This window comes from Vigna unguiculata, chromosome 3 (genome assembly GCF_037176805.1).
Source record: "Vigna unguiculata cultivar grain cowpea cultivar isolate G323 ecotype 2 chromosome 3, ASM3717680v1, whole genome shotgun sequence".
Taxonomy (NCBI): domain Eukaryota; kingdom Viridiplantae; phylum Streptophyta; class Magnoliopsida; order Fabales; family Fabaceae; genus Vigna; species Vigna unguiculata.
Genome location: NC_140794.1, coordinates 68,830,159 through 68,974,337, shown reverse-complemented (window position 1 = coordinate 68,974,337; position 144,179 = coordinate 68,830,159). Strand labels below are relative to the sequence as shown.

Sequence of the window (144,179 nt, the reverse complement as noted above, 5' to 3'; positions counted from 1 at the left end):
TAGGTTTAGGCTTTTTATACCGGTAAAAAAAGACTTTTTATACCGTTTCTAGCATCGGTATAGAAGCAGGTGGTATAGAAGGTTTGATCTTTCTACATCGGTTCCATGGCAGGTATAAAAAATTATTTTTTATACCATTTCTAAAACCGGTATAGAAAGTCCTCTTGAAAATGAAAAGTTATGTAAGAAAAAATGACTTACTATACCGATTATAGTTCCAACCGGTATAAAAAATTACACATTTTACACCAAGTATGACCTCAACTGGTATAAAAAGTGATTTATTATTTTTTTTATGAAAAATTCGTTTATGCTTCTTACCACATACCAAACCTGTATATAATTACCCAAAACATCAAAAAAACAAATCTCATTCAATCTAATATTTACATGAAATTGAATGTAATGTTTATATGAAATATAATACTACTCCAAAACGAATTACTACATAAGTCATAAAACACCTAACATCATCTTATATATTGTATATAATTACCCAAAACTTCTAGAAAACAAATCTCATTCAATCTAATATTTACATGAAATAGAATCTAATGTTTATATGAAATATAATACTACTCCAAAACGAATTACTATAAGTCATAAAACACCTAACATAATCTTATATACTGTATATAATTACCCAAAACATCCAGAAAACAAGTCTCATTCAATCTAATATTTACATGAAATAGAATCTAATGTTTATATGAAATATAATACTACTCCAAAACGAATTACTATATAAGTCATAAAACACCTAACATCATCTTATATACTGTATATAATTATCCAAAACATCCAGAAAACAAGTCTCATTCAATCTAATATTTACATGAAATAGAATCTAATGTTTATATGAAATATAATACTACTCCAAAACGAATTACTATATAAGTCATAAAACACCTAACATCATCTTATATACTGTATATAATTATCCAAAACATCCAGAAAACAAGTCTCATTCAATCTAATATTTACATGAAATAGAATCTAATGTTTATATGAAATATAATACTACTCCAAAACGAATTACTATAAGTCATAAAACACCTAACATAATCTTATATACTGTATATAATTACCCAAAACATCCAGAAAACAAGTCTCATTCAATCTAATATTTACATGAAATAGAATCTAATGTTTATATGAAATATAATACTACTCCAAAACGAATTACTATATAAGTCATAAAACACCTAACATCATCTTATATACTGTATATAATTATCCAAAACATCCAGAAAACAAGTCTCATTCAATCTAATATTTACATGAAATAGAATCTAATGTTTATATGAAATATAATACTACTCCAAAACGAATTACTATATAAGTCATAAAACACCTAACATCATCTTATTTAAACACCTAACAACAGTTTTTATTGAACAGAAGAAAAGAAAGTGGCGAAAGAGAAGTGACATATGAGACAAAGAAGGACAAAATTCACAAGTTAAATTACTAAACAATGAGAAAAGCCAAATTCTTCTACTCGTCAATTTCTTAAAATAAATAGGAATCCTTATGAATCAACTGAAAGAAAATAATAAACGAACCATGGAGATTCAAAATAGATGGGTGAGAGAAAATTATTACCTTAAAAGTGAGTTTTGTGAAATGAAATTAAACAATAAACCAAAGTCTAAAACATGAATGATGTGTAGAAAATAAAAAAACATGTATGATTTAGTTTGAGTACATCAGTATATGAATAAACCACTGCTAAAGAAGAAAGAAATAATCAGATCCATACCAGAAAACTAAATCAGAAGTCAATTCATTACAAGTATAGTAACCACCGAACTGACCTTGGAAGGATGCACAGAAGATCGATATTACCTATCCAAAAGTCTTCCCAAGAATGAAAACCTCTGCAAAACAAAAACTAAAACCTCTTCAAAACAAAAATGCTTCTACTTTTACATCCAAATACGAATTACATTCCCGATTAAATCAAATAATTTTTTCAAATACTTTTAGAATGAGATTCGTTGGATGCAATGTCATTCGCTGGAAATGAGGTTTAGCACGATTTTTCTTTCTTTCTTAAATTAGACTTTGATAACTTTAAAAGTTACCTTATACTGATAAAAGAAATTTCCCAAAAATATGTACATAATAATTGAATAACACGACACGAATGAATAAAGTTACTCTCAAATCAAATCTCAATAAATAATAAAAACCTTACAAATCCATCACGTGATGTGTCTAAGCTCCTCCAACATGCTTTTTTTTTTCTCGGAATCTTGACTTGGTAGTGAGTAATACTAGAGTCTTGAATTTAACTAAAGTTTAAACATGCCTTAAAAGTAAGCTGGTTTAATTTTGAAAGAACATATATAAAATATTTCAAAAAAAAAGAAAAATCTTCGTGCCTTCGAAAACTAAGAATAATTATAAATATGTAAAACGTATAAACATTATAATTTCTTAGAACTAAACAAATTATCGTAACTTAAAAACGAAATGATCGTAATTTTCAAAAGAAAATAGACATAAATGAACATAACTTCAAAAGAGGAGAGTGAAGCATTATACAATAGTCAATGTTGCTTCTTACCAAAAGGATCTTCCCTTCTTGTGCTGTCTCTGCAGAAAAAGAAAACAGAAAAAAAGAGAGAGAAAATAAACAAGTGAAGAACAAAGACAAACAGAAATAAAGTTGAAGTTCCTTAAAGAGATCATGAAAGTTTACACACTGACATAAAAGGTGACGTGTGTCATCAAAGATATTAACCTCATTTATTAGACATTCGATTTTATTTTATTTTAGTCAGCAAACCAAAACAAAACATTGCCTCACTTTCTCACTGCTCTGTGTTTTACCTTCTACTTACGTCTATCAGAAAATATAACAACTCGATTTCCCCATCCCCAGTCTTCCAATCTGAGAAACTAAATAAGTCGACATAAAGTAATTCAATAGAGGTGACACTTCAACACACATCATGTAGAGAAACTTTTAAGCTTAAGCAATTGGGAGAAAACAGAGATACGTTTGTCTGACACATAGGAAAGAAAAGAAAAATAACATAAAAACAAGTAGGTAGAGTACAAAAGCAAAAGCAAATAACTAAATTTGACAGATAAAATAATTAGAGTAATTATATACAAACTTATCGTTTCACTAATACTTACAATTGTTTGTATTGTCTCTCTTTTCTTATAGCAACGTATGTGAAGATTGGTATGAAGGTTTTAATTAAAAGATGGTTGAAATTCAAAAAGAGGCTGTCCAATTTAATGGTGGGAACAAGAAAGGAGACTCAGAACTCTGTCCAATTTAATGTTCAGCTGTTGAGAGAGCCAACACATCGTTTCGCTTATAGATTTGTTTCTTCTGTCTCTCTCCTTCAGCGCTTTCTAATTTATGTTCTTCACTCTTTCATGCCCTCACATCATAGTACTACTTCTACTCTTGCATTTATGCATGCATTATCAATTATTAACATTCATCATCAACTCCACTTTCCTCTCATCATCAACGTTATTTCAACAATTATGAGTCATTGATTGGAAGAAAAGACTTAGATAGGAAAACCTGCCACTACTTTAACACCAAAAAAGAAACCTAGTGCAATGGCCACACTTTTTGTTTAGGGCAATGCATTTCAATTATCAGTTCTAAAGATTTTATCACACTGGCCTGGCAAGAAGCAAATTAAAAAGAAAAAGGTTTATGGTGTGCGGTGAAAGGAAAGTAAAGGGAATCTTTCTAAGATATAAAAATAGCTTATATCTTACGTGAAAATAGTTCAAACTGATTTATTCAATTATAAAAAAAAAAATTAAAATCCAGGTGCTTATTATAACCAACTCATATTTGGGTGGTACGTTCATGAAGGGAACACACTCTACACACCAACTCATACATTTTGACATATACAATAAAGTAGTATCACAATTTTCTTGTTAGTGTGTCTCCTTTTGGTGAATTTTCGTAATTAATTAATTTCAAAGCTACTACTCCTAAAATGTTTCTGCCACTGCACCTATTAATCTAGGAGGGAATTCTGTGACTCTGAATGACTAATTTATTCCATGCCTCGTTTAAGAAATTTCATTTCAAGTTTGAAAGAGACTACAGAAATCACGTGAATTTGAAAGTGATCTCCATGATGTACATTGAGTCCATTATCTTCTTTGGGCCTTTGGTCCTTAACTCATTTAAGTTTGATACTGATATTCTAACAGTTCTTGTTTTGTTCACAAGAAAAAAAAAAGCAGTACTGGTAAGCCAATTGAAGAAATGGTGCTTTAATAATGCGCAACTAAATAATGTTGCTTCCTAAGTTCGATTAAAATTAGAAGTTTCTATGGAATTATTTTTTGTATTGACATTCTATTTGAAATTTGAAAACAGTCACTACATATAATTGTCTGATAATCTCGAGAATCACACCTTTAGAGATGAACACAAAAGGCTAAAACATATCTTATGGAGAGCAACTCAGAAGTTAGTCATAAAAATCTATTGGTCTATTTGGAAAAGAAAAAAAAAAACAGGAAAAACAACACAAATAATGATTCCTCTTTATTTGATGAAAAATAAAAATTGACTTTATAAACAAAATATTCTTCTCTTTTCCATTTTGTTTCCTATTTGACAACCAAAGGAAATGTTATGACTCCCACCCAGTACATGAGATCAGTGTGTTTTCTCTTCATTTCTGCTAATAAAAAGGAAATGAGAGCACACAGAGGAAGAATATTCACTAAATACAATCCAAAAGAAGAAATAATTAAGTAAAATATATTTAAATATACAAAATAAAGCAGATGAAAAAAATCTAGAGAAGCTCTACTCCTGAGAGAGAAGACTTTTGATAGTCTTTATCCAAGTAAGCCTTTAGTAACAGACATAACTAATGGATTTCATATAGTACAACCTATGATCAGAAAACAATAATCAAGGAAAAAAAGAAAAATGATTGATCACAACTATTAAATTTCTATTAGAGATAGTACATATTTGCAATTAAGAGTGTTCTTTACAACTATATTCCCTTCATGCTTAAATATAGCAACAAACATCATGCCACCTAACCCATTGCACGCATAATTTGGCCACAAAGTTTACGATTATTATGTAATCCTTGCATGTCTCTGCTTTCATTTTATGCTGCAAGAGTCACACTCTGCTACTCTCAAAACTTCAGTGTGTAGTTCTTATAATTTACAAGGAGCACTTTCATTTAGCATGCCACTCTTTTCTTTCACATAGTAGGACTAAAAGGAGTGAACTGCACCAGCAAAGAGATTTTGTTTAAATATGTTTTAGCAACTGAGTTCAATCCATTTAGTCCACCCTCTCCTCTGATATTTTGGTTTTTAAATTAATGGCTGGAACCATGGTTATCAAACTCGCAGGTTGACTCGTACACCCGTACGAGTCTGCGAGTCATGACAGTGTTCACGGGTTAACTCGCATATAAACTCGTTTTTTTTCAAACTCGTAATGAACTCGGAGTAAACTCGTCGACTCGTACCAAACTCGCGAGTTCGAGAGCGAGTCACCGAGTTCGAAGAACGAGACGAATTGACACAAAAACATGTTGTTGGCTTTCGGATTTTAAGCCCAAACCAAAACCCCAATGCCCCAAATCGAAAATCCAAGCAAAAATAGAGATCGAAACCCAACTCGAAAACCCTAATCGAAGAAGAAGAGAAGATCGAACTTGAAAACGTTGACCTATTTCGAAATCTCAGCCCCGGTCATTCACGTCGCAGCTCCGATCATCTCGCACGGCAGCTCTGATCGCCTCGCGTGGCAGCTCCGTCGGGTCGCTGGTTCAGTGGCGTCGTTGTTCCCTTCTTCTCTTTTCCCTCTTTCGAATTAATGACATACGTATATAATATATCTTTCTTTGTTTTTTATTTCATTTTTTTTACTTTTACTGATCATTACATATATAATATATTATATATCTTTCTTTGTTTTTTTATTTCATTTTTTTTCTCTGGCTTTTGTTGTTGTTCTGTTACGTGTATATATATATATATATATATATATATATATATATATATATAATATATCTAGTTTTGCTTTTTATTTATTTTATTTCTGGTTTTCTAAAAATTAAATTATTTGATTTTTAATTGATTGAGACTGGTTTATAATGTCTGGAAGTGAGACTGGCAAGATAATGTTGTAGATGATAAAAGTAGAGGATTGGGGTCAAAAAGTTTAGTGTCTGCAACCTCTGGACATGACATTACTACCTGCCCAGAGGTTGCAGACACTAAACTTAGTCTAAACCAAATATTAAAACCAGAGTTTAATAGTATGTCCATGTGTTGGTATCTGTACAACAAAAGCCAAAATATAGGTATTTGGATTGGGCATTAACGACCACACCGAAACCTTTTTATCTCAATTATAGGGTTCGCAACTTGAATATACCAGAGAACTATCCACTAAAAGACCAACGATTAACTTGCACAAAGGAGGCAAGTTCTAGTTGTCTTAGTCTATTTCAACAAGAGTCATCACTTGTCAGGGATCACGATTTCATGATTAGAATTTGGTAGCTGGCTTCATGCAAATTCTGTCAAATCACTAATAATTTTGCAGAATTTTGGAAAATTCTGAACTATTCTCTTGAAGAATTTAGCAGAATCCAAATAATTACTGTTCAATTCAATTATAATATTTCCGCTTCTGTTCAATTCAATTCTAGTGTTTCGGATAAGGAATTGTTTACCCAGTGTAGTCACCTGCTTACGAAGGGTGACCACATTCATTTGAACCAATACCCGAAGAACAGTCTTCAATATGCATACAACCTCATGCTTCTGTTAAAAGTCTAGAGCATGCATAGCTAAGGGCAAAACCTCACATTACATTTTCCGCTGGGATCAAGATTATCGAACTCGCGGGTTGACTCGTAAACCCGTACGAGTCTGCGAGTCATGACACTGTTGACGAGTTAACTCGCATATAAACTCGTTATTTGTCAAACTCGGAGTAAACTCGGAGTTAACTCGCTGACTCGTACCAGACTCGTGAGTTTGAGAACGAGTTACCGAGTTCAAAAAACGGGATGAAATGACAGAAAAATATGTTGTTGGCATTCAGATTTTAAGCCCAAATTAAAACCCCAACGACTCAAATCGAAAATCCAATTGTAAGCAGAGATCGAGACCCAAATCCCAAACGGAAAACCCTAATCGAACGTTGACCTATTTGAGTTTGATATTCATCACCTTCGACGCCGTAGCTCCGCTCGTCCACGTCGCAGTTCCGATCACTTCGCGTCGCAGCTCCGTCGGGTCTCTGGTTCAGCGGCGTCACTGCTCCCTTTTCTTTTCCCTCTTTCGTTGTTCCCTCATGCGTACGCATTCCCTTCTTCTCTTTCTCCTTTTACTAAACATTATATCTTGCTTTTATTTTTCCATTTCATTTTTTTTGTTTTTCTGACTTTCGTGTTTGCTGCTGTTACGCGTGCATATATATATATATATATATATATATATATATATATATATATATATATATATATATATATATATTGCTTTAATTTCTTTTAAAATGTTCGTTTATCTTATATGTTGAAGTCGTGTTTTAATATTTTAATTTATTTATTATATAAATATATCTTTTAATGCATTTTTTTATAAAATATATATTTTATTTTATATATGTATATTGTACGATATATTTTTCATATATAAATGGTAATATGTTAATATGTGATAATAATATAATATTATTAAGTTAATATAGAAAATAAATTTATATTTACTAAAAATAAAGTGAATAAATAGAGAAGAAAAATCCTAGATAAACAAAAAGAAAAAAAGATAAACAATTTTATAAAAAATAAGTAAAAATAATTATTAATTTTAAAAAATTTAATAAATAATTATATTGGAAAGGGTAAAATCGGTATTATAAAATGTAGATATAAAAGAGGAAATGTTTTTTTATATATTGTTATATATATATATATATATATATATATATTATGTAGTTTTGTTTTTTTATTTTATTTATTGTATTTCTGGTTTTTTAGAAAATTAAATAATTTTATTTTAGTCGATTGAAACTGATTTACAATGTCTGGAAGTGGGATTGGGACTGGGACGACTTCAAATTCTTGTGATCCCAATGTTAATGCATCTTCACTTGCTAGACCTTCTTGACCTATAAGTAAAAAGGCTATTGGAGTCAAAAAGTTGAAGTTATTTATGTTTTGTGTTTTGTATTAATTAATATGTTTGTTGTAATTTGAACTTATATAACAATCATGTGTGTTGAACTAAGTTATTTTACAATTATTGAACTACTGATTACTATTTACATTAATGTGTGGTGATTAAATTCTAAATTGATATGATATTATATACAATTTTTCATACGAAGTAGGGGTGTAGTAGACTCTTACGAGTCTACGAGTCGGGTCTACGAATCGAGTCTATGAAGCTCTCACGAGTTTAAGTAGACTCTCGAGTTTGATAACCTTGGCTGGGATGTTAAGCGGATATTGTTGTAATTCAAGTAATGATCATTGAAGATATATGCAAAGAAAGTGATGAGATACTTTGCGGGATGCATCCCCCACAAACTTTATATCTAGACGGCCTAAAATTGGAGATCATTGGGTACCCTAGGTCACAAGGATCATTGGAAAAAGTACACTTTGATCATAACTTTCTTGAAACTTTTCGGCTGGTTCTTCTATTTATATAATACTTAGTTTTATACGTCGGTATTAGTATTATCGTTATCTGACAGTGTTATACAGTGTTATGAAACGGATTCTGTAATCCGTTTCATACAAAAATTTGCAATTTTTTTAAATGGAATACAGAATCCGTTTCATAACACTGTGAAACGGATTCTGTAATCCGTTTCATAAAAAAAATTGCAATTTTTTTTTGAAACGGATTACAAAATCCGTTTCACAGTTTTATGAAACGGATTCTGTATTCTGTTTCCCATAAATTTTGATTTTCCCATGCTACTCTGTGGTAAATATATAATATATATACTTGAATCAGTTATTTTGATTTTCTATGTTGGTATTGAATGTTGATACGTGTATGTTGTGTTATTGGTGAATTTTTAATGTGAGTGAATGTATATTGTGTGATTGGTGAATTTTGTAATCATGCAATCAGTTATGAATATTAGCATGCAATCAGTTTTCAATTTTTGATATGTGTTGCATTCACTCTTTTTCTTTATGCATTCTTTATGCATTCAGATTTCACATTCGTTGAAAAATCAAACAACACATCCTAAAACGGATTCCAGGTTCCGTTTCAACACTCTGGGAAACGGCTTCCACAATCCATTTCACCTAAAATAAAATAAAAAAAATGTTTTTTATGGGAAACGGATTACACAATCCGTTTCCTTAAAAAAAATATTTGGGAAACGGATTACACAATCCGTTTCTTTAAAAAAAAATAAAAATTGGGAAACGGATTCCAAAATCCGTTTCCTTAAAAAAAATGATGGAAAATGGATTACACAATCCGTTTCCTTAAAAAAAAAATTTGGGAAACGGATTCCACAATTCGTTTCCTTAAAAAATGGAGTAATTAGTAATGTGATTATGTTAATGTGTTAAATGTATGGTTAGGAGTAATTAGATGAAGAAAAAATGGAGGATTACTGTGAGGGAAACAAGATGGCATATAAAGCATGAAAACATTGTTCTCTTGGAAGGACCAGTAATAATTAGGAAGTCCACGCTTTTCTTTTTCTTTCAGTTTTCTACCTATAAACAAAACCAAAAATGTCTTTCCCAAAATAAAATGATGACCATTGATAACGGTGCAATTACTAATGTTACTTCCAAGTTTTCAAAGCAGTGGAATTTAAATTACATCACATGAGTGAGTAATTTGTTTCTCATTTTTAATCATTTAAATTAATATTGAATTTATTTTTTATCCACCAAACAGATTAAATTTGTTGCTCACGCAATTAAAGAATAATCTTTTTTATAACATGCTGACAACCAAGTCTGCAAATATCTTGTTAAGGGATGTTGTCCATGTTGTCCTTCATCACTCTTGCTTGGGCTGATTGCTGGCTTCAAGTTCCATCCACACCTGCCCAATGGGAAACGGATTACATAATCCGTTTCCTTAAAAATAAAAATTTTGGGAAACGGATTCCACAATCCGTTTCCTTAAAAAAAAATATCATGGAAACGGATTACACAATCCGTTTTCTTAAAAAAAAATTGTGGGAAACGGATTCCACATTCCGTTTCCTTAAAAAAAGTTAAACCTTCCGTTTCACGCATGTGGAAAACCTGTGAATTATGTATCTTCTAATCTACTGGTAAAAATAATTAAATCAATTAAAATATAAATACACATGCACATTAATATTAGAAAAACATTACTTAACTGTTAAAAATGGATGGAGAAGCCGGAGGAGAAAAGGAGTCTGCCGCTGGGGAGAAGAACGTCAGTGTGTGGAGGAGAAAAGGATGCGCCGAGGACAACAACTGTGTGGAACCTGTGTGGGAGAAGAGGGAGAAGAAGGATGAAAGGTTTGTGGAGGTGTGAAGGTGTGGAGGTGTGGAGGCGTCAAATAAAAGAGTTAGGTCAAACATTCAAAGATAAAAAGATAAAGATTCTTGGGGGTGCAGGGTGTCAGCAGGGAATCTGCTTTATTGGGGTTGGGGGTGCGTTTTGGGGGTGTATGGTTTTGGGGGTGCAGAGCAGTGAAAGATGGAGTAACTTTTTTTACCATAGACAAACATGGAAATAAATTAAGTTTTGGGGGTACAGGAAAAATTATTGGAGGTGTAGGGAGAAGCTCCCAGGAGAATATGAATACGGGGGATGATTTTCATATGGCCCATATTTCAACTCTGTATCAGCACGTTTAGTGGGGTCCACCACCGTGAATGATTCTACCCTAGTGCTTGGTGTCTTGAGAAAAGTTGTCTGTTGTTTGACATGATAGGGAGATAATAATATTGCACTATCACGGAAATAAACCAATTGTGACTCTGATTGACTTATTTCAACTGGGAAAGGTTCCAAAGACCGTGTCAACATGTAAAGAACATCTAATGTCGTGGTTTCATCTTTACTTAGTGGAGTTAACAAAGTTATAGAGAAAAACTTAGTTCCATTTGGTCCATCAGGCTGCTTAGCAGACTTGACATCAAGAGGAACATAAGTTTTCTTCTTCCTCTTACCAGAAGTTGCAGCGGCTTTGAGTAATGCAAGATGTTCAACTTCATTGGGCGAAAAGGCCAAAAGTACTTCAGAAGCAGCAGATGTCCCCAAATTTTCAACCTGAAAGAAAAACTCTCAGAAATATAAAATCAACAAATTTTGTAAATGATTATTTGATTGCACAATCCTTCGAAAAGAAATAAAAAATAATAATTTCAAGTTAAAATTTGGTCCAAACAAATACTGATTTGTTGGTCTAAGAATCCAAAACATGTTATAGACTTCAATAGACTCAAACATTCATAGACCCGACACCCACCCCCCCCCCCCCAAATATTTTTTCAAGTATTGATGGCTACCATTAAAAGAATAAATCTCCACATCAGGTTCCCCTTTACCAAACATGCCCTAAGTGTTTGCAAAAGGTAACTCTAATCAAATTTGTACTGTATGTCCATCGGTCACTCGGCCAAATATAAGACCCTCAGGGATCATCGGTCTTACGGTCAAACGAATAGTCATGTAGCATCGTTACAACATAAGACCATCGGTCAAACAGATAAGATGCCATACCATCGGTCAAACGGTCGAACATATAAGTCGAGACTTAATCGTATTCGTACCCATCGGTTCATCGGTACAACAACAACGGTGGACCCTCTGACCTCTAAGGCCCATCGGTTCATCAGTACAACAGCAACGATGGACCCTCTGACCTCTAGGGCCCATCGGCTCATCGGTAAAACAACAACAGCGGACCCTCTGACCACGAGGGTCCATCGGTTCATCAGTTGAGCAGCGACGAACCTTATAAAAATACTTGACGGTCGATCGGTAAAACACATTATTAGCTTGTTGAAAACATATCGTCATTAACCCAGCCAAGCGACCATCGGTCGCACGATAATATAACTTAAGCCGACGATTATCGGTTAAACGAGTCAATAATCGCCATTAAGGGATCATTGGGCCGTCATTAAGAAACCCTAATTACAGGCCCATCTCGAAAGCTATAAATAGGGCCCAAAGGTAGGTTGGTGGAGATCTTAATTTCGCATTTATTACAGCTGATATTCTCATATACCGATCGGCCCTTCCTAACTTAAGCATCGGAGTATTTTAGACAGGTACCCCGATCGTCATCCCAACCGATCGAGCTAAGGAGTGGATTTCGCCGAGGATACTGGAGAGATTCTTTTAGTAGGCTCTTGGTCCCTACCCCGAAACATTTTGGCGCCCACCGTGGGGCCGAGCAGTCTCCTTTGAGAATATACCCATATGGTGACCACGAGGAACCGAAACAGCAACATGGACGGAGGGAGATTAGCAGATGATCAAGCGGACACTAGGAAGATGATACGGGTGATGCAGCAGAGGATGGACGAGATGCAGAGGAACTATGAAGCGCAGATGCAGATTTTACGTGAGGAGAATGCCATGCTAAGGCAGAAGGAGGACGGAATCCCTTCGACGCCGACCGTACCCAACCCGAACAGGCTAAGTCGAGTACAACAGCATCGGGATGCTGAGCGGGTGGAGAGCCGTCTTCCACCTACGGGACATGAGCAATCACAACCAGCTCGGGTTGAGAGGACGCAGGGTTCGAGAGGAAACCCGTCACACACGGTGGCGGAGAGTTCAGGAGCAAACGACGGGGGCCGCCCGTCACGACAACTGATCCCCGCGTCGGGGTCTTCCCCCTTTACCTCGTATATCTTAGAGACGCCGCTACCGGAGAAATGGAAAATGCCGACTTTTGACAAATACGACGGCACGACCGACCCAGACAATCACATGCGAGTCTTCATGCATCAGATGATGTTTCACGCTGTCAGCGATCCCATCTGGTGCCGAGTCTTCTCAACTTCGTTGACTGGGGAGGCGTTGGAGTGGTTCTCCGAGCTACCGAACGGTTGTATCGACTCGTTTGCCACTTTGAAGGTAAGGTTCAGCACACAGTTCGCGCCCCTGAAGCCGGCCATTCTGACGGTCGACAATTTGGTGAATATCCGGCAAGAGGATGGGGAATCGCTGAGGAGTTACCTCGACCGGTATAATCAGATGTCGGTCAAGATAAAGGGTCTGAGCGACGAGATTGCGCGACATCACTTCTCTTATGGACTCCAGCCGGGAGTTTTCGCAGATAAGATAAGCCGTAAGAAGCCGCAGACGATGGAGGAGATGAGGGAACGCGCAGCAAAATTCATACAGATGGAGGATATGCAGGAGTTTAGGGTGAAGAAGAGGGAGAAGGAGGATGCTGCGCTCCCAAAGCCGATCGCTCCTAGACCGAGCAAAACGGCAACTCGACCTACCGAACGGAAGCCACCGAAGTTCACAACCTACACTCCCCTGGTTGTTCCCCGAGCCAGGATCCTGCAGGAAGCCTTCAGCGTCGATTCACTCCCTGCGGTTAGGAAGAAGCCTCCACCACCCGATGCCGACGGGAGTAAGCATTGCTAGTATCATCGGACTATCGGGCATACCACCGAAGAATGCCACACGCTCTGCGACAAAATAGAAGAGCTCATTCGACAGGGACACTTGAAGAAATATATTCGGCAAGATCGTCCCCAGCGGAGTCCGGTGAGGAACCAAAGCCCGAGGAGAAGGGTCCCCCCAACCCGATCAGAGAAGAAAAGGGAGCCCGAGCGCGAGAAGCGTAGGAGAGGACCATCCCGGCCGCATCGTAGTCTGAGAAGAAGCCGCAGTCGAAGTCAGGAGAGACCCCTGAGGGGTTATATCAACACCATCTCTGGGGGGTTCGCCGGAGGAGGGTCAAGCTCTGCTGCTCGAAAAAGGCACGTTCGGGCGTTGAAGTCGGTTCATCTGGTCGAGAAGAAGATCCGATCGATGCCCCCCATAACATTCATGAACGACGACTTCAAGGCGCCCGATCCTGATCATGACGACCCGATGGTCATCTCGATAGAAGTGGCCGAGTATGGGATCGGGAAGGTGTTTGTCGACCAGGGAAGCTCTGTCAACATCCTATACTGGAAGACTTTCCAAAAGATGAACCTCTCTGAAGACCTGATCGTACCATACAACGAGCAGATAGTAGGTTTCTCGGGCGAACGGGTGGATACGAGGGGATACGTAGATCTTCGCACGAGGATCGGCTCGAGGAAGGATGGCCGAGAGGTAAGAGTTAGATTCCTTCTGGTTGAAGCTAACACTTCATACAATGTGTTGTTAGGAAGACCCTGTTTGAATGCCTTCGGAGCAATTGTGTCTACCCTGCACCTGGCCATGAAGTTCCCGTCGGACAAAGGGACAATATGCACGGTGCATGCAGATCAACAGGTCGCCAGGCAGTGCTATGCTGCAGGATTGAGGATCAGGCCTCCCAGCCGACCGCGTAAGCAACACCGATCGGAGGTAGCGATGACGGACCTGGATCCCCGAACGAACACAGAGGATCGGTTGCAAGCAGAAGGAGAAACCAAGGAGATCTTGATCGGAAGCCAACCTGGACAACTCAGGAAGATCGGGGGAGCCCTAAGCGCGGAAGAGGAAGAGCTCATCGGCGCCGTGATCCTGGAAAATAAAGATCTATTCGCGTGGTCGAGCGCTGACATGCCGGGCGTCCACCCAGACGTGATGTCCCATAAGCTAGCCATCTTCCGTGAAGCCCGACCGGTCGCTCAGAAGAAAAGAAAGATGGGAGAAGAAAGAAGGAAGGCGGTCGAGGAGGAGGTAACAAAGCTAGAAGGAGCTAGTTTTATCAGGGAAATCAAGTACACGACATGGCTGGCTAATGTGGTCATGGTGAAGAAGCCGAGCGGGAAGTGGAGGATGTGTACAGACTTCACTGATCTGAACAAAGCCTGCCAAAAGGACGCATATCCCCTGCCTAGCATCGATCGGCTGGTAGACGGAGCCTCGGGGCACAACTTCCTGAGCTTTCTGGACGCATACTCAGGGTATAACCAAATCCCTATGTATGGCCCGGACAGGTCTAAAACGGCGTTCATCACAGATCGAGCAAATTTCTGCTACGATGTCATGTCGTTCGGTCTGAAGAACGCGGGGGCTACCTATCAGAGGTTGATGGATCGGGTCTTCCGCGGGCAGATCGGTCGGTCCATGGAAGTTTATGTGGACGACATGGTCGTGAAGTCGCAGACTGCCGAAGACCATGTACGCGACCTCGGTGAGGTTTTCCACCAGGTACGCAAGTATAACATGCGTCTCAACCCGGAGAAGTGTGTCTTTGGAGTACCGGCGGGGAAATTTCTAGGTTTCATGCTGACCGCCCGAGGTATAGAGGCGAATCCGGACAAGTGCGCTGCTATCGTTGAGATGAGAAGTCCTAACAACTTGAAGGAGGTTCAACGGTTAATGGGGCGGCTGACTTCTCTGGCACGTTTTCTGCCCAAGCTGACAGAGAAGGTTAGGCCGATCCTGAAGATCATGAAGAAGCAGACAGCGGAAAAGTGGGATGATCAGTGCGAGGTCGCGTTCCAACAAATAAAGGAGATGATCAGCAGTCCACCGATAATGAGCCGGCCAGTAGAAGGACTACCTCTGCAGTTATACCTATCGGTATCGGACGATACAATCAGTGCGGCCTTAATACAAGAAGTCCCGGAGCAGCGACCCATTTACTTCATCAGCCGGGTTTTACAGAGTGCAGAAACAAGGTATCAGCTGATAGAGAAGATAGCCTTGGCGCTATTAACGGCCGCACGACGGTTGCGCCAGTACTTCCAGAGCCACCAGGTGATCGTCCGAACCGACCATCCTATAACCAAGATACTCCGGAAGCCCGACTTAGCTGGTAGAATGATCGTGTGGTCGGTTGAGTTATCCGAGTTCGGTCTCAAGTACGAACCGAGAGGATCTGTCAAAGGGCAGCATTTGGCCGACTTTGCAGCCGAACTTCACGGACCGAGCCCCTCGTCCGAGCAAACGTGGGTTCTCTTCGTCGACGGGTCGTCGGACAAACGAAATGTTGGAGCAGGAATCGTCATCGAAGGACCGAACGGTTTCTCGGTGGAGCACTCCTTGCAGTTCAAGTTTAAAGCCTCGAATAACCAGGCAGAGTATGAAGCGCTGATCGCCGGGTTAAGACTAACAAAAGACTTGGGCGCGACGAGGTTGAAGTGTAACACGGATTCGAAGCTCGTGGTCGGACAGGTGCAAGGTGAATACCAGGTTAAGGATGATTTGCTGCTTCAATACTACCACAAGGCCGTTGAAGCCATGAAGAAATTTGAAGAGGTCACCATCCATCACATCCCCCGAGCGGAGAACGCCAGGGCCGATAGGCTGTCTAAACTGGCGGAAGGAAAGAAGAAGGGCCAATTGAAGACAATCATCAGGCAAACCTTGATGAGACCTTCAACGGGAGAATGTGCTGCGGCTAGTCTATCGGCCGATTGGATGGACGAGGTGCGGGAGCTCTTAAAGAGGTGCGAGGCTGGAGAAGAGATCAGACCGACGGAGAGAAGGCAAGCGCTCCGGTTCGTCATCATCGGAGATGATCTATACAGAAGGGGCTTCACAGCGCCACTCTTGAAGTGCCTCTCAATGGACGAAGCGGAGTACGTCATGAACGAGGTCCATAATGGCATCTGCGGGATGCACACCGGCCGGAGAACCATGAAAGCCCGGATACTCCGAGCGGGATACTTTTGGCCGACCATGGAGCAAGACTGCGAAGCCATGATACGCAGGTGCGAAGGATGTCAAGCCCATGGAAATGACGTGAGAAAGGCTCCGACCGAGCTACACAGCTTAACAGCCCCATGGCCGTTCGCTCAATGGGGCATGGACATCGTCGGACCTTTCCCGGTTGGCCGGGCGCAGAAGAAATTCATACTTGTGGCAGTGGACTATTTCACGAAGTGGGTAGAAGCAGAAGCATTGGCTAATATCACCGCTCGGCAGGTTCACTCCTTCGTCTGGCGCAACATCATATGTCGCTTCGGCCTCCCCCACACGATCATCACCGATAATGGCCGTCAGTTTATCGACAAGAAGCTGAAGGACTTCTATAAGCAAGTGGGGATACGGCACGTGACCAGCTCGGTCGAGCATCCACAAACTAACGGCCAGGCTGAGGCCATGAATAAGGTTATAGTGGCTGAGTTAAAGAAAAGGTTGGGAGAAGCCAAAAGAGCGTGGGTCGACGAGCTGCCACAAGTCCTTTGGGCCTATCGGTGTACGCCTCACGGGACGACGGGGGAATCTCCTTTCAACCTGACCTACGGTACCGACGCCATGCTGCCGGTCGAAGTAGGGGAACCGACACTTCGACGGGAAATGCAAGACTTGGAGGTGAATTGTGGACGAATGCGCGAGGAGTTAGATTGGACGACCGAGCGAAGAGAACGGGAAGCCGTGCGAGCTGAAGCGTGCAAGAGAATGGTGGCAAAAAGGTATAATGCGAAAGTCAAACCAAGAAGTTTTGTCAAGGGAGATTTAGTCTGGAGAAAAACCAATGACGCCCGAAAGAAGTCAACACAGGGAAAGCTAGCACCAAACTGGGAGGGCCCGTTCCGCGTGACCGAGAGCCTGCAGAACGGAGCCTATCGGCTAGAGCACTTGAGTGGCAAAGAAATACCCAACACATGGAACGCGTCACATCTCAAAATGTACTACAGTTAATTATAAATAAAATGAGCGTTTCATGCAACTCCATCTAACAATCTGACCGAAGGGACTCCCTACGGGACCCAAGCAAAGCCTGACCGATCGAGAGAGGGACTTCCAAGAGGAAGTCCCGCTCTGTCAGCACCGATCCTAGCGATCTAATTACTCTACGGGTAAACGAGTGACACGAGCTGTCTTGGTCGATCGGGGAATAACACCGACGATCTCAAAAAACAAATTGAACGCGCGAAGGTCAACCGTACAGAACAAATAATCAAGATAACAATAGTTTAACGAATGCACGCCGGTCGTCCGGTCAGTTCAATACTAAGCGCAATCAAACAGAATTAACAAGTTAAACAATTACACGGCCGATCGCCAACGCTGGGAAACGACAAAAGTTCGACCGGTCGCCAACGTAAAGCAATAAACGAGCGGAAGTAGGAAAAAGTCAGCAGATGAAATAAAGAGGGAGCTAAAAATTTACATAAGTGTTTGTCAAAAAATTACCTAATAACCGAGCGAACGCGATCCATCAAATGGTCGATCGGGTTCGATCGGTTATATCAAAATGTGCAAATAAAAATAAAATCAATCTTATACAGGAGGGTCATTGACCTCGTCCAGCCGGTCGAATACCCTCTCCACTTTCCCATCAACCACCCCCATATGTACGTCGAACCGGTCGGGAGAGCAGTTATAGTAGAAGACCGCCAGGTCGACGGCACTCTGGAAGCCCGCTTCATATTGAGCAAATACTTGCTCGTTGGCCACTCCCAGCTCGGCCTCTAAATCCTTTGCCTTCTTCTGCCAGTCTGAGGCTGAACCCACGGCGGCCATATGCTCCAGAGTTAGATCGTCGAAGCGGCGCTGGAGTTTGCGTAGTTCGTCGACGGCTTCAACTGCCTTTGCTTGCTCCGCCTTGGCTCGATCGTCCGCGGCCTTCAGTAGCCCTGCACACTTGGCGTGCTCAGTTTTAATACCATTGAGCCGATCGAACTGAGCCTTCAGGTCAGCCGCCGACGCTTTCACCTCGTTGAGCTCAGTCTTGGCCGCTGCGAGCTCCTTTTCCAGGTCCTCTATCCTGCTCCGCTCGGGGCGAGGAAACTTTGTATATAAGGCAGCCAGCCTAAGGGTGAGCTCCCCGGCGGTCCGAAGGGCATCCTCCTCGGACACGTCTTTCAGTGCGTCGGTCACTCGAGGTCCCAGCTGAAGATAGACCTCTTCGTCAAGGCGAGCACCACCGCCAAGAAAAGCGTCGGCCAGGGATCCGGATGACTCCCCCTTTTTTTGTTTTTTAAGAGGACGGCCGGTCGGGGAGTCATCCTTTTTGGACTTCTTCCCCTTGTCCCTAGCAGCAGCCGCAGCGGCACCAGAACCAGGCGGCTTCACAACGAAACGAGGCCGAGGGGCGGTACCGGAAGGAGCGGCAGGGGCTATGGCGGTTGGAGCATGACCGGTCGAAGGGGCTGCAGGGACGGTCGTAAGGGGCACCACTTCCTCAGCGGTATCCTCTCCCCTTCGTCGGGTCTTAGCGCGAGCCAGAAACTCGGCATTGGGAGCAGTCGTCCGAGCCATTATATCTGCAAAAAACAGAAAAATAAATAAGTTAACTGCAATCAATTTGACGATCGGTAGCATCAGAACAACTAACCATAAACCGCCCTCGATAAGTCCGGGGAGCGGAGGCATTGGATCAGCGGCCGCGGGGGGATCTTGTTGGGCAAGGTCTTGAGGACAGCCAGGTCAGCCCGTTCGGTCGGGGTCAACCGCTCTTCTGCCCAGGCATCAGTAGGAGGGGGATACGCCGTCCAGTACAGCGGAAACTTAGGACGATCCTGCTCGTCAAAGATATATCTCCTCCCCTTGCGGGGAATCGCGACCTTAAAAAATCCGGTCTTGAAACCCTTGTAGGAGGCAAGGTAGAGGGTGAGCAAACTCTTGTTCGCCCCGAGGAACGAAACCCAACCCTTAGACGTCGTCGGTCGAGTCTTATAGAAATGAAGGAACAGAGGCATGGTGGGTGTCAGACCGGCCGCTCGGCATAGGACGTCGAACGCCTGCATAGACGCCCAGGCGTTCGGATGAATCTGCGTCGGTGCGCACCGGATCTGGCGGAGGACTGCCATCTGCCAATCGGTAAACGGCACGGTCAAGCCCAGATCATGGAAAAGGCAGGCGTACACATAGAAGAAGTCTAGCCTCGCCTCTCCCTTCCCATGGCACACTCTTTCGTTGCCGGCACATATCTTGACCCGAAGGTGTCTATCCTCTACTTCTTCGCTGAATATCCTGGTCCGCTCGACCAGATCCCCCAGGTCGTTGCCCCATCGAAACCTGGTCGCGAGTGTGCGCGGCTCATAGGGGGCCCAGTCATACCCCGATATTTCCGGCAGATCGGCTCCGTCCCCCTCGTCGCCAACGTCGATCCCTATGATGTCCCCGCTCTCGTCAGAAATTGCGACCTGCTCCGCCGCCTCCACGACCGGTCGCTCAGCATCAGAACTGCCACTCAGGAGAATTGGGGAACCTGTTGCGCCCGACACTCCCCCGAGCGAAGTCCCCGACTCAGACGATTCAAACAGGGCGGAAACCGACCCAACGCCCCCAGACCACCCGACCGCTCCACCCGACAGACCCTCTGAACCCAACGCGCTGGAAGACATTTTTACCTGCAGATAGAAGAAAACGATCGGAAGCTCGGCTAGAAAGAGAAAGGAAAGCGTGAAAATAACGACAGCCACACAAACCTATTTATAGGGGGGACCATGTGACACGTGGCAACCCCAGAACCCTACGATCACAATCAGATCGACGGTCCATACTTCGCGACGTTTGAAATCGTAACTGTCAGGCACGATCCTCGAGGCAATGTAACCGTTGGGAAACGCTGGCGGTCGATCGGCACCACGGTCTTGATAAAACCTCTTCGCTTCATTTCTATCGCTCGAGGCTGGGGGGGCTTGTGTACTGTATGTCCATCGGTCACTCGGCCAAATATAAGACCCTCAGGGGATCATCGGTCTTACGGTCAAACGAATAGTCATGTAGCATCGTTACAACATAAGACCATCGGTCAAACAGATAAGATGCCATACCATCGATCAAACGGTCGAACATATAAGTCGAGACTTAATCGTATTCGTACCCATCGGTTCATCGGTACAACAGCAACGGTGGACCCTCTGACCTCTAAGCCCCATCGGTTCATCGGTACAACAGCAACGATGGACCCTCTAACCTCTAGGGCCCATCGGCTCATCGGTAAAACAACAACAGCGGACCCTCTGACCACGAGGGTCCATCGGTTCATCAGTTGAACAGCAGCGACGAACCTTATAAAAATACTTGACGGTCGATCGGTAAAACACATTATTAGCTTGTTGAAAACATATCGTCATTAACCCAGCCAAGCGACCATCGGTCGCACGATAATATAACTTAAGCCAACGATTATCGGTTAAACGAGTCAATAATCGCCATTAAGGGATCATTGGGCCGTCATTAAGAAACCCTAATTACAGGCCCATCTCGAAAGCTATAAATAGGGCCCAAAGGTAGGTTGGTGGAGATCTTAATTTCGCATTTATTACAGCTGATATTCTCATATACCGATCGGCCCTTCCTAACTTAAGCATCGGAGTATTTTAGACAGGTACCCCGATCGTCATCCCAACCGATCGAGCTAAGGAGTGGATTTCGCCGAGGATACTGGAGAGATTCTTTTAGTAGGCTCTTGGTCCCTACCCCGAAACAAAATTCAAAAGTGAAACTCAGAAAACTCTTTGCATGAGATGTGCTAATGTGTTATTACGTTGGTTTGTATAGACATAAGTTTGGTTCAAACCACTTTTCACAAAATTATAATAAATAAAATTCATCTAGCCAACTTAAACATGACTTTTACATGCCAGTAAGTTAATCAGATATTATACTTAAAGCCAAGTCCCTATTCCCAGCTGAACATGGAACATAGTTTACAGATATGCATAACTTAAACCAATACAAACACCAGATTTACCTGTTTGGATAAACATTTCCAGAAGAAGAAACTAAGAAAAGAAATCCTTAAGTTAATACTAACTTGTGTACAAACTAATTTATAAAAAGATCTCGCTTCTCAAAAATCTGACTTTTCACTTGTACATAAACTAACTTTAGCCATTGAGAAAACCTATTTCATCTTTTCTTCTAATTTTCTTCTCCTACACATGCTCGAGGGAAAAATTATCCAAACAGAATCCTACTATCAAAAAAGTAATAGTATGGAGAGGTTACCTTCAATGTCAAGTACACCTTAATAATGTGAGAGGTCAAGTCAATCTGCAAGGATCGTTGGCATATTAGTCATGCAATATATAGAAAAGAGCATTTTGGACGGCGCCAAATATAGTGGAATGGAACACACCCAACATTTCCTCAAAAAAAGAACACAGAAATATAACAATTGTTTTGAAGAAAAAAAATCATCTATCTAATTTATCAAAAATTGTATTGCATAAACAGGACAAACTAGTCCACTTAAATCCGCTCCAAATCATACACCACAAATCTTTTTAACAAACCAGCTAGAATAATGTAATCTCAATTTCCCAGAACTCTAAAAAAACACAAGAGTAAGCAACAAAACACAGATGGCACGCATTGTTCACACAAGAATTACCCATTCCCATGAATCTACGATACTCATTGTTATACCCATGTTGCAAGTTCATATTTTCTAGGCACTAATCAGCGCAGGAGAACAAATTTCCCATTTTGACACGGATCTTGAGCGAAAGTCGACGTGCATGTTATCGAGAAAAGACAAAACTTACCCTGCGTTCGACATCGACGATCTGACTGTGTTGAGAAGGAGAGGAAGACTCTGAAGTCTACACTGCAATTTTGGGTTTATTAGATTGGAGTGTAATAACTCCCGATTCACCGTAGATGATGCTCAAGTCTCATTTTGGGTCAAATCAAAACAATTGGGTTTTCTAGATTTGCTGCTTCTTCTTCCTGCACCCCTTTTTTCTTCCCGCACCCCACAAAACTTATAAACCCCAAATTATCTTCATTAAAATTACTAGCGTAAACACAAGCGCTATCGTATATGTGTATACGCATTTTTTACATATACATGATATTATATTAGTAGGTGATGATATTGTAATTTTATTAAGTTAATATATAAAATAAAATTATATTTATAAAAAATAAAATGGAATATATCAGAAAAGATGAGAGAACGGTTGATAAATAGAAAAAAAGAGAAAAGGCATAGATAGACGATTTTATAAAAAACTTGTAAAAATAACGGTCAATTTTCAAAAATTTAATAAATAATTATATTTTAAAAGGTAAAATTAGAAATTTGAAATGTGAACACAAAATATGGAATTTTCTTTATATATTGTTATAGATAATAAAATGATAAATGTTATCCCTAAATATAAACAATAAGGTGGGAGCAGAACGAACTTTATTACCTTTAGGGATGGCAAAAATATCCGCGTCCGTGGATATCCGCGGATAAAATCCACGACGGATAGTTACTACCCGCGGATAACGGGTAGTGGGTATTTTAATACCCGCTTATAAACGGATCGGGTATGAGTATCATACTATCCGTACCCGTAGGTATCCATTACTCGCAAAAAATTAAAATTAAAATTTAATTTATATTTTATTAAGTTAAATTTAACTAAAATTAAAATTAGCAGTATATTTTATTATGTCAAATTTAATTATAATTAAAATTTAATTTAATTTATATTTTATTTGTATAATTTAATATTAAAAAATTTATAAAATATTTTTTTTTAAATATTTGCGGATATCGGGTATCCACAGATATCCGTCGGTTTATTAGCCGGGTAGCGAACAATTTATTTTTTTTGCGGGTCAGGTAGGCACTATTTGTGCCCGACCTGACACGTTGTCATCCCTAATTACCTTATACTCCTCTCAAAAAAAAATAATTTATCCTCATTTTTATACCTGTACACAAACATTAATATCTGAGTTGGTGTTAGCTTACTTAATGTTTTTATTTCAATATCAATTAGGTTACCTAATAAATACAGTAATTTGGCAATTTAAATTAAGCGAAATAACTATTAGGATAGGTATGTGAATAGGAATGAGAGGGTATGTACATTCCTACCAAATCTCTATACCTAAATGAAAATTTTGATATTATCCTTACACTATGAGTATTCTTTGTCAAAATGGAGACAAGGTTAAACAATATCTACGGTGTCAAGTTTATTTGTCATTCTTATTTATTCATACATCTCTTCCTCTTTCATTTTACATCTTTACATTCTTCGTTATGTTCTTTGTTTTTCAGTCCTCCTTCAAAGTCCTTTATTCCCTTTCCTTTGAAACGTTTATTTATTTGTGCATCAATGATTGACAAATTGAATAAATATGCTTATTTTTTAAAATAATTTAAAATTGTGCTATTAATATTTTCAAATGCAAAACCATATATCATAACGTAAAATCTGAAATATATTAAAAACCATACATTTCGAAATATACATTTCAAAACATATTTTTATATTCAAAATACCTTTGGATTACATAACCCAAAATATATTTAATAAAATTACATGAACATTTTGAAAAGTGTTTTTAAATTTGTAAGTACGTTTTGAAATACATTTAAATAAACCTTTTGGATTCAGTGTTTCAGAAATATTTTCAAATCGCGTGTTCCCTTCTTTCATATTAGGTGTCCCCATGTTTCTTCTTTCCTTCCTCCACCATGCTTATTCTTCTCACTCCTTCCTCCTTCATGTTTCTTCTTCTCCTTATTTTTTTATCGATGACAAACGGTACAAGACTAGGCATAAAGGAAAAAATAGGGGATAAAACTGTCATTTCCTCACATCTATGGGTGCAGGAACAAAAAATAGGTGCGTCATTTCCTGTCATTTAATTTCATCACATAAATGTTAATTCAAGTCGACCCGGCCCAATCAGCCCAACCAATCCATTTCTCTTCTTGTTACCAATACTCACTAGATTTAACTTCAAGAAGTGAGGAAATGAGGGATTATAGATAGTTTAAGCTTATAAGATATTTTTAATAATAGATCATCACTTTCTCACTTTAAACTGATCTAATTTTTTATACATGTGAAAAATAAAAGTGTTGGATCTATCTTACAGGAACTTCTTTTAGGCATGAACTTAGGTTAAAATAATTATTTTAAACTTAATATTTTTACATGATAAAAAAAAAGTTGATTCTAATGTCTTTTTTTGAAAATGAAAATTGAGAGGTAACACATGTTTCCTTTTATAATGCAAAAGTATTTACTTATCATCATTGGTCACTTCTATTTAAAAGTATGTCAATTTTGATTCACATAAAACCATTCCTTTTGACAATTTAAATTCGATGAACATTTGTTAAAAATATTATTCTACAATAAAAATAATATGTAACTTAATCATGACTGAACTAATTTATTAGGCAACAAAACAATGTTTATATTGAATTTGATTAATTTTTACTACTGGATCCAGTAAATATTTGTATATTTTAAAAATTGTATTAAAATTTTGTCAAATAATTAAAAAATACCTGATTCAATGCCATCATAAATAATATATTTCTTAAACCTAAAAAGATGATATAGTTTCAGGAATGATATTGTGTCTAATTGACCAATAACAAAACAATACATACAAATATTATTAAAAAGAAAATGAATTAATATATTATTGTAATGGTAAATTAAATTTTCAAACTTTAAAATAAATATAAGTATTGCTAGAAAGAACATATTGAATATATATATATATATATATATATATATATATATATATATATATATACCTTTATATCTAAGAAAAAAAAATTATAATACTATTTATTATACTTTATACTTTAAGCATCCTAAAGATTATTGGCATGAACATTTAAACATTGTGTATACAAAGTAGTCAATGAAAAAAAAAATTTGGAGCTATTTTAAATCTATGGAAAAACATATGTGATTAGAAATATATAAGAATATAAAAGTATGATAAATTGACTCTCATATATCATAGGTTTCCTTACCTGGATTTCATGGGTGAAAATACCACTATGACTGATTCATTTATTAAATGTATAAGAATAGAAAAAAAGTATTCAATAGTTTTTTCCCTTTCACTTCCTTTTTTATTATAAATTAATTTAACCTAAATTTAGGCATGATCTAATTGAAAATTATTTTCTACTAAAGTTTTGTACATATTCTATGAAACTCCGTATTAGATTTGCATACCAAATTAGTAAAATATAATTTTCAAGTGCGAAGTGTATTTATTTTTAATTATTAATTATCCATTCTTTTTATGTTTATACTAATATTAATATATATATATATATATATATATATATATATATATATATATAGGATAATAATAATAATAATAATATAATGTATGTTTACAAAAATACACTGTGAGAAATGTTTTTACCAAAAATTTATTTTCTTTTATAAAATCAAATATCAGCTCGAATAGATAACAGAATATGCATATGATATTATTTTTTTTTTTCAAAATAATAATTTTTTTACTTTAGATGTAATTCTTTTAATATATACTTAATTTATAATAATTTCTTGATAGAAACTTGTAATACATTTTATTAACGTGATCTATTATTGTTTATAAATATAAAATTCAATAGATTTGCTTAAATCAATTATTTATTACAATTTAATGAATATATTCTTTAATACTATATATATATATATATATATATATATATTTTGATAAATTTTACTGACAATAGAATCTAATAATAAATGGAGCATTCATCAACATGCTTTAAGCACAGAGAACTTTTGTTAAACTCAACCATGATATAGTGTTTTATTTTTATTATTACGATAACGAAATTTAATTCTAACAGCCTCAATAGAGAATCACTCTTCTCATTACACATTAGTATAACAGCTGTAGCTTATTTTTCTTCCTAAATTTTCCACCTTTAGAACCGGAATCAGTATACACACTACAACACATTGGCATAACAAATTATTTCTGTGAGAGAAAAACGTGGAAAAAATCTCAGTACCCAAAACAGAAACAAAGAGAAAAAGGATAATAGCTATCATGTAGCTTTTAATTTTGTTTGCCACTTTGAAGGAACATTTTGACGTTAATTAAGTGCCACAAATGGCGTGCATGAAGCTGGGATCCAAATCTGAAATGTTTTACCTCTATGGCCAAAGTTGGTCAGTTCTTTTCCACTTCTTTCTTATTGTTTAATTACATCTCTATAATCTCATAAGTGATCTTTGTCCCTTTTTTGTGTCACTGTTATAGCATGTTTCCTTCATCCTTTGACAAGCTTAAAACACTAGTTTTGGTTAATCGGAGGAAGTTTCTGTCTTGTCTATTGGTGGCTGATGAATACATGCATGGCAGTGAAATATGTTTTCACTGTTACAAACAAAGTAGATCGGTTGTATAACCAACATGATAAACCTCTGTGTGTGTTTCATCTAAAGATCTTTTGTATGCGTGGATGATTCCATTTGTCGTGTGTTTTTCCCAACAAATGTTCAAAATCGAATTCACAATTGAGAACATTATAACTTCAATTAAATTATACTTGTTCTTAGGGTTACATCAACAGTGGCTATATATTCTGTACATAATTCATCATTTTATTTATCAGTGAAATCTTGTTATAGTTTATCAGTTATCAGTAACCTTGTTGGCTTCCAAATGATTATTCTAGGCTTTGCTCAACTGGACTTCCAAGTGATATCATCATTGAAATTGGTGATACATCTTTCCATCTCCACAAGGTGTGTTTTCATACTTTCTACACAATGCGTTTTGAAGATATATCACTGTATGCATCACAAAACAATAGGAGTATCAGTTATGCTTCAACCTATATATTTGTTTGTTGTCATTACCAGTCACATTGCATGATTAATTCGTTTGTTGCCGCGTTACCAGTTTCCACTGATATCAAGAAGCAGAGAGCTAGAAAGTTTGATGAGGGAAGTACCATGCGAACCTGATAAGTCTGTTTTGGAACTGCTTGGTCTACCTGGAGGAGCCAAGGCGTTTTTGCATGTTGTTAAGTTTTGTTATGGTGTCAAAATGGAGTTGAATGCATCGAATGTGGTTGGTCTTAGGTGTGCAGCAGAGTATCTGCAAATGAGTGAGAACTATGGAGGGGAATCTCATCATGCAGACAGAAAAATTCCTTAATCATGTGTTTGGTTACTGGACAGACACTCTCATTGCTCTTAAAACATGTGAAGAGGTTTTACCTATGGCTGAAGAGCTTCACATCGCTTCACGTAGCATAAACTCTTTGGTGCAGAAAGTGGCAGATCAAATTATTTCCTCTTTTATATCTACATTTTATAATACCGATTTTACCCTTTCCAATATAATTATTTATTAAATTTTTTAAAATTAATAATTATTTTTACTTATTTTTTATAAAATTGTTTATCTTTTTTTCTTTTTGTTTATCTAGGATTTTTCTTCTCTATTTATTCACTTCATTTTTAATAAATATAAATTTATTTTATATATTAACTTAATAATATTATATTATTATCACATATTAACATATTACCATTTATATATGAAAAATATATCGTACAATATACATATATAAAATAAAATATATATTTTATAAAAAAATGCATTAAAAGATATATTTATATAATAAATAAATTAAAATATTAAAACACGACTTCAACATATAAGATAAACGAACATTTTAAAAGAAATTAAAGCAAAATATATATATATATATATATATATATATATATATATATATATATATATATATATATATATATATATATATATATATATATATATATATATATATATATATATATATATATATATATATATATATATATATATATATATATATATATATATATATATATATATATATATATATATATATATATATATATATATATATATATGCACGCGTAACAGCAGCAAACACGAAAGTCAGAAAAACAAAAAAAATGAAATGGAAAAATAAAAGCAAGATATAATGTTTAGTAAAAGGAGAAAGAGAAGAAGGGAATGCGTACGCATGAGGGAACAACGAAAGAGGGAAAAGAAAAGGGAGCAGTGACGCCGCTGAACCAGAGACCCGACAGAGCTGCGACGCGAAGTGATCGGAACTGCGACGTGGACGAGCGGAGCTACGGCATCGAAGGTGATGAATATCAAACTCAAATAGGTCAACGTTCGATTAGGGTTTTCCGTTTGGGATTTGGGTCTCGATCTCTGCTTACAATTGGATTTTCGATTTGAGTCGTTGGGGTTTTAATTTGGGCTTAAAATCTGAATGCCAACAACATATTTTTCTGTCATTTCATCCCGTTTTTTGAACTCGGTAACTCGTTCTCAAACTCACGAGTCTGGTACGAGTCAGCGAGTTAACTCCGAGTTTACTCCGAGTTTGACAAATAACGAGTTTATATGCGAGTTAACTCGTCAACAGTGTCATGACTCGCAGACTCGTACGGGTTTACGAGTCAACCCGCGAGTTCGATAATCTTGATCCCAGCGGAAAATGTAATGTGAGGTTTTGCCCTTAGCTATGCATGCTCTAGACTTTTAACAGAAGCATGAGGTTGTATGCATATTGAAGACTGTTCTTCGGGTATTGATTCAAATGAATGTGGTCACCCTTCGTAAGCAGGTGACTACACTTGGTAAACAATTCCTTATCCGAAACACTAGAATTGAATTGAACAGAAGCGGAAATATTATAATTGAATTGAACAGTAATTATTTGGATTCTGCTAAATTCTTCAAGAGAATAGTTCAGAATTTTCCAAAATTCTGCAAAATTATTAGTGATTTGACAGAATTTGCATGAAGCCAGCTACCAAATTCTAATCATGAAATCGTGATCCCTGACAAGTGATGACTCTTGTTGAAATAGACTAAGACAACTAGAACTTGCCTCCTTTGTGCAAGTTAATCGTTGGTCTTTTAGTGGATAGTTCTCTGGTATATTCAAGTTGCGAACCCTATAATTGAGATAAAAAGGTTTCGGTGTGGTCGTTAATGCCCAATCCAAATACCTATATTTTGGCTTTTGTTGTACAGATACCAACACATGGACATACTATTAAACTCTGGTTTTAATATTTGGTTTAGACTAAGTTTAGTGTCTGCAACCTCTGGGCAGGTAGTAATGTCATGTTCAGAGGTTGCAGACACTAAACTTTTTGACCCCAATCCTCTACTTTTATCATCTACAACATTATCTTGCCAGTCTCACTTCCAGACATTATAAACCAGTCTCAATCAATTAAAAATCAAATAATTTAATTTTTAGAAAACCAGAAATAAAATAAATAAAAAGCAAAACTAGATATATTATATATATATATATATACACGTAACAGAACAACAACAAAAGCCAGAGAAAAAAAATGAAATAAAAAAACAAAGAAAGATATATAATATATTATATATGTAATGATCAGTAAAAGTAGAAAAAATGAAATAAAAAACAAAGAAAGATATATTATATACGTATGTCATTAATTCGAAAGAGGGAAAAGAGAAGAAGGGAACAACGACGCCACTGAACCAGCGACCCGACGGAGCTGCCACGCGAGGCGATCAGAGCTGCCGTGCGAGATGATCGGAGCTGCGACGTGAATGACCGGGGCTGAGATTTCGAAATAGGTCAACGTTTTCAAGTTCGATCTTCTCTTCTTCGATTAGGGTTTTCGAGTTGGGTTTCGATCTCTATTTTTGCTTGGATTTTCGATTTGGGGCATTGGGGTTTTGGTTTGGGCTTAAAATCCGAAAGCCAACAACATGTTTTTGTGTCAATTCGTCTCGTTCTTCGAACTCGGTGACTCGCTCTCGAACTCGCGAGTTTGGTACGAGTCGACGAGTTTACTCCGAGTTCATTACGAGTTTGAAAAAAAACGAGTTTATATGCGAGTTAACCCGTGAACACTGTCATGACTCGCAGACTCGTACGGGTGTACGAGTCAACCTGCGAGTTTGATAACCATGGTTGCAGCCATTAATTTAAAAACCAAAATATCAGAGGAGAGGGTGGACTAAATGGATTGAACTCAGTTGCTAAAACATATTTAAACAAAATCTCTTTGCTGGTGCAGTTCACTCCTTTTAGTCCTACTATGTGAAAGAAAAGAGTGGCATGCTAAATGAAAGTGCTCCTTGTAAATTATAAGAACTACACACTGAAGTTTTGAGAGTAGCAGAGTGTGACTCTTGCAGCATAAAATGAAAGCAGAGACATGCAAGGATTACATAATAATCGTAAACTTTGTGGCCAAATTATGCGTGCAATGGGTTAGGTGGCATGATGTTTGTTGCTATATTTAAGCATGAAGGGAATATAGTTGTAAAGAACACTCTTAATTGCAAATATGTACTATCTCTAATAGAAATTTAATAGTTGTGATCAATCATTTTTCTTTTTTTCCTTGATTATTGTTTTCTGATCATAGGTTGTACTATATGAAATCCATTAGTTATGTCTGTTACTAAAGGCTTACTTGGATAAAGACTATCAAAAGTCTTCTCTCTCAGGAGTAGAGCTTCTCTAGATTTTTTTCATCTGCTTTATTTTGTATATTTAAATATATTTTACTTAATTATTTCTTCTTTTGGATTGTATTTAGTGAATATTCTTCCTCTGTGTGCTCTCATTTCCTTTTTATTAGCAGAAATGAAGAGAAAACACACTGATCTCATGTACTGGGTGGGAGTCATAACATTTCCTTTGGTTGTCAAATAGGAAACAAAATGGAAAAGAGAAGAATATTTTGTTTATAAAGTCAATTTTTATTTTTCATCAAATAAAGAGGAATCATTATTTGTGTTGTTTTTCCTGTTTTTTTTTTCTTTTCCAAATAGACCAATAGATTTTTATGACTAACTTCTGAGTTGCTCTCCATAAGATATGTTTTAGCCTTTTGTGTTCATCTCTAAAGGTGTGATTCTCGAGATTATCAGACAATTATATGTAGTGACTGTTTTCAAATTTCAAATAGAATGTCAATACAAAAAATAATTCCATAGAAACTTCTAATTTTAATCGAACTTAGGAAGCAACATTATTTAGTTGCGCATTATTAAAGCACCATTTCTTCAATTGGCTTACCAGTACTGCTTTTTTTTTTCTTGTGAACAAAACAAGAACTGTTAGAATATCAGTATCAAACTTAAATGAGTTAAGGACCAAAGGCCCAAAGAAGATAATGGACTCAATGTACATCATGGAGATCACTTTCAAATTCACGTGATTTCTGTAGTCTCTTTCAAACTTGAAATGAAATTTCTTAAACGAGGCATGGAATAAATTAGTCATTCAGAGTCACAGAATTCCCTCCTAGATTAATAGGTGCAGTGGCAGAAACATTTTAGGAGTAGTAGCTTTGAAATTAATTAATTACGAAAATTCACCAAAAGGAGACACACTAACAAGAAAATTGTGATACTACTTTATTGTATATGTCAAAATGTATGAGTTGGTGTGTAGAGTGTGTTCCCTTCATGAACGTACCACCCAAATATGAGTTGGTTATAATAAGCACCTGGATTTTATTTTTTTTTTATAATTGAATAAATCAGTTTGAACTATTTTCACGTAAGATATAAGCTATTTTTATATCTTAGAAAGATTCCCTTTACTTTCCTTTCACCGCACACCATAAACCTTTTTCTTTTTAATTTGCTTCTTGCCAGGCCAGTGTGATAAAATCTTTAGAACTGATAATTGAAATGCATTGCCCTAAACAAAAAGTGTGGCCATTGCACTAGGTTTCTTTTTTGGTGTTAAAGTAGTGGCAGGTTTTCCTATCTAAGTCTTTTCTTCCAATCAATGACTCATAATTGTTGAAATAACGTTGATGATGAGAGGAAAGTGGAGTTGATGATGAATGTTAATAATTGATAATGCATGCATAAATGCAAGAGTAGAAGTAGTACTATGATGTGAGGGCATGAAAGAGTGAAGAACATAAATTAGAAAGCGCTGAAGGAGAGAGACAGAAGAAACAAATCTATAAGCGAAACGATGTGTTGGCTCTCTCAACAGCTGAACATTAAATTGGACAGAGTTCTGAGTCTCCTTTCTTGTTCCCACCATTAAATTGGACAGCCTCTTTTTGAATTTCAACCATCTTTTAATTAAAACCTTCATACCAATCTTCACATACGTTGCTATAAGAAAAGAGAGACAATACAAACAATTGTAAGTATTAGTGAAACGATAAGTTTGTATATAATTACTCTAATTATTTTATCTGTCAAATTTAGTTATTTGCTTTTGCTTTTGTACTCTACCTACTTGTTTTTATGTTATTTTTCTTTTCTTTCCTATGTGTCAGACAAACGTATCTCTGTTTTCTCCCAATTGCTTAAGCTTAAAAGTTTCTCTACATGATGTGTGTTGAAGTGTCACCTCTATTGAATTACTTTATGTCGACTTATTTAGTTTCTCAGATTGGAAGACTGGGGATGGGGAAATCGAGTTGTTATATTTTCTGATAGACGTAAGTAGAAGGTAAAACACAGAGCAGTGAGAAAGTGAGGCAATGTTTTGTTTTGGTTTGCTGACTAAAATAAAATAAAATCGAATGTCTAATAAATGAGGTTAATATCTTTGATGACACACGTCACCTTTTATGTCAGTGTGTAAACTTTCATGATCTCTTTAAGGAACTTCAACTTTATTTCTGTTTGTCTTTGTTCTTCACTTGTTTATTTTCTCTCTCTTTTTTTCTGTTTTCTTTTTCTGCAGAGACAGCACAAGAAGGGAAGATCCTTTTGGTAAGAAGCAACATTGACTATTGTATAATGCTTCACTCTCCTCTTTTGAAGTTATGTTCATTTATGTCTATTTTCTTTTGAAAATTACGATCATTTCGTTTTTAAGTTACGATAATTTGTTTAGTTCTAAGAAATTATAATGTTTATACGTTTTACATATTTATAATTATTCTTAGTTTTCGAAGGCACGAAGATTTTTCTTTTTTTTTGAAATATTTTATATATGTTCTTTCAAAATTAAACCAGCTTACTTTTAAGGCATGTTTAAACTTTAGTTAAATTCAAGACTCTAGTATTACTCACTACCAAGTCAAGATTCCGAGAAAAAAAAAAGCATGTTGGAGGAGCTTAGACACATCACGTGATGGATTTGTAAGGTTTTTATTATTTATTGAGATTTGATTTGAGAGTAACTTTATTCATTCGTGTCGTGTTATTCAATTATTATGTACATATTTTTGGGAAATTTCTTTTATCAGTATAAGGTAACTTTTAAAGTTATCAAAGTCTAATTTAAGAAAGAAAGAAAAATCGTGCTAAACCTCATTTCCAGCGAATGACATTGCATCCAACGAATCTCATTCTAAAAGTATTTGAAAAAATTATTTGATTTAATCGGGAATGTAATTCGTATTTGGATGTAAAAGTAGAAGCATTTTTGTTTTGAAGAGGTTTTAGTTTTTGTTTTGCAGAGGTTTTCATTCTTGGGAAGACTTTTGGATAGGTAATATCGATCTTCTGTGCATCCTTCCAAGGTCAGTTCGGTGGTTACTATACTTGTAATGAATTGACTTCTGATTTAGTTTTCTGGTATGGATCTGATTATTTCTTTCTTCTTTAGCAGTGGTTTATTCATATACTGATGTACTCAAACTAAATCATACATGTTTTTTTATTTTCTACACATCATTCATGTTTTAGACTTTGGTTTATTGTTTAATTTCATTTCACAAAACTCACTTTTAAGGTAATAATTTTCTCTCACCCATCTATTTTGAATCTCCATGGTTCGTTTATTATTTTCTTTCAGTTGATTCATAAGGATTCCTATTTATTTTAAGAAATTGACGAGTAGAAGAATTTGGCTTTTCTCATTGTTTAGTAATTTAACTTGTGAATTTTGTCCTTCTTTGTCTCATATGTCACTTCTCTTTCGCCACTTTCTTTTCTTCTGTTCAATAAAAACTGTTGTTAGGTGTTTAAATAAGATGATGTTAGGTGTTTTATGACTTATATAGTAATTCGTTTTGGAGTAGTATTATATTTCATATAAACATTAGATTCTATTTCATGTAAATATTAGATTGAATGAGACTTGTTTTCTGGATGTTTTGGATAATTATATACAGTATATAAGATGATGTTAGGTGTTTTATGACTTATATAGTAATTCGTTTTGGAGTAGTATTATATTTCATATAAACATTAGATTCTATTTCATGTAAATATTAGATTGAATGAGACTTGTTTTCTGGATGTTTTGGGTAATTATATACAGTATATAAGATTATGTTAGGTGTTTTATGACTTATAGTAATTCGTTTTGGAGTAGTATTATATTTCATATAAACATTAGATTCTATTTCATGTAAATATTAGATTGAATGAGACTTGTTTTCTGGATGTTTTGGATAATTATATACAGTATATAAGATGATGTTAGGTGTTTTATGACTTATATAGTAATTCGTTTTGGAGTAGTATTATATTTCATATAAACATTAGATTCTATTTCATGTAAATATTAGATTGAATGAGACTTGTTTTCTGGATGTTTTGGATAATTATATACAGTATATAAGATGATGTTAGGTGTTTTATGACTTATATAGTAATTCGTTTTGGAGTAGTATTATATTTCATATAAACATTAGATTCTATTTCATGTAAATATTAGATTGAATGAGACTTGTTTTCTGGATGTTTTGGGTAATTATATACAGTATATAAGATTATGTTAGGTGTTTTATGACTTATAGTAATTCGTTTTGGAGTAGTATTATATTTCATATAAACATTAGATTCTATTTCATGTAAATATTAGATTGAATGAGATTTGTTTTCTAGAAGTTTTGGGTAATTATATACAATATATAAGATGATGTTAGGTGTTTTATGACTTATGTAGTAATTCGTTTTGGAGTAGTATTATATTTCATATAAACATTACATTCAATTTCATGTAAATATTAGATTGAATGAGATTTGTTTTTTTGATGTTTTGGGTAATTATATACAGGTTTGGTATGTGGTAAGAAGCATAAACGAATTTTTCATAAAAAAAATAATAAATCACTTTTTATACCAGTTGAGGTCATACTTGGTGTAAAATGTGTAATTTTTTATACCGGTTGGAACTATAATCGGTATAGTAAGTCATTTTTTCTTACATAACTTTTCATTTTCAAGAGGACTTTCTATACCGGTTTTAGAAATGGTATAAAAAATAATTTTTTATACCTGCCATGGAACCGATGTAGAAAGATCAAACCTTCTATACCACCTGCTTCTATACCGATGCTAGAAACGGTATAAAAAGTCTTTTTTTACCGGTATAAAAAGCCTAAACCTAAGAGATGATTTTCTTTTATCTTCCTTTAGATAGGTTTAAAGTTTTTGTTGCACATGATAGATGTGTCAACGTGAAAATGATTCGAATTTTTTTCTTATATATATAATATTTAATTTAGGATTCACTTTAATTTTTATACTTTTTATTTAATTGAGTTTGTTGTTTTTTACTAGAATCAATTTTTTTCTTTATATTATACTGGTTTTAACTAGTTTAGAAAGTGTCACTTGTTAAATCATTAAAAAATGTTATTAAGAAAATGTTAAACGACGATAATGTTAATTTAACAAAAATATCAAATTAAGTTTTTTTTAATAAAAGTTGATATTGATTTTTTTTATATAGAAAAATATAAATATAGAGATAAGTTGCTAATTAATTAAGTTTATATATATATATATATAATTAATCTATTTATTTTATAAATAGGTTTAAGTCATTATTTTATAATTATGCTTCTCAATTTATCATAGTGAATGTATGCATATATTTAACTTTTTTTTATATATACGACTTTTGAATTTTATGGACGTCAGAAGATCGTTAGGATTTCGAAACAAAAATATACTATAAAAGTATACTCAAATTAAAATTTTAAAATACATTTATACCTTATTAATAGCTTAAAATTAATTTTTAGAAAAGGTAAACTAACAAGTTCAAATTTCATATTTTATAACTTGTTTATTATGAACTTATTTTTCTCTCATCATTCTGATGATTAAGAGTGTGTTTGATTCAGTGTTAGAGAAATAATTTAATTGAATCAATTCTCTAATACAGAAATAAGAAATTAATTATTTTTCATTCAATATGATTTCTTTTATTCTTTAATTGATTCTGAAAACCAAACACTTACTATTTTGCATTAAAAAATAGATTTTAATCAATTTTACATCAATTTAACGTATAATCACGTATTAATTTGTTCAAAAATAAATCATAACCTCGTAAAATATTTAATACGACCACATTCTCATATCATTAATCGATCAAAGTACAATTTTCATTTGTGTAGAATCTTATAAAACATATAACTATTGGATTAAGTTTGGACTTTAAACCTTTTAAACAAATTTCATTCGCTCGGCTGTATTTTTTATTTGTGGCCACACAATATTGCTAAAACTAACCATTTTTGTAGAGGGTTAAAACTTGGTAAGACAACAATGAATTTATATGTTCAAAGACCACGATCAAAACAGAATGTAAAATGAAAATCCTCATCATAAATTCCATCTACACAGCCACAGAAACGGGAAAGCACAACAACACGATTCATAAAATTGATAAAATATTATATACACTAAACAAATGAATCCTATGAGTTATAATACAATTATTGAATAGTTATTTTAGTCATCAAAATATGATTGTTCTCGTGGTACTAATATCCTGAGAAGGGTATTTCTGAAAAGTATAAATGCAATGAAACTTAGCAGCTAGGTGGGGTGTATTTCAAAATTACCTTAGCCCAATAATATATTATAGTCTGTTAGAATTTCGTTGGCCCAATATTTGACTGGTCTGAATAATGAACTGAGCTGAGTCATCATAACATACTGTAACCATAGAAGTCGAAAGCTCTCTGGAACGGTGGGAATTGCAGGTATTGCCAAGTTTGTGAATCGCCGTATCGTATCCTCTTTTTACCCTTTATCTGCGTCAATTTCAAAACTTCTATTTTGCTTCAATCAAACTATGTGTTTCTCTAACATTTCTGGTAAGAAATTGAAAATTCAATTGGTTTGTTGAAGAAATTAATAATTGTCGGCATGCTTACTATTACGAAGAAATTAACTTCGCAATTTAGTTTTTATGAGATGGCCATTTTTTAAACTCATCTCTGGCTATGACCACTGTTAACTCCTCCGAATTTCTAAGAGATAAAAGTGCCTGTGTTGTGTTAGTAGGGACTGTTGTTTGCTCATGCTAATGAAAGATGGCATGAATTCCCGATTATTGTTGGACTGTGCAAAAAGTTGCATATTGTCTTCTTCTCCTGTTTTCAGAAGACAACAATTCTTGATAAGGTGTGTGGAAGGCTCCATTGATCATAGACCTCATTCTAGAGATATGCAAGCCCTAAGGTCTATTGAGGTTGACTCTGAGAGTGTTATTCGAGCAATTACTCCTACCCTTGATCCTACCAGACATAAAGGCCAGGCTGGTATAACAACATCCTTGCATTGCATCTTTCTATGATCCATTCTATTACTAGAGAATAAACCATAGATTTAGTACATGATTTAGTACATGATGTATTACTCTTGCTCTAAACGGTGCCTAAAGCAGAATATATATATATATATATATATATATATATGTAATTAATAGAAGTTATGATAAGTAGTCTCCTAAATATTAAAAAAAAACATTAAAATGGTTCCTGAAAGTTACTGAAATATATGAATTTACGGACTAATTAATGGATATTGTATTTGGAGTATTAGTCATATATGTAGTTTTACTTCAACGACTACTTGATAGTAAGGGTAATATTTGGGAGACAATGTTTGGATATAAGTTTGCTAACTTAAGTTCAGATTAAACTTATCCAAGCTTAAGTTTTGAAAGTGAATTTGCGAGGCAACCTAAGTTTTGTTTCTGAAAATTTCAGTATTCAGACAAAATTTTGATGTGCAGACCTATTTTTTAGGGTATCCAAACATGCCATGAAACTGGGTTTATTTTTCAAATTGAGTTTGTAGCACCCCAAAAGAAAAACCAAACACAGCCCAAATTGGTGATTCATTCAGTTAGCGAAAAAGTAATCCAGGACCCTGTATCATTGTATTTTATTTTTTGGCTGAAGAAGAAGAAGACATGTCTAATGTTTCCTTCACTTATGTTTCAAATCAGGAAATATAGCTGTTATTGGAGGGTGCCGTGAGTACACAGGAGCTCCATATTTTGCTGCAATTTCGGCCTTAAAAATTGTTAGTGCAAGCATTCCTTTCATATCTTGCATTTTGCCATTTAACTGAATTCTTGATCTGAAAAAGAAAGAAAAACTTTTCTATCAATTCAAGTTATCCCATTATTTTCCCATCCATGCAGGGTGCAGATCTGTCCCATGTTTTTTGTACAAAAGATGCTGCTCCTGTCATCAAAAGCTACAGTCCTGAGTTGATTGTGCACCCTGTTTTGGAAGAATCTTATAGTGTCGGGTATAACATCCAGTCTTCTAGTTAATGTTATATTGTGCCCCTGTATGAACATTTCGAAACCAAGTGGGTGTTGTTTTTAGTGAGAGACTAATTTCAGGGACGAAAACAAGAGATCCATAGCAAGCAAGGTTCTTTCTGAAGTTGATAAGTGGATGGAAAGATTTAACTGCCTTGTTGTTGGTCCAGGCCTTGGAAGAGACCCATTTCTTCTGGTATGTTTTCTCTTGAATGCTTCATTGTGTACCTCTTTTATTACACATGGTGTTTAATTTTTCGAGTTTTATCTTAAATTCATAATTTTTCTTTCTAATTCTTAGTGAGGTATATGCATTTAGTCTTTTAGTGAGTTGTGTTTCTTCAGACTACAAGATGCGATCTTAGGTCAGGGCTTCTCTATTCCTATACCATTCCCTCCTAAGTGTAACATGTTAATGTTAGGATGGTAAATCCCATCCATTTTATCATTAAACATGTATGGTGTATCTAATTCATTCATGTGATGCTAATTTCCACCGTGAATCATTCTATAAAAAACAAAACAAAACAAAACAAGCAAACTATAATATAGTGATTTACAAAAAACACTCATTTATGGAAATAGACTACTGGAGAATAACTCAAGGTTTTTTTAATACATATGAAAGGTTCATTTGATTTAAAATGTTGTAAGGCATAATTCTTGAAACTTAATGCTTTCTGGTACTGAAGGTTTTCTCCCTAACTTGTGCTGCAGACAATATATTTTTCTTATTTCAGTTGTATGATATTGTTTTATATGCTTTCATGACATTCTTTCAGCCACTGTCCACCATCTTTAATTCAAAATTTGCTCAATATTGTCAGGATTGTGTGAGTGAACTTATGAGACATGCAAGACAGTCAAATATCCCAATAGTTATAGATGGGGTAGGTATGTTGAGTTTTAGATATCTAGCACAAGGTTGACCAACATGTGAATCCTTTCATTTTTTTTTTCAGTCTTTATGTTTGAGCATTCTCATTAAATTTCTGGGTGTTGTTCAGGATGGTCTTTTTCTTGTTACAAATAATCTTGACCTTGTTCGTGGCTACCCCTTAGCTGTTCTAACACCAAATGTCAATGAATATAAGCGTCTTGTTCAGAAAGTACTGAGTTGTGAAGTAAATGATGTAGATGCTCCTCAACAACTGCTATCTCTTGCCAAACAGTAAGTTCCTTGATTCAACATACTAGCTTCTTTTATGTCAATGCTTTCAGACAATTGCTCTTTTGTGTGTTGTGATGTTTATGAAACATGTATCCAGACAATGAGTCTGAGTTGTAAAATTTTGTGCATCCATACTTGTACTTGGACTAATAGAGTGGTAAAAAAGCATCTGTTAGTTTTCATTGTGTTTTTAAATTTACTCGCTCAGCTCCTGATTGTTTTTGCTAAAAGGAGATTAATATCTTTGAACAATAAAGGGAGTTAGATGATGGCATAATGCTGAAGTAGTTTGCTTTGATCCCCAATGTTTAGTTATTTCTCACTATTATCTATGTTGTGATTCAATGCTCCATTTTATTGACAATTATGGACTGTTGTTAATGAACAGGATTGGCGGTGTTACTATCCTTAGGAAAGGAAATTCTGATCTTGTAAGTGATGGTGACACAGGTAGTTCTTTCACAAATATAAGTCTTATTTTGTTCTTTATTTTGGAGGAGGGGATCAAAGATTTTCCTTGAATAACAGTATTCTGCAAGGGCAACAAAGAAGTCTTTCATTTTAGATTAGTCTGTTTTGGTGCACGTGTTGGGTGTCTCCTATGGCTATATTGATTAGGCCTTTAGGTTTTGGTGGAACACAGAAATGTTCTATGAAGCATGACTAGAAAATTTAGTCATGGTACAAGCGTCTCTAGTGGATAAATTGTATCAGCATAAAGAATATTAATGGAGATTTGCAAATGCTAAGAAGTCGTTTGTGATTGTGATATTATTTTCATTTATGCAGTCAAATCGGTGAGCATCTATGGTTCTCCTAGACGTTGCGGTGGCCAAGGTGATATCCTTTCTGGAAGGCAAGTCCTCTTTTCTTGTTTCAAAATTCTCGTATGCTATATGTTTTGGTGGTTCGTCTCTGTGTGAGATGGAAATTTCTTTATTTTCAGTAGTTGATTTTTCTATTGCCAAATTTGCTGATGTGCTTTCAAGTAGAATATTGATTTCCTCTTTAAATGAATAAATCATATCCTCATCTTTTTGGCTGGACAACTATATCTAATACTTAAAAGTACTTCTGGAAGGAGATTATTTCGGTAATGCTGTTAAGGCATTCTTCATTGTTAAACTATCCTATCATTAGTTCTGAGAATTAGAGTAAAGCACTCAATTACTGATTGGCTAATCTTTTTATTGATGGGAAAAAAATGGAATGACATTACTATCTTCATTATTTGAGTTTTTCAAAATTATGATGAAATAAAATAAAACATGGCAGAATCCATTCCATCCAACGCTCCTGTCCTTCTAAATGTTTTTGGGGATTATGAAAACCACTTTCATTTTATTTAATATGATTTAAAATCTTTACTAAATTCCTCGTTGGATATGGAGTGATATCTTTAATCCATTTCTTCACATCCTACTCCACTGTAACTTGAAATTTCTTTTTATGCTTATGTTAATTTGTGCAGTGTAGCTGTCTTCTTATCGTGGGCACGTCAACATATCTTGGCTGCTGGGTCAAACTCGAATCTCAGTTGTAAAAATCCAACAGTTTTGGGATGCATCGCTGGGTCTGCTATATTGAGAAAGGCTGCATCACTTGCTTTTCTGAAGAAGAAAAGATCCACAGTCACTGGTGACATCATTGAATGCTTGGGACAAAGGTAGTGTATTCTAGAACGAAATTGTTTGTGGGATTGTGACTAAGTTATTTTTAAGCTTTTGCATTCTTTGTTGCAGTTTGGAAGACATTTCTCCTGCCAGTTAATTCCATTCCATGTGAGTCTTTGTGGCAATAATATTTTCTTTCTTTCTTGAGTTTTCTCCTTTCTTGTCTTTATTTCTCCCAGTTTGGTCTGCCTTTTCATTTTGAATATTTAAAACATGTCTGCCTGTTTTGCAATGATAGCCAAAGTGTGTGGAACAGAGTTTGGCTAAAATTTAACGTTAAAAGGTGCACAATGCATTTATTTGAGTTTACTTCTATTACGTTTTCTGAGCTGCCAAACATCTATAGCACTTTTCAGGACACCAAACAGAAAAGCATCAACATTTTCATGCACTTGATTCAAAGTTAAAACTTAGAAGTTTTTAAGTTTGCAAAAGCATCCCAAACCCAAACTGAGTTTCTGGACAAATTTTTATTTTTTATTAAATTTTGCAGTGTTTTTATTTATTTTTGAAAATTGTACATTTTTTATTGGAAAAATTATTTTATTCAAATTAATTAATTTAATGCATATTAATCAAAATATTTTTTTATTTATTTTAAAAAATTTAAACTATTGTTGATTTAATTTTTTTTTATACCTTTTATTGCATGTAACTTTTTCATAACTTCGTGTATGAAACATTAAATACAAATTTTGTTTTAATTTGAATTGAAAAAAAAAAGTAACTTAATAAATACTAACAAATTTAGTCTATGTAATATTAAAATTAGGTCTATTTCTTTAAAAAAAAAAAGATAATATATTAAATATGAGGAAAACTAATGAAAAGATTAAATAAATTAAAGTTTATTGTAATTTATATGTTAAAAACTCCTAAAATAGATATCGATGACCAAACATACATCTTGTAATAATGTGCACTATAAAAATAATTACTGAATTCATTACTTAATTTATCAATCTCCAACTATGAATTGCATCTTCTACCGAAAAAGTGTACACAATATTACCAGCATGTATATTGTTAATTTGTGAAATAAAATAAGTATAATGTTTGATTAACACAAGTTCTAATAGTTATATATATACAACACTGTCATATTATACAAAATGCCTTCTGATTATGATCTCATAAATTTTCATCCAATAAAATATAAATGTAAATATAAATAAATAACAATTAAGAAACAAAGAAATAGATTGTTAGAAAAATCCGGGCATTTACCTAGTAATTGAAGTGCAATAGTTGTGCTGAACACATTTTCAGCATTTTCGTAATTTGTAAAAGGTGATCACACAATGAAATGAATAATTTGAATAATCATACAGACCTGACTACGATGAGCAATCTCTAGTTGTTCAGCAACATCTTTGCGAAGTGGTAGCCGTTCCAATAAACAGGGAAAAATGTCTGGAACAACGGTTAAGTATAACTAAAATATAATTAATTAAATACACTAACAACCTTACCTTGTATTAATATTTTAAACAACCTTTTTATTTTATTACGAACAAAATACTTTTTAGTTATTAATGGGAGAGTGTTCCACGCAAAGAAGATAAATTCTTGTGAAAGATATTTGTTTCAATTTCATAAATTGTAGATATTATAAATATATTTACTAAGTAACAACTCGTCCCAATTAGTCAAATGCAAAACATAACGAGTAGAGAATAAAAGTTGAGACTATCAAATCAACTAGAATGAAAACTTTTAAAAATCTACGAAGAAGGAAACACGAATAAAATATTACTCTCATTTGTTATTAAAAAGACCCTAAGAATTTTATTATACTTTTCCGTTAAAAAAATACTAAAATGAAAATATAACAAAATTATATATTTTTTCCCTTTCTTATCTAAGACTAGGATTGAACATAATTTATTGAAATGTATTACGCTGTTAAAACCTACAATGAACTACTGAGAATTAGTTCACTTGAACTGAAAAATAATTCAAATCTGTTCTAAAAAATTGAACTGAATTGTACTTAAGTGAATTACACTACAATATAAACTGAAATTGACTATTATGAATTGAACTATTTCTCGAATTGTATAAATTTTGAATTGAACTGCATTAATTTTGAATTGAACTACATTATTTTTGAATTGAAATTGTACTAATTTTGAATGAAGTTGCACTATTCTTGAATCAAACTATACTATTTATAAATTAAATTGCACTAATTTTGAACCGAACTGTATTATTTTTGAACTAAATTGCACTAATTTTAAATCGAACTACACTATTCTTGAAACAAATGGATTGTTTTTTATCCAAATTACATTAATTTTGAATTTGTATATGGTTGTACTATGTAATAATAATCTAACTTTTGTAATTTAAAAGTTCATAAAAAATAATACTTGAAAATTGCTTTTAAAGATTTTGGGAGTGTTGATAGGGTGAAAGATGAGGATGAGAAGTTGGATTTTGAGATATTGGTATCTTGAATGAAATTCTAAATTGTTTCGAGTTCCAAGTCTATTTTTATTTCAAAGAATTCATTATAGTAAAAACTATTTTTTGTTTAATAATTTTGATAAAGAATAAAAAAAAAACTGTGTTTTCGTTTGTCAATTTTTTGGTGAAAATTCACATTTAAATTTTCAGTGAATCCATTGTTATACATGATGAATCTACGTAGAGAAATTGTATCATAATTATACATGAAATTGATTTTTACTATTAAATTGTCCTGTCTTTTTTCTTCAATCATCAACCTGAATTTAAAGAATATGATAATATAATATTTCATTTAATTAAAAAAAATTTGTCCGAACTTTAGATCCCAATATAGAAGAATAGTTAATATATTTAAAATGAACAAAATTTAAGTGCAAGAATGAAAGAAAAAATTGTATAACCGAGAGAAAGAATTGTATATTTTGTTCACGTTATTGTTGACATTTTAATGATTATTTTGGATTTAGACGATAGCAAGGACATTTTGTGTGTTTGACATTTTTTTGATAATTTAAATTTTTTTCAAGACATTGAAATTTGGAGTGTGTAATGATTTCATCGTTTGTCTAGAGTGAATATTGTTCTTTTCACTAAGAGGGATATTGACACCTATAATTTTGAAATGGATGCTTTTCTTGGAGGTATCTCACTACAAATGTATTTTTTACTGGCCATTATTTTTTGATGGTCAAAGAAACAGTTAAATTTGTTTTCTATTAATTTTATATAACAGTCAAAATTATTAATTTTTACTTGTCATTATATTTTTTGATGGTTAAATAAACAGTTCGAAATTTTTTCTTTGGTATAATTACTCGTATAGTACCTAATTTGGGGTTAGTGTGTCAAATAGGTACCCGGTTTAAAAAAAAAAGTGTCAATTGCATCCCAACTTTTGAAAGAGTGCTTCAATTAGGTCCCTTTAAAACGGAGTTGACTAGCACCGTTAGTCAACGTGTCACGTGTTAGTCTGTGGTTTTTTTTTTTAATTTTTTGAAAAAAAATGATAAATGCCACGTGTCAAGTCCCTATGTGTGACACATGGCATTGTTAGTGACACGTGTCATTGCAATGCCACGTGTTAGTGTAACTATCAGATGTCATTGTGTTGATTTCGATTTAGTCCCCATATATGTCTTTTTTGTTTCAATTTAGTACCTAAGTATATGTATCTGATTCAATTTTGTCCCAAATTTTTTTAATAATTAAAATATTTTTATAATCCATTTTTTATAAGATTAAAAGTAATTAAGTATAAATATTTTTACAAAATTAAGTACTAATATTTATATTGTTTCTCTCAATTTCAGACCAAATTTATTATTTGTATAAATGTTATACTAATATTTTTTATTAAAAACGACTTTTTAACATATTATATTACTTTTTAATTAAGGGTTAAATATGTTTTTGATCCCTTAACTTTCAGTGAATTTTGAAATTAGTCCATTTCAAAACTTTGGACCAATTTAGTAATAGTATTTGACTTAACATTAAAACAAAAATGTGTCAAACAATATAAACAACTCAAGTATAATCTTGAAATGCGTAGGAAATATCAAATAAACCTAACAAAATTTGATTAAAAGGACTAAACCCACGTATTTCGAAAGATGAAGGACTAAATTGGTTCAAAGTTTCAAAATGGATTAATTCCAAAATTCACTAAAAATTAAGGGACCAAAAGCATATTTAACCCTTTAATTAAGTATTCAAATTTTGTTAATTTTTATTTTTTTTCCAAAATAGAACAATATTGTCTCTTACTAATTTTAAACCAAAAATTCTATTGGTATGAATGTTATACTATTTTTTTTTATTAAAAATGACTTAATAAAATGACTTTTACCACTACATTTTAATATAAATATCAAATACTTAATTTTTGTAAAACTTTTATACTTAATTACTTTTAATTTTATAAAAAATGGATTTTAACTATTAAAAAATATTAGGTCAAAATTGAATCAGATACACATAAGTAGGTACTAAATTGAAACAAAAAAACATATATGAGGACTAAATCGAAATCAACACAATGACATCTGATAATGATATTGACACGTGGCATTGCAATGCCACGTGTCACACACAGGGACTTGACACGTGTCATTTTTTTTTCAAAAATTTAAAAAAATTTAAAAAATTTAAAAAAATTAAAAAATCACAGACTGACATGTGGCACGTTGACTAACTGTCTGAAAGGGACCTAATTGAAACACTTTTTCAAGAGTTGGGATGCAATTGATACTTTTTTTAAACCGGGTACCTATTTGACACACTAGCCCCAAACTGGGTACCATACGAGTAATTATACATTTTTCTTTCTATTAATTTTACATAACGGTCATAATTTTTTTATCATCAACGGTCAAATAAGGTAGATTGGTAATTATAGAAACTAATATTTGCTTTCTATTAATTTTGTATAACGGTCATAAAATTTTTAGTATGAATATAGTGTAACATACCTTTACCTCTTCCACTGAGCCAAAACATACCTTTAACATACCTTACCCACCCACGACTCCTACACTCTCCACGTCTACCTTTAACGTACCTTTAACGGTCATAAAATTTTTAGCATCAATATAGTGTAACATACCTTTACCTCTTCCACTGAGCCAAAACATATCTTTAACATACCTTACCCACCCACGACTCCTACACTCTCCACGTCTACCTTTAACGTACCTTTAACGGTCATAAAATTTTTAGCATCAATATAGTGTGACATACCTTTACCTCTTCCACTGAGCCAAAACATATCTTTAACATACCTTACCCACCCACGACTCCTACACTCTCCATGTTTACCTTTAACGTACCTTTAACAGTCATAAAATTTTTAGCATCAATATAGTGCAACATACCTTTACCTCTTCCACTGAGCCAAAACATACCTTTAACATACCTTACCCACCCACGACTCCTACACTCTCCACGTTTACCTTTAACATACCTTCTCTACGTCTACCTTTAACGTACCTTTAACGGTCATAAAATTTTTAGCATCAATATAGTGCAACATACATTTACCTCTTCCACTGAGCCAAAACATACCTTTAACATACCTTACCCACCCACGACTCCTACACTCTCCACGTCTACCTTTAATGTACCTTTAACGGTCATAAAATTTTTAGCATCAATATAGTGTAACATACCTTTACCTCTTCCACTGAGTCAAAACATACCTTACCCACCCACGACTCCTACACTCTCCACGTCTACCTTTAACGTACCTTTAACGATCATAAAATTTTTAGCATCAATATAGTGTAACATACCTTCACATCTTTCACTGAGCCAAAACATACCTTTAACATACCTTACCCACCCACGACCCCTACACTCTCCACGTCTACCTTTAACGTACCTTTAACGATCATAAAATTTTTAGCATCAATATAGTGTAACATACTTTTACCTCTTCCACTGAGCCAAAACATACCTTTAACATACCTTACACACCCACTACTCATACACTCTCCACGTCTACCTTTAACGTACCTTTAACGGTCATGAAATTTTTAGCATCAATATAGTGTAACATACCTTTACCTCTTCCACTAAGCCAAAACATACCTTTAACATACCTTACCCACCCACGACTCTTACACTCACTCTCCACGTCTACCTTTAACGTACCTTTAACGGTCATAAAATTTTTAGCATCAATATAGTGTAACATACCTTTACCTCTTCCACTGAGCCAAAACATACCTTACCCACCCACGACTCCTACACTTTCCACGTCTATTAAAGGCAAGGATTCGCGAAGGCAACTCATGGTTCAAACCTCTACCCTACCATTCGTCGTCTCATCAAGTTCATGTGTTAGACAGTGCGTCTTCTACGCTTTTACGCCGCATTGATGCAGAGGCTCAAGCGTGAGGTGTGACAAGTCTCTTACGCATGTAATGTGATAATTTGCAGCACATAAGCTGCTATGTATAAATACTAACATTCGTGTCTCCTCCAGGTGGGATCTTGAATATCCGAGGTCCCCAAGTCCTGGGGATTTTGGGTCCTGGGTCGCGTCTGGCTGAGGTCCTTGCGTGGGCCGCTGGGGTCCGTGGTTTGTCCAGGGGGTCCTGAGCTCCGGGTCTGGGGGTCTCGCGTCAAGTCCGGGATCCTAGGTACGGTCGATATCCAGGTTGGGTCACTGGGGTCTCGGTCTGTCCAGGGGGGGTCCCGGGTCCTTCCGAGGGGAACTCGACAGGGAGATCGGTCCTTCTTCCGGAGGGACCCAACACCGGGGTGACGGGGGGTCCGGGTCTCTGGCTGTCGGTCGGGTCCGTGCGGGTCTCTGGGTTCTGAACCCTGCTATTGTATTTTCTTTCTTTTTTTTATGGGGTGAAAAGGTTAATTTGCTGCTCTTGATAGTTTGGTTTCATTTTCAAGTGTGGGATTCTTCTTTCAGATCTAGGTTTTGTGATATCTTATTTCTAATTTCATTTTTCTTTGAAATTTACAAAGATAACATCAATCTGTGTTGATGAAGCTCAACAGGGTGTGTTGCCTCAATCACGGGAGACAACTAATCAGATTGAGAAAAGCATAGATAGTTCTAGTAATCGCATAATGCCAACGCGGTTAATGCTTTCCTATTCTGTGAAAAATGTTAGGAATTTGGCCATGCTCTATAAGGTTGTAGTGTTGGTACTAAACAAGAATCTGGTGCTAAAATATCTGTAACTACGTCAAGTAGTTCAAAAGATGAGAAAGGCAATATATTGAAAGCTGTTATTCAGGCTGCTTTAACTGTTATTCAAGCTACTTTAAAGAGAAGGCCTGAAATTTACAAAAAGAAAGAAGTATCTAACCAAATTGATGTGGTTTCTTCCTCAGGCACAAATTTGAATTGTTAAGTGACTTCAAATGACCCCTGTTAACTCTTTTTTTAATGGAGATGACTAAATTGAATCTTTTTAGATAATTGGGGTACTAAATTAAACAAACAAAAAGTATGGGGATCAAATTGAACTTAACTAGCAAATCAATAATTATACCATATTAAAAAGTTACATTTCTTTTAATATTTTAATCACTAATGGTAAAACTCTTTAAAATGAAACTTTCTTTTAATAGGAATCAAAATAATCTCTGTAAATTTCAAATGCAGAAAAAATCTTTGGCTATGAAATTCATTATCCCCTTCATTTGCATCTTCGTTTTCTAGTTTCTCACACAAGCTTTGTCTTTTTTGTGGTTCGTGACAAGGTTACTCGCTGCGAAATTCTCTTCGAAACTAATCAAACAAAATCTCCATTGTCAAAAATTCAATCTCCTTTAACATCCAATCTATTTGACTATGCATGTGATCTTCTTAGGATTATAAAGATTATATGTGTCCCTATAGTCTTAATAATAAGACAATCTTTCAGACAAAATGGGAAACGAATAAATATTCTTTCTTTATTCAAAATAAAAAAGTAAGTAGAGCAAGAAAAAAAATAAAAGAAAAATAAAATTAAGCATTTTCAGGAGAAAGAGAGAGATAAAAAAGTGAGCCACACTTTTTTATTTCTTCCCAAATTGGAGGAAAGGAGTAATAATTACTTTAAACAACATAATTCCCTTTTAACACCTAATAATTAATCACCTTATTTTCTATTTTTCATAAATCAAATACTCCTATTTTTACGTTCTTCTTTGCCGTATGTGTCCTGTTTTATTCCGTTTTTAAAATGAAACCAAATATGGAATGTATCTTTAATATCACGTTTATGTTGCGTTCTCGTCTGCAGACAACTCGAATCTCTTCACGTGCAAAAAAGAATACCAGAAGTGAAGGATACTAAATCCAATTTGGCTAAATTTAACAAAAACAAAGAGATAAAATAAAAATCCTTGATAAGTATATTCTGATTCATGTAATAATTTTTTCAAAATGTGCATAGTGAAAAGTTTACAGAAACCGAACTTTTGTATGAATCTAAAATAATTTGCCAATAAGTTGATTAATTGGTTAAGAAAGTCCAGTGGCAATGTGTATTGTTCTCTGTATGCTATGGAAGTGATTGTTTTTCTTTTCAGTCTTAATTTTGTTGTTTTGAAAATTTGAATATAGAATGGTGGAAGGAAATTTAAAAGCAGAGTTTTTTTTTTTATTAGATTGAGAAACGTAACTGTACACTGATAACACTGATAGAACCAAGTGCTGATAAGAAAAACAGTGATAGAACTAAGGTACACTCTTCCTATGCCTCATTGCAGTGATCATTTCTTCAAAGAATATCTATTGTCTGGCTGCAACAACTGCTGGCCCTTCCACCTGATGTGAAAAACAATTGGATCTCAACTCAACTTCATCAATGGAGATCAAAAGACAGTAACAGTAGTTTCTAAAGAATAATTAATGTATTTGTTTCATTTTGTTACCTTGAAGGTTGCACCCCAGATTTCCTCCTCCTTAGCAGGAACTGCAGTGATCTTATTTTTAGGATTCTCATAACACATCAATCCTCCAACAGCTGTGGAGTAGAAACATCCTGTGCAATCAGAGAGCAAAGAGTGTTAGCAGTCAGAGAAACTGTTTTATTCTCAACACACTGATAGAAGTCAATTAATCAATCACCTTGAGGGAAAGATGCAAGTGACTTTCCACAAGCACCTTTAAGCAATTCTGCATCATCAGCAAATGCTACATAGCCATCAGCAGTAATTCCCCAATACAGAGGCACCTTACCATTCTTATCCTGCCAAAAACAGTAAAATCAAAATGAGGAAGAAATGAAAAGTTACAATGGTGATGAGAATTGGTATGTGGGAGTATGGTTACTAACAGAGGCCAAAAAGAGGGTGGAAGTGGATTTGTCAAAAACTATGAATGCAAAGCTTCCACTGAGATGGCCAACAACGTGATTAGCAGGGTAAGGTGCTCTGTCTCGTAAAGCTTTGTAAGCCTCAATCACCAACAATACTTCATTAGCTGACTTTCCCAGTCCATATTGTTGTCTCAAGTGCCCTAAATTCTCAAGAACTCCCTCGAACAAGCAGAATACCTCATCCTTCACTGCAAAAGATCTGCATTTTTCACTCAATACTTAGATTTTTCACTCAACAATCTTGTTAAAAAACTTTAAACTGCTTCAGGGATACAATAATGTGAAATTACTGCGACTAATCTCCGATTTTGACTAGAAAAACCGTTTTGATAAGACATAGGTTTTGTCTTGGTACAGACAAAAATGTTTGTCAACGAACGTAGAATGTTCATATTTAGTTAGATTTACGTTAAAATAATTAGATCCAGTACCAACAGGAAAGAACCTGCTTCATTGAACTCGTTGGGCCATCATGGAACAATGGAGCCCTATTGGGCCGTCGAATAGCCCGATGTGAAACCCGAACGTAAAAAATAATCAGATCCATTAACCAATAATTATTCAGCTATACTTCCATTGGTCACAGTCACAGACAATGACTTGGAATATTCCCTTGGGTGACGGTAGACGCAATAAACTACACAGAGTTTTAAAAAATAGTGTTTAAACTCTCTAAACAAAATTTAAACCTCTTGATATCTTGTACTTTCATTTTTCAAGCACTCAATCGATACATGATTATAAATGTTTTTAATAAATTTTGTTATATTATTTCATATTATAAAGAAATACGAATATACGTTTTTTATTTGAAAAAATTAAAAATAAACAGATTCATACGATATTAAAAAGAAACTTGAGTTTTGTAAGTTAAAGTTATCGGTTACCATCACTTATTTATTCAAAACAAAATCAGTTTTTCTTTTAAATAGAAAGTAAATCTCAACTTATATAGTTCTTGGTTATGACTCTTTGTACAATTGTAACTGGTCGCAAGAACCAACCACGGTAAGTAGTAACTAACTACAGTTATTTCACTCACTAACTCGTCGTGTGCGAGTCATGATGATCAGATTGGGCACCATCGACCGTCCGATCAGATCGTTTGACTTTTACAAATTAACTTTTTTTTTTCTAAGAGTTTGTAATTAATATTTTTGAAGTTGAGTGGTTAAGGAAAGAGCAGTGTTGGTTTATTTTACCTGGGTTTCCACGGCGACTCGTTGTGGTGGGTATAAGCTAGGTGGACATGCTCTCCGATCTCCACCGACACTGCGGAAGCGTTTTTCTCCTGAAACCGCTTCCACAGTGCCGCCGCCGTCGTCTTCGGCGACGGTGTTCGGCTGCCGGCGGCCACGAGCTCGTCCGGCGGCGACACGATGGAGCTGCTGAACACACCCAACATTTTACACTCCTAAACTGTTTATTTCCCTTTTCTACGCATTCACCCGAATCTTCTCACGGAATGGGATGGGAAGAAGGAGCGCGTGTCCATTGGTTTTATAAAGGGGGCGAGGAGGGTAGTTTGGTCATTTAGTTTAAAGAATATTTAAGAAGAAAAATTCTGATTTTTTTTTGTTATTTTTTAAGTAATTTTCTATTTTCTTTTCTTATTTTTGATATTCAAAAATTATTTAATAGATCACATTTTATATGTAAAAAAATTATTAAAATTTAGTAATAAAAATATCATCTATAACAATATATAAAGAGAATTCTACTTTTTGTGTCCACATTTTAAAATACTTATTTTACTCTTTAAATATAATAATTTATTAAATTTTTAAAAATTGACCGTTACTTTTACAAGATTTTTAAAAAATCCGATGTCTATGCTTCTTCTCTTCGTCTTTATTTATTAATGGTTATTTTTTCATCTGCTATCATATATTTCACTTCATTTTTAATAAATATAATTTTAATTTATATATTAACTTAATAACTTACAATATTATGACCTACTAATATAATAACACACATATTTAAAAAAAATGCATATGTAGCCCATTTCTAACATGGTATTAGAGCCAAGTTAAAGTTCATCCTAGCGAACTTTCTTGGACATTTCATCCGATATCGGGTCGCTAACGGACCACCCACTAATTTCTTGTCTCACGCACGAGATAAATATACCTCGGCATGAGGGGGTGTGTTGGAAATCTCACATCGACTAAAGATAAGGTCATTTCATAATATATGACTGAAGTGCAAATCTTACCTTACAAACCAGTTTTGTGAGGTTGAGTTAAGATAACATATGTGTTTACGCTAGTTATCTAAAAATATGATAACCGATTAATTTAGACGGATGACACGTGGGATCCAAATTGAGCGTGAATCCGACAACGTCAGTGAATGGATCCCATAGCGCCTTTCATCCTACGACTCATATTGCTGCCTCGTCCTCGCCTAACCTTTCATGATTTAACAGTTCGTCATGTTAATTTTTGAAAAATTATAAACATATACGTTTTTAATCTTTTCTACACCTATTTAATATTTATTAAAATATTAACATTTTAATTTTTCTATTTGGTTCATCTACAAATATTTCATGTTTTAAAACAAAAAATGTTATTTTGTTGGTGTTGAATAAGTATGGAGTTAAAAATATGATGTTCATTTCTTATCACCCTTAATTTTTAGATTTTAATTCGTTCTTTTTTTTAATAAATTAGATAAATAATCATATTTTAGTGAGACGGTATTTAATTAACTTTCAAATGAGATAGTCAATTAAAAACTACAGAAGCACGTATAAATGCTATTAATTGATGTACTGAAATTTATGTAAATAATTGTTAGTTTCAAGGCAATATTAATAGAACTATTTTTGAAGTATTTCTTATTAATTATTTTCTGTCAAATTTTAGTATTATTTGAGTCCATAAATAAAAAGATTGTGAATTGTCAATTTATTTTTCTGTTATAAATATATGGATGGTTGAAGAGCTTAATTTTAAAAAGTAAAACTTCATCACCATTATCCTCCCTACATACATAAATTACCTAAGGTTGGTTTAAAAAGTATAATTAAAAAAATTATTACCAATTTTCTTAAATAAATACTAGGAAAAGCATATTCGTTTTATGGGCGTGATTATTATTTTTTATGAAATAATAAAAAATAATTGTTATTGTTGTAATTATAAAATTAAATATAAGTATTTTTTATAATTATATTATAAATAATTTTTTTATTTGGTAGGTAATTTATTAATTAAAAAATAATTAAGTTAAAAAAAATCAAATATAGTTAAAATTTAGTAAAAGATCACTTAAACAATAAAATTAATAAAATGATTATTTTAATTTTTTCATTTAAAAGATAAAATCGTAAAACAAACTTAAATATCAAAAAGCTAAACCTCTATTGTATATAATTATATATAAATATAATTTACTATTGTTGGTTTCAATAACCTTCTTATTAATAAAAACAAACAAATATTGCGTCAAATTATCAATATTATTTTGTGTTCTAAAATATATATGTTTCCATTCTTTTGGTATTGATCCAATGTTATAATAGAATAATCTTTTGATATAATGATCTTCTTGAACTAACTAAATGATCAAATTATTCGATAGGACTTGATATTCTTTGACTAAAAATCCATTAAAATTAAATCATTTTTATTGAACATAACTAATATAATGCTATAAATAGTGTGTATAGCCCAATTAATTATTAAAAATAAAAATTTTAACATGTCTTGTATCTAATTTCGGGGAGTATGATATAATGGCATGGATCAGTAGTTTTTTTCTTATTTTACATTAAACAAAATTCTCAAACAACTGTTTATCTATCTATCTATCTATCTATCTATATATATATATATATATATATATATATATATATATATATATATATATATATATATAAATTACAATGTAAAAAGATAAAATATGTATTTTTATTTCGCTGATACATTGTGGGAAACTAAGTCCGATTCAATTTTTGGTAGTAATGTATTTTATAAAGAAAGACTAATAGTATTAATAAAGAAATCAATAAAGAAAATATGTAAAATTAGCAATGGTTATTATTGTCTGTTTAATGTGAAAAAACTTATGATAAAGGTTGATATAAACTTTGAATCGGATTAAACTGTAGTCTCAATATTACACTTATAAAAAGTAAAATTTGAGTACCCAAAAAGATTGGTAGTAGATGTAACAAATAGATGTATTTGGAGAGAATAAAATAAATGAGATGAATCCATTTAAGTTTTGTCAGCATATAATTGTTTAATTCACTAAACCATATTTGTCCCTGGGTTTTACAATAACAATAAAATAATGTAACTCTTTATAGGAATAAAAATACTCACTGAAACTTACTTTTGATTGGTTAATAATTATGTTCATGTAAGTGTCTCCTCAAAACTGTATTTTGATATTACTTTACTAAAATTTGTCATAGTAGATTTTTTTTTTTTTTAAATTTGTTAAAGAATTTATAAGAAATATTTGTTCATGTTATTTTTTTAAAATTTTAATTGGTAGGATATTTTTTTATGAATAATTATTTCTTACAAAATTATAAAATTTGCAAGTATTTCTTACAAAATTTGTTGCGAAAAGTATTTTATACAAAATATTTTACAAAAAATTGACAGTAACTTTTTATAATTTTTTTTTCATAACAAAATTTATAAATTTTTTTTACAAAAGAAATTCAAAACAAATTGACAAAAAATGAGTTTTTTAATAATGAATTATTCTCTACTCTTTAAAAAAAATTAAGAGAAACTGAGTTTTAAAATGACAAAAAAATTCAATAAAAATAAAAAATATAAATATATTCACTATATAAAAATTGTCTTACAATTACATGTGAATTTAAATAATGAAATAATATTAATCATATGTGTACATATAATTATAATTTTAAATGGATTAAATATGTTTTTGGTCGCTTAACTTTTAGTCAATTTTGAAATTAGTCCATTTCGAAACTTTAAATCAATTTAGTCTTTCATTTTTTAAAAATACGTTGAATTAGTCATTTTAATCAATTTTTGTTAGGTTTATTTGATGTTTTTTATGTATTTCAGGATTGTATTTAATTTGTTTATATTTTTTGACACATTTTTGCTTTAATGTCAAGTCAAATATTGTTATGAAACGCGCTTAAAATGTCAAATAAACTTAACAAAATTTGATTAAAAAGACTAAATCCATGCATTTCGAAAGTTGAAGGATTAAATTTGTTCAAAATTTCGAAATAGACTAATTTAAAAATTCACTGAAAGTTAAGAGATCAAAACATATTTAACACATTTTAAATTAAGTTCATCTTAAGCTACTTATACGTGTGCAGGTGCCATCTCAAAAAATCAAGAACGGGAGCTAAAATCTTTTATGAACCATCCTTTATTTAAAAACTTGTGTGAAGTCTCTATCAAGAGCACGGTGTTGATAGAAACATGGTGTAATGTAATGCTCTTTTATGATTATTTATGGAGTAATATAAAATTGAATTAATTTAATCTATGTAACATTTTGACACGAATAAAAAATATTTGTATTCGAAAGTTATTCTCTTTGTTAGGAAACATTATTAAACTCAAATTAAGTTTTGATTTTTTAATATTATATGAACGTCGGAAAAGGGAAGACTGCTCAAAATTATTATGCGATGAAAACCATGGGTGAAGCTATGTGTTTTCTATGGATTGTGAGAGCAACTTGAGACTAAATTAAGAAACTGGTGTTTGATTAACATTAATCTAATCAAATAATATTTTCACACAACCAACTCCAAGAATCTCTTTCCTTCTGCATATTCTATATAAATTTCTGATTTATCTTTTCTATTTGGTTTAAGAATAGGAAAATGGTGAGAAAATATCGGTTGGTTTGAATATTGAATTTTCCTTACAAAGAAGAAAAATAAAAGTCAATATCTATGTACAGGTTTGATTATGCGTTCTTTTAGTTTAAAATATTTTTTTCAAATCATAATATATATTTTAAATTAAGGAGAAACTGTTTAGTTTGATGACTAAAGATAACAAAATAGCAAAATAATTAATTCACAGTAAAATTTGTTTAATATATCAATTACAAAAATATAAAATAAAGGAATTGGATCAAACTAATTTAGTTGAACTTATTGATGATTAGTTATCTATCTACTTTTTTTTCAAAATTAAAAAGGTTTTCTTATCAATTCTCACGTATTAAAAAATAATCCAGTCAAATTTGTATACTTCAATATTTTTAAACACTTTAAGAAATATATATTTGAATTTTGTTTTACAACATTTAATTCAGGATATTTTAAAAAAAACATATATATATATATATTTAAAATTATTTATATCGATAGATTGGATATTCATTCGTGAAAAAAAAATGATGATAAATGGATTGAATCTTATTTTTATTAATGGATCAGATTGAATTACATTATTAATTAAATTTTCAATTAATCAAAATAAGATTTATACACTTTAAAATATAAAGCTTTCTCCCAAATTTATAGCCACACGTACCACTAGACAAAAAACAAAAAAATGGAAGCAAAAGCTTGGGACGCATAGGAACAAAATCTGATCCAGTCAAGTTGAATAGCCAAAATATAATAAACATTATGTTCATAGTAGTATTTTTATCTCTTACACAAATGACTAAATAAATAAAACATAATCTTACTTTTGATTTTAAATAAGAAATAAAAAATACTTTTGAACAAAAATAATATAGGTTTATAATTTATATTAATTTAAATATATATATTTTAATCACAAATAAATTGTTTAATTTTTTTAAAAGCTAAATATGATTTTGGTCCCTTAACTTTCGATGAATTTTTGAATTAGTACATTTCGAAACCTGAACCAATTTAGTCATTCATCTTTCGAAATACGTGAATTTAATCATTTTAATCAAATTTTGTTAAATTGATTTGATGTTTCGTATGCATTTTAGGATTGTATTTGAGTTGTTTATATTGTTTGACACATTTTTACTTTAATATTAAGTCAAATACTATTATGAAATACACTTGAAAAAAACTTAACAAATTTTAATTAAAATGACTAAATTTTTAAATACTAAATTAGTCAAAAAAATTAAAATTAACTAATTTCAAAATTCATTAAAAATAAGAACAAAAATATATTTAATTTTTTTTTTATTATTCATAGAAATCATTTGATTGGAGAATCCAAAATGACGTAATTGAGCGAAGGTTGGAAAAGTAGAATAATAATTGGAATAAAAAAAGTAAGAAAGTGACGTGGAGGTTGTTCTTTGTGGATAAACACACCTTGTTTTCTATTCCTTTAATAATCTAACAACCCACGCCCACCGTTTTATCACACACCCCACAGATTTAACTTTCTGGAATTTAATTCTTCACTATTCCTTTGACCTGTGTTTTCATTTTCATATATTCTTACATTCTTTACCACATCTTCATTCAAAAATAACTTATAATACTAAAATTAAATAAGGATTAAAATAAAAGAAAAACATTTTATTTATAAAATGTAAATTAAAAAAAATTATTAAATATCTTCACATGTTAGCCGTGAACAAAATAACCATATTTTCAAACTCAATTCATCATTGTCTAAATCATATTATTTTGTTTAATTTTAATAAATTTTCCTAAAATATAAATCTATATTTTTAGATTTTAAATGTAATCTATTTAATTAAAATGTGAGTTAATATAATTTTTTAATGATTTTTGAATTATATAAAATTTAAGTTGTAAAAATTTATATTAGATTGAAATCCTAAATAAAATATAATCGTATTAAATTAGATCAATAGAAGATTAAGACAAGTTAAACTTAATTTAGGAAAGGTTAGATTAGACTAAAAATAAGATAAACTAAGTAATGTCAAAGTCGTGTTTTACTAGACGAGGTTAATGTTAAGTCAAGTCAAACATAATTTAAGTTGAATCGGATAAGATTAATTTTAAGCTAGGTTGATTTATGATAAGTTAACCTAATATGTACTTATGTCAATTTAAACCAGATTAAATTTAAGTCAAGTTCAATCACTTTGCACTCAGGTTAAATCAAATTGAATTTACTCAAGATCTAAACCAATCTGATGAGACAAATTAGGATGAGCCATATTATGTTAATAATGTAGGATTTATATTGAACAAAGTTGAATGAGACATGAGACAATGATTTATGAAAATATAACATTTGTTAGGACTTTAGTAGATAAAATAATTTTCAAAAGGGTTAAGTATGTTTTTAGTCTCGGAACTTTGATCCAAAATTGAAATTCGTTAATGTCTGAAACTTCGATACATTTTGGTCATTAAACTTTAAAAACGAATGAATATAATCATTTTAACCCAATAATATTAATTTTTTTGACATGTCGAACGCGTTTTATATTAGTATTAGAGTTGTTCATACCATTTAACATATTTTTGATTCAATATATATATTAGAAAATGTGTTCAACATCTTAAAAGAAATTAATATAATTGCGTTAAAAGAATTATATTTATTTATTTTTAATATTTAAAAACCAAAACGAATCAAAATTTTGAATAAAGACAAAATTTAATTTTGAATCGAAAAATAAAAAAAATACTTTAACACATCCCAAAATCTAAACATATGTATATTGACAACAAAAATAGGGTAATGATTTAACACATGTAATGTAATGTAATACTACATATGAATAATAGAGTGGTGTCCATAAAGCATACGAATAATAGAGAGAAGATAATGTGAGGAAACACATTGTGGTGGTTGGTGTGGGCTCGATTCAACTAGAAATGACCAAACAAATAAAGGTGGAATGAATTAGTGACAATGACCAAAGGTTACTCTGCTTTTCATTATTACCCACACACACTACTTCTTCTAACACTCACCTTCAAATGCTATCATTCGTAGCCACGTGTATTCATTTATAGCCCTTCCTTTCAAAATGACGAACATACATAATTTCCACCGCCGGGACGTCTTCACGTGCCACTCATTTCAAAATAACTGTCCCAATTATTTGCTAAAATATGTAAATTCCATAACAATAAAATAAAATTGATAATAAACATTTTTAACTAGACATAAACATTCCTAGACATAATAAGTATTCTAATAGGAAAACTATTGTTATATTTTATAATTTTCACTTGTTTTGGAAACTTGCTTTTTCACTTTTTTTTTTCATCTACAATTTACTTTTATTTTTTATTTCACGACTTTCGCTTGTTTTGGCAATGTTAACCAGAAACCCACACAAAACAAAGATGGAGATCACTGCACTACTAGACATGGAAAACCTTTTAAAAGCTTCGGAGATTTTAATACTTTTACTAATTTTAAAATAAATTAATAAACAAAAATTTAAAAACTAAAATATAACAATAATAATAGTTATTTATTGAGTAGAATAATTATGTTTATACACATAAATACATAGCTCGAGAAATCCAATAATTCATTATGTATATGTTTTCAGAATAAATAAAAAAATTTACAACAGGCATTTCAAATTATGGGTCAGGCTAATCTAGATATTCAGTGCCTATTTAAATTATGGAACATTTAATTCACGACCACACAGAAGCAAAGGTTCTGCGTTCTTCTTCAAATGTCCCATGATGTACAATAGACCTCCACTTCAACATTGGTTTGAATATCAACATGCTTACATCACAGAAAAAAAAAAATATAATACAATATTATATATATGAAAACTACATCCACGTACATTGATGTCGACACAACAAATACTTTAAATTTTTATAAAATGACATGAGAGGAGATATCGTGTGAACAACGAATTTTAGTATCAACCATCATTTTTATTTTATCTTTCTACACATTATTAGGTCATAGGAATACAACCCAATAAAAGATATATCCATTTGATGATACAATATCAAAAGTTATTTATTTACTTCCTAAGTGAAATGTGGTTCTGGTAGATTAAATGGATAAATTGCATCACTACGAAGAAAGTCATAATATTTACTAATAGAAAAAAAAATGAGACATTATCTATTTTAGAGTGTGGAGTTTTATCACAATTTCATCTTTAAGAGACATTTAAAAGGTATAAAGAAAAAAAAAATGACACATTAAATGGATTTTTTGCCGTCCTTCCAAGTTGTATGGAAGAAAATCTCTGGCATGTCGTTGGTTTCTATCACTCTTCATTATTTCTATTTTCCCACTTTTTTTTCTTATATTTCCTTCTCGATGCACAAGTAAACATCGACTTTTAGATAGTATATTTATTATGGAAGGCAATATTCTTTCATTTTCACATTAAAAATATCTACAGATGGAAAATTATAATTGTTTATTTCTAACGAAAGATAAGCAAAGAGTACCCTTAACAAAGTTTTATAGTTAAGGATTAAATTAAGTTTTGCGTAAAGCGATTGAAAATTAAATTGTAATCAACGTAGTCAAAATTGTCGAACTGTATATGGTGCAAGAAACTATAAAATTATGAAGACAACGTCAAATGTCACTTACCTAAGTTGCCGTCGTACTCTTACCAACCCCGATAGGAACTATTTATCTTTTTTATTTTCTATAAAATTATTCATATATCTTGACTTTACATTTACTCTTTTTAAAATTACTTATGTGCTGATATATGCTCCCACGAAATTGAGAAATAAAAAAAGACAAATAAATAAGTAAGACTCTTAGTTTTTCACGACAGGTTTTAATGGGGTTTAAGCATCATTAAGTTATGCATATATGGGTGACCCTTTATGACAGAAAGCTCAACTAAGAGGAAAAGTTGTGTAGTTAAATAATGAGTTAATTATATTTTTGTCCCTTAACTTTAAGTGAATTTTGGAATTAGTCCATTTCGAAATTTTAGATCAATTTAGTTATTCATCTTTCGAAATACGTGAATTTAGTCATTTTAATCAAATTTTGTTATGTTTATTTTATGTTTCGTATATATTTCATGATTGTATTTGAGTTATTTATACTGCTTGACACATTTTAGTTCTAATGTTAAGTCAAATATTACTGTATAACGTGTCTGAAATGTCAAATAAACTTAACAAAATTTAATTAAAAAGACTAAATCCATGTATTTCGAAAGATGAATGACTAAATTGGTTCAAACTTACGAAATAGACTAATTCTAAAATTCACTGAAAATTAAGGGATCAAAAACATATTTAATTCTTAAATAATTAATCATATTATTGTGCATTGGTTTAGAGTTTAAGATTTGGTAAATTGGTTTGCTTTGTACTCCAAATAGAATAGCCTTGTGATTTGGTAATAACTTGGAGATTCCACTACACTTTTGAGTCACCCACGAAAGAAACTCCACCCCTCTTTTTGTATTCTATTGACCCATAAACATGTTCATTTATTGGAAGTCAGCTTCAAATTGGTGAGATCTTCATGAAAAAGTTAGACCAAACTTGATGTTTAACTGAGAAATCAAGTTAAATGTTTGGACTATTTGTTTCTTAAATCAGAATAAAATAACAAAATAGTAAAGAATCATGCAAATTGGTTTAAAATTAGTGAAACCTAATTTAATACTTGTTTAAACAGCTTATAGGAATGTCTATTGCCAAACTTTAAAAAATGTCATACTAATTTATCAGAAACAAACCCTAGAACGCATATTACTTATTGATGTCTTTATCAACCTTATAAACTTAAAAAATTATAACATATTTAAAATTAATTTCTACAATTTGGCCTTCTTTTCCCACGCATAGCAACAATGTTTGATTTTTATTTTTATTTTTCAGTCAGAAACATATTCTTCACTTGCTAATCTTCTTCATTTGTCTTGGAAGTGTTCATAATTGTTAGAGCTGTCAAAACGGGTAATCTTAAACCTGGTTTGTCCTTAAACCTGGTCTGATCGGGTTTGACCCACCACGGTTTGATCATTTAGTGAGTCAACGTAACTTGACTCACTTTTAGCGAGTCAAAAAATTCGAACCCGGTCTGGCCCACCATGGGTTGATGGGTTAAACGGGTTGACTCACGAGTTCACTTAATTAAAAAAAATACAATTTTTTTTTTATTTTTTTCAGTCAAAACTAAATTATAACTCTAATTAAAATCTAAATAAACTTTAATACAATCCAAATACAAACTAAAATAAAAAAAATACAAATTATTTATGTGTTGGCTAAAAAAACAACCTAGAATGATCTAAATGTAAAACTCAACTTAATAAAAACACTTATGTGATCCTTTTAATTGTGGATTGATGGGTCGGGTTTTAAATGAGCAGAGTCAAAAATCGATTTTTATTAAAATTTGTAAAAAAATTTTAACCAAACCTAATTCAAATTCGTAGTGAGTCGGATTAGCTCGTGGGTTCTAACCATTTTGACAACTCTAATAATCGTAATGTAGACAATTTTTTGCGTTGCTTTGAAATGATGCTGAGTGTGATGCGTGGGATATACATGAATATGGGCCAGTAAGGATACGAAGCGTAGCGAAAGAGGTGTTAAAGAAAAGAAAACGTAAATGAAGAAGGGAATCGTAAACTCGAGAGGAAAACATAACTTGAGCCATGGGTTTGGATTATTTGAAGGGTCCATGCCACATCAAATTTTGAATTATTTGATTTCTCTCCACAAGGTTGTAGAGTGGAGTTTGACTGGTAACTTTTCAATTATCGCAAATCTTCGAAGATCAAGATTCATCATGTATTGCTATCATGGAATATTTACCCTATAGTCAAACATTTTTTTTTTAATCACATGATCCACTATATCACAAGATGAAGGAAACAAATTACGAGGTGTAATTGCAAATTGTGATTATTTTAAAATAAATATAATTAAAATTTTTGAAAAATAAAAATATTTGGGTTAAATTGGGTTATGTGGGATTTAAGAATTTGTATTTGAAGTCGATGGTTGCTTCCTTATGAGTTTCAAATTTTAATTCAACATGAATTGTATAAACATGTAGGTTTTTGTTAAAGATATCTCACTTTTTTATTATGATTTTATATTATAATTTATTGTTACGATTTTTTATTATAATATTATTTTTTCTTGTTTGTATTTTCTTTTTATATATAAACATGTTTCATTTATGTAAATGAATTTGTTCTTTGTGTTTTATTGTCAAACACTTATAGTATCATATGAAAAACAATTTTCAGTCCTTTCGTTATTACTTTTTCTTTATCGTTTCACTTATGACCGGTTTAAAAAAAAATTCAAATGTCTTAAAGTTCTCAAATTTTTCAAAAATTTCAAGGTTTTTTCAAATTTATCAAGGTTTTCAAATTTCTCAAGAGTTTTCAAATTCTCAAAAATCTTGGTTTATTAAGATTCTCTATCCTGCTACTTTTCAAACATGTTCTACTTTTACGTTGAACTTTCATAATCTCTATACTCACTTTGAAAGGGGTGATAGAGATATTTTTGAAATATTTTAATTTTTCCATACAAGTTTATGTTAGGCTTTGTATTATAATTTTCTCTTATTTCATTATTTTTTGTTGTTTCTTATATTTTTTTTATGGAAACATGTTTCACTTATTTAAATGAACTTGTTGTCTTACTTTCAATAAAGTATTTATCTTAAAAAAAATACTTTATTGGAATTATATAAATGGAACAAGTTTGCATATAAATAAAAAATACAAATAAAAGAAATAATAGCATAATAAAAAATGATAACAGAAAATTTATAATATAAAATCTTACATATTCGTAACAGAAAACTGAAAAATATCTCTAAAAAGTTTCTCACGTATTTATAGAATTTGGATCGAAAGTTATACCCGACCCCGATTTAAAGCATATAAAGTATACTTGTAAATATATCATGTACTAGCATTGGAAATGATTAATCATCCTACCCAGAAAATTGATGATTAAAGAATGTGAAAATAAAAAAGTTCATTTAGAATTGAAGAAATAAATCTCTTACAAGTAAAGGAAAAAAAAAACATTTCCACATAATTAAATACCTGAATTGCTCATTTCACCGCATAAAAAGCAATTCCAAAAATGGGAGTAATATATGAGTGCATTGAACAATTTGGGTTTGGGAAACATGTTCATCATGGCCCAATAATGCCCATTTTGTTTTAAGAAAAAAATGAAATGGACTTTTTCTTGCACCCCAAAATTTGTAACTGCACGCCCATCATTTTTACAATGACTTGTTTATCTTTCGTAAAGGTATGTCTAGATTATCTATTCTGAAATTTGTTTGGAACAGGTTTTCCATAACTTTTCGACATGGTTTCCAAACTAGATTTTCGGAACTTCATTTTGGAACAAGATTTCTAAAATAGAATTTATAAAACAAACTTTCTAAAATACATTAAATATATTTTGGAATGAATTTTTCAGAACAAATTTTGAATTATAAACCATGGAAACATTTTCATTGTATTAATTTTTGTTAGTTTTTTAGGAAAAAAAAAATAGCGTTAAGGTAATATTAATATTAGTATATAGTGCGAAAAACTGATAGTGAACCTTACGCCCACACTTGCAGATTCAAAAAACTGATGTTTTGAGATGTAGGAAGGGTTAGAGAAACATGTCTCAGTCTCATGAAAAAACTCTGATACTCATCCAAAAAATGGTGAAAGTGCCTCCACCAAAAGCACTTTTGTTGTTCAATTCCTGGACCTACGAGGGCCTTCATCACACTCCTCACTCTATCTCTTTCATCTTGAACCATCTCCTATCCCATGACATGCTACCCCAAGCTCAATCTCTTATCTTGCGTCTTATCTCTGGTCGAATCCCCTTGTATACATTCTCTCCCTCGTCCTTGATACCTCAACTAACACAAGCCCTTTTCACCTCTTCTTCAACTTATGCTCCTCTCTATGAAGCCATCGTCAATGCTTATGTTCATTCTCACTCCCCTCACCAGGCCCTCACTTTTCTACACCAGATGATTCACAAGGGTCATCTTCCTACATCAAACACCTTCAACAATCTTTTGTGCTCACTCATTAGGTCAAACTTTTTCGATAAAGCTTGGTGGGTTTTTAACCAATTGAAGATTAAAGTTGTTATGGATGTCTACAGTTTTGGGATTATGATCAAGGGTTGTTGTGAAGTTGGTGACTTGATGAAAGGGTTTCGGCTTGTGACCATGTTGGAGGAGTTTGGTTTGTCTCCTAATGTTGTTATATACACGACGTTGATTGATGGGTGCTGCAAGAATGGAGATGTTATGCTGGCGAAGAAGTTGTTTTGCAAGATGGATAGGTTGGGTGTAGTTGCTAATCAACATACTTATAGTGTCTTAATGAACGGGTTTTTCAAGCAAGGACTTCAAAGGGAAGGGTTTCAAATGTATGAGAATATGAAGCATAGTGGAATTGTGCCAAATGTTTATTCCTACAACTGTGTGATTAGAGAATATTGTAATGGTGGGATGGTGGATAAAGCTTTTAAGGTGTTTGGTGAAATGCGTGAGAGAGGTGTTACATGTGGGGTTATGACATATAACATTTTAATAGGTGGGCTGTGTCGAGGGAAGAAGCTTGGGGAAGCAATAAAGTTGGTTCATCGATTCGGCAAAGTTGGACTTAGTCCAAACATTGTTACATACAATATACTGATCAATGGGTTTTGTGGTGTTGGAAAAATAGACACTGCTGTTAGATTATTCAGTCAATTGAAGTCTAATGGACTTTCACCAACTTTAGTAACCTATAATACTCTGATTGCAGGGTATTGTAAGGTTGAGAATTTAGCAGGAGCTCTTAGCTTGGTCAAGGAAATGGAAGAGAGAGGTGTTGCTCCTTCCAAAGTGACATATACGATTCTGATTGATGCTTTTGCAAGACTAAATTATATGGAAAAAGCACGCGAATTGCATGCTTTAATGGAGAAGTCTGGTTTGGTTTCAGACGTACACACATATAGTGTCCTAATACATGGGTTATGTATAACTGGTAACATGAAAGAAGCCTCAAAACTATTCAAATCGTTGGGGGAGCTGCATTTCGAACCAAATAATGTTATATATAATACGATGATTCATGGTTACTGCAAAGAAGGAAGCTCTTACAGGGCTTTTAGGCTACTCAATGAAATGGTTGACAATGGAATGGTCCCTAATGTGGCCAGTTTTTGTTCAACCATAGGGCTTCTTTGCAATGATGGAAAATGGAAGGAAGCAGAGCTTCTCTTAGAAAAGATGATAAATTCAGGACTAAAGCCAACGGTTTCTTTGTACAATATGGTTTACAAAGAAAAGATCAACGTTTAGAATGCCGAACATGGTTCGGATCGTCATGGCCTATCCCCGAAGGCCACTTCTTTAACTGGGTTAGTAATGAGATAGTGCTGTGTACTCTTTTATAGCAGGCTAAACTTTCTACACCCCGCAAATGTATTCATTCATCTTGGAATGTATCTTTTACATTTAAAAGAAGTTCATTTCGAAATAACCGAAAATACTCAAAGGATTGATAGGGCGCTGGAAGAAACACCCTTTATAGCGTGTCAGCCATAGCCAAAGCCCCTCATCTTGCCAATTAAGAAAGACCCAGCAACCAATATGTCCTACACCACAATTGGCCTAGGAACTCCCTAATACAACACGGATGGATACTAATATACTATATACTATAAAACACTTTATTTGCAGTGCTTGTTTATCCCCTTCCTTTTGTTTGTATACTAATATACTATATACTATAAAACACTTTCAGCTCCTCTTAAGCATATTTATTATTGGTTTGATTTGAAGTTTCAAACATGATCAAGTTAGTTATGAAACTCAGAATGTACCCTTTTCTTTAATCCCACAGCTAAAGTCGTGGTTGAACTTGCAAAATCCAGACTAATCCAAGCTGCTGTGCTTTTACAGCCATCATTTGTCTCTGTGGATGACTTCAAGGGTATGGATTTCAATATTTAGATTATTTCTTAATTTTCATATTTGTTCATGGAAGATTACTCTGCACCTTGCAATTTATATGGAAGAATGACAATCAAAATGATGTTGCAGGATCTTATCATACCTCCAATCTAAGCATGTTTGTGTGAATGGGGTCTTGCATCACTTCCAGAATCACATTTGTCTTCACATTGACTTGTAGTGCATTTTATATATTGATGATGTGATCAAAGTTACAAATAATATGTTTTTGATTAGTGAAACTGTTCATCAACTGTTCAAGGAGTAGTTAGCTAGCTTTCTTTTTCGTTAAATTATATTGGCATATACTATTATGAACTTATCATAATCATTACATTTAACATTTAATTGTGGCATAGAAATGGATTGATGAATATTTTATTAGTTAATTAATTTGTTTGTCCCTGGATTATTTAGATTTTTTAAATAGGTCATTATCCTTTGTTTAGATGAGGAGAAACAGAACTCGGGAGGAAAGAAACCTTTTCAAATTTGAAAATTTCTCTTGTTTAATGGAGACAAATATGTGAGAAATGTCATTGACTAAAAGAAGCAAATAAAGTTAAATATGTCTCCCCAATTCAGATTTAAATTTCTTATTTCCTTCCTCCTCATTTTGTTTTAACTCATCTACACATAGTAAAAAAGTTTGTACTTAGATTCTTGAGGTTATAAATCCTTTTTAATTGCTTAATGGGTTAGGATACTGTCAAAGAAGAAAAACTAAGATGAAAATTCTCATATTGACCAAATTTGCTGAATGATTAACTAGCGACCCAGTCTCTAGACTCCGCGGCAGGGACAAAGGAAGACCCTCGGGATCCCCCTCAATTGAAATTTATTAATATTTATATAGCATATAATATTATTTGCGATTTCATATTTTATTGACCGGAAAAAATGAAAAAAAATAAATAATATATATATATATATATATATATATATATATATATATATATATATATATATATATAGCCACACCTTGCTTATGATGATTATTTTTGTCTGAAAGGTGATGAAAACCTAAAACAGCCATGGTACATACCAACTAATTCAGTTGTTATTTCTGGATCATTCAAAATAGTGAGTGAAGAAGGAGCATTGATTAGCAGATTTCTTGAAGCTGTGACTGAGACTTTCATATTCTAACTGCTATTGTCGGTCTTACTTCAGGTGTTGATATTCCAACTGCTGTACTAGGAGCTGAGACTGACAAAATGTCTCCTCCAGAGCTTGTGAAAAAGTTTGAACAAGTCCTATCTGCTAAACCCGGGGTTGTCTCTTCATTCTTTTTGTGGTTATCTACCATCATTTTATATTACCTTAATGTTTTTTCCAGTAATATTATTTTATGTCACTATGTTTATTTTCCTCTACAATTACAAGATGAAATCTTCATTCTTCCTCCTTTTTTTTGGCTTTGGATGGGTGCAGACAAGTTGGAATTGATTCATCTATCCAAATTTCATTTTAGCATTCTATTTGTAACTTGTTTGTGTTTTCTTTCTTAGAGACGTACACTTGACCCATTCATTCATGTTTAGGTTAATGGACATAGTTTTCAAGTTGAGGAGAAAGTTGTGTGCTTTATATTGAGCTTGTTTAACGTTCTTGCACTCAAAATAGAAAGTGGGATGTGTTAGTAATGATTGAATGTTTATCTGTTGCAGGTTGATTCTTTTGTTAAAATATTTCATAAAGTCTCTCATGGTTGGACTGAGGTACAAAAACGAAGATGAAATAGCTGTTTAGGCTGCAGAGGAAGCCCATCAGGACTTGCTGAACTGGTTTGCCAAACATCTTAAGTGAGAAATCTTGGTATGCTAAGAACATGCTGTGTTTTGACAATAAAATAAAACACTGCGGATTATCGTCTTTTTTCTGCAGTGTGTAAAGTTACAAGAAAATAAGTAATGTATCTTTTGTCTGCTTAGCTTTCAAGCTTACCTGGACAAGTGGTCAAAGAACTCTAAGAGGCAAATTTGAGAAGTTGGCTGACTTGTTACCTGAAAAAACTGAAGCAGAAGTACACTGTGAGGACTGATTGCAGGGGAAGCTAACTTGTTCTTGGCAGTATTTTAGGTAGTTGATGAGGTATTTAAGTAGTTAGCTATGTAAGGACTGTAATAGAGGTATTAGAAATGTGACACTACAGATTTAGACACTTTTACATTCTGCATTTTACGGCTTTTCTTAGAGTAGAACGTTTTCTCTCAAGTTCTTCATTGCCATGACTACAAAGTGACTACATTGTTTTGCATTAGTTCAGTAGGTCTTAATTTTTAGAGCTAATCTCCACACGTTAAGCATTTTTAACTCTATTTCACAACTAGAGCATTTCTTACTCGGCTTAACACAAGGTATTTCTAGCTTAGCTTCATGTTTTGATCACCTCTAACTTGACTCTACAAATTGAATTTTTTTAGCTCAATCTTGCATATTTGTTTTCTACTGACGTTATGGACGATCTATATGGGCTCTGCTCTATTGTAGAGGTTTTTAACGAAATCATCATAGCTCCCAACAGTGGATGCTCCCGCTATTGTAGAAGAAGTTCATTTCAAACGAAAATACTCGAAAACTTGATAGGGCGCGGGAAGAAACACCCTTTGTAGCATGTCAGCCATAGGCAATGGGAGGGACCATTTATATTTGATGAGACATGGCAGGGTACGTCCTGTCGTCCAAATCATGACATTGAATTCTTTCGAAGCTTATTATCATCTTGATGAACTTAGCCAAACAAGGCCACCCTTTTTGACAAAAAAGGTACGGTCTCAGAGTCATAAATATGGTCATTAAGATTATTACCTACACATTGCAAGTGCAATGCTATTAAAACCAAGTCCACATTTTGAACATCACAGAGCAATCCCTTTAGCTAATGCTCACAATGGCTTCATCTTCTTCTCCTGCAGCCACCCATTTCATCATCCTCTCGATAACCCTTTTCTCAATTTCCTGTCGATCATTACCACTTGAATCGACATCCAAACCAAAACCCCTCATCTTGCCAATCAAGAAAGACCCAGAAACCAATATGTTCTACACCACAATTGGCCTAGGAACTCCCCAACAGAACACGGATCTAGCCATTGATCTTGGCGGAGAGAACCTCTGGCACGACTGCAGCACAAAACGCTACAACTCTTCCTCCAAGCACAAAGTTGTTTGTAAGTCAAAGAAATGCCCCAAAAACGCTTCATGCAGTGCCACTGGCTGCATTGGCCCTTATAAACCAGGTTGTGCAATCAACGATTGTGATATTACAATGAGTAACCCATTAGCTGAATTCACAACCAGCAATTCAATGGTCGAGGACCTCATATCCTTGCCTCCCACATACGTACCTGGCTTTCTTGCTGGCTGCGTTGATCTGGATGTTGACATCTCTGACCGTGCTTTGCAAGGTTTACCCAAAAGAACCAGAGGGATCGTAGGCTTTTCAAGGTCAAAACTTTCATTTCCATCACAACTTGTTTTGGCTAATAAGCTTCTTCCCATCTTCTCTCTCTGCTTCCCTTCTTCAAATAACTTGAAAGGTTATGGTAAGATCTTCATTGGAGCTGCTGCTGGTGGCCATTCTCAAGTTGAATCCAAGTTTCTCCAAACCACCGCACTTGTTGTGAACCCCGTTGCCACTACTGCAGTGTCTATATACGGTGCTCCCTCTATCGAATACTTCATTGATGTGAGATCAATAAAGATCGACGGCCATGTTGTCAACTTAAACCCTTCTCTGCCGTCCATTGACAAGAAGGGAAATGGGGGTACCAAAATCAGCTCTGTGACTCCATGGACTGAGTTGCATAGTTCTCTCTACAAACCTTTTGTGCAAGATTTTGTGAACAAGGCTGCAGGAAGAAGAATGAAGAGAGTGGCATCAGTGGCGCCGTTTGATGCGTGCTTCGATTCAAGCACCATTGAGAATTCTGTCACTGGTCTGGTTGTGCCAGTCATTGACCTGGTGCTAGCTGGGGGAGTGCAATGGAGTATTCATGGAGCCAATTCCATGGTGATGGCAGGCAAAAATGTTGCGTGTCTTGCATTTGTGGATGGAGGGATGAAACCAAAAATGTCTTCTGTTGAAACATCTATTGTTATTGGGGGGCATCAGTTAGAGGACAATCTTTTGGTGTTTGATGAGGCTTCCTCAAGATTAAGCTTTAGCTCCTCTCTTTTGCTTCGAAACACAAAGTGTTCCCATGTTTGAATCTTGTATTACACCGTTAAAAGCAGAGGAATTACCACTCATTTTCTGTCTTTTACCTCGTACTGTACATCTTGTGTACAGTAGTAACAAAGGCTCATGGTTTTTGTCTGTTTCCTTAATTAAGGCCCGTGTTTTTTACTGTTACGTTAACTTTGTTTACTCTTTGAAGTTAAAGGTTCTCTTTTTGAGCAGAAGAAAACCTAAAAACAATCACAAAAACTGCTTTTTTGTTATGTTGAAAGTTTAATAACTTAAGAGACGTATTTATAACTCGGAAATAATAGAAATAAAAGAAGTTATAAATTACCACTGTACTAAACTTATTATAAAATCAGTGAAATTTTATTCCGCTTCCTGAAAATAACACCCAAAAGAATTAACATGTATTATGGCATGGCATTTAATAAAATATTTAAAATAACTTTATATTTTACTTTCTTTAACGGTTTATCTATTCAATTTAAAATAACTTTATATCAATGTAAATTATATATTGTAAAGAAAAAGATATAACCTTTTAATTTACAAAAGGTTTACTTGTGACAAATTTTAATTATAATATGACCTAAAATTTTAAAAATATTAATTTGTTATGGGTATGGATATAATTAAAGTTTCCACATAACAATTATTTAAAATGTTATACTCCAAATACATAACGTCCTTGGAATTACGCTATTTACATTATTGATATATATATATATGAAGTTTTAGGATGTTAATTGCACGACTTGAATAAGAACTCTTTTAATGTATTTTATAAATAAAGAATGTATAAAATGATTTAGTTTTGTTTTATTAAGTAAAAGTCCCACTTCATTTTCATCAACTGAAATTAAACTCTGCAGAAACTAGTTCCTCGACCAGAAGAGAACTAACAGTGTAACAATAATGATCCAGATTCTGCAGAAGTGTGACAGCAGAGAGAATTAAGTGTGGAGGATGGAAGGTGATAAATAACCATTATCTGAAATGTGGCAGCATTCATGATATTAATAATTTCTTCCACTTCACAGGCCCAATGCGTCATCATTGTTGCAACTTGTTTCTCAGCCAATCGTGTAACTTCATGCTTTTGTAACAAAGAAGAAAAGAAAAGAATTTATGTGAACCATGCTTTTGGACACAATGGATTCATGATATCCTTTCGGAAGTGTCCAAATTCCACAATCATAGATGCCCTTTTTATCAAAGGAGCAGAATACGAATCCAATCACGATATTTTCCCCCATTTTGCAATTTAGCAAAATTCTTTAAGCACACGATAATAACCAAAATTCCCATTCCAATGTCAAAATTACAGTGGGCGCAAAAGTGCCATCAAATCATAAGATCATAATATCTCTCACCACCATCGTTAAATAATACAACCAATAGTGCAGGATAAACAAAGAAGAAAAAAAAAAAGAAAAACTACCCAAAAATCAAGTTCTTACAAAATTGAGAAGCTTCAGAAACTTAATTGAACAAGAAAACTTGGTAATTTAGAAGCTTCGGTGCAGAAACATAAATCAAACAGAAGGACTTAGTCCTTAGTACTACTAGAGCTAGAAGTAGAACTCCATTCAATCTTCAGATGGAGTCTGCAGGAATGGACCTACCGAACTTAAAATCGGAACACTTGGTATTTTTGGTGAGAAGTGAAGAACTAAATCCCACCATGGAAGTGGCCAAGTCAAACTGCACTATAACATCTTCCAATTGATACCCTCCGATCACAATGGAATTTCTCGGGTTCACACCTCCATCAAAGAACCCTAAACACGCCACCTCATCGCTCACTCTCACCATGGAGTTCCTCCCATGCACGCTCCACTTCACCATCTCACTCTGCAGAACCAGTTCAATGAGCGGCACAGAGGACCCCACTTGCGGGGAACTGAAACAGAGCTCAAAGGGTGCCACAGAGGCCACTCTGGTCATGTTCATGGACAGGGCAGCGTCCAAAAACGCTTCCTTGAAAGAGTTGTAGATGGAACTCTGCATGGTGGTGTAGGGCACAATTGAGCTTATAAGAGTCAAAGCCCCTCCTCCACCACCCTCTTGCTCGTTGAACTCCGAGGCGTCCAAGGCCAACCTTTTCCCGTTGATTTTGACGGAGCTGACGTTGATGAAGTATTCGAGGGAGGGGAAACTGGTGACGAGGGGCGTGAAGGTTAGAGACCTGAGAATCTCGGATTCGTAAGCGACGTTCCCCAGCAGAAGAACCCCTTTGGAGGAGGAGAGGCAGAGAGTGAGTTTTCGCTGCGTGCTGAAGTTGTCGAAAACCTGGGAGGGAAGCGAACTGCGGGACCTGGCGAGGCCAACCATGCCTCTGGCACCCTTGGCGAGGCCATGCAAGAGGGAGTTAGGGGAACACGTGAAGCGACTCTGGTGCTCGTGGATGGTTTTGGATTCCGCAGATTGAAGGGCCATGAGGTCCTCCACCAGTTCTCCCTCGGTGGCGATGGTTCCGGTGATGCTGTTCTCCGGAAAGACTTGGCAAGGTTGGTAGAGGTGCTGGTCGACGGAGCCGGAGAGAAAGGAGTTGGCCGATTTGTGGGTTTTGGCTGTGAAGCATTGGAGGGAGCGGTGAGGGGTGGTGAGGGAAGAAGACGAAGGGATGTTTCGGGAGGCACAGTGGAGCCAGAGGAAAGAACCTCCCAAATCAAGGACCAGTTTGGTTGGAACAAGGGGAGTGCCGTAGGAGAGGGTGGTTAGGTATTGAAGGGTAGCAGCGTCTTTTGTGACAGGGATTGTGAAGGAAACTGGGGAGTGAGCGTTGGAGAGTGAGAAGAGGAAGAGGAAGGAGATGATGATGGGAAGAAGAGAAGCCATGGAAGAAGAAGAAGAAAAAGGTGAGTGTGAGTTTGGAAGAGAATGAACTATGAATTGGTTTGGTTAAACATTGTTGTGGGTGTGTCCTTATCTTCTATCTCGGACTGTGTGGGCGAGGACACGTCACCTTTCTTTTTGCGGTGGGCCTCTCCTTAGAGTAAAGTTATTACTATTTTGTTTGAAAACACCTGCCATTATTGGTGCTTGCGTAAGCTGCATCAACATCAACATCGCACAGAAAAATAAATAAATAAATAAAAATAAGAGGTTCCTGTTTTCTTTGAGAACAAGCCAGTTTATTTTTTTTATCTTATAACAGTATTACAGTAATTTTCTTTGAGAAGATTATTTTTTTTAGATATTTATTTTTAAGGAAAGGTATTACTGTATTTTTATTCTTAAAATTTACATTATTATTTATTGTCTGTTAAGTTTTTTTATTTTATTTTTAATTTTTATTTTAATTGTGATTTATTAGTATATTTCTGCTACCCAACATATTTCTAGACAAGCATACTTTTACAATTCTTGAAATTCAATTTACTCTCAAAATAAGCTGTAACCATCAAAATTTCTAAACATATTCGTGGCTGTATAAAAAAATAGCTCATGTTTATGTTCAAAATCCGACTATTTTTCAATTGGTAATATCATATTGAGTAAATTTAAGAGAACGTGTGTATAATATAGTGTGGTGATATAATCTGTTAAGACATGCAATATTTCTGTAACATTTGTAAAAATCTAGAATGTCAGAAAAATTTAAAAAAAGAAATTGGAAGTTGTTAATATATTTTACTTAATATAAATTTAGTGTGTGCTTATTTTGTTTAAAATGTCACTTTTTTTTGTTGCAAAATATTTTTAATTAGAAGATGTTTATAGGTGTTGTACAAAGAAAATTACAGAGTGTGCTAGTAACTCTATTCATATTTAAAAAATTATACACAACATATATTTTAGTTAATTATTTGATAATTAGCTACGGATTATTTATATTAATTATATAACAATTACAATTCCAAATTATTGCACAGAGACTAAAATGATTGTTTGAGGGAGCATGTCCAAGACAAACTATTACAAGGTTATGAGGGTACCCAACTTTTCAACAAATTGGAAAATGAGGGTTTAAGATGATTAATTCTTTGACAAAATACCTACATGAAAAAAATCTACATAATGATAACGAGGATACAAATTTAAAAATATACCGGTAGACGTGTTTTTTTATCTAGATTATTGAATAGAATTGAATTACTTATAACTATATATATAAAGATAATTTTATCACTTTTCATAATTTCAATTTTATTTTTTATCATGTAATTATTTGTTAAATTTTTAGAAATTAATATTTATTTTTATAAATTTTTATAAAATTATTTTTTTTTCCTATTTATCAATAGTTATTTTTTCATTTTTTCTTCGTACATTTCACTTCATTCTTTATAAATATAAATTTATTTTATTTATTAACTTAATAACATTACAATATCATCAACTACTAATATAATATTATGCATATTAAAAAGTACGTATCGCGTCTTTGTTTACTCTGGTTATTGTTTAAGAAGAATGGAGTATTTTATGTTTGAAGATAAATTAAACAAGTTTAAGTATTTATTTGAGATAAAACCGTTAAATTTTGTTATTACAAAATATTACTTAATGAATACGAATAGAAAATTCTGATAATACGTCTCAATTTGTTCTATTAGAATTCTCATAATAAAAGACATTTCGATACTAGAACAAGAACAAAAATAGGTATCTGTGTAATCCAATTTATCTTTAATAGTAAAATAATCCATATGAAAACGTGTGGGTGGGTGAGATTCTTTTAAATAAGTTAAAGTGAAATTTAGGACGTTGGACTACTCACGATAAATATTGGGTTGTGTAGTTAAGGTATTGAGTCATGAACTGAAAATTAAAGATTTAGTCTTCAACTTCAGTGGCTATATAATTTTTTGTGAATAAAACAAAACCAAAAAAAAAAATCTCATAACAAGACTCAATTTATATAAAATTTGATTTTAAATTTATTGAAAGTTTATTTGTATTAGTTTGATTTTCTTTGAGATATTATAAAGGTTATAAACTATTTGAAACTTAAGTTATTATGAAAAATACCCAATTGAAATTAATATTACAAAAAAATTTATTAAAACCTCAAAAATAGTTTTGAAAATCTGCAAACTAGTGTTTTTAAAAGACTAATTATGTACGTATATATTAATTATAGTTATCTTACTCATTTTGTCCAACAATTTAATTACTTAATTATGTACATTAATCACTTGATTTAACAGATTCAAAATTCAACAACTATACTTTGCATGATAATGTTTATCTAATGATATGAGAAATTTATTTACATATGCACGTGAGTTTTATTATGAGGCTTGTGCTTAGTCAGAAATCCCTGTCCGTTATACGATATTTGCGATAGTTTAACAAAAGTGAGTGTGTTGTACAGCGTTGTTTGTGTTTGGGTGAATATGATCCATACAAACGCATTAGAAGTTAACGTCTAAACTTTTTCTAGTTACAAGCAGCCGCGTCCCAAATCATCTCCTGAAGGAGATCAACAACCACATATATTCTTTCCTCTTTGCTTCCTCCTCAATTAATTACCCCTAATCAATGAAAGTGATACATGCTTTTGGTAAAATCATACAAAAATAGATAACATGAAGTGTTAATTATGATAAAATATCTACTTTGGGATGGCTCTTGCCGAAAAAACTTAATTATTGATGGAAAACAAATATTAGGGTTGGTTTCTCTTGGATTTTTTGAGAGATGATCAATCCAAAGAGTTAACACCAATGACACATGAGTTCAATCTACCTATAAAAGATTAACTCAAAATGAGATATCGAGTGAAACATAATGTTCGAGAAATCTCACTATAATGTTAGAAAGGAAGTTTAAGTCTAACTCAACCCTAAAAAATTAACTTGTAAGGTGAGATTTGCATCTCACTTATATATTATGAAATTGTCTTATTTCTAATCGATGCGAGACTTCTAACAATTATTCTTGAGAAACAAATATTAGGGTTAGTTTCTGTTGGGTATTTCGAGAAAAGATTATCGGAAATATTTAACACCAATGAGATATGTGTCCAATTTACATATAAGAGATTGACATCACTCTCAATCCAAAATGGTTTATTTCACATTGGTGCTTTCCATTCGAGCTAACTACCGAGTTCGATACATGATTTCGTCTAAGCCAGTCACCACACAAACATTTGACTCTGATACCACTATTAGGTTTTTCAAGAGAAGATCACCGAAAAGATTTAACACCAAAGATATGAGTCCAACCCACATATAATGAATTAACACCACTCTCAACCCAAAATCTTAAAGCGATTGGTTGATGAGTTTTCATCTTTATACGGTATTTAATTTTCTTATTTTTACTCAATATAAAAGTTAGACTCACATTTAAATTTCAAACGATTTTTATATATCTTTTTATTGTTACTTGTTAACGGAAGTTAATTACTCTAAAATATCTAATTTGATGATTAATTATAGGCTTTTGTTTTTGTAGAAAACACAAGGTTGCAAAGTTTCGTAGAAATCACTGGATCCTTCAAATTGTGGAGTGAATTGTTTGATGATAACTATGTAAATGAGGAAAATATTAATTTGCAATTAAAGAGAACAAGTGAATTTGAATGTGAGAAGGGAATAACGAAAACAGCGGTGAGACAGAGTAGATTGTGCCCCACATATGGATGACTATTTAAATGATAATCAAACATTTTTTTATGATGTCATAGGTGCGTTGTACCCATTACCAACGATGATGTAGGTTGCCTCCAACTAAGATGGGTGTTAGGACTAAGCTTAAATTTAAATCTTTAATGAAAAAACTATTATATAGATGTAAGAATTTATCGTCTTAATTATGACAAACAAAAAATTTGAAGTACACAATTTCATAATGATATTAGAGACAAAGTAGTTTGACTTTCCATATTAATACATACTCTTTTAAAATTATATTTTCTTACTTAACTTATAATGGAATGTGATAATAGGAAATGACGTGATTTGAGGATATAATCTATTTATTAAGAAATGAGTTTGTGTTTTGATATTTCTATTTATCATTACAAAATAGAATTATCTTTTAATTAACTTTTTTATACAATACTATCAAAATATATTAACTCATTTAATCATTTTTAATTTGACACAACAATGCGTGTTTTTAATATTTTTATATGTTATTAGGTTAAAATAATTATTTGGTCTTAATTTTTCGTTTCAATTATTTATTTGTTTTTTTTAATTAAATCTCAAATTTTGTTAAAAGAATTCAATTAGATATTTTTTTATTAAATTGATGTTAATATCATTTTTATAAATATTATATGTCAGTTCATAGTATTTTTAGTATTTTAAACTTTTTTATTATATAGATTTTTTAATTATTTTTTTTACATGTCAAGTCATACAGTGTCATGTGATAATATTAATATCGCGTGACAATCTTAATTGCACTTGTAAGTGTCTACCTAAGAGTGTTTTATATTAACTTCAATTTCTATATTTTAAATTTTGTCTAAATCAATTTCCAATTTTAAAAAGGTGCAGTAATGTTATTCCTCTTCAAAATAAAATAAAATAAAAAATTAAATTTAAATACAACAATTTATATGTAAAATCACTTTGTCTAAATATTTAAATTAATTTTATTTTTATTTTCTGAATTTGTAAATATATATATATATAATTAATAAAATAATTTTGTTATTGCAAATTGGTATGCATCCTTGACTTTTATAGAAAGCAAAACGCAGGTGGGTTGCATCGAAATTACAAGTGTCCCTGACTTGTGATCCAAACAAAACAAAAATGGGGTATAAAAGAAATACTAAATGAATAAAAAACCCAAAAACTATTAATTTACTTCCTCCTACCGTCTTACTCATTAAGTAACACCGTCGATTTATTTAATGTTCTTTGTATTTTTCTTATTCACAATGCAGTGTTCATTGGATCAAGACTAAAACAAACTAACTTCACTTCACATTAATTGCCATATTCTAATACCAATTCCTTTTTATACTCTTCTACGTATGTTGGTAAAATAACCCATGTGATTCAACCTTACGTGTTCTACCTCACATTATATTTCAATGTTCAAAACAAATTGAATTAAATTGTTCTTACCAACCATTTATAGACAAGTTGTTATATGGGTACAATTTTTGCATTGATAGATTATGTTTACAAATAGTAAATAATTAGAGGAAAAGAAAGTGATATGTGTAACCATCTATTTCACCTAATATCCATACACTAGTATTTGAAGTTTTGTAATAATGGAAATTTATCTCTATGCTTTCCGGTGACAAATTAGAAGTTGTTGAAATAAAAATAACTTAAATATTTAGATTTTTTTAAATAGAATAATTTGATGTATAAATTTTAATAAAAATTTAAAAAATTAATATCAATCTAATAAAAAAATCTAAATAAATCATTTTCAAAAAATAAAAAAATTAATTTAATCAAATAAAAATTAAGGATTTAATTAAATTTTGTATAAGGATAAAAGGAATAAAATAAAATTTTAGCCTATAAAATATATAGTATTAAATAATAACCGAGTTGTTATCTGTTATTGAATTTTAACGTTAACAAGATATAGGGACCCAAATTCAAAATGTGAATGACTTCGAGTAAATACAGCACGTGATAAATACGATTACAACGGCAAATGAACGAAAACTCAAACGACTCTGAAATGGGAACAGGTAGCATTGTGGAGTAAAAGGGAGGAGCTAAAACCAAGTTTTGAAGAAGCCAGATCAAACTCCACAAGATTATCCTCCATCTGATACCCTCCAATAACAATCGAAGTTGCTATGGGACTTCCTTCCAAACCCCCATCCACAAACCCAAGGCATTGCACCTTTTTGTTAACCTTCACCATTGAATTCGACCCATAGATTCTCCACTCAACCCCACCTCCAAGGACCAGATCTATCGCCGGCACATTCGCTCCAACCGTTCTTGAACTGAAGCACGCCCCAAACGGCGCCACCGAAGACACTCTCTTCATTTTCCTAACCGCCGCTTTCTTCACGAAAGCATTCACCAGAGGCCGGTAGATCGAGCTGTGCAACGTGGTGTAAGGAATAACGGTGCTGAGTTTTGTGCCGCCGTTTCCCAGTTCGTCAATAGACAACAGAGAGGTGTTAACGTTGACCGTTTTGCCGTCAACTTTGATTGACTTAACGTCGATGAAGTACTCCGAGGAAGGATCGTCGTCAAAGATGGGGCCTGTGCTATGGGGGTTGGTAACGAGGGGGGTGTAAGTTAGAAACTTGGAAGCATCGTGAGGTGGCAGATAGTAAGGACCGCCACCAACAAAGAGATCCCCGAGTTTGTTAAATTTTGAAGAGGAAGGTAAACAGAGCGCAAACTTGCGTTGAAGGTGGTATTTGGTTGCGAGTTGGGCTGGTAGTGAAACAGCAGTGTTGGCAAGGCCCAACAGTCCTTTCTTGCCGCGGGCCAGGCCCAGGAGAAAGCCCTCGACCCCAAACTTATCTGGGTAGACGCAGGAAGAGATGAAGGCTGGGACGTGCAAATTGGAGGGTGTTCTGGCACGGGTTGTGGAGTGCGCGGAGGAGAGGGTGTCTTGTCCCACATCGCCGCTGACGTAGAAGGCGCCGAAGGGGTTGAATGGTTGAACCCCGCAGGTGTTGTTGGTGCAACCCGTTTTGAGAGGGTGGTTGAGGCATGAGATGCAATCGGTGCCTTTGGCTTGGATGCAGTTCTTGGTCCCACATCGGACGGGGCGGTAGGTTGAGGAGTTGTAGTCGCTGCCACACTCGAACCATAAGAAACGTTCTCTTATGTCAATCACTAGATCTAGTGTGACCGCAGGGGTTCCCATCTCCACTGAAGTTGAGTACTGAAGGGTTTTTTGGTCTTTCTCGATGGGGAGGATAAAGGAACGGGGTTTATTAGATGGTGCATTCACTGCGAATGACGAAGAACCCAGTGAAAGCAGAGCTATGGAGAAGATGAACAAATGGATTATGCCACACCGAGTAGCCATTGTGAAAGAGCTCTGAGTTACTCCTTTGGGGTCTCTTAGTTATATAGCAGATCCAAGTGCTCTAAGATCTACTCTTCATTATTAATCAATTTTCTGGACATGTGAGTATATCAACGTATAATTGTATCTTTACATGTTCATTACTCGTGAAAATTATTATATTCTAAACCATTCAAAGTTGTTGTCTCTGGATATGAATTTTTATTCTGAGTCTTTAGCTTACAACGAAAAAGATAGTGCCATACCTTACAACACAAACTTCAACATATTTGATAGGTTAAAAGGATCCAGTTACTCTTTCAATACTACATCTTGACTTTTTAACTTGACCAGTAGTCTATAAAATGGAAGAATTAATTATTTTGAATTCAAGTTAGTTTAATTTTTTTAATTTAATTCTATTTTATTTTAACTAGATTAATCGAATTCTGTTGGTGATTGATATAAGTACTGGATTTTTCGTTTTTCTTCTTTATTTCTTCATTGATTTCCCTCGTCATTTTAACTGGAACGCATGTCCGAAGTTTGTAATGTAATAAGATCCAGAGATAATTATTGAATTCAATGTAAAATACGAAAGCCGAGATTGTTTGATTTATAATAATATATAGGTTTAATTAATAGTAAGGTACCCAATTTTTGATTGGTACTAGGGTGTCAAATTGGTACCCCCTTTTAAAAAAGTGTCAATTGCATCCCAATTTTTGAAAATTGTTTCAATTAGGTCCCTTTCAGACAGAGTTGACTAACGCCGTTAGTCAACGTGCCACGTGTCAATCTGTGGTTTTTTTGATTTTTTTTAAAAACAATTTTAATTTTTTTTAAATTTTTTTAATTTTTTTTTTATTTTAAAAAAAAAATAAAAATGCCACATGTCAAGTCCCTGTGTGTGACACGTGGCATTGTCAGTGCCACGTGGCATTGTAATGCCATGTGTCAGTGTCACTATCAGATGCCTGCCATTGTGATGATTTCGATTTAGTCTCCATTTATGTTTTTTTGTTTCAATTTAGTACCTACTTATGTGTATTTGATTCAATTTTGACCTAATAATTTTTAATAATTAAAATATTTTTTAATAAAATTAAAAGTAATTAAGTATAAAAGTTTAAAAAAAATTAAGTATTTGATATTTATATTAAAATTTAGTGGTAAAAGTCATTTTAGTACTTATAAATAGCATAACATTCATACAAATAATAAATTTGGTCTGAAATTGAGAGAAACATTATAAATATTAGTACTTAATTTTGTAAAAATATTTATACTTAATTATTTTTAATCTTATAAAAAATGGATTACAAAAATATTTTAATTATTAAAAAAAAATTGGGACAAAATTGAATCAGATACACATACTTAGGTACTAAATTGAAACAAAAAAACATATGTGGGGACCAAATCGAAATCAACACAATGACATCTAATAGTGACAATGCCACGTGGCACTGACAATGCCACGTATCACACACAGGGACTTGACACGTGGCATTTTTAATTTTTTTTTAAAAAAAAATTAAAATTAAAAAAAAAAAAAATTTTAAAAAAAAAAATCAAAAAAACCACAGATTGACACGTGGCACGTTGATTAACGGCGTTAGTCAACTCTGTCTGAAAAGGACCTAATTGAAACAATTTTCAAAAGTTAGGATGCAATTGACACTTTTTTAAAAACGGATACCAATTTGATACTTTAGTACCAAACTGGGTACCTTGAGATTAATTAAACCTAATATATATTAAATAATTAGCAAGTAGGCATGGGCGTGTAACCATGTGTAAAGCGTGATATGGACGACAATACACATGTTATAGTGTGTAAAATAATGCTACTTTTCATTCGTTTACGAGTTTTTTTTTTTTTTTCTTTAACAACTGTGCTTATAGTATTTTACAACTGTTTAAAAATATATTTTAGCTTTTCGTTCAAACCATTTCTGGTCAAATATTATACAAAAATAAATACTTTTTTTTGGCTAAAATACCTTCTAAATTGCTCCAAATTTTGTCAAATTTTATTTTAGTAATCGATTGTTTCAGTCTCCCAAATTTTAAATTTATTATTTTAATTTTAAAAAAAAGTTATTTTTTTAAATGTTTAATTACTATTTTGTTTAATTTAATCATTTTCTTTTTTAGCATTTATTAGTCCTTATTTTGCTAAATTGTATTTAATTTTCTCCTTTTTCTTGACGTTTAGATTGATAAGATGACATTGTTTGTGTTACATGGAGCGTGAATCACATGGATCTATACATATTTAACATATATTAGTTTTTCTCTAATATATAATAGAAATTATTTTAGTTACAAATTTATAAATCAATTATAAATTTTTGAAACTAGTTTAGTTACCAATAATTTTTAGTTTATAAATTAGTATCTAAATTGATCACCATAGTAACTAATTATTTTTTGTTACTAAACTGATATACAAAAAAAATAAAACAGTAAAAATGTAATTAAAAATATGATTTTTAAATATTTGATAGATCATAAAAATTTAAATATTTCATAAATAAATTTATTAAAGTCTTCTAATTGACATTATTTCCAAAATATCAGTAATATTATTAGTTTCATTAAAATATTTTATGTAACTAGTCCTTTTTATTAACAGTAAAGTTTTTTTCTTTTTACTTCTTTCACATGTTAAATAATATTTTTTTTAAGTAAGATAAAATGGATTGAGTTCAACGGACTAGTATATCAATCAATACTAAAAGATATTTATCAATGTTAAAAGAGATCGGTCGAGTTGAAGATTTCAACTTGTTAGTATGTTTTGGTTTAACCTAAAGATGTAAATATATAATAATATTATAATTTAAATCATTAACTTTTATAAATTAAGTAACAATTTGTAATAAAGTAATTTAACATTTAATAATTAATTTAATTTATCTGATTAAAAACATTAACAAATCAATTAAAATATTAAAAAATAATTTATATGATTAAATATATTTTTAATATTCATTTATATATATATATATATATATATATATATATAATTTTTAAAAGTAAAAAACAATAAAAAAATTAAAAAAAAAAATGACCGACCAATCCTTTGGCCCATCTGTAGGGGTGAATTATCATTATTCTTCTATTTTTGTTTGACACACCACTCCGATTTGTCCCGTATGTTATAGATCACTGACAGGCTGCTTCAAAACGAGTTATATTGACTCGTTTTTTCATTCAATTTTTTTTTTTTTACTAAACAACTTCATTCCTGATCCTGATTTGGTATCGACTTTTTCAATTTAATATTTATATTCTGATTAATTTAAGCTCATTTATCTCCTCCTCGGCGTACATAAAAATGTGCTTTAAAGAAAATAAACAATACAATTAATTAATATCACAATTCAATTATATATTAAAAGTATATAAATATATTTTAAATAATTATGTAAAATAAATATTTTCAAGGCGATAAAAATAACCATTTTGTTGTATAGTTCATTCACGTGGTCTTTAAATAAGATATTTTATAAGTTAGGGCTAAAACTCGTTTGTATATAAATTTAGAAATAAAACAGAGAAAATTTATGTGAAAAAGTTTTTACAATGTTTTAAGTTAGGAAGCAGTTGGTTTTTTTTTTCTTTGAAAAGTGATTACAAGATATGACAAGTTAACCATATGATTGTTACTAAAAGCTCCATTCGTCAAGTTCTCATGCATGTATAGTACAAATTTGGGTGATTTCATGTTAGATTTAATAAATTAAGATTAATTTTTATTGTAGCTTAAAATATTTTGTAATAGAACAAATTCCTATTCAAAATTCATAATCACTATAGTTCTATACCTATCTATCTCTCACTCGCAGGAGGAATAATCTATAACTATATATAAAGGGGATTCCCTCTTTTGTGTCCACATTTCATAATTCCAATTTTACCCTTTACAATTTAATTATTTATTAAATTTTTAAAAATTAATGGTTAATTTTACAAGTTTTTATAAAACTATTTATTTATCTCCTTTTTCTTTTTTCTCATACTATTCATCAACAATTATTTTTTTCATATTTTCTCCATATATTTCACTTTAATTTTTATAAATATACTTTTATTTTGTTCATTAACTTAATAACATTACAATATCATCAATTATAAATATAATTCAAAAAATGCGTACACGCAGGCACTATCGCGCCTGTGTTTACACTAGTAAACTATAAATAGGATAGGAGGTAGAAGTCACGAGTTAAAAATAAATAAATAAAGTATTACTTTATTAGAAGGATTTTGAAGATGAAGAAAAAGGGAAGAAAACAATAAGTTTGTTTGTGCTTCACAAGACAAATAGTTCACAGCAATCAATTTCGACGCTTCGTTGGTTAGTTCTTCTCCTTCCTCGCAAAACACTATATCGCATTCACATCCTTCCGCTCTAATCGTAACCTTTTTACCAGAATATTCTGCAATCAGTTTCTGTTCCGTGTTCGATTTTCGTTACCTGTTTATTTATTGATGATCAACGATTCATGTAAATATTGAATTGACGTTTATTGTTTTAAAGGGGATCAAGAATGACCTCCTCAGAGGCTATAGAACAATTTGACAAATGCATGAATGGGCAAATAGAAGTAATTGCACGGGTTTGGCATTTATTTCAAGCCTACAAAAAGGACAAAATTCCTTTCAAAATCGACGAGGTACAATTCTAATTTCATTAGGACTTCGTTTGAGTGTGTTCTGTTTGTGTTAAGGCTGTTATTCTGTTATTGCTGTGTGTTATGAATGCAGGGTCTGTATTTGGGTTCGATTGGCACTGCAGTTAACAAGGCTGCTTTGAAAGAACATAATATTACTCACATTTTGACTGTGGCTGGTAGAATACCACCTGCACATCCTGATGACTTCGTCTATAAAATTATAAACGGTATGCTTATTTTCTTTGAATCAAACTTTGTTTCGCATTTCACATCGATCTACAAATGTTTGTGACTGGTGATCGATGAACGGATTTTAGCATTGATGTAGGGTTATCTGATTGGGATTTTTTGCCATTGAAAGGGGTTTCACGACTTATAATTGAATTCAAAAGTCACGATAAATGGGATTACTCTGTGTGCTTTATGATAACAATTGTGTTTGTTTGCTATTCTGAAAGTGCATGCTTTGGCTCTGCAATGTTTTGTATGCTGTTGCGGTCAAAGTATGTAGGGTTACTATCTAGTACCGTGTCCATACTGAATGTATGATTTTGTGGGAAAATTGAGGCAGTTGTTGACAAAGACGATGAAGACTTAAAAAAATACTTCAATGAGTGTTTTGATTTTATTGATGAAGCCAAAAGACTCGGTGGAGGTGTTTTGGTTCACTGTTTCGCTGGAAGATCAAGAAGGTAGCTTCTATTCCTTTCTCCCTTGTTTACGTGCGATCACTTCCTGTTCTTGATAATTTCGTGCATTTTTATTTCTGGTTTAAATTATGCGGAACACTGTTTCACGAGAAAAAAAAAAACTAGACCCTATTAGTGTTTATAGGAACAGGGTGTAAACTGCACAACATTTCTCATGTTTTGATTGATCAAGTCAACCATTGAAAAGTACAAGGACTTAGCTGTATAGAGCTAAGTAATAAAGAAAAGAGGAGGATACTTCCTCTAACAGAAAACAGACTTACGAGTAACAGCAGCAACAGTTATTTTAACTGTTTAACTATGTAAAACTATCTCTAATAGACCCAACATATATTTCATTACCCATTGGCCTTCGGATGCTGGCTCCGATACCCACTGTAATAGAAGGTGGCACCCAATGCACAAGGCTCTTAACCAGTTAGGTCTTTGGAAGGGCGATGGAGAGGGTAGACACGGCCTTAAATCCCACGAGTGGAGAAGCCATTTCTAGGATTTGAACCTGTCATCACTAGGTCACAAGGCGGCAAATCTTACTTTAAGGTTGCACCAGGGCTCACTCCTTTTCATATAGTGATGATAACATAGAAAATCGGTTGCACATGAGTCTAAGTAACAAGTTTTACTTGAAAAGTCTGGTAAATATCTGTTTGCCTTACAATTTTGTTACAAAGATTGGATTGGGCACGATACCAATGTTCATTTTCCTTGTAAAATATCTTTACATATCTTGTTATATATGACAGTATTTCTTGAAACCTATTGTAACAAAATTTTGAACAAGTATAGTTATCATATTTGTGATGGTGTGTTGGACTTAAGTTTTCGACTGTTGTGCTAAATGTGAAATGGTTTTCATATTGAAAACTGTAAATCTGTTGTATCCTTGACTATTATTGGTATCCTTTTGTTGTTTTCTCTGCTTCATTGTTCATTTTTTTTTTTCTGGAATCTATTTTTGTATGGATGTTTCCAGTTGCATGTATTGAAATTTTTAAAGAATAATAAAGGTTCGTGTGGCATGAGTTGAATCAAATCATTATTTTTCTGGCTTCAAGGTTGTTGACTATCAAATCATTATTTCTTGCTTCGATGTTGAAGTGCTGTCAAATTTTTAAACATTTAAGAAACTAAGTTAAAGCTTAAGTTTGTTAACATACTTAAAATATAGAATTAAGGATGTAGCTTAAATTTCTAAGAGTGGTGAATTATCTCCTTCCGTAACTTCAGTTCTGCATGAAACTCTTGTTTGCATTTTAATGCCGAAATCTGAACTTCTTAAAAAAAAGATCTTGGTATATTTGTTGTTGTTTTGGTTATTGACGATGAACCGGTGAAAGTTGCTGCTAATAATGTTACACCTTGCAGTGTGACTATAGTTGTTGCATATCTGATGAGGACTCGTGGAATGAGTTTTTTTGAAGCTCTGCAACATGTAAGAAGTATACGACCAGAAGCACGTCCCAATCAGGGTTTTATTTGTCAGCTGGAGGACTTCGAAAAGTCTCTTCAAGGTGCCTCTAAGTCACGTTAGTCGCTTTATTTCAATTGCATCCTAACTTGATGCATTATTCATAAAGTCATCTGAAATATATTGAACTATTACACGTCTGAAACCATCAAGATACACATACAATTACACATGGTTGCATGTAAGGAGGTGAAATCTCTAATGATAGCTTAAACCAAGCGATTTTACGTGCACACTGTTAATCTAGTAGAATGTGCATGATAAAGAAAGTAAAGTTTTGTTTTCAAATAATCAGAACATTATACGTTTATGTTACTCTCATCTTCCCTTAAACCATATTTCACAGCCTTGTGTTTCTCTTTCGATTTTTTCGGAATCTAAATATTATTACACGGCATTATGAGGATGAAAAGTAGGTGGCTTTTGGAATAAAAAGTCTTTTTTTTTTTCAATTAATTGTTTATGGAAATGGGATTATTAAGATTAAGAATAAGAATATGATTCCTGAAGAAAATTATAAAACACATTCAGTTACGGGAAAGCTTGGTAATTTTACAATCACCTATTTATGGGAATGTTTTATTTTACCCCCATTGACAAAGTGATTAAAACATCTTTCTCTCACAAATTTTTTTTATAACCGAGGGTATTAAAACTGGGATTGTCAAACTGGTGGTCTGGCTCAAACAAGGTAGTTTCTTCCTTCAACCTCAAATTTTTATTATATTTCTCCCTTTCCAAATTGCGTAACTTAGAAGTTACTTTTTGATTTCCGGATTGTGAAATCCTAAAGTTTTTGGGATTGTGGAACCTGAAAGTCAAAAATAACTTTGGGATTGCAAATGGAGAAACTTTTTTTTTCAGACTTGAAAATCAGGAAAGGGCAAAATAAGAAAAAATTATGGAGTGAAGAAGAAAGTTATGGAGGTGCAGGAGGAAATTATACTTAAACAAATTTAGTGGTCCAACCTAATCTATATTTTAAAACGGGTCATATTTTTTATATTAGGTGCATGGGCCAAGAGATGACTTTTTAACTTAATCAAAAATAAAAAATTACAATCTGTCCATACAAAATAATTATGGAATATTATTGTTCAAAGTTCTGAAATTTAATGCTCAATAAATGCATTATACAACATCGAACATCCTGATCTAAATATTATTTGAAATAACTTTATTAATGTTTCTTACATATATGGTATGTGTAATTAAAAAAAGTAAAGGTTTATAAAACTAACCAAAAGTTCATATCACTATGAAATTGATAAACTTAATTAATGTACCACAGAATAATAATAATAACTAACCACTCTCAAGACAACACGTTTAGTATTTCAACATTTATTTATTTCAAAAATTACATCCAATTAGCTAGAATGTTTATGTAACATACTTAAAAAAATGGATCATATCTTATTGTTGGCCTCTGATATATTATTTCCTTCACTAGTTTGCTCACTAAAAGGTTATATATATCTCTTCCATTTCTTTTGCATCTAGAATTGATAATACAAAAAAGAAAAAAAAACAATTGATTGGTTTTATAACAAGCATAAGTAAATATTATAACAAATTCAATAATAATTTAATTAAAAGAGAAGGTCCAATCTGATTGTAATCATACAACTAATCACGATTACAAATGAGGGCTTGCACATTTTGGGGAATAAACAATTTCTATGCTTATTGAAGATGTGACTACCAACGACTAAATAGGGCATTTCTTCCAGCACACCATAGCCTTATTGTCTTAGGCCAGGCTAAACAAAAAATTGTTTTTATCTGGGCCTATATTTTTAAAGCTTGGCCTCTTTTTATTGATATGACAAATATTAGATGTGACTAAACTTGTTTTGAGCCTTTGTTTTTTTGAGAAATCTTGGCAATCTAAAAAAAAAAAAGTAAAAAGTAATTTTTTTAATAGAAAATTCAAAGTAAAAACTTAAAAAATAATAATCTTAATTTTTTTCTCCCTCATTTTTATATCTTAAAATCTTAAAACATATTAATTTGGAAAATGTATCTTTACAAGTCATAATTTTATTCAGTCATAATAAAAAGTGTAATCAATAGTTTTTAATGGTAAAGTTTTTTTTTTTTTTTTCTCTGGACTGACATTCGAAATACCAATAAATAACGACAACCTTGTTTGCCAAACTAACTAACATGGGGCCATTTCTTTCTGCTATAAAATATAATTTTTTATATCTTAAATTATTTATTTCAAAATATAAAATAAAAAATTATTCTAAATCGTATAATTTAGAATATAAATATATTATAGATTATACAATTTAAAATTATATATTTCAGAATATAATTTTTTATATTTTAGATTATATAATTCATTTTAAAATATTTCGTGTTTCTAATTTAAAAGAAAAAAGTCTTAAAGTTATAAAGGGTTAAGAAAAATAGACAAAAAGAACATTTAAAAAATAAAATCTTTAAAAGTGATTAGCTTGTCTCTTTAGTACCCATGGCAAGTAGAGAAAATTGATGGTTCTCTGTTCTTTAATTTGGGTATGCATTACAATAAGCGGTAATACTCCTTTTTAGGAGGAGTTCCGTTTAAGTTTATGCCTATTTATTAAAATAACTTTTTTGTTTGCTAAACATAGTCAATATTTTACTATGGATCTTAACTTGCCATTCATTTTTTCAAACAAAAGTCACAACTTTTTTTTGTTACGGTTCGTGCTAAAGTTATGAAATTTTCAGTATATATATTTATAAAAAAGAGAAAAAAAATGTTATTTTATAAAGTAAAATTAGTTGTAGATAAATTAATTTACAGAAAGTGATGACAAAAAACATTTCACATCAATTCCAACTGAAAATAAATGGTAGCACGTACCATGCATGTTGTAAGGTTTAAACCTCTCCACGACCACCCTACACACTGAAATAAGTACCACACATTTATTCACATGCCTTATCTTAATCAATGTCGAATCACATGCACTTCATTCATTCAAAATCATGGTTAGGGTTTTCCATTTACCAATTTCTAGGTCTCTTTTGCATCATTTCATCTGCAAACACCACTCATTGGTTATGTGTATGCTTAAAAATAATTTATATGAGATTAATTTATTAATTTTGATAAGTATTATCTTAAAAATTATGTTAATAATAAAGTTTATAAATAATGACAAAGGTTAAATTTCTTCTCCCCCAACATATAATGTATATAATGGTTGAATGATCTTTTTATTTTTAGTGTTGGAAAATGCACAATAAACTAAATTATATATTAGTAATGATTGCATATAAAAATTTGAATTGCATTTCAATTACAAGACCTAATTAAAATGGGAGATGGATTTTAATTTAATTTAGTTAAATTATAGAATTAAATTGAAAACTTTGAATGTTTGCAATTAATTTCACTATTTTACCCTTGAGATCTAGGAGACTGTGACTGAATAAGAAGTAATATAAATTTTACAATGGTTGAAAAAGTTGGATTCAATTCACCTATGACTCATGGTGGATGACTCCTCATCTTACCTAAAGTATTAATATCTAATTGAATTTATACTTTGAATTTTAACTTATTATATATAGTATATTATGCGAAAATTTGAATTTATAGATAACACTAATGTTAAAACTTATAAAAGTTATAATTGACTAAGATCGAAAAGTTCATATAACCTTAATCCATTATATCAAAATCCAACGTTTCTCTAATAAATTAAATTGTCACTTTATTTTAAGAAATGAAATTTGAGCACACTAATGTAAACAGAGACAATTGGACATATTTAAAAGATAAAAGATTAAACATATCTTTCCTCTATTTAATTAATTCATTATAACAATAAAAGGAAAACCAATTTTTTTATAATATTTATAATATATAAGGAGATATATTTTTTTTCTTTATATTTCGTTATTATTTCAGTTTTATTTTTAATTATTTTAAAAATTAATTATTTTATAAATAATTTATCTTTTAATTATTATTTTAAAAACTTATTTCATCTTTAACCAATTATTTTAAAAATTTCTCTTATATATATATTATTTTTCTAATTTTATATTTAACCTATTTTAAAAATTAAATATATTTTTTTTAAAATTTTAACTCAAACTTTTATAAAAATTAAAAAATATAAATACATAGGTGCAACAGTGCCGTCACGTGAGTGTTTTCGCCAGTTTTACATTAATCTTCCATAAATGTTACATGTTGCTAAATTAATTTATAAAATATTTGTTATGTTTTTGTAAAGAAAAATGGCATTTACTTAGCGCATTATTAGTGGGAAGTGAAAAGTATGATGAAAGAAAGAAAGTGTGATACACACACATCTTATCATTTTCCATCTTCCTCCTCCAACCAACCTTCTCTTATCTTCTCTCAATTATTACTATATGGACCCATTTATCACTATTTATTATCACTGCCACTGCATATTCAATAGACTCATCTATAAACCAACAAATTCCTTTTTATCTCACACTTTCACTTCAAGAAAAAAAAAAATCACTAGAATATTGAATCTCAAAATTTTATATTAAGTGGTATCAAAATCTTAATAATAGTCAATTGCCAGTAAATCCTATAAAAAATGTTCTAGTAAAAAATCAAACTCAACATGACTCAACAATTCAAATCTTAATTGAGTCCTTTCTTGTCCAAACATAGTCTGAATTAAGACATAATAGTAGAATATTAACTTGAGAAAATTAAGACTTTAAAGTCTATATTTAATAATCAAATTTTGATTGAGTTTATCAGCATTACATCTAAAACGACAAACGTCAAAAGGTTATTATTATATTTTTTATCAAATATATTTTTTGTTCCTTAATTTTTAGTGAATTTTAAAATTAATTCATTTTAAAACTTTGAACCAATTTATATGTAAATTTAGTCATTTTAATCAAATATTGTTAAATTTATTTAACATTTCAAAACACGTTTCACGTTTCATAATAATATTTGACTTAACATTAGAACAAAAATGTGTCAAACAGTATAAACAACTCAAATACAATCCTTTGATACTAATATGCGTACGAAACATCAAGCAAACCTAACAAAATTTGATTAAAATGATTAAATTCACATATTTCGAAAGATGAAAACTAAATTAATCCAAAATTTCAAAATAAATTAATTCTAAAATTTACTAAAAGTTAAAGAACAAAAACATATTTAACATTTTTTTCACCAAGAAACGAGATTTTTAAAATTAAATAATATGAATTTTAATAAAAGTAATCTTAAATTATAGAACTACTGTATTATATATTTACATCATTTATCATTTAATTAAATTTTACATTTTTAATAAATTAAAATATTTTTAATTGAATTTTTATTAACTATTTAAAAATTTTATATTTTTTAATTGAATTTTTGTTGTTTAATATAAAATTTGTAAATATCTAATAAAAAATTTAATAAAGACTTAGTTAAAAATATATAAAGTTATCACATTTAATTAAATTTATTTCTTTCTGAAAAAACGTATTTTAAATTATTTGAATAAATCTTACACTGAAACGTGTCTTATAGAAAGAGATAATAGTGACTTATATACACGTTTGATTCGATTAATATCTAATAGATTCAAGTTAATTCAATATTATAATAAAATTAAATTTACGTTATGGTCTTTATGTTTTATCTTCATTTATTGTTTATTTTATATAAATCTTAAATACTATTCATTATTTATTTTATTTTATATTTAATCTTTATAGTTACCATTACATCATATTATTATTTTTATCTAAAATAGGATTAAAAAAAATAGGTATTTGGAAATATAAAATAAGATTATTAGCTGCGATGCAATGTGAGATAATAGTGTATTTAAGGATTATAAAATAAATTGAATACGAAACATAAGATTAGACCGTTTAACTCACGATTTGTCTAATCCATCAATCTCACTGATTCAGATGAATTCATCTGTTCTTAGTCTGAAAGAAAGTGGCTTAGTTCAATTCATTATTAAGTTATACGAATCCATCTATTTCAAAATTAAAAAATTCCCTTAAAAAAACATTTTTGAAGATTTCTTTCATACATTTAACAAAATAATATATGCAAATTACGACTCTATGGTAAAGAATTATTATTCTACAAAATACATAATAAAGTAAAGGAATCACACAATTCACCATCTCATTTCTCAAAATTAATTAGCTTCATTTTAAAATTTTAATATTATTTTGTCTATCAACTTAAATTTAATTACAAGATCTAAATTAACATTAAATTTAAGTTATATTATTTTTACGAGTCTTTATCAATCAACATACAAAATATGATTGAAAACAAATATTTGTTTGGTGAGGTTTCTATTGTAGATAAGTTTACATGTGAGTCCATCCACCAAGTAATTATTAATATTCATTTTTTGCTATTCAAGTCTTCAAATGATTTACGTTTATTTCAATAAAATAAAATACAACACTGCTGGTGTTTGACTATGGAGGCAAGTTAAACGTTTCTGATTATTTAAGTAACGTTTTCTTCATTTTTTTCACGGGTTAGGAGAAAAACTAAACTGAATTGAATTAATATTAAATTGAATTGAACTCCTATAGAATAGTTTACCTTTTTTTTTTTTGTTCTGGATTAAATTATTTTTAAGTGTAGTGTTTTAAAACTAAACTATGGTCGTAATGAAACTATTAAAACTGAACTAATCTTTATTTTTTATTTTTTATTTACTTAAAAGCACTATATTTGATAAATTAACAACTCTGTTCTGTAACCGTCTTCCTCTTTAGCATTGTCTTTATTTGGAGGCAGCTTCAAGCAAAAAAAAATCTTAATCAATAAAATGGGTGAATATAGCGTGATACACTTTCTTTGTAAAGAATGAAATGTTTAGAAGATGTGCATGGAAAGTTAAGCCTTAATTGATTCTTTATTTATATCTTCATAAAGGATACCCTAATCGAATCTGGATTTAATAAGAGAATTAGTAATAAAAGAATTAGCAGAAAAATAGTATGTTTGGGACAAAAATATTGAATTTATCCTTACAAGTTGGGGACATAGAATCGGACTTTAGGGTAGGTGTCCCCTCGTAGGAGTATGGACCATTTTAGGTTAAACTGCAGCGGTGGCTCTTATCTCATCTTCCCACCTCCCACTAAATTCCATTCCCTTCTTAAACACATGCATTTTCACCAATCAATGCCTATGCCTCAAACACATGCAATATTAAATAATGCAACTTATCATTAAATAATTCAACACATTTACACTAATGCAAATCATTTACACTAATACAATACAAAAAATTTAGTAGATAATTTGAAGTAAGATTTAAGAGTTAAGAGTTAAGGCTAAGGGTAATTTAAATATATCTTTTTTTTAATTGTGAAAAATGGAGAAGTAGTTTTGAAGATTAATTATTATTCCCCTTAACCTTAATTGAGAGTTTGTTTTGGTACATCTAATAATTTTATATTACTCACGAGTTGAAGTAAGAGTAATTTACCTTTTAAGATGCTTTTTAAAGATAAAATTGTGATAGGAGTTTCAGATTACAAAATGGACATTACCTCTCAAATATGATGATCGACTTTGATGATATTATGTTAACAAACTTGAAATTGGAAGAATAGTTAAAAATAATGATTATCTTCGTATATATAGGTTAAGTCCTTCATCTATTTATAAGTTGTCTTTATTTTCAATTCTCACATAGGTAGACAAAATTAAATATCTTATTTTGTTTGGATTGAATTATATCAAAACCTTAAATCATACAACTTCTAATGGTGTGATCTCTTTTTTTCTTTTATTGCAAATTGTTTCAATTGTTAGTGATACATACTTGCTCATATGCAAATCATTGTTGTTAAATCATACTACATATAAGTCCCTACACATACAATCTAAATACTTATTGAATACTCTTACACGACTTTTATATTAGTCAATTCGTTAGCAATCAGATTAAGTCGATGAGTATAATTGATTTGAGAATGGTAAACAAATTCACTTTAATATTGAATTGGTGTTATCATATATTTAAAAGAAATGTATTCAATCAGCTCCTTCATAAGATATATACTTATCAAATTATGTAAGAAATAGATGATAAAGATGAATTTGGCATGAGTTTCAATATCTCATTTTCATCTATATTATTATTTTCATCAAAAAATGAATATATTTGTATTTCTATTTTTACTCTCTTTTTTAATATTATAAACATCAACTAAATAAGTTTTCTACAAAAAATAAAAATCATAAAAAATATTATTAAAAATTTAATATCGAAATAATATCTAATTTTTTTTCTCCTCCCCAATATCAAGTATAGGTATTTAAGATATTATATATATATATATATATATATATATATATATATATATATATATATATATATATATATATATATATATATATATATAACATATCTATTCCACCTTATATCCAATTTAGAAAATAAAATATCACCCATCCTCATGTACTTAGTTAATATAGAAATTTTCCTTTAAAATCATAACAAATTTAAATAATACACATAGGACAAGTTTATTTACATAAATTTATTTATTTGGATTTGAGAATATGGAAAAATATGAAAATTAAGGGACAACTAGTAAAAAATGATATTGTTTAAATTAAGAAAAAAGTTATATAAAGTAAATGAAAAGTTTATGAAGCATTATGATTCATTTGATGATGTTATCATATATATATATAAAGATTTTTTTTTTGCGTTTTACATTTATTTTCCAAATTTATCATTTAAATATATTTTTTAAATTAAAAAAATTATTTTATGAATTTTATCATTTCTTTTAAAAAAAATTCAATTTGACTTTTTTTTAAATTTAATATTTTTAATTATAAAATCACCTAAAAAAATTAAAATTATTTATATTTATTTTATAATCTATGTTATTACATAAAAGAAATTATCTGTTTAGTATTAATTTTGTTTAATTTTGTCCTTCAAGTGGTAGTTATTTACTAATTCAACCATTTCTTTAACTTAAATAAATAAAAATTATTTATAAAATAAATAAAAACTATATGTAACCAAATTGTAAAAATTATTTACATATATTTTTATAATTATAATTTCATTATTTTTTAATTAACATTAATAAATATTATTATTATTTAGTATTTCTTTTGTTATTAACTATGTAGAATAGCAGAAGATAATTATAAAAACGTATATATGTTTAAAAATGGAGGTTGAGCAGGTTCACATGCGGTCCATCGACTTCACATTCCGATATCCCTCACCCACCCAACACTTGGATCATCTCCTAAACTCCTTGCCTTAAAATATTCCTCAATTGAACCCTTCAACGGACCAGATCATCCCATCATAATCATAATCATGATCATCAAGTGTCCAATCCCATCCATGATGATCAGTGGGACCACACTCTTCACCCGGTTCATCCTGTGTGGCGGAGTGTCAACGGCTTTAGATTTTGATAATATAAAGTAGTTATGATGTTCGTCTGAAGCCCCTGCATCTGCATCACTCTCACTGCTTAGTTCCACAGTCAACCCACACTTGCTTTTGCATTTGCATTATTGCCTTCAGTCAAATAATTCAGCTTCTCCCCTATCTACTCTACCAAATTCTAATTTTAATAATACTATATAAACCTTCACGAGATCAATTTCACTTCTGACCCCACCCTCGCTTTCTTTTCATACTCCCAATACATTACAAAACACTCTATTCCTGTGGGTCCTAATTGCCTAACTCTCACTCTCGCCATGGATTAACACGACAACATAATATGCACTTCAAAATCTTTTAAAACAACAATAATAAAAATAGTATTAATTATATTATAAAATCTATAGAACTAGAGGAATGAAAGGGATGAAAGAAAAATAAGATACTACAATTATGAAACTGATTTGCATTGTTGTATAATATAATAATATAGATCTGAAAATGAGAAACTTGCGAAGAAGAAGATATGCAGAAGGCGCATGAGATGGGATCTGTGATGGATTCAGATTCAGATTCACATTACGTTGCAGCTAGAGGTGTTCTCGTCGCTGAAAAAGTGGGTGTAAGGGTCTGGAGGAGGGTAGGGATAGGGAGGGTACATGTAATTCACTGCCGGCGGAGGCCGGGCGTACATCATTGGCTGGAATCTCTCATTTCCCATCATTCCACCCATCTGTTGTTGTTGTAACTGCTGCTGCTGTAACTGTTGTTGATGCTGTAACTGTTGTTGTTGCTGCTGTAACTGTTGCTGATGTTGTAAAAGTTGTTGCTGCTGGAAAGGGTTTCCAGCCATTCCATTCGGACCACCACCACCTTGAAAGTATCCGCCGCCATTGACCGACGCTGCCGGAAGTCCCTGCACGGCAGGGATGTTCTGCATTGACATGTTCATGGGACCCACATTCGGCCCAGACATAGCATGGGGACCACCACCACCACCCATGTTTCTGAATCCAGGGTTCATTGGTGGTTGAACACCAACTCCACCCATCGGATTGCCTTTCTTACCCCCATTCATGTTCATGTTATTGTGAATGTTACCTCCTCCTCCTCCTCCGTTGTTATTCTTGTTCCCTCCACCACCGTTTTTACCCTCCAATGCACCACCTCCGTTTTTACCACCACCATTGTTGCCACTTTTGTTACCCCCACCCTGGTGGCCACCACCCATGCTGACTCCGCCGCCGCCACCACCTTTTTGTCCTCCCCCATGCGCCTGAAAAGGAACAGGTCCTGGACCTTTCTTTCCAGCAACATTATTGACAGCCTTGGGGACATTCATCATCTGTGGTGGTAGTTTCATTTTGTTAGGAGGAAGCTCATCCATTACATCATCTTCGTCGTCATCATCAAACTCTTCGTCAAATTCGTCGTCATCGTCAAAATCATCCAATTCGTCGTCTTCGGTGAAGTCTTCGTCATCCTCCGGAATATCAAATTTAACAGCTTTGGGGTTGGGGTTGTGAGGGGGCAGCTTGAGGTCCTTGAATTGAGGGATGTTCAGATCTTGAAACCCTTTCATCTGCTGAAGTTGTTGTAGCTGTTGCTGGAGCCGCTGCTGCTGCTGGAGCTGCTGGAGCTGTTGCTGCTGCTGCAGCTGCAGTTGCTGTTGAGGATTTGGTCCTTGTTGTTGACCACCACCACCACCACCTTTGGGTTGGTTATTTCCACCACCACCACCACCCTTGGGATTCTGACCTTTGTTGTTCTGGTTGTGGTTTCCCATACCTTTGAGGTGTTCAATTTGCATGTTCTTGACCTGGTTGGCATTGGCAGGGTGGTTCTGGTTATTATTGTGATTGTTGCTGGGTTTAGGTGCGGCGCCCCAGAGTTCTGCATGTTTCCCTGATTTCGCAAGCTTCTTGATGAGAAGGTTGGGGTCCACATTGCCCGAAACCGTCACCTTCCCTTGCTCAGCATCGATCTGTGTGGTGAACACACCTGTGAAACAAGCAAACAAACGGTGTATTCAAGGCTTGTTTCACAGAGATGAGACGGAGATTTTGTTTTCTTCTTCACACAATAAATGAAAGCACCGACATTTCCAGAAGCAAAAAAAAAAGAGTGAAATCACAACAAAGGAATTACTGTGATAATTACCATACCATCAATTTTTTGCAAGATTTTCTTCACTTTCTGTCTGCACCCATCACAGTGTATGTTCACTTTAAGAACACATTTCTGCATGCACAAGAAATCCCACAATCCCAAACAGAATATAAACAAAAGTTTCATGTTTAACAAAGAAGAATGACAAAACCATAAATGTCCGAAATACATTAATCACAGCAATTAAGAACAACAAAAGATAAAAAATGGGTCTGAAGATGCCATGGATTTGTTACCTGTATCTTCAAGAATTCCTCTTTACTCATGTCTCACACCCCAACAAACAAAAAGATTGTAACTTGCAGAACAGCGCAAAAGGGAGGCGATAGATCTGAGGAGCAAATGACAGAAGGGGTAATAGAGGGTCTTTGTTTGGGAAGCAAACATAGAGGAAATGACAGAAAAGAAATGGTTTTGTGGGTCTCCGAGAAGAGACAGGAGCCTAACCAGCGGTTGGCTCAGAGTTTGAGAGAGAGAGAGTGAGGTGTAGTCATTGGGAAAAAAGAGGGGCAAGCAAAGCAGAAGAGAGAAAAAAAAAATGAAAGATCAGAACAGCACAGAGAGAATGGTGCCTCCAAGCTTTTGTTCTTTATTTATTGGTATTTTGGTATGAAATGTAGCTACTACTAAGGAGGAGCCTCTGTAATGGTATTAAGAGGGTAACTCCAGAATGAGGTTTGGCTTGGAGGAGAATCTACTTTAACCACACTTGGGTTTTCTATTTTTCTCTTTCATGGTTTGGTTTTGGCTTGGCTTGAAGACTGTGAGGTGGGAATGCTTAAAAAATCATAAATGACAATGAAGGAGAGGAGAGAGAAACAGTATATATCTGATGTGAGTTTTTGTTTTTTCGATATTTCTTGCCACACTAATTATTACCAAATGCTGGTGAACTGTGTCAGATTTTAAAAACACAAATGAGTGAGAATGATAGAATTAATTTTAATCAGTGGCTTCCTTGGTAAATTAACTTTCTCTATGACTGCATTATGGTACATTTGCATTGCACCCTTCTCTTCTCTTCTCTTTCAACACGCTTTCCTCAATTTGGGGTCAAAACACTTGAGCGTTCTCAAGAAATTTTTGTTGAATCTATTCATAAAATATCCAACAAGCAACGCATCACATGTTCTTCAAACTCTAAACTGTAACGCCGCATGGTTTTATTAAACATTTCTCAACTCTCTTAACTTTTTATTTTATCTTTTAATATAATTAATTAACTTTGCCGCTGTTAAACAGAGTTAAAGTTTTCACAATTTATTTGTTCACAACGATCCTAAAATTAAATTAAAATAATCATTTCCTGAGAATCCTTCAAATAATTAATTTCACAATTCTATTATTCAATTAATCAATCCTTAAAAATTCGATAAATTTATGACGAACTATTGAAAAGGTTTTAAGTCTTGTAAGAATAGTACATTTTTTATGAGTCTAGAAATCAAGGAAAAGCTCTTTTATTTTGGTTTTGTTCCTTTTGAAAGAAAATAATTGTGTGTATATCAGAAAGTGTATATTTAATGCACGAGTTAGATAGATAGTATATGTATTTATTGTTGGGTGAATTCCATTATTCAATTGCCTATAATTGGCAAACAAGGAAATGCATTATAGAGGAGACTTATCTTATCCTATATCAGACAATGTCACGTTCAATTAAAAATAGTAACATTCACTACTCTTTTTCTAAAAAAAATTGATTGTTGGCATATACTAATGTAAGTGCGTTACCTATTAATAATTTGATAAAAATATTATTTTCAAGAAGACTCGGATATTAATTTAGGTTTTTGTAAAAAAAATATCTAAAATCTAAAGTACATTTTTTGTTTAAATGAAGACAATAAAACTTAAATATAGTCATCTTTCAAATCTAAAATCTAAATATAATTTTTGTATAAACATTTTTTATTTTTAGTTTTCACATATTTTAGTATTTCATTTTTATTTTATATATTTTACATGTTTTTTATGTTTTATTATTTAAGTTTTATGTATTTTCTATTTTTCTTATAGAAAGTAATAGCACACAATTTTTTATTTTATTTTTTATAAAATAATTATTCATTTGTAAATATTTTTTAATAGATAAATTAATATTATTGTTAAGATTTTAAAACGTTTATATAGGTCATATTAAAATATCTTTCTCTCCTCTGGGTATTATGCAAAAACATTTGTCTTTGAAAGACTTTTTCTCCTTAACAGACATTGTTTTCCGCGTGTTTGTTTAACACTTTCCTAGGTGAAAAAAAATTAAAAAGATGAATTATTATATAAAAGATATAATGAATTATTTTTTAATAAATTCTTATATTAAAATAAATAAAATTAAGATACTAAAATTATAAACAAGATAAACTTGATTTATTTAAATTTTATCTTAATATATTTTCATTGAAATGTAACTTTTTATTTAATAAATTTTATTTTGTTTTAAATTTAAATTTAATTTATATTTTGAAAATTTAATTTTAATATTAAATTATTTTATAAATTATTCTTTATATATTAATATTCAATAAATTTTATTTTATCATATCAATTAAATTTACTACAAACCTTTATTTCATTTTTTGTTATCTTTTCTTTTACCTAATTTCACTTTTCTACTTTATTTCTTTTGTTTTTTGATTCAGATCCGCTGTTAATCAAAATACACTTTTAAAGATGGAAATGAAAAAAAAATTAAAAAAAAATAAGAAGTAAATTTGAGTAGAAATTTTATAAATAATTTGACTCATTTAATAAAATAAAAAATTTATTTTAAAATGATAAAATTTTACTACTATCAAAATAAGAACAGTGGTGTTCTCCAATACATTTTATAAAAAGAACTTGTAATGACATTTAATATGATTAGTAAAACTAATTTTTTCATATTTTTTATTTTTACTTTTAATATGACATTTTATTAATTTTATTCATCTATGTTTTTGGTCATCAGTATATTTATGAGTTTGAATAATAAAAAACAAGTCTATAATTTTCTTATACATTATAAATTAGACTGCTAAAAAACTTTAAGAAAATAATATACTCGACTTGTCAGTATTCAGTTTTGCTAAACTTTCTCGAATTTTAGATGTAAGTTTACAAAGGTCATTCAATTATTTTATTTATTATGTATTGAAATAGTTAATAAATATAAAATAATATAAATCAGCAAGCTTACGGTATAATTTTTTATTTTATTTTATCAATAAATATATTTATAGACGAGTAGTTAATTATAATATAATTTTTTATTAACCTAGAACATCTCTATTTTTATTTATAGATAAATTATTTGATTAAAAATATAGTTTTATGGTTTTTTTTTACCATGATCCTACATTACATATTAAATTATCTTCAACCAAAATTAATATAAAATTATGTACTTTTAGACAAGTTCAGGTGGTTTTAGTTTTTTTTTTCCTTTGCAATAAGATTTCTTAGTTGCTTAATGAATGGTAGTTACTTTCTCTAATGTTTGAAAAAAAAATGTCAACCAATTTATATAATCTCTACAAAGTTTTTACCTTGGTGCGGCTCCATATGTTTTAATGACCAATAAGGTTTTTTTTAAATAATTGTGAACATAGTCTCACTTTAGCACAGTTAACTTAGATGTTAGATTTTTCTTCAACCATTTTTTTCCGTTCTGATTTGAAATAATTGGTTAGACAGTGAACATGGGTTGATCCGGATTCATATGATTCAGATAAATACAAAAACGTTAAACATCATTATCGAACACCAGTAGACACTTGAACTCAGTTTCCTTTCAATTTAACATTAAATACTTATTAGGTCATTGTAGTTCCACATAACATCATTTTCGAACAGCACATAATTTTTTCTACCATCCATTAACTGCATTTTTTGTCCATACTTTAGCATAGCCTTTAACTTTAGTTTTTTCCCAAATCTATGCCTTCGGGTAGGTTTTAACCACCTTCAGAAAACTATTTATTTTATCTATTATTGTCTGAGTAATGCTTTTAAAAATTAAAAATCTTCCATAAACTCAAATTAGTTAGTATCCCCTTTTATTCTTTTCCTCATAGCAGAAATTATTTATCATTAGAAAAAAAAGTGTCCTTTTGGGCACTAATGAACAAATGAAGGAAATATTCCATGTAAACTGAAGACAGAAGATAGTTATTATATGTGTTAGAACTGTATAAGGAGAAAAATAAAATAGTAAAACTACTCCACCACACATTATGCACATTATGAATATATTATTATATGTATTTGGCAGAAAAAGTGAAAATCGCCGCATTTGGAATAGTGTGGGACCGCCAGAATTTATGGGTTCTTTTCCTTTGTGTTGGTGCTAAACTTGTGAAATGAAAATGGAGTTGTAGCTGGTCACGTTTTCATGGGCAACTAATTAATAATAAAGTGAACCTGATTAAATCATGGAAGCACTACTTTAACAGCAAATTAGGTGGAAGAAAGCAACCGAAAACTAGGTAACCCTCGAAGAATCACGTTCTGTTTTTTTTTTTTTTTCTTTTTTTTTTTCATTCTCCTTCCTTCAAGCTTTCTCTAGCAAACCGAATTATTATTATACTTCTTAAAAGCCTAAATCGTGATCTTTTTTTCCCTTTATGGCTTTGAACATGTCACTTTAGCCATGAGAGAGTGTTTGAATGAACGGTGGTGAGAAAGGAAACATAGCAAATTGGTTTTCCTCGGCCTTGGTTTGAAGAAAGAGACATGGCACTTATTTTGTATAACAAGACATGGACTTTTTTCACGAGTGACAGGTGTACGTTGTTTATTATGTCACTGGAAGCATAAGAGCTTAATTTGAACATATCTATAGGGTGAGGTTAATAATTAGTGTTTGATATATGGTGATGGTGGTGGACTTTCCTGAACTCAAAGGCCACCAAATCCATCCCACCCAGAAACTGAACAAAATTGAAAAAGAAGAACACTTTAGAACACATGATTGTGACTGGCACAAGTATGATATCATAACTTTTATACAAGTGAAGAAATGGTGGGTGATTTTTTTGGAGTTTGATAGGGGTATCTATATTTGGAATGTGAGTTTTAGGGATTGTGTGAAGAAGGAGTTGGGCAGCCATGCAATGCAAAGGCATTGCTATTTATGTTGAAGGGTTCACATGGTGTTTGGACAGTGATTGATCAGAGAGAATACGAATTTGCACACTGAGAAGAAGTGGGTGAGGAAGGAGTATTTATTGAACCTCACCTACAAGAGTGCAGTGGCAGTTGCAGTTGCATCTCACACATGGTCTCTTTTTTTTATAGCTTTAGATTTTAGTATGATATCGGGAAAATAATAATACAGTGTGGGTGTTGAGAGGTTTTGACCACAAGGGAAAGTTTTTGATTCCTGTACTATTCAACCCTTCCTACACTTTAATTATTTCGATTATTCCAAATGATTCAACATTACTAGAAAGCAAATACTAAATGGTAGACAGATAAATGAATGTATGTGTGTATATTCAGGCATTTTTCTGAGATCTTGGACCAGGTTAACTTTCTGGTTGTTTCTTCGTAAAAGATTGGAAAAGATGCCAAACTATGTTAAGTCGGTGTCTTCAAACTGTAGGGAAGTTTTCGTGAATTTTGGATGGTATCTTCTCCGGTTTCTTGGTTTTTTAACTTTTCTCTTTTGCTGGACCATACCTCTGAAAAGGTCAATTAATCATATATGTAAAGTGTTGCTCACCCTCTCTGCCTTGTCCCCATTCATAACTTATAGCATGTCCTAGGAGAGCATGTGTTTTTTTCAAACAAAAACCTCTTACGTTTAACAACAGTATCCAAGGAACATTTCACATTAAATCTTATAATCTTATTTGTCCACATCTCAAAATTGTTCTCTGAATAAGGGATTCTAATTTTGTTTCAGATTCAATTTTGTGCATTAATGTTCGACTTCTATCCGTTATCATCATCATCATCTAGGTTTATAGGGAATAAAATAAGTGGCAATTACGTTGTGTTGTTTGTTATTTACTCTTGGGACATGGAGATTTTTCATTAGTCTCAAATAGTTTGCTACTCAATTGATGATTACAGACAAACCCGTGGAGCCTTGTACACCACCTTATCCTTAACTAAGGTTGAGAAGTGTACAGCAAGAAAAGTCATGTTTACCACACAATAATGAATGTTGTGGGGATGGAACATGATTATGATGTCGACAGCCATAAGTTTCTTGAAGCACTCAAATCTTCACCTGTTATCATTTTCTAAACTGAATGTACACGCGTGAAAATGTTTGATCCCGAGACTTTTAGGTCATAAAAATTTGTCCTCCAACTTATTAAGAGCTTAGAATAGTTGGAATGAATTCCATTTAATTCTGTGTGGTATAATGGTAAAAAAGTTTCGTGTTGATATTTAATTCTCTTGCGATATTTGGGTCAAAGTTTGTAAATTTGAGTTTATGTGTTAAAATTTAAAATTAAATTTGTGAAAGCAACTTAGGCTCTACTTTTTTAAAAAACTAAAAATTAATGTATAAACATACTTTCAGAATAACTAAACCTATAATTTATTCTCTAATTTTGGCTTTATTTAAAGGTGTGAAAGTTGAACAGAGAAACCATTTCAAATGAAGTACAACATAACTAGTTACATCCATTATACTTTTACATCTTTATTGGTTCAAAAGCTCATGTCTGAAAACATCTCCAAGCTTCAAAGATTCTGATATTGCATCTACCTCAAGGGTACCTTGTATACCAATACTAGTTAACCTTTTTTTTCTTCTTCTTTACAGTGAAAAGAAAAACAAGAATCCAAACACGTTGAATCGTTTTTTTTTTTTTCTCTTTATACCCTCTACGTCACACTCATGTGATAGACCAACTATTTCAGCAAAGGAACATAATATTAATATTAAAAGTTCTAAACTTTTAAATCCCTGAAAGATGACAGCCAAGAACATTGAACATTATCTTTGTATGAATAAATTTAAATTTAACCTTTGATGATTTTCGAACAAGATAACATTTACCCTCAACAAAATACATAAAGAAGGATTTTGGGCTAACCAAACCAGACCTACAAATAATCCTCCCTTAAAATATCACTCCAAAAAGAAAAAAGATCATCTGTACAATATTTATGACACCAGAGTAACATTCAAAAACAGTAAAACCACAGATGATCTATTTTTCTCTTTGAGGATCTTACAGATGAACTTTCACAAAAAAAGAAAAAATACATAAGAACTATAAACAGATCGCTGACTGCAATTTACAATAAGAAGAAAAAAAAAAAATACCGTGCAATTCAGCTTCTCATAAGGGAAAAAGGTGTCATTGATTGCCACTGTTAATCCTGATCTCTATAAGTTCCTCAATAGGTTGACGGCATATAGGACACTTATTTGATTGAAACCGCAAAGCTTTAGCACACTCACTGCACATGCACTGGAAAGTACAACAGAAGTTATCCCACCCATAAAATCAAAGTAGTAAAATAAATGAATACAATGCAGCATAATAAACATATGCACATGATGTTAAATAACGATTAAAGGAAAGATCTCTACTGAACAATTATTATATTCCAGGCAAACCAGAAGAAAGAAAAGCACTAAATATCAAATTCTTCAGTGGTACAGTTTTTACAAAAAAAATGTATTCTACAATTGGCAACAATCAATGAATGATCAAATGAATGTGTTAGCCAGTTTCGAACTTTGAAACCATATTGAAGAGGGGGTTAGCTGACACGAGAAGATCAGAGGAAGAAAAGAATTATTCAGGTAACATAAATATCACCAAGAAAACCATGATAGTCTTTTAGAAGTATTAACTACGACATTTATTTTCTAACTGCAAACTGTTTTGCAGCATGATAAAATTGAATGCATGAATCATCATTAATGAATCATCCTTAAGATGTATTTATTGCTTGAATCTGAGTATGAACATTCAACAAAACCATACAAGTTGCTTTGGCCAGATGTCATACCATATGTCGGCAGGGCAAGACAGCAGTGTCCTTGGGTTCAGTCATGCATATTACACACTCCTTTCCATGATCATTATCTTCAAAATCTGCTGTTGCTGAACTTCCTATTCCATATAACTCTCTGAGCTCATAACGAACATCATCGATCCACAGAATCTGCCTAACTACTTTTACCTGGAAAGGACCAACACCATTGTTTTTCTCTAAGACAGCTTGAGTTATTTGCATGTGAGGGGATGCATCCAGTACAGAAATACTATTAGTTTCAGCACATATGACAAGGGGAAATATATCTTCTCCGGATGAGGGTTGAGAAAGATCATCCAACTCAAAAAAACCGAGGTCAATGCCTGTTCCTGAAGGCTGACAAAATTTCTGGCCAGCCCCTTTTCGAAGGGGGAACGTGATTGGCTCAAACAAATCAGGAAATAGTGGATTAAACCTACATTTTTCTTCTTCTTTGGCTAAGTAGAAGATAGTAATGCTGCCCATTACAAAAGAAAGGTATAAAGAAAGTTAGGCCAGCAAAAAACATTCCATCATAAACATTTAATATTCATTCTATGTTCAAACATTCTCTTTCCAGAGCAATCAACTTAAAATAATCAATCAATCAAACGGATTGCAACTTTAACCCACAAATTGTGGTTTCAACGTGCTTTCATTGGCAAGTGAACTTGTTCAGATAAGTCAGCCAAAGCAACATTGTGTTCCATACTTCAAAACGAAGCTTCTAATAACCAGAGCAAGAATTATCTAACTAAAAGGCACTGATAAGTCAGTTAGAGTGTAACTAAAAGCAAGAATTATACACGTCTCTAATAAGTAGATATTATTTTGAATGATAAAATACAATGACACAGGAAATAATATCTAAAATCTGTGGGAATGAAGAGAGAGAGGAATGAGATTTTACCTGCCATCAAAGAGGGCATCGAAATCAAAGGAAATCAAGTGGTGATCTGGATAGTTAGGATCTATGCAGAGGCGTAGCGTGTGTTTATGCAAATTGACATCGTTCCTTATCTTCTTAGTGGTTTGATGATCAACATAGGGTGGTGGCGAAACTTGAATTTGGCTTCCCCCTTCATTTGCATACAAGGGCTGCTGATGAAGCATCACAGAATTGGCAGTGTAGACATTTGGGTAATACTGAGGAGGAGGAGGACCCACATAGCCGGTGGTGGCAGAGGTAGAAGCAGAAGGGTTGGTTGAGGTGACAAAGTAACCTTGTGGAGGTGGTGCTGCTGGTGGCAGAAGCGGCGGAGGGTAATAGTAAGGGGGTGGAAGATGTGGAGGATGAGGATGAGGATGAGGATGAAAGTAGGCGCTTCTTCTTCTTCTTCTATTATTGTTACTCCATGAAACACCCATCTCAAATTCACAACCAAGAACTTGTGAAGCTGTTCTGTTCTGGGAAATAATGGGTGGTGAGTTAGGTGCAGCAGATGCAGTGATTCTTAGGAGCTGCCATTGCTGGCACCATTCATAGCATTATTCTCTCTACTTAACCAATCACCATTTTTTAGTACTTTACTTTCCCTTTACCTGGATCGTGAAGGACTCCATTATCCATATTTTTAATGATTTTTTTGTTGTCACTACTTAATTAACACTTTTTCCATTATACCACCATCTCCATCTTCTGCGTTTCTTTCTTTCCTTATTTCTCTGGTTATTATGTTTTTTAAATAAATAAATGAATGAAATAGAGATTAAAATACATAATGGTTTTTAAACGAAAACGTATTTTTTTTATAAAGTACTATTAACTTATTTGTAAACTTTTTTTTTTACAATTTCTCCAAATTATATTGTTTGATATGCTGGTTGATTTTGAATTGGAAAATGATTATAATTAAACTGTACTTTCATAAAGAGATGAATTGACGACAAAATATATGACAATTATAAAACAATCATAGTTGACATTTTTTGAAAATTAAAAAAAAAAATTCTGCAACAAACAATTTCTTTACAATTGTTATCATAATGATAATTTAAATGTAACTTTTGTAAGTCTTATACATACAATTTCATTATTGAAACACTTGCATAATTTAATTATTGATTTGATAATACATCGAATGAGACTTGGGTTTACTATAAAAATTAAGCATATGCTTTGAACATAATTAAGGAATGATAAAAAATAATTGAGAAAAATATGATTGATACATGTTAATAAATATTAGTGAATTTTATTTTAATAATTTTTTAAAATTCAAGTGATCAGAAGAAAATTATTAGTGAAAGAAATGTTTAACTATAATATTTTGAATGATATCTTAATATGATTAATTTCATCCTATATCCGTAAATTCAATGTGTTAACTAGGTTCATACTGATCAATAGTGTAATAAATAGACTAGACACTATGAATGAGACTTCTATATAATGCCAGTTGGTATTGAAAGATGTTGAGATCAAATAATTATATTTAACTAATTTCATTAGTACAAAAAATTGATTTAATTTAAGAACTATTTTCAAATTATTATGTGTTTTAATATTTTGTTGATGTGGAACCTTTTGACTTTGAAAACGCCGAGTATTTGCTTTATCAATTTCTAAAAAAACCATTAGTGTGAATGTTATTTTTAAACTTTTTTTTTTCAATTATGGTTTTTATATTTTACAATTCTTAATATTTACAATATTTATATGAAATTATTATTTTATATCCTTTTTTATATCAAATTATGTTAAGTCATGAATATCTTTCTTTAAAATTAAAGACAAATTTATGATTTAATATGATATTGTTAATTATAGTGGTGGTTGTGCAACATTTTTGATATGTACAAGTTGTTAAATTCAGGTAAATAGCATAATATATATATATATATATATATATATATATATATATATATATATATTACTTACTTTGTCATTGTGATATCTGAGGGTTTAAGGAAGATAAACCCACAATTCAATGGAGTTCACATCCACTGTGTGGCACAACAACCTGTAACATTCTCCAATTCAACAACACCACAACAGAAGAAAGAACTGCATTCTTATGTTATCAATACACTAATTAAAGACGTGATCATGAAACATTGAATCACACAACAAGGGGGGTTTGAAACCCAACGTGAAATAAAAAAAAAAACATGAGAAACAAAGTTGAAAAATATGGCGAGAAGAATGAAATTAAAATTCAGCAGAAATCTGGCCTTGTTCTCTTCCGAACTGATATAGAGCCTTTCTGATGATCCCAGAAGACTTTGATTTCAGAAGAATCTCTGAGATCCTCGAGGCTAATATACTGCTGTTTAGCCATCCTTAAGGAATGACACCCTGTGTCATGAATCCAAATATAAGGGTGACATGTTTCATCATAGTAATACAATAAACTCTTCAAGCTTCCTCCAACACTGCCACTTCTTCCACTTCCAGGCATGTAAGCCTTATATATGCTTTTACATTTCAGTCTTTTTGAAGACCCTGGCTTCAAAGTGTGAATCTTTTTCAGTATTGATCCCACCCTTATTTGGAGCTCCACTGGTCGATCACTGAGGTTCCATATCCTTGTCCCATATCCAGAACCTTGAGTGTGATCTCTACAACCATCAAAGCACCCACCCAAAGATAGAAGGCTAAAACCCTGCACTTTTCCCATCACTGCTGCTTCTTCTTGATCACCAACTTCCAAACAAAATATATGTTTTTCTGCAATAGAAACTTTGCTATGTATATAATATATATAACCTCCCGACAAATTATGCTTTTTCTGATAAAGTTTAGTTACTTTGCAAACTTTCTCAATTCTGAGGCTGTGGAAAGAATCTGTAGTAACCTTGCACTTTAGACTCCTCACAGGGACAGAATATTGTTTAGCCCTTGCATCAAGGAAGTGATAGGGTCCTTGGAAGCCAAGATTCAACAAGAAGACAGTGGAAAAGTTCATTGGCACTGACAAAAATTATTTAAAAATTGCTAGAATAGCTTTTCCTTTTGTTTGGTTGGAAAGAAAAATATGCTGTTGGCATTTGACAACAGTAGTACTCATTCAAAGATTCATGATGAGGTCTCATATGATGATGCCTCCTCACCTTTATTGCGAGGGCGAGTTGCTTTTGATTCAATCCAAGTTGAATAAATGACTTTACCCGAAAGAAGCAATTATTTTATTTTCTCTTACTGTGCATTGAGCTCTTGACTTTTTTCTTTCTGGTCAAGTTCTCTTCGGAGTGAGAAAAGAACCTTGTAACGAGCATGACTTGAGGCTGTTGGTTGAAACAAAACATTGATAGGGTAGTTAGTGTTGTTTGCTGTCAGTCCTATTCTGTCACTACAAAATCAATAACACTGCAAAGCTAATAACTTGAGTTAAGTCTACACAAATTTATTTATTTACTTTGCTGCATAAATGTACAATAACAACACTTTTCTAACTAGGATAGAGTTGACTAACCGAGTAAAATAATTTAAATTATCATCCAATCAAAAATTACGTTTTATTGATTTTTACAAAAATGATCTAAAAGTTAGAGCACCAATAATTTAGAATAAGATGACAGTAGGACATTGTTTTAGAAATTATTGTGATTAGATGCATAGCTATTAAAATCATTAAAATATAGTTAGTACAAAATGTTAGGTGAATAAAAAAGGTAAAGTACAAATGGTGGAGAGACGTGATACACAATACACTTTTATTTCAGAACAAAGCAACAAATCTTAATGATTAGATCATAACATAATTGACAAACTGGGATACTATCCTTCTTTTCTCATAGTGGTAGGGGCATAACACCGGTATCAACTTTCAATCTATTCCGATCAGTCTCGTAACTCCATAATTGAATTTCTTATAAGTACACTACTTAGCCATCCTAGATAGAAGAGTCTCAATAATAGCAATATCAATAGGAGTGGTTCAAGTCAAAGTAATGAAGAAAATTGGTTCACCAAGTATCTGAACCGTTGAATTCAAAGTTAGAACACAACGTGTTAGGATAAATTAGTAATGTTTGTGCATACAAGATTGAAAGAGCAGAAAAAATTAGGGAGAAGACGTCAAGTCACAATCCAGATTACAAAACTGAAAACCATAGAATAAGATGAACTTTTCTGCCGTTAGACAAATTCAATAGCCTCATTTTGATTGTATGACTAACCATGTATGTCACCAAAAACATTTCTAATTCCAAAACTGTACAAATCACAAATAAGCAGCAGCTACTGTTTAAAATAAAAGAATGTTCTTTAAAAGGAGGGGTGGGGAAAGAATTTACACACTGGAATTTAATTTTCATGTTTCTCTTCATTCTGATCTGTCTTATTTATGAGAGGCTGATTGAGATCTACTGAAGGTTCAGTCACAATTGGTAGCTCTGGTGAAGATGCATTGTCATCCGTATCTTCACACTCGGCCAAGGCTTTATCTAAAGCAGACTTGGCAACTTTAGTAACCCATATCATGAGAACCACTGCCCATACCCAAAAATAATATTTCAGCCAGGCATTAATCAAAGAAAATAATAGACCCTAGGTCTTAAACAACTTTTTCCAAGCTCAAAATCTCAGCTTTCGTTATGGTCTATAATTAACTGTGGATTCTCCAATATTATACTTCTGTAGTCATAACCACATGAAACACATCATTCGTAACATTACATTACACATTAATTCTAAATAACAGTAACATGCTAATAAAAGAATTAATCTATGTGAAAATCTTGTTTCCTAACATAACTTGCCACGTTTTCCCACGAGACCACACTCCATATATTGCTGAAAATCCAAAGCAATATAAGCATAAACCAGCTACAGAATTGACCAAAACATTTGAGTAAAATGAGATAAATGGTGTGCTATCACTGGTTTGCTTGCTAAAACTTCAAATTCATTTTCTTCTGCCCGGCACTTAAAATTTAATAGGCAAAAATATGCACAAAAAAATAAAGCCGCTGGACAGAGTATGCAAGTCTTATAAGCCACTCATTCGTGACCCGGTAATTGCAGCTGAGCTGCTAGTATACAGAGCACAAAACCTCACATGCAAGGAAAAGAGGAGCAAGACACGCAGGAGAAAGAGAACAATTTCTGGATAGAGCATGCTAGTTTCACATTCTATGTTTGTGCGGATACCACATAACTTACCAGATATCAACAAGCCAGCAATGATCCAAGGCTGCATCCAAAAGACAAATAAATGTATGTTACATATGAGATAAAGCTCATCTATTTGATTCAATCAAGACAATCAAAGGTATTGGATATCCCAGATCAACTATAGACATGGTTACATTATAATATCTAGATAAGTGGATGCCAACTTCCTCTTACCAAGCTGCTTTTGTGAGACTTCGTAAGGTGAGGTTGAGTAAGCCTAGTCCACTATCTAAGATGATATATTATCAAAACATTAGATGTTAATATAAGAAATAAAGCATAGTTTTTCATACCAAATGAGTCTTTGAGAATTCGCCCCAACCACGTGTCACTTCTGATATATCCTTGAGCGTAGTTCCGACATATACAAGAGCCAGTGTTAATGGCTACAACAATAACAATAAAACATTTCAAATTCAGACTAATGCAAATAGTGATATACTTGCTAATACTCTACAAACATCAAACTTAAATATTCTTAATAGCTTAATTTAATGCACTTTCTTCCTAGAACATAAGTGGTGAACAAATAAATCACAAGGATGATTACTTGTTGAATGTACTTGTTGATCCAATATTAACATAGTTCACATTTAAATCAACTGATCTCAAACTTCCCATATTTTTACATGAAATTTTAAAGTTTAACAATATCCACTATCCATTTCTATGCACAACATGCTTTCAATGTGGCACAACTAAAGATATGGCATGGATAACTCCAAAGTTTAAAGTTGTCATGTTTTTCCATTAATCATGTTAGATAGCACATTTAATACATTTTAGATATGGGAATATAAAAATAAAGGTGCTTCGTCACCTTTTTTTAATTGGTTCACTTTGATATTTAGGGTCTTAGTCAAGTCTATTGAACTCCAAGATACTATTATTTTGTCACTTTGATAATTTTTTCCATTGATTTGATTATTCCCAAGAATTTTTTTTTCTATACGTCAAGCTTTTCTCTACTAAATTCAAAATCATTTGGTTTTCCTGTTAAAATTGTGCATAAATAATTCTTGTGCATAATTGTCTTCCCAATTTCTAGTCTCTTTGACTTCACAAGAGATTATTTTCCATCAAACATTAGTGATCACACACAGTAGCTAATTGCTATTGCCGAAAGAAAGAATCTACACATGGCTGAACTTGATCATGCCTTCTTCACCATAATGATCCTTTTCACTTTTAGGGTGATACATTTCTAAAAAAGTAATTGAAACAACTTAATTCCTTTCTCTTCTCTTCACAATCAAATTCCCCACGCTCCTTTGTAACCACAATAGGAACGTTACCCCGTTTGTCTCTATGTCTTGGGATGCACAAGTTTTGTTCATGACCTCATTCTAGGTAAAGAAAAACTCTGCAAAATCTCTTGAATTCCCTTATTTGGGTTACTCTTTCCTCTGAAATAGCTATCATTGTTTTTTATCCTCAACTTTAATGACATCATTTTTACTAACATCCCCTTTTATTAGACTTGCCTTTTCATCTCCTATTTTGTTGTATTAGATACTATAGATTGTAGTGGTACTTCCTCATTGACCCTCCAACCTCATCAGCGATTTCAATTACCCTTTTATTCGTCACTTGCTACAGTTTTCTGTCTAGTGTAGTTGTTTTTAGCTCTGCCAACTCATCTTCTCCATTCCTTCTCCTTTTGGAAAATGCACTTATATTGTTTATGAATGACAAAAGTGATGATATTCAATGACTCAAATCCAACCTTTTCAGTTAATTTCAGACAAAAGACTCTGGACCTTGCACATACATTTTAGGACTGAAGTTTTGGCATTCTAACTAAAGCCAATATACTAGATTGTCATCCTAGTGATATTAAGCTTAATCCAGGTTAAGAAGAGCCCTTAGAAGACCAAAAAACATTTAAGCATACTCAATTATCTCACTGTGGTGACTCAATCAGATGTCATGTGTAATCTTCAAAACATAAAAAATGAATAAGGACAAGGACTGCTATATGAACATACAGGCAATGCCAAAAAATCACTTGTTATTGTAATGCGGAGAGATAGGATCACTATCACATATGAGATCTAGTTCTGGGTATTGTTTTCAAATTGGAGGTCATATGATTTGGGCGTAAGAAGTAGAGCATGCTAGATCTCAAGCCAAAGTTGATTATCGTGCTATGATAACAATTGCATGCAAGATTACCTGGCTTAGGCAACTACTCCAACAACTAACAAAATTTATTTGAGACAATCAAGTTGCACTTCACTTTCATCAAGTCCAATCTTCCATGAATAGACCAAACACAAATAGATTTTCACTTAGTAAATTGTAAGAGAGAAGGTGCTTTAAGAGGATATCACAATTGACTTTGTCAACTCAGACCAACATGTTTATTAAATCCCTTTGAGGCTCTCATATTGACTACATCTGTGACAAACTAGGCTAATATGATATACAAGCTCTAGCTTGATAGGGAATATTGATTACAGGTTAAATGTGACAGACTAGGCTCTCAAGGATGCAGTGCACCAATTTAGGGGTTCGATTTATTCTTATGTATTCATAAATGATTTCATTGTACACTAATATGTGATTATAAAACAAGAGGTATGTGTGGACATACAACTCATAACATTCAAATACATTTCTTCTTTTATAAATCGTATTCTTTAATAATTTAATATTGAAAACCATCTGGACAATTTTTTTTCCTAATACTGCATGCAAGAAGTGACAACCACAAGAAAACCCAATTAATTCTTAGCAAGTTTTAATTTTGTAACTAGGACTGGAAAAATATCAGATTGACGGACTTAAGCCTGACCTACATCACAATTACTTAGCCTGAGTCTTGCCCATTTATCTATAGTAGACTATTTTGAAAGCCTTGACGTACTTCTTTTAAAGTTTGGTCTGGCCTGAAAGCCAATTTACGTGACTTGTTCTATAAAAGACCAGTGGACCTTCTTCATCACCTAAATTGTTTCAATTTTTTAAGATTAATGTTAGTTGTGGTCCTCTCCAAAAATTAAATAATTAAATTTTATTAAAAGATCATTACTACGGAATGTATGAGAAAATTAAAAAACTCAACACTACTATTATATAGAAATAGAAATCAAAAAACCATTGTCCATCAAACATGGTATCCAAATTATTTTTAATAAGTTCATACTAATCCAACAAAAAACTCAAGAATACATCCACAACGAGCGAAACTCCACAACAGAAATTGACAAGCTAGTCTTGCAGGCCTGGTAGGTTTTTTTCATAGCCTAAGCCTGGCCTTTTTTAATTAAATAGGTTTTCAAAAAGCCTTAGCATGGCCTTAATATTAAACAGGCCAAGTCAAGCCATAGACCCTGACAGCTACTTGTGTAATAGGTGTAGACAAAATCAAGGTGTCCACGAATGATTTTCTTATTCGTAATGCATGAGAATAGAAATTCATTGCTATGGGTAAGGCCTCCTACATATAATTTATCAGAGATAAAGAAGATACCATCATTCCTAACCAGGAAGTCAGCGTGTATTCCCCTAATGGAACAGGAGTCACAGACAGGAAGTAATTTAACAAGCTAAATGGTACAAAAGGAGCAAGCCGAAGGAGTATCGAAATCTGTAAAGACGGAGAAGTTAAAACATTCAGATATTCAGTTGTGAAGAAAGAAATGAACATGATATCATGAAAATATGATTAAGCAAAAATCTAGCACGATAATAGCCTTACTAAACAATTATCAGTATACATAATAATAGCCTTTCTTTTTTGTTTTAACAGGCAATCAAACTTATGCATCATAATTCCAGACATTTCACACTATACATACTATGACCCGGTTGCTCTTCTTGAGCCAGATCAGAAACAAGAATTCCAAAAGAACAAAACAAGATAAAAAACAATTGGAATATTATAAAATAAACATCAAAAGCACAAAAACTAGAAAAAAAGTTAATGAATGTTGGAGATGTAATAAAACCATTCAATTATTGAGTCTACAAACCTTAAAGCCAGATTTCTGAATTGCAATTGTCACTAATTTAAACTGAGGGTAATCCTTCAACCTTGAAACAACAAGTGATTTCCCAATCTGCATAGATAGAAAATAAAGGAATAACCTCAGGAAACAAATAACTATATCATAATACAGAAACAAGTGGACCAAGAAGCCGCACAATCGGAAGGCTAAGAAGATTTCAAGGACAATGCACATGAAGAAAGGCAAATCGATACAGAGCATATTGTACTACTTGAGAAAAACTTAAATTCATAATTTTTACCATAGCAACTAGGGAACTGAAAAGTCAATCAATCATGCCATAACTCTATTTCTCTCTAATTTGAAAAAGATTCTAATAGATACAAAACTAGAAAACTTACTGTTCTACCAACAAGGAATGCAGCTACAGCACCAACGGTTGAACCAATAGAGTCAGCAATGAAGCCAATTGGAAGGCCAAATAGATAACCACCCCCAAGCTGAACAAAAAGTATCAGGTAAAGTGACTCAAAAAATTATTTCTGCCTTTGGTTTATTAGGCTTACTTCTTTATCAGTTAATTGAAAAGGAGATGTAAAGCATTGAGAGAACTGTTTATAATGCACACACTTTGTTATACAATAATGGAGGTGTTTGGAACATACATCAAACTATGGGTACAAATATATCTTATAGTAAAAGTAATAGTATAGTGCAACAATGTCACCTATTTTGCAGAACTTAAATAGGTAAATGATGACCCGTGACAAATTCAATTTAAAATTTATAAGTTCTTAAAGGAAGGAATTGCAAATACCAAACAATTTTTTAAAAGAACATTTATCAACGAAAATGCAGACAGGCAACAGTTCTTAAGCAGGTAGATGAGAATTCTATATTCTACAAGAAGTACAATTTGAGGTATCAAAAAGTCTTACAGTAAGTACTGAGGCTGGAACTGCCAAGATAGTCAATGGAATGTAAACAGCTATCCTGAAAATTACCAAAGAAACATGGGTTCACAAATTCACTATTCAAGTCAGTTGTTATCTTGAAATGTTAATATGCCCATTTGTATATGCGTACACATATAAAATTCCTTTCCATGATACTATGAATGGCATAAAGCCTATCATGAATGAAAGCACATGACAATCTCCTGTAAAGATGACCTTTACAAATTGCAGCCCAAAGAAAGCAATTACATGATAGAAACAAGTATCACGATTCTGAGATTTTAAAAGAAAAAAGGTGATAGTCACCAAGTCGAAATTTCAGTGGTTAATAATTGAAATACACTTACAGAGCAAGTGGACCCCATGGCCCAAGATTGCTGTCAATCCATACCAATAAGTCCTTCAGAATCTGTAGAGCAAAAATAGAGGGTAATAGATTCAAAATCTCCACGCAATGGGAAAGAAAATTCAAATGCGGTGCTTATAATAAATAATACAGTAAAAGTAGCATTGTAAATTGTATGCACGAACAAGGGAGTGGGGATTCCCACTCGTGAACAAGGAAGTGGGGATTCCCACTCGTGCAACAAACTCGCTATGGTCTATTCTTTTCCGCTTTTCACAATAAGAAACCAAAACAAATTCAAACAAAATCTTCATTTTCTAATGATATTCCAATTTCAAAAACTGCACAATTTGCTACTAATGTTATTATCCCGTGATTGAAATTCCTGTATGCAAACACCACTTGAAAAATTTCCTACCTGGAAGTGAGTAATGAGAGAATCAACTACTGTCAAACCCCATTTCATGTTCAAACAAAAAGAACTAAAAGAACTAGATGTTTTGTCTTGTACAGGAAAATAGAAGAACCCAGCAGTGAAATTGGATAAAAAAAAGAACCTTGTCAACTGGGAGAGTTAAACAAGCTACAACAATGGCGGCAACGAGAAGTAGCAGAAGAGTGATGTTGAGAGCAGAGGTCCACGTGAAAGGCATGTTGGTTGGTTCACCCACGCCCCCAAGGGAGAAAGGGTTGAATCATCACGGGTCTTGTCCTTTGATCTTATCTGATCATTCTCTCCCACTTTGTGTCTTCAAAAATTAATTCCTGAACAACGCACAATGACCACTTTCTTCCCTCTGGAGGTTACTTACAGCTCTCACTGTACACTTCACCATTTCTTATTAATGTCTGATAATGATGTTTTGGACTATCAATATTTTACCATCTTTAGAATAGAATGGAGTAAACATATTTTCACATACAAAATTCTTTTACACTCATTTCGTCCTTATCCTTCATTACGTCTTATTCTTTATTCTCTTTTATAAATACAAAATTTATTTTTCTATAATTATTTTACCCCTATAATATGTATAAATAAATGTAATATGAGTCAAATTATCATTATTTTTAAAATTTTTAAAAATTTTTTAATTTTATTTCACACTTTTCTTTTAGTAATTTTTATTTTATTTTTCTTTATATATAAAAATTTCCTTTGCTAGAACTATTTTATTCTTATAATAGATTATCAAACAATAGTTATTGAGGTTAAAGAATTTTTTTTTCTAGACAAACTCCTTCATCTTATTCTTAATACAAGAGAAATTTATTTTTAGAACAAATTTATAGTATTTTAATAAGATAAATTTTATTTACTTTTATTAAATATTGTGAATATGCAATTTTTTATTGATAAATAATGAAAATAAATTTTCAAATTATTAACCATAATATAGATACTATTCTTTTAAACACAATTTTTTTTCTTTTTCATGCTTAGCCGCAAAGATATAAAAGTTAACTCTAAATGTGGTTCTAACTAGTTATAACTTGAGTTATGTGTTAAAGTTTAAATAAATATCAATTTTGAGTATTTTTTCAAGAAATGGATGACTTAATCTTATAAAATTATTATTTTTATTAAGAAATGAATTATTCATTTTATAAAATCAATTTGTAAGACAAAATTTATATATAATTATAATTTATAAATTGATTTTATTTGTAGTTAATATAAAATTTTCAACACACCTTTTATATTGAAACAAATATATTTCAAATCTAAAATTAGATATTAATAAATAGTTAAAAAATGATTTATTTGCAAATATAACAATAAAATCAATAAATAATAAATTTTGTCAAAATAAACTTTAACCATCTTAAATTTAACTTAACTTTATAAAATAATTTTATAAAATTGAATTAAAATTATCTTAATTTTTGGGTAGAGGAGTAGGATGGTGATAGTTGTGTAACAAAAGCAGATTATCAATGTTAACTCCTACTAATTAAAGGATTTTTTGTTGTTTCATTAATTAATTGAGTATCTCTAACTTATGTCAACAACACTTAATTTTGTCCATCCTTGGATAAATGATTTTATTATCCATAAATAGGTTACTTAGACCAATACAAATATATGTATGGTATGTATTAACTATTACTAATATGATCCACTACTTTCTGTTCAAATTTTGGCATAGTTAAAGTTTAAATTTATTTTGTGTGATCCACTTTAAAGATCTCTCTGGCAAGGTAGCTGTGAGAATGAAAAAAGACAGAAAGAGGAAGAAGATGGACCATAAATAGGGTCAATTATTGAAGCTGCAGAACCGTCAATAATTAATGGACCGGTTCTAGTGTTATCACAATCACACTTTCACTTCACAGGTTCAACCCTCTTACTGCTTATTAAATCACTTTAGTAAAAACATGTGAGCCAATGGAAAATATTTTTATCTTTTAATTAAAAATACAATGTTATAATTATGATATAATTTTAGCTTTTGACCCGAGTTGCTGAGAATATATATTAGAAGTATTTCTTTAAAAGAATAATTTATCTATCTATATATGTGTATGTGTTATGAGAAGTTTATTTACAAAAGAGGATACATTACATAATGTCATGATAATGTTTAGACTTTAAAATAATGATAGTGTTATGAAAAAAAAAATAAAAATTTATCTATCAAAGTGTGTGCACTGATAGATCGACTATATTTTATTTCTTTGTACTTTATGATATTTTATTTTAATTGTTTTAATATTTTACGTCACTCATAATTCTAAATCTAAATAAATATGTTTCTTTTCATATAGAACTTCTATAATACATTTTTATTTTTGTTTTCGTTTTTTCTTGTGATTGTTTTTTTAATCCAATAATTGATATCATTTAAGGAATAAAAGAAAGTTAATAAAATTAAAGTTTGAAAACATGATCGCTAAATTTCACATTGAAATATTTTTACTATAGATAAACACCAGATTACAATATCTTGATATATTAAAATTGTGTTAGTGCAATAAAAGAAAATTAAACATATGAGAATCGAGAGAAGATCGACACACTTAGAAAACTAAAAGTGTCATAATTTTATATTTTGGAGATATCGAAGGCAAAGTGGTTGGGTCCAACAAGCTAGTCCATCAAAAAAGAATGGACATTTTTAATCTACTAGTCCGTTTTGGTTCGGTTTCTCTAATCTGTCAAATTGGCGAGTCGTCTGTCCTGACCCGGTGACCAATTTTTATTTATTTATTTTTTAAAATTAAAAATAATTAAAAAGATTATATTTGTTATATTATACTTTTGTAAAGATGAATTATAATTTAAATCATCAATAGAGTAATTTAATTATAATAGAGTAATTTAACATATAAATATGATGAATATTTTAATTTATCCAATTAAATATATTAATTAATCAATTAAAATCTTAGAAAATATTTATATGATTAAATATGTTTTAAATATATATATATATATATATATGTAAACAAAATTTTATGAATAAAATTTTTAAAAATTAGAAAATTTAGAAAATAAAGTAGTGGATGAGTTGTAATTCCTGACCCATTTTATAGTGGGAGTCAGCCTAGCCCAACCTATTTTTGGCGAGCCAAGAACAGGACAAGCCAAAATGAACGAGACTGATCTGTTTTGCCACTGGAGATAATGTACTTAAGGAATGAGAGAATTGTTGTTTCAATGTGGATAAAACTTAAGTCATTGTATATGAAAAAATATTTAATAGGTAAACTTTGTTTGAATTAAGAATTATATTCATTTTGATGAAAAAAACAAGAACAACAGTGAAGCAACTAATAAATGTTAACAAGATATAAGATAACATTGAGGTTGTTAACATTGAGGTGAAACTCGAGGATGAAAATATAGTTTTGATGTTTTTAATGTTTTGCCTAAATTGTTTGAACATTTTAAAGGTGTTTTGGTATAAAATATGGATATTGAAATTGGTTTCATTTAGTAATCACTATAACATAGGGTTAGAACAATTAGATCTTAAAACAATTGTGTTCACGTGGAAATTTGATAGACATGATATATATGCAACAACATAAGGAGTTTGTTGACGATTAAGAAAAAGTTTGTCTTTTGTGGAAATCAATGCATGAACTAAAATCAAACTCACTATAGTGGTACAAGAAGTTTGATGATTTCTTGAAAAAGATGGGATTTTAGAGGTACATTTATGATAGACAATATTATTATAGTAAACCAATTAGATATAAGATCAATGAACTCAAGAAATTTGAGATGAAAAATCTTAGTTTCACAAACCAAATACTTGGAGATAGATAGAAAGATGGATATGACGATTGTTACATCACCTCAACAAGATTACTTGAAGAAGGTTATTGAAGGGTTGAGATTTTGCAAAAAAAAAAATTGTGGATACTATAAAGCATACTTTTGGATATGTTTTTTAATTGTTGGAACTACAATTCATTGAAAATCAACTTGTAAAAAATAGGATTACTATTAAGACAAAATATATCATGTTCAAAGTAAGGATGAAAGAGACTCTATAATTAAAAGGAATGTTATGATGGTTGTATTTTGTGCAAGACCATGTGACTATTTAGTGTAATAGTTAAAATGTTATATACATAACTAATTATCAAATATATCATGAAAAAGCTATACATTGATGTTAGACTATACATTTACGAGAGGTCAAAATCACAAAGATTGATTCACAAGAGAATCCTACACATGTGTTTACAAATTCTTTACAGCTATCAGAAATCATCTACTATACCACGTCTAATAATATTAAGTTTAAATAAATTATCTATCGTGTAATCTTTGTATTCTTATAATCAATATTTTATCGTATTTGTCAATGATTTTTCGTTATTTCTAGTTCTATATAAATAAACCCATGCGGAGATCTAAATCTCATTCTTCATAACCTTAAAAAAAAGTAGGTTTGATATATTGTGTTTAGAATATAAATATTATGAAATTCAATTTAGTTTCATATGTAATTTTAAACATGATATATTGTGAGTTAAAACATATATGTTACAAAATCAAGATTATTACAATGTTTTTTAACATTATCTAATTATTACAATATTTTTTAACATGATTAACAACACAAATTAACTCTATCCTCCCTTCCATTGCTATTTCATGACCACCAAACATGCCACAGCTTGTGGACAAAGAAAAACAAGAATAGTTGCAGAAAACCAGAAACAGAATATATTAAAAAAATTATTGGAGCTCACAAATAATTAATGGACCAAAGGGTGACAATGAAGTTCAGTATTCCATGTTTCAGGGTAGATACATGCCAGAGTAAAAGCGAAAGAGGTGCATGTGTTAGAGATATCTATAAAGAAGTTTGGTATAAGTATGCTGCAATAATTAATTGTAACCCTCCTCTGCCAACAAGAAAACCATAATTATGAAACTCATCCCTTTCCTATAATATAACTAAATATATCACAACCCTGTAAAGAAGAGATATTCAAAATAAAAGAACAATCTTTGAATGATACTATTGATCATATCATATAGATGGTAAAATGTGTTTTGAGGAGTTAATAAAATCTTCTGCTAATCTACAAGTGGAACAATCTCACGTATACATAACTCAAACAAAAATATATGAGCAAGAAAGAATACAAATCTAACTACATAGAAACAACAATACTCCAACCTTAATAGTTTTCAACCCAGAAAAAAATGGTTTGGTTGGTTCAAATGCTATCTGGCACAAAGGGCATTGAGAAGAACATGAGACAACATAAGATCCACGAAATATTGATGTCCAATTTGGCCATCTCTCCACTTCATCTTTGCTGGAGCTCTTCCATAGTGTACTCCATCGTTACACCTGTTATCAAAATGCCATGGAAATGTCATATCAAAGTTATCAATCACACCAGACACAACTCCTGATTCCTTCAATTTCTCCAACAACACACCATTGAAAGCCTCCATCTTGTTAGGATTGAAAGCCAGTGACCTTGCATATCCACCAGTTGCAACCGTAGTCCGGTAAAACACTCTTCCCCATGCCAACCCTCTTTGCTTCACTCTCTTCATAATATCTCTCCAAAAGGATGCTGCATAATCTGCTCCGACAGAGAATGCTCTTATGTTGCGCCAGTGCACGCCATCATGCAGGCCAGAGTTCATGATCACAGTGTCAGGAACCGTATCTTCTGAGAAGTACTTCTTTATCAAATCTTGAAACCCTTCATCTCTCAGAGAATCCAACCCCAGATAGTTCTGCGTTTCATTCCAATGCCCGTTGAAGATGCTTGTGATCCTAACTTTTTGAGAAGGGTCTTTTGGGTTGGAAAAGTTCCAGTCAAATCTTCTGGGAACAGAACGTATTTCGGGCAAGTCCAACACAAAGTTGAGCATGTTCCTTATTGTGTCGACGTGATTTGAATCGCCCCAGAAGAAAATCCATCTGTTCTTCAAGCATTTCCAAGCAGACTCAGCTGAATACAACTTGAATGAACAATGAGTTGAATACACCCACCCATTACTCTCTAGAATTCCCAAGGAACCATCACACCAAGGAGCTTTGCAAGGAAAATCCGACCCAAGGCACCGGTACCTGCCATCATTTCCAATGGTGCAGTCATCATTCTTTCCATGCCTTGTCCACCTTCCACTCCACACATCCCTGCCAAAATCTGAGGCCTTGCAAGACTGCAGCTCCGGTAGCTGAACACCGCTTTTGTAGAATCTGATTGCAAAATTTCGCAGCATTCGGTCATAAGAAAACCTCCATGGGGTGAACTTCAGACCTTCAAAGTGCCTATAGAGCAGAATTATAGTGAGATTGTAAACCCCATCAAAATCTGGATGAACCTGCAGTGAGATTGAGTAAGAACCATTGCTGAAATCTTTCACCAAAGGCCTAGATTTCCATGATTCCCCTGAAAGATCAGCCTCAAAGTAGTCCCCACCTAAACAACGAGGCTTCCCTGAATCATCCAGTGCTTGAAAACTAAATTCATGCACATCACCAGCTGAAAGCTCTATCACCTCCCCACCATCCAACCCAGGAATTGAAATCTCCACAGCCTTGGAATCTTCACAGGGTATGCCTCCACGAGCTGACCATCTAGCTATGAGATTTGAAGTGAAGTTGGGTTCTAACTCACTTGAAATCCAACTAGTGTGCCCCTCAAGTAGAGGGGATTTTTCGCCTAACTTTTCATACGGAGTGAAGTTCACAGCACTGTACGGAGAGACGAGGGTTAAATTAGGAGAATGAAACCTTACAGCAAGATAGTCCTGTTGATACCTCCAAGCTTGAAAGATGCTCCTTACTGTGCACCCATCAATGCTCCAAACCACAACCATTCCAAGCAAAACCAAAGCAGTGAGCAACCCAACACGCCAATGAAGCATTGGAATGGACCATAGAGCCCATTGGGGCGAAACCACAACCTTCTCTGCCATGGCATCACCCCAGAACAACTACCAACAAATCCACCCTCCAATACCGCTAAAGTTGCTATCTTTTGACGACAACACGCCAAACCACAAGAGTGCCTTAAAAGCACAAGAGTCGATTTTCCCGAGGAAACAAGAGAAGCAAATCTTGACGAGTGAAAAAAAATGGAAAAACAAATTTTGGGGTTGCTCACAACAAGTTACAAGACATGTTTACAAGTTTCAGTGTAATGTGTTGTTCTGTAAGAGATAGAGTTGCTGGATATGGGTCGATGTGAGTTCCTGAGGAAAAGGAAGGTTTTTCTCAGTGTGCTTCACGAAAGTAGCATGGCAGATTTCAGACATGGACATGTATGTCCAAAGAAGATGTCAAGCTCAGATTAATCATGAACTTTACATATTTTTTAATTACATTTTGATTTGCTTTGTTATAAAGCTGTCGATTTTTCCCCCTTCTCCTGTTTCCAATTCTAATCAATCAAAGCTGTCTTTTTTGCTCTCTTTTGTTATTGTTATTAATTACTCTGACCAACTATTAGAGGCGGATGTGATTAAAGGACGAAGTTAATTTACATATTCTAATTACTAATGAGACAAACTCTTAATCTTTATTATGAAAGTGTGGGATATTTATGGTAGTTAATTAAGTGTTCTTTGTAATTGATTCATATGTATGCTTATAAATATTTCTAATGATTAATGAGACTAACTCTTAATCTTTATTGTGGAAGTGTGGGATATTTATGGTAGTTAATTGAAGTGTTGTTTGTTATTTGGTCATAAAAAAATTATTCCGTAGTTTGTGTAAAGTTTGTATTATGTTTATTTTAATAATTTGAGTGATTAACAAAAGATTTGTAGGTAGATAAGTTATAAAATCATTAATAAAAGAAATAGTATTATACAACTATATCTTACTATCAATTAAACTTTTGAACAATTCTTAATCTATTTTATCTTATTAATTTATTTTTTAATAAGCGTTTATAATAAAAATGAATAAATTCATTATATATAATAAACTTAGTTTCTTTTCTTAAGTAATAGGTTGTTCACTCTGTCATAAACTGTTATATAATGAATTTTTCAAATTTTAAATCAATTATTTAAAAATTATAGTTCAACATAAAATAAAAAAATAGAACTTAGATTTCATACATTTTATATAAATGATTAAAAATATCATGTTATTATAAAATCAATGCATTTATTTTCATTATTTATAGTTGAATGTTTTAATTCTCAATTATTTCAAACTTATTATTTTGAAAACATGTATTCTAACAACATATACACAGTACAAATTATTAAAAAAAATTAGGAAAAAAGAAATAATGCCGTTGGGCATAAGGCTCACTTAAAGACAGTGTTGTCACGGCACCGACACCAAACAGTTGGAACTGATAGTCACAGTGATAGCCAAATTTTATCTCAAATTTTGATTGAAAATTATTTAAATTAGCGAAAACTTAATATTTTATTTCATTAAGTTAAATTTTAATTTTTAATAATTTTTATCATGTCACATGTAAATATGTATTTAATTTTAAATTTAATATTTTTAGAAAATATTTATTAATATAATTTAATTATTTTCATGCTGATTTACTTAAATGTAAAATATTATTTAAAATATTTAAAATTGAAATATAAAATTCAAAGTGATAAAATATAAATGATAATATAAGAGAATAAAGAACTTGAAAATGGTAGAGTTTTTTTTTTCAAATAATAAATTGAACTTCCTTGACATGCTATCAGATGACCAAACATGATAGTTTTAATGTATTTTTCTTCTGTTAAACTTTATTATATAATTTTTTTTCTTAATTTTTTAATTATGAAATATGTATTTATATATTGCTATGTTTTGTATGTTGTTATATATATATATATATATATATATATATATATATATATATATATATATATATATATATATATATATATATATATCTTTTCATTCTTTAATTTTGTTTTTGTTTTAAAGAATATATATTTTAATGTACAATTTTTCATCTTGTTTGAATAGTTTACTCTGTCTTCCCTTTCATTGCAATTTGAATTATATATGATATTTATTTTTGTAATATCAGTATAAAAAAAGTCACTTTAATAGTCTTTAATATGATATTTATTTTTGTAAAAAAAGTATTTAAATAATATTTTAAATGGTTTAAAAGTAAATATAGATTTATAAAAATATGAATGAGAAACAAATTTTATATATCTTTAAGCCTTTATTATATCTTTAAATCAAACATCATTTTAATCTTTAAGCGTGTGGTGGTGAGGACAGCAAAAAAAGTTGATATTAGATTTGACGATTCAGAGCAGTGCTGGGTGAGTGTGATACATGTGACATTGTAATATTCGGATTCCTGTAAATGAATGAATGAACGAACGTGCTCTGTTACTACAGGACAAACTTCACTCCCTCACCTCCACACACCTAACATCATTAAGTATCATAGAACTACAAAAACATGTATTAATTTTGGAACAAGTTTTTCTCACATTTGGCATTAGCATCCGCACATATGGTGAAATTTATGTTGATTTTCAAGTTCAGTTATACATACATATACTATTATTTCGTGTTTCTATTACAAGACATTTTTCCAGAACTTATACATCATGATCTTTTATATAAGGTATTTTATTTTTTATGATATATTTTCTTATTATTTTTATTAAATATTTTTGAAATCTGTTCACAATAGGGGTGGGCATGGATAGGATTTTTAATTATCCAATCTACATCCATTTTAGATCTAAATAATTGGATTACATTTTTGACCCAAATCCATTTTTTTAGCAAAAGTAGTTTGGATTTTTTTAAAATTCATATCCAAATATTTGGATCAAGATTTAAATCCAATCCAAATATTTGGATAGAGTTCAAAATCCAGAATCCATTTTTTATAAAACAAATTTAAATTGAATTTTTTAAAATTTGTATCATTAAGGCCTGGATGGGCTTGACAACCTGGACGGGCCCAACGACCCGAACGGCCCCGATGACCAGGACAACCCAAACGGGCCCGACAACCCGAACGGGCTTGACGACCTGGACGGGCCGGACAACCCGGACGGGCTCGACAACACGAACAGGCTCGACAACGCGAACAGGCTGGTCAGACCCGTCCGGGTCGCCGAGCCCGTCCGGGTCATCCGCCCCATCCGGGTCTTCGGGCCCGTTCAGGTCATTGGGCTCGTCTAGGTCTTTGGGCTTGCCTGACTCGTTCGGGTCTTTGGGCTGTCTGATCTGTTTTCGTCATTGGTCCTGTCTGGTCCGTTCGGGTCTTTGGGTCCGCGTGACCCTGTCGGGTCTTCAGGCCCGCCTTACCCGTTCGATTCTTCGAGTCCGCCTGACTCGTTCGGGTCATCAGGCCCGCCTGACCTGTTCGGGTCTTAGGGCCTGCCTGATCTGTTCGGTTCTTCGAGCCCGCTTGACCCATTCGGGTCATCAGGCCCGCTTGGCCCATTCGGGTCTTCGGGCACACCTGGCTCATCAGGTCATTGGGCCCGCCTGCCCCGTTCGGATCATCGGGCTCACTTGAATTTTTCGGATCGTTGGGCTTGATTGACTCGTTCGATTTGTCGGGCCCGCCTAGCCCGTTCATATCTTTAGGCCTACCCCACCTCTTATGGTCGTCGGGCCTGCCCGATCCGTATAGGTCGTCGAGCAAGGCCTGTCCATGTCTGAATTTAGCATACTACATCTCAACCTTTAGTCTACCCAACTAAAAATTTAAATTGAAAATTTGGATTGGATTTTTTGGATTATCCATATTTAAAAATCTTGATTTATAAAATGGATATCCAATCCATAAAATATATAAAATGTATATTAGATTGAAATCTAGATCCATTAAATGGATTTTAAATGGATTGAATTTTTAATAAAATAGATTATAAATAGATTGGATTGGAGCAAAAGTGGATTGGATCAATAAAATTAGATTTTTTGCCCACCCCTAGTTCACAATGATTAAATATTTATTGAAAGACTTAATTAAATTTTGAGTTTTTTATAATTTTTATGGGATATTATTAATTAAAGTTTTTATTAAAAATTAGATATTAAAAAATTGTACATTTATAGATCAAAATTTTTGACAATTTTTTTTCTGCTAATGAGGTGACAAATTTACTTTCTTATAACCACTTATTAATAAGTATGAACTTTTATATTTAATAAAGTAATAAGGTAATTAATAATATGATTAATGTGAAATAACAAATGATTTTTATTATTTTAATATTATTAATAAAATCTTACATTTCTTAATATTTGAAAATAATGGAATAAAATAGCATCACATAATTGATAAAAAATTTAAACGGTAAAGAAACTCAATAAATAGAAAAATTTTATGAACTTAAAATTTGATTAAGTTACTTTAGAAAAATTATAAAAATTAATTAACTTGTCTGTATTTGTAAAGATAATGTCTTATGATGAGGGGACAAAACATAAGGTTTTCGGTATGTTTCCCGGGGAAATTCCTCCTTATTTGCATCACTTTGCATTTGTGAACAGCTGGTTCTACACTTCTCTTGACCTTTGGTGCAAATAAGTGGCACCTAATCACCCAACGTTTTATTTCATTTATTTGTTTGGACAGAAAAGTTAAACATTTTATTCTGAAGAATTTCAAAGATATGTTTATTTCACAAACAAGAAGATTTTATGTATATACATAACTGGCCAGTTTTCTCATTTTAACTTGAAATTTTTTGTTGTCAGTATACCTGAAGAAATTTACTGGGTGATGGACACAAGGACACAAAAAAGAACCCGCCGCCTCACGAGTCAACACTACTCACAGACGCGGTCAATTTATCGGCTTTCCAGAGTTTGAACGCAGGTTTCATTCATGGAATCAGATAGGCTGAGCTAAGTCATGTGGCAATAGTGCTGTGAATGATTGCTACAGTAAGATATATCGGGACACAGGCATTGAGATTGATACACAAACAAAGCTTGAAGAATAGAGAATATTATCTCACGGTTGCAAGTTGTGGTCATGGAGCTACCAGGTATGCACCAACGCATATTTATGGGAACCAAATGAGGTGATAAAATGGGATATTAGACAATGCATGCAGCTCTTCTAAAAAGATTTAATGTTGACCGAAAATAATAGCCGTCATGAAAGAACACTTTAACCAGCTGCTCAGTTGTTACCAACTCCACCCAACCATCACCAACCACTACAAATCATTTCCATTTGTGGATACTCAAGGTAACTAATCTTACTTTAGAGTAGACTTTCACGTTACTGCAATCTCCAATGGAAGCAAAGGGTCGAAGGTAACTTAGCATATTACCACTATTAACATTGACAGAATCTGATGAGTGTAAGGAATTAACAATGTGAACTTAATTATATATTTTCACAGAAAAAGATGATTCATTCTCATGTCGGTCTTGTTGTTCGGAAATTATTTTTGCACCGACATTAGCAACTAAATAACACGGGCTTCTATTCCACTACATGTCTACACACCTCAGAGCAAATCCTGGCAGGTGGAAACATCAGAATTGCCTAAAACTGTAGAAAAATGTTCCCTGGGTAAAAAATAATATATTGAAAAAACAGATATACCACTTCTCTTCTGAGATGATAAATATTAACATCTGTTATATCAACAAAAACTAAGGCTGCAAATGGCTACCCCAACAAATTCAAACCCTCCACCCCAAAAAAATATATATGGGAGAAAAAGAAGAAAGATTGAGAAGGGAATCAAAACTATCATAACAATAAGAAAAAAGGCATTGAAAATCGATAGAGACATCCAACTAACTCCATGGATCATCCCAGCCCTTGGGTCCCTCTCTTTTTAAGAAGTCAATAATAGCATCAACAGCCTCTTCAACTCTGTTAGAGAGGGAGTGATTTCCATATTCGATCTCTACTTTTTCTGCTCCTCCCATCGCTCCGCATAACCTGCATGGATTCAAAATGCACCCCGTGACCATGAGATCGGCAACCATATATCTCAATCCTCTCAAATTGCACTTATTGAATAACAAAAACTGGAACCAGATAGGATTAGAGGTTTTACCGCTGAACAAGAGCTTTCTTATCAACGTAATCTGGCACATATTCGTCACTCATTGAAAATATAACCTGCCAAACCAAGGCATACCATAATGACAAACTTCCTCCAAAAATTTTTTCCTTACAAGAATTATTGGCAGATCTCAGGTTTTATGTCTTCGTCTCTAATAGAATAATATTTATCACATTTACCAGTAGCACTTATAATGTATGGTAGAAAATAGTAGCAGATATATGAAAGTAATATCATCTACACTGTTGCTTGACATCATTCAGGCTAAGGTTAATATTGAGCTACAGTTGATAATTTGAAAACGAAAAATTTTAAGCCTTCTTTTTTCGGTAATTGGGAGCACTAGCACTCTAGCATGATATAAACTTAGATATAACCTCTACACAGCTTCTCAATCACCGGTAATTGGGAGGACTAGCACTCTAGCATGATATAAACTTAGATATAATCTCTACACAGCTTCTCAATCACTGAGCCAGAGGTAGCATTTTAGCTTTTTTTACTATATATATATATATATATATATATATATGCCTTCTTAAGATGTCAAATTACATTTCAAACGAAAAATGTCATAAACCTTCTACAGAAATGAAAAAGAAGCAAGAAAACTTCTGCTATTATGACCAACAAATGAAGCATAAAACTGTATAGCAATTGATCAGCAAGGTATCAGTTACCACAACTGTATTCTATCATAAATTAGTTGAATAAACTTAGTTTGGATGAAAAAAGAAGCAAGTAAACTTCTGCTCTTAACGTATTGAGCATAACCCGCAGCATAGCAAATGACTGGTCAGCTTGGTGCAAGTTACAACAACTGTACTCTATCATAAATTTCTTGAGTAAACGGAGTCAGTTAGGGATTTAGTTTCAAACAGCCTCTGAAGCCTATAAATTGGAATCTGTATTCAGTGCAAATGAGATTCAATCAACAAAAATTTATATCCATTTCCTCTCAATATTTCTCTCTATCAATTCTCATAATCAGCCCAGAAGGATTTTAGAAAAAGAGAATAAAAAGTTATGTTAAACAGATATATGGTCACCTGACAATGTGTGTTAGACATATGCCCCAGCCTCATCCTCAACTGGTCTTCACTCAGGTCAGAACTGAACATGTCATCATCGCCATTATATGAACATAGGGAGTGATACCTACAAAATTAACTTCTTTTTAGAACAGGAACAAAAAGCATGGGATTATGAGACAACAAACACCTTTTTGCCATATAATTATTATCAACTTTGGCAAAAAGTTAAACTTTTCCAGCGTGCCAACATGTTGTGTATGTGGTATTGCTACATTATGGACAGAAAGGTACTTAAGGATGGAAAAGGAGGAAGGAATAAAGTAAATAAGCTTTCAAAAAAGATATTACTTGATAAGTCAAAGTTGTGTATTTGACATCTGATATAGCCTAGTTCAAAATCAATATCAAACAACTTAAAACCATTTACAGATATCTAGTACATCACTAAATCAAAACAGTAGTAGAGGAATTTCAGCATGAACCAAACTTGGCCTTTTTGCGCCTTTTTGCAAACGACACTGATACAGCCAAAAGTAACTCGGCCTTTTACAAATATACAGTATAAAACTAGCTTATTTGGAAGCTTGTCATCAAAACAACAGTAGAGGAATCTTGTCATGAGCAAAACTTGGCACTTTGCAAAAGATATAGAGGGTGGCAAAAGGGGGCACTCTGACTAGTTATCATTTGGGAATTTAGCATCAGCTGTATGTAGAAAAGGTAAGTCATGAAAGGAGATTTCTTTCTTTTATTCTTAGTAATTCAATTCAATAGTGAATATACACTAAAAAAGTATTATTTCCCTTGCTTTCTCTGTTTTCTCCTTCTTCTATGTGACTATCAGAAATCCAGAATTCATTTATAGGTTCTTCTGGATCCCAAAAACTCTAGTCATCTGCCAAATTAAGATTGGGGTAGACAAAATCACAATTGGAAAAGCTGGAGCATTTAGTGGAAATTCCTGATGAAGATGGCCAAATAATAGGCATTTCAAAAATTCAAGAATACTAACAAATAATTCATTGGTAAGCAGCTCTACCATAGGAATTTAAATATTTTATTGACATGTGCAAGAGTGTGATGACCGTTTCTTAGCACACCTAAAATAATGATAAAAATGCTAAAGAAGATCACGTGGTAGAACATGCCAATCTAGGAATTACCCTATACAAACCACTTTGGTTTGATAATTGATGAGCAAGGATTATTTTACAATTGAACATCCCATTTCCAAATAACGTATCTTAAAAATCAATCTTAATTCTACATCTTAACCTATTGACTGACATCAAGCTTGTCTCAGTGTTTGTGATGGTCTGATAATAATTCCACACTCACCTATAGGCGGTTATTGGGGCACTAGGATCTGCTTCCATTGGCATTAACTCTAAACCTCGGCCTTCACTTATCATCTTAGCAGCCAAGTCAATCATTGAAGCTGTGTGAGGGAGCGTAGCATTATATTCCCTATCACTGACAGGAGCCTGAACAATTAAATAGATATAGAAAATTAAACATTCATCCAAAAAACAGATGGGATGAGATGATATTATATATTGATTTTGATCAAATAAAACATCCACTTTCTTCTTTTAGTTTTAAAACTGACAATTCAATGCATAGATATATGTATATTAATAGAACATTATTCGACAAATATTAGAAATTCTACAAGGCTATCATCATAACAATTGAATCATTTAATTAAAATAGTAAATTAAAGCAAAATAATTGCTCTAACTCGTTATTGTGTAATTAAAATATATCTTACACCTAATAGTATCAAATACCAATATATTTAAAAATTACATATTATACTTATATTAAACATAATGGCATATCCTATTCTGTAGCTGAATTTGCCTTGGTGGACTTCTCAAAGCATGTAGGAGGAACTATAATACAAAGAGTCATGATAACTACTAACCATTTGTTATGTTGTTAACCCCCACCTTATGCAGGTTATATTCTAAACGAGCATTGGAAATAAAATAGAACGTACACCAGTTCAAGCGAAACCACAATTAGGTTCAGGCATGTTAACGAGTTAACAATAACATTCTCTGGAGCTAGTTATTAACATTATGATTATTAGTGATACGAATGAGAAAGCTGACATCAATATCCCGATATATGCTATAAAATATCTCATATTTCTAGAACTAGTTCCAATATTAACATTCTAATTCCTAAGCTGTGCTGATCAGGTAACCATAATAAACAACAAGGTTAGTAGCATCATTCACGTGTTACATAGTAATATATACAATGCAAATTGAGGTGAGGAAATGAAGTTATCAGTTTATCAAGAATAGTGAATGGAAATCGTAATGCACCAGTGTTTAGAGAAGGGAATAAACAAAAGTTGTTGTCACGGTTTATCTGTTTCTCAATAATAATTTAACATAGATTGTAGTATACCAAAGCAACCATTTTTGTTCACATTCATATAACTACCTATATACTTAAACATATTGATGCAGTTTCCTTTCAATGTTTTCAGGTTCTAAAACATCAAAGATGTGTATACTTCACAATAATTGCAACTTGATGCAAACATAATTTTGTATGAAACATATAACAAACATAATTCTTTTTCAAAAACATGTTATTCATCTTTATATAAATATTCTAAAGATTTCAGAAAAAACAAGGAAAGTTACTTCAAAGTGAAGACAATCACATCCAGTCAGATTGTAGGCTCCAAAATACCATCTAATGACTCAAACCCGTTTTAATATATCGTTATGACCTTATGTGTGTTAAGATAGCAACCTAAATTAGGTGAATCGGGCCACTAGTCTCATCCGAAAACATGACTATTAGAAGAATAAGACCCGTCAGAGTGAAATGCCGTCATTTGAGTGGCATAATCGCAACAAATTAAATTAGGCTACCATTTAAAAAAAAAACATGTAGATGAAAAACAAATGGAAGAAGGAAGTACATTGATCCATCTATCAATGTGTACCTGAAAGATGGCAGCACGAACTGCTCGGGAGCAAGCATAATTTGTGCGCATGTAATGCACAATATCCTAAATAAAATGTCCAAAAAGAACAAGAACAAATTTAAATTTCACAATGAATAACTGTAGCAAGGGAAGTAGAAGTATAGCTAGGATATGAAATAGCATATAACCTGACAGCCGGTACTATGCCCCAGCAATGCCACGCCTTCGGATTCCTCTTTGTTAATTAAAAAATTAATCAGCTGATCCAGCTCCTTGGCGTCCTACAAAATGACATCAACAAGCATAAGAATCAAGGTAACCATCTTTGTTGATCAGATAGAAATATTAACATTGCACCTTTCAGTAAAACATAAGAATGAATATATAATGTACTTTTAAAAACACATTATACCTTGAGAACGGCAAAATATTGAGATACCACATATATTTTAAATACATGTTACTTGAGGCTGCAGTAACAAAGTTAATGCTCCTGGACTCTTAGAAATTAGGATCCTTAGCTTGCCATATTTAACAAAATAACTAAATTCTGAGGATATTGCTGGGTCAAGTAATGCTAGAAGTCACACTAATTTAACAGCAAAAATAATTACTTCTAAACATCTGATGAAGAAGTCAATGCTGCTGTCCTTTATTCTTTTGGATTATTAAACAAACAACAGAGTTGTCTTCCACAAGAAACCTAAGGTCAGCAGTAAGCACCAAGACCAATATTTGATTCATATTGCTCATGGTAAGGAGATGCTTTTGCAAAAACTAAGCTCACTATATCAAAGGTAAAAGGCATTTACCGACTAAATCAAAACAATGTTTTGTCTTTGGTGTTAGTGGAATCATATGGTAGCTTATTATCGTCTTAATAATTCCACAATTTCGAGCTAATCATGTAAAATTAATGGGCGAAAATCTGTTTGATATAATGTGTTATAAATACTTCACAGCAACCTGTAACAGCACAGCATCACTGGGAATTAAAATTTAACTGATTACTTGTTGCAGACTGGAGGTGCCGTATCCACTGTAAGAAGATGACATAAGAAATTGAACTAATGACCAATTCTCACGGTCCAGAGCAATTGCCAAAGGTTCCAAGTATCTACAAGAAGATGAAGAAAATGGATGTCAGATAGACACTATTCTAAGGTTTGCATCTACGGGTGGAGGTTAAGAAAATGTAGAGACCAGTATAAAATTTCTATTAATAGATAAACTAATAACAATACCAACTTCTAGGAAATATATCTTCAAATGAAAAAAAATTAAAATCATACATCAATTCAAAAATAAGTTGTTGCCACACAATGGAATAGGATTAAAATAATACGTTTGGAAATGTATAAAGAATTATCTATATTTATTTTAAGTGTTCCAATAGTTATTTTAAAGAAACCAAATTTATAATTACAGAAAAATTGCCACACAAAATAAATTTAAGAAACAACTGGATACAAATTGCTTATTTTTTTATTCCGTAGAGCTTCATTAAAATAGGTAGAGAAAAATATAAGCTTTTTAAGCTTATTTGCGTAAGTTTCAAATCCAAACTTATGAATAAGCTCACATTTTATACGGTTGCAGGAACTTACTGTCCACGAGCACCCTTATCTCAATCATGTTAGTCATTAAATACTCAGAAATCCTAGATAGGGCTTTAAGCAAAGAAAGCCAATGCAATCACAGAACACAAACATTAGGTATTATCAATCGAACCTAGGGGGAGAAAAGTTTGGCTTTAAAAACACCGATATAAGAAGACGAAATAGTATTCTACTTCGAGAATGAAAGAAATGAAACAATTTGAATACATAGGAGGGGAGGGAAACAGACATCAATATATAGACCAACACAGAGAAGAGATCTATTTCTGAACAGTTCAACTCAATAGCTTGTAAAATTCAATGACACCACTCATGCACCAAACGTACCCGACTGCTAATTAAATCGACATGCTTGAAAATTTTCTCAATGATCCCACAATTTTCTTTTATTAATACTCAGCATTCATTGGCTTGAAAAAATCATTGTTGTTCCTATTCTCATCTATGTAATATAAATTCATTTTTTTTACATTATATATTTAATTTAAGAAATTACCAATCAAATTATCATAAGTTCTAAAATCATTCTCGTTCAGATGATGAAAGACACATAGCTTTGAAATAATCGAGCAGTACGATACGTACGAAGTAGCAAGAAAACCATCGGTCAATCCACCAATAAAGATGACTTGCCGCTTGAAATCGCCAGTCTTAAATGCAACCTGAAAAAAAAAAATCTATAATAAGGCCCTCCTCCATGAAAACCAGAAAGCGTAAACAAAGCAAAAGAGGAATTGGAAAGTAAAGAGACAGTGACAGAAACTGAACAAAAGGCAACTCAAGTGCGAGCGAGATTCACGAATGAAAAAACACAATAAAGAAAAACACGCAAACACTAACGCTTACACAGCACACTAATAATTACTGTTTTACTTTCTTTCGAAAAAATCAGAGATCTCGAAGGTCGAATACAATGTAGAAGAGTAGGTGCGATATTACTAATATCGAACAGAAGATTAGTTCGAAATCATAATCATCCACAAGCAAATCAGATTTATACGCATAAAAAAAAAAAAAAAAAACAAGAAGGTAACGAACCTGAATAGGTTTGGGACCGTACTTGAAAAGAACTCCTCGGAACTGATTTCTGCGGACGACGGGGCCGCCGGTGTCGGTTGAGGCAGCGACGGCGGAGGAGTTTGTGGACATTTTCAAACTGCTTGAACGACCGGGTCGAACGATTCCGAAGAACCAGGACGAAGAGGAAGAGGAGGAGGAAGAAGTGAGAGAAGGATTCATTGGCGCGTGAGCGGGTCCGTTAGATTATAGCCATGATGTGATGGTACTACACCTACTGTGGTATCGGGATTCGAGAACCAAAACGGAAGATCCCTCCAAGTTCCACATCATGACAGAGCAGGTTACCGGTTACGTTTACAGAGTTTGGATCAGAAAATGTCACCGGCTCGCGACCGCGTACTTCTCACGCGCGTGTAAATCTTGCGGAGTATGATTGCTGCTGCCGGTTACTCTTACCCGGTGGCTGAACTGTCTTCTTAGAAAATAATAATAAACACATTTCAATGATAAAAAAAAGGACTTTATTTGAACTTACAAACTTTTAAAATGAAATAATAATAAACAAATTTCAGTGATAAAAAAAAAGGACTTTATTTAAACTTACAACCTTTAAAATGAAATTTTGCTTCAGTTAAGACAAATAAAACAATAAATTGAAATTTTGCTCCTTTCTTTTCGTTTTCTATTATTAGAAGAAAAATGTGACAATTTGTTAATGGGTTAAACAGAATTTGATACCTTAAATCAGTTATATTAAAATTTGTACTTCTAAACTTTTTTTTTTCAATAATTAACAAATATGCTAATTTGATTCTCATAATTATTCTTCGGTTATTGTTATTATTGTTATTACATGGGAGATGTATATAATATAATATGGCCTACTTAGTAGTTTTTATCTTATAAGTAGTTATCAAATATTATTTTGATAGTTATTTCACAACTAAAAATATAGGTAAAAGAAAGTGAAAAGTCTTGTTCACAAGTCATATAAAAAACACAAAACCTTCGAACAAATTAGGATGAGTGCGGTCAAAGAAAACATAATGATAATTTTCTCTTCATTACAAATATAACAAATTCATGGGTATTTGAAGAAGTAGACCCTTCCTAGAGTAAGTTTTTTTTTTTTTTTTTTTTTTTAATGAAGATTTCTATTGAGTTTTGGGCATTTGTGAGGACTCAAATGTCGACCACGTCATTGTTGAAGAATTTTGTTTAAGATGAAGTTATGCAATTGCTATGGTGAGTGCAAATAATAAACGTATGAGATGTTGGATTGGATCTAAGACCACTCATTAAGAATATGTTCATTTGGATCAAGTCAGATTTAATCTAATTATAAATGACATCGAACTCAATATAATTAGATTGAATTAACTCAAGATATATCAGGGAATAAGCCAACCCAAAAAGTATAACTTTTGTTTCCCTTTCATGTAACTTCTCTTTTTCTCCTGAAAAATGTATTTGTCTATTTGTATTTTAGTTCAAAAACAAAAGAAATGTGTTGGACCTGTTTCAATCTTTTTAAAATAAAAAAATATATATATTTCTGATATATTTGTGTATAGCGAAAAAGTTTTTCGTACAGTTGTGGATTTATCTTATATATAATGACAATATTTTATTACGTAAGGGTGCTGTTTATTTTATCTATTGCGAGTGCACATGCTAATATATATCTTGTATATATAACAGAAATATTTCTGAGGGTATTTCTGAAAAAAAAAAAAAGAGAGAATGGCAAAGCCCACACAAAGATGTAGGTAGTTACAACAAAAATACAAAAAACAGCTCAAGCCCAAAGTTTCATTTGGGTTGTATTTTTTGGGTAAGAGGTTGAGTATTCTAAATAGTTGTTGGAAAAAGGGGATTTTATATCTTTATTTATTTTGTAAATGCTTAACTGTTTTGAGTTATGACTTTGATTGATGTAAAATATTTGTACAATACTTTTTCTCATTTATTAATTTTAATATTAATATAACGGTTACATTTATTTATTCTCATCTGCCGTGAGAGTTATACTTATTTGAAACGTTCAGTATATATATCTAATTTATTAGGGTAACAGATAATTAATTATTCATGAACCTATTACTAATAAAATTATTTTATTTTTCTTTTAACTACTTACCTAACTTTCTCTTCATCTTTTTTGCCACACAAAACTAAAGTGTGATTGAAACGGCGACATAAATAAACAGTAGAAGTAGGATAAAAAAAAATGAAAAATAATAAACTTTGGTTGGCCTGCTTTGCAACAATGGTTCAGAAAGTGAAGGCAAAGAAGCAACAGAATTGTCTCCTCATAACCAGGAAGAAGTGTTGTTTGCTTGAATAAAAGGAAACAAGTTGTGATATTCAGAAACATACCAATCAGAAAATATAATATTGGACTTTAACAAGAATTTAAATAAATTTAAGAACGATCGTGCCATGTTATAAATGGCTGTTTTAAAATGAATGAAGTATAAACTCTGAAAATTTATATCATAAGGAAAGTTTAACCATCAAATCAAATCCACTATATTTATATCATGGCATTCCAACCTGTTAACATATTCTCTCTCATGATATCTGATATTAAGTTGAACCTCGTAAACATCTTCACAATCATATTTTTTTCCTATTACCATTTTCCTTTTTTTATGAAAATGATTTATAACTATTGGAAAAATATCAAAATTAACATATAAACAAAAAACAAACATAAACAAAACTCAAATCTTTCCTAAATAAATATTATGTATAAAATGGAGAAAGGAGAAACTAATAAAAGACACCAAAACTTTTATGTATTTCACTAATAATCTATAACTATATATATAAAGAGGATTCTCTCTTTTGTATCACATTTCATAATTTCAACTTTATCCTTTACAATATAATTATTTGTTAAATTTTTAAAAATTAATGGTTACTTTTACAAGTTTTTATAAAACTATTTACACTTATTTTCTTCTTCTTCTTTTCTTCTATTTATCAACAGTTATTTTCTCATATTTTTTTTCATACATTTCACTTTATTTTTTATAAATATAATTTGATTTTGTTTATTAACTTAATAACATTACAATATCATCCATTACTAATATAATTTCATGCATATTAAAAAAATGCATACACACATACGCGATATTGTCTGTGTTTATACTAGTAATAATTAATGGATATACCACACATTCTTTTGAAGATTCTAAGGATTAACAGAACATGCTATTTCTGATGACTTCTTTTTTTTCCTCACCAGAAACACTCACAATTTCTATCTTACATAATGGGTTGAATCCATAAAAAATATCTCCTTTAAAACTATTAAAACAACAATAATCATAGCAAGAAACAAAATTCTTTTTATTTTTCTATAACATGAGCGACATAACTTTTCTTTTTTTCATGGTGGTAATCATCCTTTAATTTATCGTGAATACATGTTTTTCTCTTCTTCTATTAAAATACAATAGAAGCAATATAAAAATTTAACAATATAAGTTATAACTAATGTCAAATGGGTATAAACATCACCCTATTAAGATATTTAATAAAATTTATAAAAGATTTAAAATTATTATGGCATTAAAAGCGATTATTTAAACATCAATTCAACATCACCCTATATTTATCTTACTACTTTTTCCACTTCAATTCAACATTAATCAAGTTACAATAGGTGGGCAGCTCATAAATTAAGGAGAATTCCTTGAAATCTTTTTTATCTATATATTCCTCATCAACTGAACATGTATTACAAAAATTTAATAAACATACACATATATACGTATTT

At 32.2% G+C, this 144,179-nt stretch overlaps 14 protein-coding genes and 3 pseudogenes across 35 annotated transcripts in view; 6 read left to right on the top strand and 11 right to left on the bottom strand.

Moving 5' to 3' along the window:
- LOC114176612 (ATP-dependent (S)-NAD(P)H-hydrate dehydratase-like) overlaps positions 1–7,450 on the bottom strand; it is a 13,248-nt gene extending 5,798 nt beyond the window's left edge. For 2 of the 6 annotated variants that reach the window (XR_014993642.1, XR_014993643.1), the window contains exons 1-3: positions 7,219–7,449; positions 2,573–2,601; positions 1,818–1,894 (exon numbers count right to left, since the gene is read on the bottom strand). The gene's annotated coding sequence lies outside the window, so the exon portion shown is untranslated. Of the gene's footprint in view, positions 1–1,817; positions 1,895–2,572; positions 2,602–7,218 lie in introns of those variants that run through there. The other 4 variants (XR_014993644.1, XR_014993646.1, XR_014993645.1 and 1 more) reach the window with 3 other exon arrangements.
- A 3,323-nt stretch (positions 7,451–10,773) lies between these two features.
- On the bottom strand, positions 10,774–11,900 carry LOC114175575 (dolichyl-diphosphooligosaccharide--protein glycosyltransferase subunit 1B pseudogene; annotated as a pseudogene).
- A 571-nt stretch (positions 11,901–12,471) lies between these two features.
- Positions 12,472–17,778, top strand: LOC146888036 (uncharacterized). Its single transcript, XM_085670492.1, has 2 exons — positions 12,472–13,612; positions 13,658–17,778. The coding sequence occupies exons 1-2, from the start codon at positions 12,472–12,474 to the stop codon at positions 17,776–17,778; spliced, it is 5,262 nt and encodes a 1,753-aa protein (XP_085526618.1).
- A 9,032-nt stretch (positions 17,779–26,810) lies between these two features.
- On the top strand, positions 26,811–28,155 carry LOC146888035 (BTB/POZ domain-containing protein At1g30440-like). The gene is made up of 3 exons (XM_085670760.1): positions 26,811–26,990; positions 27,500–27,569; positions 27,727–28,155. The coding sequence occupies exons 1-3, from the start codon at positions 26,932–26,934 to the stop codon at positions 27,982–27,984; spliced, it is 387 nt and encodes a 128-aa protein (XP_085526886.1). The 5' UTR covers positions 26,811–26,931; the 3' UTR covers positions 27,985–28,155.
- Positions 28,156–28,763: 608 nt separating this feature from the next.
- LOC114177462 (pfkB-like carbohydrate kinase family protein) lies at positions 28,764–42,496 on the top strand. Of its 6 annotated transcripts, none has more exons than XM_028062823.2 (13): positions 28,764–28,969; positions 33,557–33,585; positions 34,278–34,340; positions 38,170–38,327; positions 39,020–39,096; positions 39,218–39,327; positions 39,425–39,539; positions 40,171–40,233; positions 40,351–40,514; positions 40,903–40,964; positions 41,304–41,370; positions 41,986–42,180; positions 42,257–42,496. In XM_028062823.2, the coding sequence occupies exons 4-13, from the start codon at positions 38,234–38,236 to the stop codon at positions 42,282–42,284; spliced, it is 975 nt and encodes a 324-aa protein (XP_027918624.2). In that variant the 5' UTR covers positions 28,764–28,969; positions 33,557–33,585; positions 34,278–34,340; positions 38,170–38,233; the 3' UTR covers positions 42,285–42,496. The 6 variants fall into 6 exon arrangements, with proteins under 6 accessions (XP_027918624.2, XP_027918623.2, XP_085527101.1 ...); XM_028062822.2 differs by lacking the exon at positions 28,764–28,969 and adding an exon at positions 30,278–30,459; XM_085670975.1 differs by lacking the exon at positions 28,764–28,969 and adding an exon at positions 30,278–30,459 and having other exon boundaries at positions 33,557–33,607.
- Positions 42,497–50,750: 8,254 nt separating this feature from the next.
- LOC114175177 (stem-specific protein TSJT1-like) lies at positions 50,751–52,981 on the bottom strand. The gene is made up of 5 exons (XM_028059944.2): positions 52,695–52,981; positions 51,451–51,691; positions 51,243–51,363; positions 51,047–51,156; positions 50,751–50,939 (listed from the first exon to the last, which is right to left on the bottom strand). The coding sequence occupies exons 1-5, from the start codon at positions 52,895–52,897 to the stop codon at positions 50,904–50,906; spliced, it is 711 nt and encodes a 236-aa protein (XP_027915745.1). The 5' UTR covers positions 52,898–52,981; the 3' UTR covers positions 50,751–50,903.
- Positions 52,982–65,967: 12,986 nt separating this feature from the next.
- On the top strand, positions 65,968–70,588 carry LOC114176262 (Pentatricopeptide repeat (PPR-like) superfamily protein). Of its 8 annotated transcripts, none has more exons than XM_085671575.1 (5): positions 65,968–67,768; positions 68,313–68,343; positions 69,537–69,637; positions 70,034–70,181; positions 70,298–70,588. In XM_085671575.1, the coding sequence occupies exon 1, from the start codon at positions 66,018–66,020 to the stop codon at positions 67,707–67,709; it is 1,692 nt and encodes a 563-aa protein (XP_085527701.1). In that variant the 5' UTR covers positions 65,968–66,017; the 3' UTR covers positions 67,710–67,768; positions 68,313–68,343; positions 69,537–69,637; positions 70,034–70,181; positions 70,298–70,588. The 8 variants fall into 8 exon arrangements, with proteins under 8 accessions (XP_085527701.1, XP_085527700.1, XP_027917041.2 ...); XM_085671574.1 differs by having other exon boundaries at positions 68,454–69,637; XM_028061240.2 differs by having other exon boundaries at positions 68,254–68,343.
- Positions 70,589–70,833: 245 nt separating this feature from the next.
- LOC146888034 (putative aspartic proteinase GIP2) lies at positions 70,834–72,695 on the top strand. The gene has a single exon (XM_085671576.1). The coding sequence runs from the start codon at positions 71,248–71,250 to the stop codon at positions 72,574–72,576; it is 1,329 nt and encodes a 442-aa protein (XP_085527702.1). The 5' UTR covers positions 70,834–71,247; the 3' UTR covers positions 72,577–72,695.
- A 1,196-nt stretch (positions 72,696–73,891) lies between these two features.
- Positions 73,892–75,463, bottom strand: LOC114179171 (putative aspartic proteinase GIP2 pseudogene; annotated as a pseudogene). Its single transcript, XR_014993361.1, has one exon. The product of XR_014993361.1 is annotated as a putative aspartic proteinase GIP2 pseudogene (transcript).
- Positions 75,464–81,019: 5,556 nt separating this feature from the next.
- LOC114175959 (putative aspartic proteinase GIP2 pseudogene) lies at positions 81,020–82,641 on the bottom strand (annotated as a pseudogene). The gene has a single exon (XR_014993459.1). The product of XR_014993459.1 is annotated as a putative aspartic proteinase GIP2 pseudogene (transcript).
- A 4,065-nt stretch (positions 82,642–86,706) lies between these two features.
- On the top strand, positions 86,707–89,651 carry DSPTP1 (dual specificity protein phosphatase 1). 2 transcript variants are annotated; one of them, XM_028061682.2, is made up of 5 exons: positions 86,707–86,839; positions 87,023–87,158; positions 87,250–87,385; positions 87,730–87,850; positions 89,234–89,651. In XM_028061682.2, exons 2-5 carry the CDS (start codon positions 87,033–87,035, stop codon positions 89,397–89,399), a joined length of 549 nt encoding a protein of 182 aa, XP_027917483.1. In that variant the 5' UTR covers positions 86,707–86,839; positions 87,023–87,032; the 3' UTR covers positions 89,400–89,651. The 2 variants fall into 2 exon arrangements, with proteins under 2 accessions (XP_027917483.1, XP_027917484.1); XM_028061683.2 differs by having other exon boundaries at positions 86,782–86,899.
- A 9,534-nt stretch (positions 89,652–99,185) lies between these two features.
- LOC114177990 (heavy metal-associated isoprenylated plant protein 32-like) lies at positions 99,186–101,481 on the bottom strand. Its single transcript, XM_028063634.2, has 3 exons — positions 101,164–101,481; positions 100,924–100,999; positions 99,186–100,759 (listed from the first exon to the last, which is right to left on the bottom strand). Exons 1-3 carry the CDS (start codon positions 101,191–101,193, stop codon positions 99,333–99,335), a joined length of 1,533 nt encoding a protein of 510 aa, XP_027919435.2. The 5' UTR covers positions 101,194–101,481; the 3' UTR covers positions 99,186–99,332.
- Positions 101,482–107,842: 6,361 nt separating this feature from the next.
- LOC114177610 (putative E3 ubiquitin-protein ligase LUL4) lies at positions 107,843–110,447 on the bottom strand. The gene is made up of 3 exons (XM_028063026.2): positions 109,809–110,447; positions 108,893–109,376; positions 107,843–108,345 (listed from the first exon to the last, which is right to left on the bottom strand). Exons 1-3 carry the CDS (start codon positions 110,264–110,266, stop codon positions 108,232–108,234), a joined length of 1,056 nt encoding a protein of 351 aa, XP_027918827.1. The 5' UTR covers positions 110,267–110,447; the 3' UTR covers positions 107,843–108,231.
- Positions 110,448–111,895: 1,448 nt separating this feature from the next.
- Positions 111,896–112,937, bottom strand: LOC114177612 (uncharacterized). The gene has a single exon (XM_028063029.2). The coding sequence runs from the start codon at positions 112,804–112,806 to the stop codon at positions 112,057–112,059; it is 750 nt and encodes a 249-aa protein (XP_027918830.1). The 5' UTR covers positions 112,807–112,937; the 3' UTR covers positions 111,896–112,056.
- A 1,041-nt stretch (positions 112,938–113,978) lies between these two features.
- On the bottom strand, positions 113,979–121,104 carry LOC114177611 (uncharacterized). Of its 2 annotated transcripts, none has more exons than XM_028063027.2 (9): positions 120,829–121,104; positions 120,273–120,334; positions 119,908–119,962; positions 119,371–119,469; positions 118,994–119,080; positions 118,492–118,608; positions 115,310–115,402; positions 115,005–115,035; positions 113,979–114,331 (listed from the first exon to the last, which is right to left on the bottom strand). In XM_028063027.2, exons 1-9 carry the CDS (start codon positions 120,922–120,924, stop codon positions 114,147–114,149), a joined length of 825 nt encoding a protein of 274 aa, XP_027918828.1. In that variant the 5' UTR covers positions 120,925–121,104; the 3' UTR covers positions 113,979–114,146. The 2 variants fall into 2 exon arrangements, with proteins under 2 accessions (XP_027918828.1, XP_085527087.1); XM_085670961.1 differs by lacking the exon at positions 120,829–121,104 and adding an exon at positions 120,690–120,786.
- Positions 121,105–125,723: 4,619 nt separating this feature from the next.
- Positions 125,724–128,090, bottom strand: LOC114179439 (uncharacterized). Its single transcript, XM_028065782.2, has one exon. It carries the CDS (start codon positions 127,680–127,682, stop codon positions 125,964–125,966), a length of 1,719 nt encoding a protein of 572 aa, XP_027921583.1. The 5' UTR covers positions 127,683–128,090; the 3' UTR covers positions 125,724–125,963.
- Positions 128,091–133,255: 5,165 nt separating this feature from the next.
- Positions 133,256–140,810, bottom strand: LOC114176084 (alpha/beta-Hydrolases superfamily protein). Its single transcript, XM_028060996.2, has 9 exons — positions 140,408–140,810; positions 139,955–140,031; positions 138,762–138,867; positions 137,939–138,031; positions 137,769–137,834; positions 136,136–136,281; positions 134,813–134,921; positions 133,755–133,819; positions 133,256–133,636 (listed from the first exon to the last, which is right to left on the bottom strand). Exons 1-9 carry the CDS (start codon positions 140,606–140,608, stop codon positions 133,489–133,491), a joined length of 1,011 nt encoding a protein of 336 aa, XP_027916797.1. The 5' UTR covers positions 140,609–140,810; the 3' UTR covers positions 133,256–133,488.
- Between the last annotated feature and the right edge of the window lie 3,369 nt (positions 140,811–144,179).

Coding starts and splice junctions, on each gene's coding strand:
- LOC114177612 (XM_028063029.2), bottom strand. CDS start 112,806: ATGAACTTTTCCACTGTCTTCTTGTTGAATCTTGGCTTCCAAGGACCC.
- LOC114175177 (XM_028059944.2), bottom strand. CDS start 52,897: ATGTTGGGTGTGTTCAGCAGCTCCATCGTGTCGCCGCCGGACGAGCTC. Junction 51,692..52,694: donor GAGTCGCCGTGGAAACCCAG/GTAAAATAAACC, acceptor TGAAAAATGCAG/ATCTTTTGCAGTGAAGGATG. Junction 51,157..51,242: donor ACTTGCATCTTTCCCTCAAG/GTGATTGATTAA, acceptor CTGATTGCACAG/GATGTTTCTACTCCACAGCT.
- LOC114176084 (XM_028060996.2), bottom strand. CDS start 140,608: ATGAATCCTTCTCTCACTTCTTCCTCCTCCTCTTCCTCTTCGTCCTGG. Junction 138,032..138,761: donor GCACCTCCAGTCTGCAACAA/GTAATCAGTTAA, acceptor GTCATTTTGTAG/GACGCCAAGGAGCTGGATCA. Junction 134,922..136,135: donor GCCCCAATAACCGCCTATAG/GTGAGTGTGGAA, acceptor TTAATTTTGTAG/GTATCACTCCCTATGTTCAT.
- LOC114177990 (XM_028063634.2), bottom strand. CDS start 101,193: ATGAGTAAAGAGGAATTCTTGAAGATACAG. Junction 101,000..101,163: donor AGGAATTCTTGAAGATACAG/GTAACAAATCCA, acceptor TTGTGCATGCAG/AAATGTGTTCTTAAAGTGAA. Junction 100,760..100,923: donor AATCTTGCAAAAAATTGATG/GTATGGTAATTA, acceptor CTTGTTTCACAG/GTGTGTTCACCACACAGATC.
- LOC146888034 (XM_085671576.1), top strand. CDS start 71,248: ATGCTCACAATGGCTTCATCTTCTTCTCCTGCAGCCACCCATTTCATC.
- LOC146888035 (XM_085670760.1), top strand. CDS start 26,932: ATGGCGTGCATGAAGCTGGGATCCAAATCTGAAATGTTTTACCTCTAT. Junction 26,991..27,499: donor TACCTCTATGGCCAAAGTTG/GTCAGTTCTTTT, acceptor TGATTATTCTAG/GCTTTGCTCAACTGGACTTC. Junction 27,570..27,726: donor CATCTTTCCATCTCCACAAG/GTGTGTTTTCAT, acceptor CCGCGTTACCAG/TTTCCACTGATATCAAGAAG.
- LOC114179439 (XM_028065782.2), bottom strand. CDS start 127,682: ATGGCAGAGAAGGTTGTGGTTTCGCCCCAATGGGCTCTATGGTCCATT.
- LOC146888036 (XM_085670492.1), top strand. CDS start 12,472: ATGGACGGAGGGAGATTAGCAGATGATCAAGCGGACACTAGGAAGATG. Junction 13,613..13,657: donor ACCACCCGATGCCGACGGGA/GTAAGCATTGCT, acceptor ATACCACCGAAG/AATGCCACACGCTCTGCGAC.
- LOC114176262 (XM_085671575.1), top strand. CDS start 66,018: ATGTCTCAGTCTCATGAAAAAACTCTGATACTCATCCAAAAAATGGTG.
- LOC114177611 (XM_028063027.2), bottom strand. CDS start 120,924: ATGCCTTTCACGTGGACCTCTGCTCTCAACATCACTCTTCTGCTACTT. Junction 120,335..120,828: donor TAACTCTCCCAGTTGACAAG/GTTCTTTTTTTT, acceptor TTTGCTCTACAG/ATTCTGAAGGACTTATTGGT. Junction 114,332..115,004: donor TGCTGGCTTGTTGATATCTG/GTAAGTTATGTG, acceptor GGGTATGGGCAG/TGGTTCTCATGATATGGGTT.
- LOC114177462 (XM_085670973.1), top strand. CDS start 38,087: ATGCTAATGAAAGATGGCATGAATTCCCGATTATTGTTGGACTGTGCA. Junction 38,328..39,019: donor CAGACATAAAGGCCAGGCTG/GTATAACAACAT, acceptor GTTTCAAATCAG/GAAATATAGCTGTTATTGGA. Junction 42,181..42,256: donor ATTGAATGCTTGGGACAAAG/GTAGTGTATTCT, acceptor TCTTTGTTGCAG/TTTGGAAGACATTTCTCCTG.
- DSPTP1 (XM_028061682.2), top strand. CDS start 87,033: ATGACCTCCTCAGAGGCTATAGAACAATTTGACAAATGCATGAATGGG. Junction 87,159..87,249: donor TTCCTTTCAAAATCGACGAG/GTACAATTCTAA, acceptor TTATGAATGCAG/GGTCTGTATTTGGGTTCGAT. Junction 87,851..89,233: donor TTCGCTGGAAGATCAAGAAG/GTAGCTTCTATT, acceptor TACACCTTGCAG/TGTGACTATAGTTGTTGCAT.
- LOC114177610 (XM_028063026.2), bottom strand. CDS start 110,266: ATGGGTGTTTCATGGAGTAACAATAATAGAAGAAGAAGAAGAAGCGCC. Junction 109,377..109,808: donor GATGCCCTCTTTGATGGCAG/GTAAAATCTCAT, acceptor TGTAATGGGCAG/CATTACTATCTTCTACTTAG. Junction 108,346..108,892: donor TCTTGCCCTGCCGACATATG/GTATGACATCTG, acceptor TGTACTTTCCAG/TGCATGTGCAGTGAGTGTGC.